The sequence below is a fragment of the Heptranchias perlo genome, chromosome 11 (genome assembly GCF_035084215.1).
Source record: "Heptranchias perlo isolate sHepPer1 chromosome 11, sHepPer1.hap1, whole genome shotgun sequence".
Lineage (NCBI taxonomy): Eukaryota > Metazoa > Chordata > Chondrichthyes > Hexanchiformes > Hexanchidae > Heptranchias > Heptranchias perlo.
In genome coordinates this window covers 68,926,303-69,070,481 of record NC_090335.1, presented here as the reverse complement: position 1 = coordinate 69,070,481, position 144,179 = coordinate 68,926,303, and the positions used below count along the sequence as shown (strand labels likewise).

The 144,179-nt window shown below is 46.7% G+C and overlaps 2 protein-coding genes across 2 annotated transcripts; both read right to left on the bottom strand.

The window, feature by feature from the left end:
• Positions 1–37,453: 37,453 nt before the first annotated feature.
• Positions 37,454–102,008, bottom strand: LOC137326860 (uncharacterized). The gene is made up of 12 exons (XM_067992241.1): positions 101,960–102,008; positions 92,097–93,428; positions 89,569–89,826; positions 84,926–85,038; positions 83,914–84,133; positions 82,745–82,882; positions 82,514–82,651; positions 47,594–47,731; positions 45,590–45,670; positions 39,720–39,832; positions 38,807–39,002; positions 37,454–37,488 (listed from the first exon to the last, which is right to left on the bottom strand). Exons 1-12 carry the CDS (start codon positions 102,006–102,008, stop codon positions 37,454–37,456), a joined length of 2,811 nt encoding a protein of 936 aa, XP_067848342.1.
• Positions 63,865–64,800, bottom strand: LOC137327525 (uncharacterized; the record flags this gene model as incomplete). The annotated part of the gene is made up of 1 exon (XM_067993426.1): positions 63,865–64,800. A coding segment is annotated over one exon (936 nt), but the record flags the coding sequence as incomplete, so codon positions are not given.
• Positions 102,009–144,179: the final 42,171 nt, after the last annotated feature.

The window sequence follows — 144,179 nt, the reverse complement described above, 5'->3', positions numbered from 1 at the left end:
GCACCAGATTTATTTCATTGGCTGTCCAGCGCCTTGGGATGTCCTAAGGTTGTGAAAGACACCAAATAAATGTAAGTTCTTTCTTTCGAAGAATGCCTACCTGTTACAGTGACGGAGCTTTGATCATCAACTGCTTTGATTGCATCACCAATAGCACTTTGCAGGGTGGCAGTGGTGACATTTGAGTCGTTGCTCAGGAAAGCCAGGAAATTTACCACCACACTTCCATTTTGAAAACCAATGATGGTGATATTAAAACTATTATCGTTCAGTTTACTTTGTACAGTTTTTACAACCTGAAAAGAATAAACACAATTATTTTTATTCCAATAATAATGAAGGCATCAGTCACCATTATTAAGAATTTCTTCAAGTTCTGCTCATCCACTCACCCACCTCATCAGTGATGTAGAGTATGTTTAGACTGGCAATGCTTGGCCCACCCAACTGTTACAAAGTTGCTTACTGAAGAACACGATCTCAGAAGCCATTTACATATCCTGCTACCAGACCACAGGATATAGTGTAAAATCACTTGTCCTGATTTAAAATAATATATAGATGCAGTAAGTTCAAGAAATACCATTGAGCAAATATTAGTGAGAATTAGAACCGGTCCAGACTTCCAGCAAGAAACAGACAGGTTTCTCTTTTGTAGATCTTGGGATGAGATGCTACACAGGGATGATGTGAGTTAAAAAGACCCACAGAAGTTTGTTGCTTTACACCAGAACGAAAGACTACTGAAGAAGAACCCTAACATTTGCAGTTTTGTGACCTTTGAAGACAATGCTGTCAATCACTCATGATCAAAGGCACAGTTTGTTCGATCATGAAATGGAATGCCAATAAGTCAAAATTACCCCCCACTGAGTTTACGACTTCAATTGTGACGGGGACTTTTCTTATAAGAATAGGAACAAACTCAAAAGTAATTTCACTTACTGCATTTGTAATTTCGGCTGATAAGTTCCTGTAGGCTTCACTGCTGGGATTTTTTAACTCATTGCTGAATTCTCTGGATCTCAACCTTGCCTTCATTCTGAATGCTTTTTTGTCTGTGGAAACAATAATCAACCAATCATTACTCACCATTACGAGTCGATCCCCTGTGGCATTGCACAAGGAGAGTCAACACCAAGAGCAGTCTTCAGCTGAAACTGAATTAGACGGCAGGGGGAATAATTAGACCATGGTGTGCAGACGTAAGTCAGTCCCCATTTTAAAGTCACAAAATCTCTTCTTTTCCCTCTCCTTGTCCTTCTCTTTAATTCAGTTGCTATTTTAAAGTCAAATTCTGGCCGTTTTTTTTGTCTCCATTATAAACTCCTGATTCCATGTTTATAATGAAAAGTGTTTATGTGAACATGTCATCACATCACCCTTCTCTGTACCTACCCCTTCTCAATCCCCTTCTCTCACCCTCCTCTGTCTTTGTTTCAATTCCATCTCCCACTCAATTCCCTTCTTTCACAATCTATCACTCTCACAACCTTCTCTTCCTCTCTACTCACCCTTGCTATCAATCTCAACTCCCCTTTTCTCAACCCTCTTGCACATTTGCATTTTTCTCTCTCAACCCCTTTCCCTCAACTCTCACAGTCCTCACACACTCTCTCAACCCTCTCTATGCCCCTGTTTCCTTCCCCCTTCTACCCTCCCATCCTATCTATTTTCCTTATAGAGGCTTTGCTTCCTTTGAAAATTGAACCGCTTTCTAAAAATTCAAATTAGAATGAGGAAAGAATCTAACTGCCTTTTTCTCAAGTTCATAGAACACAAAACAAAAGCTACAACAGGTGTGTAATTAGTACACTGTCATTTTTCTCACCGTCTCACACAGACACACCGGCCCTGTAATTCCACTTGGGTTCTGCCAATTTATCACCAGAGTTATGGAATGGGGACAGGGAGAACCAGTGACACAATCTTTTAAAAATAACACTCGATTATAAATTTTATCTCAATTAGGCTTTTGAAATTTGTCCCCTTGTTTTCCAAAATTCTGTAAAGAAAAGCTACTGAGCAGAAAGTTGAAGAATCTGCAGAAAAATATTTTCTCAGTACAGCTGACTGAATGGTACTGATACATCCTGGGTAATTAGTTACGAATCCGAGAGGTGAGCACTGTGTAAAAGGAGTGCCCGAGAGCGATAAGAGAGCCCGCGAGGTGAGCGCAGTGCAAACGGAGAGCCCGCGAGGTGAGCGCAGTGCAAACGGAGAGCCCGCGAGGTGAGCGCAGTGCAAACGGAGAGCCCGCGAGGTGAGCGCAGTGCAAACGGAGAGCCCGCGAGGTGAGCGCAGTGCAAACGGAGAGCCCGCGAGGTGAGCGCAGTGCAAACGGAGAGCCCGCGAGGTGAGCGCAGTGCAAACGGAGAGCCCGCGAGGTGAGCGCAGTGCAAACGGAGAGCCCGCGAGGTGAGCGCAGTGCAAACGGAGAGCCCGCGAGGTGAGCGCAGTGCAAACGGAGAGCCCGCGAGGTGAGCGCAGTGCAAACGGAGAGCCCGCGAGGTGAGCGCAGTGCAAACGGAGAGCCCGCGAGGTGAGCGCAGTGCAAACGGAGAGCCCGCGAGGTGAGCGCAGTGCAAACGGAGAGCCCGAGAGGTGAGCGCAGTGCAAACGGAGAGCCCGAGAGGTGAGCGCAGTGCAAACGGAGAGCCCACGAGGTGAGCGCAGTGCAAACGGAGAGCCCGAGAGGTGAGCGCAGTGCAAACGGAGAGCCCGAGAGGTGAGCGCAGTGCAAACGGAGAGCCCGAGAGGTGAGCGCAGTGCAAACGGAGAGCCCGAGAGGTGAGCGCAGTGCAAACGGAGAGCCCGAGAGGTGAGCGCAGTGCAAACGGAGAGCCCGAGAGGTGAGCGCAGTGCAAACGGAGAGCCCGAGAGGTGAGCGCAGTGCAAACGGAGAGCCCGAGAGGTGAGCGCAGTGCAAACGGAGAGCCCGAGAGGTGAGCGCAGTGCAAACGGAGAGCCCGAGAGGTGAGCGCAGTGCAAACGGAGAGCCCGAGAGGTGAGCGCAGTGCAAACGGAGAGCCCGAGAGGTGAGCGCAGTGCAAACGGAGAGCCCGAGAGGTGAGCGCAGTGCAAACGGAGAGCCCGAGAGGTGAGCGCAGTGCAAACGGAGAGCCCGAGAGGTGAGCGCAGTGCAAACGGAGAGTCTCAAGAGCGGGAAGAGAGTCCGAGAGGTGAGCGCAGTGCAAAAGGAGAGTCCGAGAGGTGAGCGCAGTGTAAAAGGAGAGTCCGAGAGGTGAGCGCAGTGTAAAAGGAGAGTCCGAGAGGTGAGCGCAGTGCAAAAGGAGAGTCCGAGAGGTGAGCGCAGTACAAAAGGAGAGTCCGAGAGGTGAGCGCAGTGCAAAAGGAGAGGCCGAGAGGTGAGCGCAGTGCAAAAGGAGAGGCCGAGAGGTGAGCGCAGTGTAAAAGGAGAGTCTCAAGAGCGGGAAAAGAGTCTGAGACGTGAACGCAGTGTAAAAGGAGAGTCCGAGAGGTGAGCGCAGTGTAAAAGGAGAGTCCGAGAGGTGAGCGCAGTGCAAAAGGAGAGGCCGAGAGGTGAGCGCAGTGCAAAAGGAGAGGCCGAGAGGTGAGCGCAGTGCAAATCTAAGGTAAGTCATGACAGCAGAGCTCGTACCCGTGAGGTGCTCCTCCTGCACTATATAGGAAGTCATGGACACTACAGGTGTCCCTGGCAACCATGTGTGCAGGAAGCGTGTCCAGCTACAGCTACTGGCTAACTGCATTTCGGAGCTGGAGCTGAGGGTGGATTCAATGTGGAGCATCCGCGATGCTGAGATTATCGTGGATAGCACGTTCAGTGAGGTGGTCCCACCACAGATAAAGATTACGCAGGCAGAAAGGAAATGGGTGACCGCCAGGCAGAGTAAAAGGACTAGGCAGATAGAGCAGGTGTCCCCTGGGGCCATCTCCCTCTCAAACAGATACACCGCTTTGGATACTGTTGGGGGAGATGGCTTATCAGGGGAAAGCAGCAAGAGCCAAGTTCATGGCACCACGGGTGGCTCTGCTGCACAGGAGGTGAGGAATAAGAGTGGCAGAGCTATATTGATAGGGGATTCAATTGTAAGGGGAACAGATAGGCGTTTCTGCGGCCGCAAACGTGACTCCAGGATGGTATGTTGCCTCCCTGGTGCTAGGGTCAAGGATGTCACGGAGCGGCTGCAGGGCATTCTGGAGGGGGAGGGTGAACAGCCAGTAGTCGTGGTCCATATCGGTACCAACGATAGGTAAAAAAAGAGATCAGGTCCTGCAAGGTGAATTTAAGGAGTTAGGAGATAAATTAAAAAGCAGGACCTCAAAGGTAGTGATATCAGGATTACTACCAGTGCCATGTGCTAGTGAATATAGGAGCATAGACCAGATGAATGCGTGGCTGCAGGGATGGCGTAGGAGGGAGGGATTTAGATTCCTGGGACATTGGGACCGGTTCTGGGGAAGGTGGGACCTGGACAAGCGGGATGGGTTACACCTGAGCAAGACCAGGACCGATGTCCTCGCGGGGGTGTTTGCTAGTGCTGTTGGGGAAGGTTTAAACTTGAATGGCAGTGGATGGGAACCTGAGCAGGGAGACAGAGGAGGGGGAAACAAGGATAGAAACAAAAGTCAGAAAGGGAAGAAGCAATAGTGGAAGGCAGAGAAAACAAGGGCGAAAAACAAATAGGGTCATAGTGCAAAATAAAACTAAGATGACGAGCAATCTTAAAAAGACAAGTCGAAAGGCATTGTTTCTTAATGCGCGGAGCATTCGCAATCAGGTAGGTGAATTAACAGTGCAAATAGATATTAATGGTTATGATATAGTTGCGATTACGGAGACATGGCTGCAGGGTGACCAAGGATGGGAACTGAACATCCAGGGTTACTCAATATTTAGGAAGGACAGGCAAAACGGGAAAGGAGGTGGGGTAGCATTGTTAGTAAAGGAGAAGCCAATGCCCCAGACTCATCCATCACCATCTCTGGGGATGTCCTCTCCCATCAGCAGGTGGCGGTACAGTGATATACAGTCAGGAGGGAGTGGCCCTGGGAGTCCTCAACATTGACTCCGGACCCCATGAAATCTCATGGCATCAGGTCAAACATGGGCAAGGAAACCTCCTGCTGATTACCACCTACCACCCTCCCTCAGCTGATGAATCAGTCCTCCTCCATGTTGAACACCACTTGGAGGAAGCACGAAGGGTAGCAAGGGCACAGAATGTACTCTGGGTGGGAGACTTCAATGTCCATCACCAAGAGCGGCTCGGTATCACCACTACTGACCGAGCTGGCCGAGTCCTGAAGGACATAGCTGTCAGACTGGGCCTGCGGCAGGTGGTGAGCGAACCAACACGAGGAAAAAACTTACTTGACCTCGTCCTCACCAATCTACCTGTCGCAAATGGATCTGTCCACGACAGTATTGGTAGGAGTGACCACCGCACAGTCCTCGTGGAGACGAAGTCCCATCTTCGCACTGTGGATACCATCCAACATGTTGTGTGGCACTACCACCGTGCTAAATGGGATAAATTCAGAACAGATCTAGCAGCTCAAAACTGGGCATCCATGAGGTGCTGTGCGCCATCAGCAGCAGCAGAATTGAATTCCAGCACAATATGTAACCTCATGGCCCGGCATATTCCTCACTCTACCATTACCAACAAGCTGGTCCATTGACCAGAAACTTAACTGGACCAGCCATATAAATACTGTGGCTACGAGAGCAGGTCAAGAGGCTGGGTATTCTGCGGCGAGTGACTCACCTCCTGACTCCCCAAAGCCTTTCCACCATCTACAAGGCACAAGTCAGGAGTGTGATGGAATACTCTCCACTTGCCTGGATGAGTGCAGCTCCAACAACACTCAAGAAGCTTGACACCATCCAAGATAAAGCAGCCCGCTTGATTGGCACCCCATCCACCACCCTAAACATTCACTCCCTTCACCACCGGCGCACTGTGGCTGCAGTGTGCACCATCCACAGGATGCACTGCAGCAACTCGCCAAGGCTTCTTCGACAGCACCTCCCAAACCCGCAACCTCTACCACCTAGAAGGACAAGGGCAGCAGGCGCATGGGAACAACACCACCTGCACGTTCCCCTCCAAGTCACACACTTGACTTGGAAATATATCGCCGTTCCTTCATTGTCGCTGGGTCAAAATCCTGGAACTCCCTTCCTAACAGCACTGTGGGAGAACCGTCACCACACGGACTGCAGCGGTTCAAGAAGGCGGCTCACCACCACCTTCTCGAGGGCAATTAGGGATGGGCAATAAATGCCGGCCTTGCCAGCGACGCCCACATCCCGTGAACGAATAAAAAAAAAGCCAGGGGATCAACCTTGGTTCAATGAGGAGTGCAGAAGAGCATGCCAGGAGCAGAACCAAGCATACCAAAAAATGAGGTGCCAACCTGGTGAAGCTACAACTCAGGACTACATGCATGCTAAACAGCGGAAGCAATATGCTATAGACAGAGCTAAGCGATTCCACAACCAACGGATCAGATCAAAGCTCTACAGTCCTGCCACATCCAGTCGTGAATGGTGGTGGACAATTAAACAACTAATGGGAGAAGGAGGCTCTGTAAACATCCCCATCCTGAATGATGGCTGAGTCCAGCACGTGAGTGCAAAAGACAAGGCTGAAGCGTTTGCAACCATCTTCAGCCAGAAGTGCCGAGTGGATGATCCATCTCGGCCTCCTCCCGATATCCCCACCATCACAGAAGCCAGTCTTCAGCCAATTCGATTCACTCCATGTGACATCAAGGAACAGCTGAATGCACTGGATACAGCAAAGGCTATGGGCCCTGACAACATCCCGGCTGTAGTGCTGAAGACTTGTGCTCCAGAACTAGCTGCGCCTCTCGCCAAGCTGTTCCAGTACAGCTACAACACTGGCATCTACCCGACAATGTGGAAAATTGTCCAGGTATGTCCTGTCCACAAAAAGCAGGACAAATCCAATCCGGCCAATTACCGCCCCATCAGTCTACTCTCAATCATCAGCAAAGTGATGGAAGGTGTCGTCGACAGTGCTATCAAGCGGCACTTACTCACCAATAACCTGCTCACCGATGCTCAGTTTGGGTTCCGCCAGGACCACTCGGCTCCAGACCTCATTACAGCCTTGATCCAAACATGGACAAAAGAGCTGAATTCCAGAGGTGAGGTGAGAGTGACTGCCCTTGACATCAAGGCAGCATTTGACCGAGTGTGGCACCAAGGTGCCCTCGTAAAATTGAAGTCAATGGGAATCAGGGGGAAAACTCTGCAGTGGCTGGAGTCATACCTAGCACAAAGGAAGATGGTAGTGGTTGTTGGAGGCCAATCATCTCAGCCTCAGGACATTGCTGCAGGAGTTCCTCATGGCAGTGTCTTCGGCCCAACCATCTTCAGCTGCTTCATCAATGACCTTCCCTCCATCATAAGGTCAGAAATGGGGATGTTTGCTTATGATTGCACAGTGTTCAGTTCCATTCGCAACCCCTCAAACAATGAAGCAGTCCGTGCCCGCATGCAGCAAGACCTGGACAAGTAACATTCGCGCCAGACAAGTGCCAGGCAATGACCAACTCCAACAAGAGAGAATCTAACCACCTCTTCTTGACATTCAACGGCATTACCATCGCCGAATCCCCTACCATCAACATCCTGGTGTCACCATTGACCAGAAACTTAACTGAACCAGCCATATAAATACTGTGGCTGCAAGAGCAGGTCAGAGGCTGGGTATTCTGCGGCAAATGACTCACCTCCTGACTCCCTAAAGCCTTGCCACCATCTACAAGGTACAAGTCAGGAGTGTGATGGAATACTCTCCACTCGCCTGGATGAGTGCAGCTCCAACAACACTCAAAAAGCTTGACACCATCCTGGATAAAGCAGCCAGCATGATTGGCACCCCATCCACCACCCTAAACATTCACTCCCTTTACCACCGGCTCACTGCAGTGTGTACCATCCACAGGATGCACTGCAGCAACTCAGCAAGGCTTCTTCGACAGCACCTCCCAAACCCGTGACCTCTACCACCTAGAAGGACAAGAGCAGCAGGTACATGGGAACACCACCACCTGCATGTTCCCCTCCAAGTCACACACCATCCCGACTTGGAAATATATCGCCGTTCCTTCGTCGTCGCTGGGTCAAAATCCTGGAACTCCCTTCCTAACAGCACTGTGGGAGAACCTTCACCACACGGACTGCAGCGGTTCAAGGCGGCGGCTCACCACCACCTTCTCAAGGTCAATTAGGGATGGGCAATAAATGCTGGCCTTGCCAGCGACGTCCACATCCCATGAACGAATAAAAAAAAAATCAATGCAATAGTGAGGAAGGATATTGGCTCGGAAAATCACGATGTGGAATCTGTATGGGTGGAGTTAAGAAACACCAAGGGGCAGAAAACATTGGTGGGGGTTGTCGAGAGGCCCCCAAACAGTAGTGGAGATGTAGGGGAGGGCATTAAACAGGAAATTAGAGACGCATGCAAGAATGGTACAACTATAATCATGGGTGACTTTAATCTACATACAGATTGGTCAAACCAAATTAGCAATAATACTGTGGGGGAGCAATTCCTGGAGTGTGTACGTGATGGTTTTCTGGACCAATACGTTGAGGAACCAACTGGAGAACAGGCGATCCTAGACTGGGTATTGTGCAATGAGAAAGGATTAATGAACAATCTTGTTGTGCAGGGTCCCTTAGGGAAGAGCAACCATAACATTCTTAGAATTCCTCATTAAGATGGAGAGTAAAGTAGTTGAATCTGAAACTCGGGTCCTGAATCTAAATAAAGCAAATTACGAAAGAATGAGGTGTGAGTTGGCTATGATAGATTGGGGAACTTTACGAAAAGGGATGACGGTGGATAGGCAATGGCTAATATTTAAAGAATGTGTGCAGGAATTACAACAATTATTCATTCCTGTCTGGTGCAAAAATAAAACAGGAAAGGTGGCTCAACCGTGGCTTACAAAAGAAATTATGGCTAGTATTAGATCCGAAGAGGAGACATATAAAATTGCCAGAAAAAGCGGCAAGCCTGAGGATTGGGAGCAGTTCAGAATTCAGCAAAGGAGGACAAAGAGATTGAGTAAGAGGGGAAAAATAGAGTATGAGAGTAAACTAGCAGGGAATGTAAAAACTGTCTATAAAAGCTTCTATAAATATGTCAAGAGAAAAAGATTAGTGATTATAAATGTCGGTCCCTTACAGTCAGAAATGGGGGAAATTATAATGGGGAACAAAGAAATGGCAGAACAATTAAACACATACTTTGGTTCTGTCTTCAAAAAGGAGAACACAAATAACCAGCCATGAATGTGAGGGAACCAAGGGTCTAGTGAGAGGGAGGAACTGAAGGAAACCAGTATTAGTAAAAAAAAGTGCTAGGGAAATTAATGGGGCTAAAGGCTGACAAATCCCCAGGGCCTGATAATCTACATCCCTGAATACGAATGGAAGTGGCCCTGGAAATAGTGGATGCATTGGTGATCATCTTCCAAAATTCTATAGACTCTGAACAGTTCCTACAGAGGGTGGCAAATGTAACCCCACTATTTAAAAAAGGAGGGAGAGAAAAAACGGAATTACAGACCAGTTAGCCTAACATCAGTAGTGGGGAAAATGCAAGAGTCTATTAAAAAAGATGTGATAACAGAACAAGAACTTTCAGAAGTTGATTGGGAGAGTCTGTTGGCAGGCAAAGGGACGTCTGATAAGTGGGAGGCCATCAAAAGTGTGTTAACCATGGTTCAGGGTAAGCACATTCCTTATAAAGTGAAGGGCAAGGCTGGTAGAAGTAGGGAACCTTGGATGACTCAGGAGATTGAGGCCCTAGTCAGAAAGAAGAAGGAGGCATATGACATGCATAGGCAGCTGGGATCAAGTGGATCCCTTGAAGAGTATAGAGATTGCCGGAGTAGAGTTAAGAGAGAAATCAGGAGGGCAAAAAGGAGACATGAGATTGCTTTGGCAGATAAGGCAAAGGAGAATCCAAAGAGCTTCTACAAATACATAAAGGGCAAAAGAGTAACTAGGGAGAGAGTAGGGCCTCTTAAGGATCAACAAGGTCATCTATGTGCGGAACCACAAGAGATGGGTAAGATCCTGAATGAATATTTCACATCGGTATTTACGGTTGAGAAAGGCATGGATGTTAGGGAACTTGGGGAAATAAATAGTGATGTTTTGAGGAGAGTACATATTACAGAGAGGGAGGTGCTGGAAGTCTTAACGCGCATCAAGGTAGATAAATCTCCGGGACCTGAAGAAATGTATCCCAGGACGTTATGGGAGGTTAGGGAGGAAATTGCGGGTCCCCTAGCAGAGATATTTGAATCATCGACAGCTACAGGTGAAGTGCCTGAAGATTGGATGGTAGCAAATGTTGTGCCTTTGTTTAAGAAGGGCGGCAGGGAAAAGCCTGGGAACTACAGACCGGTGAGCCTGACATCTGTAGTGCGTAAGTTGTTAGAGGGTATTCTGAGAGACAGGATCTACTGGCATTTGGGGAGGCAGGGACTGATTCGGAACAGTCAGCATGGTTTTGTGAGAGGAAAATCATGTCTCACAAATTTGATTGAGTTTTTTGAAGGGGTAACCAAGAAGATAGATGAGGGCTGTGCAGTAGACGTGGTCTACATGGACTTTAGCAAAGCCTTTGACAAGGTACCGCATGGTAGGTTGTTACATAAGGTTAGATCTCACGGGATCCAAGGTGAGGTAGCCAATTGGATACAAAATTGGATTGACGGCAGAAGACAGAGGGTGGTTGTAGAGGGTTGTTTTTCAAACTGGAGGCCTGTGACCAGCGGTGTGCCTCAGGGATCGGTGCTGGGTCCGCTGTTATTTGTTATTTATATTAATGATTTGGATGAGAATTTAGGAGGAATGGTTAGTAAGTTTGCAGATGACACCAAGATTGGTGGCATTGTGGACAGTGAAGAAGGTTATCTAGGATTGCAACGGGATCTTGATAAATTGGGCCAGTGGGCCGATGAATGGCAGATGGGAGTTTAATTTAGATAAATGTGAGGTGATGCATTTTGGTAGATCAAATCGGGCCAGGACCTACTCTGTTAATGGTAGGGTGTTGGGGAGAGTTATAGAACAAAGAGATCTAGGAGTACAGGTTCATAGCTCCTTGAAAGTGGAGTCACAGGTGGATAGGGTGGTGAAGAAGGCATTCAGCATGCTTGGTTTCATTGGTCAGAACATTGAATACAGGAGTTGGGATGTCTTGTTGAAGTTGTACAAGACATTAGTAAGGCCACACTTGGAATACTGTGTACAGTTCTGGTAACCCTATTATAGAAAGGATATTATTAAACTAGAAAGAGTGCAGGAAAGATTTACTAGGATGCTACCGGGACTTGATGGTTTGACTTATAGGGAGAGGTTGGATAGACTGAGCCTTTTTTCCCTGGAGAGTAGGAGGTTTCGGGGTGATCTTATAGAAGTCTATAAAATAATGAGGGGCATAGATAAGGTAGATAGTCAAAATCTTTTCCCAAAGGTAGGGGAGTCTATAACGAGGGGGCATAGATTTAAGGTGAGAGGGGAGAGATACAAAAGGGTCCAGAGGGGCAATTTTTTCACTCAAAGGGTGGTGAGTGTCTGGAACGAGCTGCCAGAGGCAGTAGTAGAGGTGGGTACAATTTTGTCTTTTAAAAAGCATTTGGACAGTTACATGGGTAAGATGGGTATAGAGGGATATGGGCCAAGTGCAGGCAATTGGGACTAGCTTAGTGGTATAAACTGGGCGACATGGACATGTTGGGCCGAAGGGCCTGTTTCCATGTTGTAAACTTCTATGATTCTATGATTCTAACACTTGGAAGGCATTAATGGGATTGGACAAAGTCAGCATGGGTTGATGAAAGGGAAATCATGCTTAACAAATCTACTGGAGTTGTTTGAGGATGTAACTAGTAGAATAGATAGGGGAGAACCAGTGGATGTGGTGTACTTGGATTTTCAGAAGGCTTTTGATAAGGTCCCACACAAGAGGTTAGTGTGCAAAATTAAAGCACATGGGATTGAGGGGAATATACTGGCATGGATTGAGAATTGGTTGACAGACAGGAAACAGAGAGTAGGAATAAACGGGTCTTTTTCCAGGTGGCAGGCAGTGACTAGTGGGGTACCGCAGGGATCAGTGCTCGGGCCCCAGCTATTCACAATATATATCAATGATTTGGATGAGGGAACTAAATGTAACATTTCCAAGTTTGCAGACGACACAAAGCTGGGGTGGAATGTGAGCTGTGAGGATGATGCAATGAGGCTCCAATGAGATTTAGACAAGTTCGGTGAGCGGGCAAGAACATAGCAGATGCAGTATAACGTGGATATATGTGAGGTTATCCACTTTGGTTGTAAAAACAGAAAAGCAGATTATTATCTGAATGGTGATAGATTGGGAAAAGGGGAGGTGCAACGAGACCTGGGTGTCTTTGTACACCAATCGCTGAAAGTGAGCATTCTGGTGCAGCACGCAGTTAAGAAGGTGAATGGTGTGTTGGCCTTCATTGAAAGAGGATTTGAGTGCAGGAGCAGGGATGTCTTACTGCTGTTATACAGGGCCTTGGTGAGACCACATCTGGAGTATTGAGTGCAGTTTTGGTCTCCTTATCTGAGGATGTCCTTGCTATGGAGGGAGTGCAACAAAGGTTTACCAGACTGATTCCTAGGATGGCAGGACTGATGTATGATGAGAGATTGGGTCGTCTAGGCCTATATTCACTGGAGTTTAGAAGAATGAGAGGTGATCTCATCGAAACATACAAAATTCTAACAGGACTAGACAGCCTAGATACAGGGAGGATGTTCCCAATGGCTGGGGAGACCAGATCCAGGGGTCAAAGTCTCAGGATACGGGGTATGCCATTTAGAACCGAGATAAGGAGAAATTTCTTCACTCAGAGGGTGGTGAACCTGTGGAATTCTCTACCACAGAAGGCCATGGAGGCTAAGTCATTAGATGTATTCAAGAAGGAGATAGATATATTTCTTAATGCTAAAGGGATAAAGGGATATGGGGAAAAAGCGGGAACAGGGTACTGAGTTAGATGATCAGCCATGATCATTTTGAATGGCGGAGCAGGCCTGAAGGGCCGAATGGCCTACTCTTGCTCCTATTTTCTTTGTTTCTATGTTACACTGCACATGCTCAGACTGCATATTCCACATTCAGTCCAATGAGTCACAAGCCTGGGAAAAAATATCAACTGCAAGCCCAGTCTTTTGGGAAAGCCTGAGGCCTTGAAAACTTCAATGCAGGCATTAAAAGGCACAAAGGATAAATCAATGGATACATTCAATCATGTTACTTTTTCAATAAGAAATATTAGTTATGGAGGAAAGAAACTGGATACTGAAAATAAAAGTTCAGAAGGCATTTGAGGGAAGTGTGACCAGATTGTGCAATCAGAGCGAAGAGTTTACATAGGCAATACCCATAATAAATGTGGGCAGAGGAATTTATGATGGAGAAAGTTGACGAGGGGAGTCGGGTGGCAGATCTCGGACAGAACCCCATCCTCTATTGGAAAGTGATGTTGTGTCTAATTATATATCACATTTATATACGGTGATATATAATTAGATACAATGTCAGTTCACAATATAGTTTTCACTCAAGTTAAAAGCCCTGAAATGCCTGTACTCTGGGAGGGTGGGCAGGATGATTTCCACCTACGGAGGGCCATTACCTTGGGACAGAACCCAGTTATGATGGGATTGTGGACTAGATCTTCCACCCATCGCCCCTCATCATGGAGGCATATCTGGGGGAGTTTCCGGGCTGCTCCAGGAAATTTCATTCACTGCACCCGAAAAGGCCTCAGTGATATTCATGTCTGTTGAGAGCTGGCACGAGTACTGCTGAGGTCCCAGGAGAGACCCCCTGAACTCCAGAGAGAAAGGTAATCAGGCCCACAAAGAAGCAATTACCTTTGAAATGTCTACATATTGCTCCATTAGGAGCAAATAGCAAACTAACCAACAGCATTTCTTCAGCTCTAAAAGTTCCTTGGGGTCCCCGAGTTGGAGTGGCCGGGTAGGACGACAAGGGAAGTTTAAGGGAAGGAGTTCTGCACGTTTGAGATCAATGGAAGGAAACAGGAAACAGCCTGAAGGAAATATATTTGGAAGTTGGGAGGAACAGGAGTGGGAAGTTCAGAGGAACAACGATACAAAGAAAGGAAAAGTCTGTCATGTAGAGAAAGGCTAGTGGTGAGAGAAGGACGACCTATCAGATCACAAGCTGTTCCTTGATCCCAGAATCCAAGGAGTTGCTCGGAGAACTTCTCCAGATATGAGAACAATATTCAAGTCATGGACAAGTTGGGCTTTATAAAGAGCTCGAGTTAATGAAGGGGAAATAAGTTACATTCAAAGTGTTACACCAGTGTTGTTGTGATAATGATTTTGTAATATTATAAATATAATTAAAGGATTTAAAGTAGCCACAGGAAACTTCCCAGAGACAACTAGAATGGATGTAGGAAAGAGCCTGGATTGCATCACAGATAAAGATCAGTGAAGGTAAAGTACTTACTGTTGCATTCACTGACTGTCATCGTCAAGCAGTCGGACAAAGCACAGATATTTGTCAGATTTACGAAACACGTATTAGGGTCTGTAAGTTAAAAATGGAACATTTCAGTCAATAATGAACCTGAATTCCTTTGATGAGTCAATGGAATACAAACACGTCATTCAAATGAGACCCTTGATTCTTTTTTATGGCCCAATGGATCAAAGCACTGCCTGGTACATTACTAAGCATTTTGGGCTGAAGATCCCAGTCTTCTACCCTTGGTCCATGTTGAATTATCTGATCTCAGTTGGGAGAGCACCCCTGAACTAGAGAGAGGAAAATCAGCCAGGGTTCTCGCTCCTGATCACGATATTGTGACTCCTTTTGAAAATGCATGGGCGTGATTTTAACTTGGAAAAACGGTTGGGTTGGGGGCAGGGGGTAATAAAAATTTTAAATGTCTAAAGCCCAGCCCCAAACAAGTTCCAATCCGCCCACTTACGGTTTGAATGCAGGCGGGACGATGTGTGGGCGACCAACCTGCTCTTCGGTGGCGGGTCGGTCACTAAAAGCTTTCAAGGAGGCTGTGGGCCTCCATTTTAACAGATTTTTTTTTTAACCCCTGGGGGCTGGGATTCCCAGACCTTCTACTTCACGCCATGTGAGAGGAGGCGAGAAGACCAGAAACTGCAGGTAAGTGTCTTTATAGGATAGCTTGTGGGCCCTGAGGGGCAGGAGTGCTTCCCCCAGGCACAACAAGTTTACCTGCAGCGACCCCCCCCAACACGATCTCCGACCCCCCACACGATCTCTGACCCTCATGATAACCGCAAACCCCGACCTCCAGATGACTGACCCCCAGATGACCCCAATGACTGAGCCCACCCCCGATGACTCCGACCACCCCCCAAACCCCCCCCGTAGACGTGGTGTCCGAGGTAACCATTGACCACTGAACCCTGGATGACTGGGACTCCCCGCCGATGACACCCCACCCCCCCCAATGACTCCAAACCCACCTACTGCCCCCGGTAGACCTTCCACCCCCCAATTAATGGGTGGGAGAGTTTCGGTGGGGGGTTTAAATTGTTGAAAATGTGAAACCCGACCTCAAAACATCGAGAACGCGCCTCTTACCAGTTCGACCGAGGCGAGTCCGTGGGCGGTTGAAAGAGAGGCTGGTCCATAATATTATAATATTTAAATCAGACTCCATTCCTCAAATTTTGTGGGCCAGGAGGAGCAGGAGTACTTCCCCCGGGCCGTCCAAGCACATCTTCTGCTACAATCTCTCATCCCGCGATCTTCAGACCTACCCTTGAGATCTGCCGACCCCCCGCCCCGCCCCCCGTGATATTCAGGCCCTCTGCGATCTCCGACCCGCGATCTCTAGCCCTACCCCCCCCCCCCCGCGATCTCTAGCCCTACCCCCCCCCCCCCCACGATCTCAAGCCCTACCCACCCCCCACAGCGATCTCGAGCCGTAACCCTGCGCAATTGCTCGCCCTACCCTCCCCGGCAATCTCTTGCCCTACCCCCCTCGCTACCACACTGCGAGTCTCACTCCACCACCAACCACGACCCCCGATCTTCTCGATTGTCGGGGCCGTCGCCGTTGCTTCCCAGCTTCTCCCTTCTACAGCAGGCTATCCCGCCCGGTAGCCGGCCTGCCTCTCAATTTGGCCAACTGCCTGGCGAGAAATTGAGTAAAAAAATTCTCATGAGGTTCTGCCGTTTAATTCTGCGCCGCTGAATTCTGCAGAACCTCCACCTTCCCGGTATTTCCGGGTTTCCTGCCCGCTGACACACGGCCCCCACACCCTCCCCGTAAATGTCGGGGCTTATGATTCTGTGAATTTCCTCTGTTAGTTTAACCAAGTCGTTAATCCATTTATTTCAAATCGGCAATGCCTCTGTTAAAATAGTGGGGAGCAGAATGTCAGACAAACACATTAAGCACTCTAGTATTAATATCACCAAGAATCATTTCAAGCCTGTACACTTTTAATATTCCTTACTGTCCCAACACTCCTCGTTTAAACAGTTCAGATCTTTACCTCTGCACTGTGTTCCTGGGTTTGCTGGATTGATATCTAAAATTCCTTGGAAACATGCACATGAGTAATTCCCTGGGGTGTTTGTGCAGGCAGCAAAATCAGAGCATGTGTTGTTCCCAGTCTGACACTCGTCAATATCTGAAACAAGAATTAAATAAAAACAATCAGTTGGAGCAAAAGTTACTTTAACCCAATGACCTAAAGCCGTGTTAACCTCAGACAATGTCCTACCTTCACATGTTCTTCCAGGTGTGTTGGGGCTTGTGTCTGTGAACCCAGCATTACACTGACAGGTGTAAGTTGCATTTAATCTTATACACGTTCCATTACCTGAACAGTCATTCAGCCCTGGTTGGCAGCTGTCTCTGTCTGTAATGATAAGCACAGATCGGGGTTAGAAAATTGATTCAATTTGAACTCAACTAGATTAGAAGTATTTGAAGATTCCTCTTTCCTTACTTTACTCCAATGGAAAGGTCATCTCCTAATAGTTGGAAATTATTAATACAGAATGGTCCCTGAACAGTATGGGCAAGTGGCCCATGTGACAGGAGTTGGATAGTGCAGTGAGTCAGAACACTATTCTGTTACCTCTGGGCTTGGGTTTTGAACCAGCCATAAAGAATAAAGGTCTGCACTCTCTTCCAGTTGCAAGAATCCAAAAGGAAATAAGTGTTGGGATTTAGAACACAGCAAAACGGAAAAAACCCTCCTGCTCTGTTTATGAGGTCACTTTACGAGGTGATTTAATTCCATCAGGTTATTTTTCCTGCAGGTGGCATCTATAGACACTGCAAATTAATCAATTTCTTGGACACAACACTGTCTGCTCAGATAAATTGAAGTACAAAGTAATTAAAATTTTACACTTTTTAATGTTTTTCACGGAGCTCCTGAGCCTGGACCACAACCCAAGGCTCATTCTGAAGTAGCCAGCTGCCAGCCTGTAACCGTTCAGTATGATCCAGTCAAAATGTTTTGCTTGCTGATAATATCAATCCAGGCCTCAGAGAATCAACATTTTTTATCAACTTAACCTTGTCAACGTTAGCCACCAAACTAACATTAGTCAGGCCCTGCATGCTCTTCCTCCTCCCTGTGAATCCAACTATTAGAATCAAGCCTCAACCCATCATCACCTACTCTGGATCATTCTTTGCCAGGCTCCCAAAACTGTGGAACTCCTTCCATTCCCCAGTCTTCCTTTCTTCCTAAACTCTTCATTTATCCACTTCATGATTCAGCCTTGTCTCCCTTCTGTTCTTTTTAATCTTTAGTGGTACCTGCAGGATAATCTTTGGCCTTTCTCAATTCTTCTAGAATTTTACCAAGTCCTCTGAGGCCAGTGGTTGAAATGCTTGTTGTGGAATTCCTTACCTGAAATGGTTGTGTTTTGAAGGTCTACAGCGAACTGTTGCGTGTTGTTTAAAGATTCCGTAAGCGTTTCTTTGATATCAGATACAGTGACATTCACGTTTGTTGATGTCGTCACACCAAATTTAACAATCAGGCTACCTTGTTCAATAGATGTGACAATGATTCTAATTTTCCCACGCCTGATTAAATCCCGGACATCTGCTGTAAGTCCTTTTTCCAGCTGAAACGGAAAGAAACAGAAATCCACTTGAGATTTATTTAATTTTTTTCGCACACAGAACATGAGCATCGCTAAAATGCTCTTCATATTACACATTTCAATATGGCAAGGTTACCCGCATCTAACCTTAATCAAAGGCTATCTGTGAATATCGGGGATAGTGGGGGTGAGGAGAGGGCTCGCTCTCTCAATAGTCAGCTGGGATCAAGTGACACGAGTCTTGCCTCTCTAGCCAAACAAATAAAATCAGATTAATCATTATCTGTTTCAATGCTGCTTCTGTTGCTTGATCTCGCTATGTCCAAAGTGGCTGATGCTGTGTTTGCCTATAAGAGATACTGTAATTCATAGCCAAGTACTGTAATATCTAATTATTAATTTTCCTTGTATTATTATGCCTAGTTGTGTCTATTTTCCTTTCTTTCATTTTCTCATTTTAACTGAACAAAATGTGCTCTGTGGGTAGGTTATGGTGGGAAAGTTAAGATCTTCCAGAATGTCCATGATTTAACCATTGCTATCACTGTATATTGATTGTTTTCCAAACAGAAATTTAAAAAGGCATCAGGTAGAGGAGAACGATGGTCTGTAAGCACAGTTGGTCAGTATTCAAACACTCGCCATCTACAGTGAGTACAAGGTACTTTGAAATCTCACAAATAGAAAAAGCAGCTTCTCATGTAACCTTATTTGCAAAAACATACACATGCTACGGTCTGTTTTTTTCTATCCAATCTGTCCCCTGACTCTTTTCCCTCCACACGCAAGAATGACTTACTTCGGCTGTGAAATTCTTTACAAAGTCTGTGTATTTCTGGCTGTTTTTATCTTCAAAATCCGAAGTGAATTCCACATTTGTAATTCTTGTCGACACTTCCACCACCGTGGCAACTTTGGAAAGTAGAAAAAAATGTTACTTCTTGAGTAAAACCTGAATCGTAAATTTGACGCAGTTCTAGTTTGAAATGGAAATAGAGACATTAGTCCCGATATTAACCTCCCGCTCCCAATGAGAAGAATGCGTGTGGGGAGTTAAAACAACGGTGAAGTACTTACCGCTCTGTTCTCACCGTGCCCCCTCCCACCGCCATTTTAACTGCCAGGTTTTGGGAAGCGGTGGAAAGTGGGGAAGTGGAAAGATAAGTACTTTTAATTTTTTGGTTTTCCCTGTGGGCCATGTGGAGCAGGAGCCCCACAAGAAAACCTGGGGCTTCCCCTGCTCCATCACTCTCCCCGATCACGATACCCTCCCAATCACCTTAATGCAGGGGACCGTGAACTCGGATCCTCGGCCGTGGCCCCGTCACCTGAGATCCCGGTCCCACCCACCGTCCACCTTGTGATTTCCACCGGGTTGGGGCGGGAGTCCCACATTCAACACGAAGGTGAGGCCCCCGGGAGGTTAAATGGCCCGGGACTTACGCTGCAGTCTCGGGCCTTCTCACCTCCTTTCACGAGGCATAAAACAGAAGACCCGGGAATCCCGGCACCCCGGGTTTGAAATGGGGAATTAGCTAAAAATGGAGGCCTGAAGCCTCCTTGAAATGTTTTAAGGCCCGACTCGCCTCCTGGGAGAGGGTTGGCCTCCTGCCCCTCATCCCACTTCCATGAAAACCAGAAATAGGCGGGTTCGAACAGGATTGGGGGTGAGTCTAAAATGGGAAACCAATGTGCAATCAGGTGGAAGGTGATTTGATTGCTTTGTGGGAACAGAAAAGTGGGGAATGTTGGACTGTTGGTGAGTGGGGGGGATGTGGTTGACATTATTGATAGCGGGCACGAATCAGGTGAGCACGCTGAGCCCTTGCAGACAAGGTATGCGGTTCCTGTTGCACCCTTGCGTCTTCCTCCACTTCTTCTTCCAGCTCCTCTCCCTATTCCTCCTCAGCCTCCTCCGATCATTGGTGGCAAAGGTTGGTCCCTCATGATGGCGAGATTGTGCAGCTTACCACCACAAATCTGCCCACCCGCTCAGCAGAGCACCGGAGGGCTCCTCCAGACCGGTCCAGGCAGCGGAAGCGTTGTTTGAGGAGGCCTATGGTGGGCTCCACCATATTGCGTGTGGTTGCATGGCTCCCATTATAGGCCTGTTGTGCACGTGTGGGTGGGTTCCTGACCGGCGTCAAGAGCCACGGCGTGCGGCGATAGCCGTTGTTGCCCAGCCTTTGACTTGCCAAGGCGGGTGAAAGATAGCTGGCACATTGGATTGCTGAATTCCAGAGGTGAGGTGAGAGTGATTGCTCTTGACATCAAGGCAGCATTTGACCAAGTGTGGCACCAAGGAGCCCCAGTAAAATTGAAGTCAATGGGAATCAGGGGGAAAACTCTCCAGTGGCTGGAGTCGTACCTAGCACAAAGGAAGATGGTAGTGGTTGTTGGAGGCCAATCATCTCAGCCCCAGGACATTGCTGCAGGAGTTCCTCAGGGCAGTGTCCGAAGCCTAACCACCTTCAGCTGCTTCATCAATGACCTTCCCTCCATCATAAGGTCGGAAATGGGGATGTTCGTTGATGATTGCAGAGTGTTCAGTTCCATTCGCAACCCCTCAAATAATGAAGCAGTCCGTGCCCACATGCAGCAAGACCTGGACAACATGCAGGCTTGCGCAGATAAGTGGCAAGTAACATTCGTGCCAGATAAGTGCCAGGCAATGACCATCTCCAACAAGAGAGAGTCTAACCACCAGTTGACAGATCTCGATCACAGCTGAACCTCGGGCATCGGATGCAAACCTCCTCGGTCATGTTGAGGTAAGAGAATTGGTCCCTGAAGGCCCTCATTGGATAAGGCCACCTGCTCAGTGCCCTGCGCCTCCTCGTATCTTGACCTGCTGTGCGTGGCCTCTGCATGCTCCCAGTCATGCTCAATGCCCAGCGGGAGCCCTAGCAGACCACCCATGGTTGCCAGGAATGTTGTTCAAACATGCTTGTAACTTTCTGAACCATAAGGCAGTACCTGCCGAACCACTCTCAAATGTAATCTAGGAGCTCTCAGTAAGGATAGGGAGCTTCAAAAAACACTTCCTATTCCACCAGCAGCCAGAAGCAATAATCCAGCAACTAACCTGTAAATCCTGGATAGTCCCTTTAAATAGTGCTGGCAGGGGGTCCTCCAGGCACTCTAAGACACGTTCAGGTGTGCGTGATTAGGACTGTGAGTTGAGTTGAGCATTAAGGTCCAAAATAGTGTCTCTCACTTTAAATCAGCATTGCACACTGATTGCACGCATTTTCTCCCTACTTTTCATGATTCCAGTGTTCGGTATTTGCACATGCATGAACTCCTATACCAAGATGGCATCCGGCGCAGCTCACGCTGGAAACATGTGTGTGCAGCCAAGTCGCCATCTTGAGTGTTCGAGAGACCGCGTAGCGCCACAACAACGTGCATTACACGGCTGAATTTAGCGCCCAAGGTGTTTTCACTTGTGGGGCAGACCAAAACGAGGGACCATAAATTTAAGATAGTCACCAATAAATCTAATAGGGAATTCAGGAGAAACTTCTTTCCCCAGTGAGTGGTTATATTGTGGAACTCGCTACCACAAGGAGTAGTTGAGGCGAATAGCATAGATGCATTTAAGGGGAAGCTAGAAAAGTACACGAGGGAGAAAGAAATCGAAGGAATTGTTCATAAAGTTAGATGAAGAGGGGTGGGAGGAGGCTTGTGTGGAGCATAAACACCAACACAGACCAGTTAGACTGAATGGCCTGTTTTGTGCTGTTCATTCGATGTAAAGAGCAAGTAAAGTTTTATTCATCAAACATACCTGTTCTGACCTTCGTTGTAATTGTCTGCTGCTGACCACAAGTAGTTGTGGATATTAAAATCTGAAATACAACGTCAGACTGGAGATTCCTAAATTCTGCTGCTTCTTGCTCAGTTTGAGTTTTATTCACTGCAACACTCTCTGCGAAGATAGTGACATTGAAACGAGGCTGTTTGAATGCATTGTTAGTATCCCAGGTAATGGAAATTGTTTCACTTTCCACCTTTATCAAATTAATACGAAGGAACTTCAGTGGTTCTGCAAAAGAAAATGATGTTGTTTATCATCAAGCATCAGAATCTTAATCATTGCCGTCCTAAACAGATCTCTTAAAAATATTGACATCCTTTACATGACATTTGCTGGGAGAAAGGATTGGAGAGGAATAACTGTATGGTGTCTTTAGCAATGAATGGGTTGGGTTTCAGAATATACACTGTGGTGAATTTTCCTGTCATAATGGTGAAAAATGGTGAAGCATTCCATGCCCACATGCAGCAAGACCTGGACTGATAAGTGGAAAGTAACATTCACAGCACACAAGTGGCAGGCAATGACCATCTCCAGCAAGAGATTGCCTCTTTTTTTCTTTCATAAGGCTCAGAAAGAGACAGAGAAAAAAACAAAAAAGGAAAGAAAGAAAGATAGGAAGGAAGGAAGGAAGGAAGAACTTGCATCTATTTATTGCTTTTCACGTATTAAAAGCGCTTTACAGTGATTGACGTATGTTTGAAGCTAAGTGACGATTGCAATGTTTGAAACGTGGTAACCAATTTGTGCACAGCATGGTCCCTCAAACAGCAATGAGATACTAACCAGATAATCGTTTTTTAATACTGTTAGTTGCGGCGTAATTATTGGCCAGGACACCAGATTGCCTTTTGCACCAGAGAGTACCCCTGACATCCAGGTGCTGAGACAGAACTAGTATGAGAGGTCATGGGGTAAGTGAGGGCTCTATTAATGGGAGAGCATGAATGCCTTGACTTACCTTTGCCAACATTGTGAGGTCATTAAACATTTTTCAGCACCGTGTGGCAGCTCTTGGGGTAGTGGAGGTTGTCCTGACTGCCTCTGCCACGTCACTGCTGACCATCTGTACCACCCTCTTATGGGGTTACATGCCCTCAGTGCACGAGACAGTTCCTCCTTGCCCTGCCTGCAGCACCTCTACAAATACATCTGAAAACCTTGGTGTCCTTGTTGCTGCTGCCACGCCCAAAACTGCTGGAGCTGTAAATGCCAGGTCCCTCTGTAACTAGAAGGCTGCACAAGAACTGTATTTCCTTCCCTCCTGAGGTGGTAAGCCAATGAAAGGCATTTTCCATCCTACAAACCACCCTACATGGCTAATGAGGGTTCTGGGAGGAAGTAGCAGCGGGTGAGCAGCAGGTGTTAGGACCACCCCACCACTAATCCACCAATGGGAGGAGAATCCAGGCCTCTAACTCCTGATTTGTTTATTCCAATGTTCTCCCTTCTCTCCTGAAAACGCTGACCCATTCTGGAATAGGGGTTACAATCCCACCCACCTGTGGTCAATGGGTGTCACTCTGTGGTGCAGCCATTCTTCATGCTTTGGGCTATTCAACAGAAGGGGAAATCATCACACAGCCCAATCCTGTCCTCACCCAGTGTGCACACATTCAACCAGGGGTCACTGGAGAGAGATCAGTACTGACTGATTTTCCAATTCCTAACACAAGGATGTTGATGTCATTTGTAGCACCCCTGTAAGTCGCAGCTTGGTTCACTTGATAGCCGTGGAGTCAAAAGCAGGTGGATTCGAGCACCGGTCCAGAAATTGAGCCCATAATCTAGGCTCGCACTTGAGTGAAACACTGAGGGAGGCCTGTATTGTTGGAGGTGCCATCCTTCAGACCATACATTAAACTGCCTGGTTAAGTGGTTCTGGTGGACGGTAAAGATCCCACCACACTATTTTAAGAAGTACAGAAAGTTGAAGTTCTCAATAGAGGAACGGCCAATTTTACTAAGCTAAGAAGTGATTTCGCAAAAGTGGACTGGAAACAGTTACCTGAAGGTAAATCAATGTCAGAGCAGTAGGAGGCATTCAAGGGGAAGATTCAAGGGCTGCAGATTGAACATGGTCCCACAAAGAAAAAGGGTGGGGCTGCCAAATCTAGAGCCCCCTGGATGTCAAGGAGCATTCAGTAAGTTGGGCAGAAAAGGAAAGCTTATGTCAGACACCAAGAACTCAATACTAAACAAAGCCTAGAGAAGTATAAAAAGTGCATAGATGGATTTTAGCAAGGCTTTTGACAAGGTCCCACATGGCAGACTGGTCAAAAAAGTACGAGCCCATGGGATCCAAGGGAGAGTGGCAAGTCAGTTCCAAAATTGGTTCACTGGCAGGTCGATGGGTGTTTTTGTGACTGGAATGCTGTTTCCAGTGGGGTTCCGCAGGGCTCAGTACTAGGTCCATTGCTTTCTGTGATATATATTAATGATTTGGACTTAAATGTCTGGGGCATGATTAAGAAGTTTGCCGAAGATACAAAAATTGGCCGTGTGGTTGATAGTGAGGAGGAAAGCTGTAGACTGCAGGAAGATACAACGGACTGGTCAGGTGGGCAGAAAAGTGGCAAATGGAATTCAATCCAGAGAAGTGTGTGGTAATGCATTTGGGGAGGGCAAACAAGGCAAGGGATTACACAATAAATGGGAGGATACTGAAAGGTGTAGAGGAAGTGAGAGACCTTGGTGTGCATGTCCACAAATCCCTGAAGGTAGGACACCTAGATAAGGTGGTTAAGAAGGCATATGGAATACTTTCCTTTATTAGCCGAGGCACAGAATATAAGAGCAGGGAGGATATGCTGGAGCAGTATAAAACACTGGTTAGGCCACAGCTTGAGTATTGTGTGCAGTTGTGGTCACCATATTACAGGAAGGATGTAATTGAGGGTACAGAGGAGATTTAAGAGGATATTGCCAGGGCTGGAGAAATTTAGCTCTGAGGAAAGATTGGATAGGCTAAGGTTATTCTTTTTGGAACAGAGGTAGGCTGAGGGGTGATTTAATTGAGGTGTACAAAATTATGAGGAACCAGGGGTCATAGATTTAAAGTGATTGGTAGAAAGATTCGAGGGGAGCAGAGGAAAATCTTTTTCAACCTGAGGGTGGTCGGGGTCTGGAACTCACTGCCTGAAAGGGTGGTAGAGGCAGAAACACTCAACTCATTTAGAAAGTACCTAGATGTGCACCTGAAGTGCCATAGCCTACAAGGCTACAGACCACGTGCTGGAAAGTGGGATTAGGCTGGGTGGTTCACTTTCGTCTGAATGGCCTCCTTCTGTGCCGTAAATTTTCTATGATTCTATGATTGTCTGATGGCCTGATCAACATTCCACCCTCAACCAACATCATTGAAAAAATGTAAAGTACCATTTATCTCATTACTGTTTGTGGAGTCTTGCTGTGCACAGAATAACTGCTGTTTGTCAACAACACAACATTTACTGCACTTCAAAATAATTCAACATCTGTAAAGAACTTCAAGACATATATGAGAAATGTGATAAGGTGCTACAGGAATGTGAGTCTTACTTTCTTACTGATAGGTCCCATTAAATTGGGAAATCGCATTGATCGTAAATCCAATAGCATTGGATTCACCCTCGAAGGATATTTCCAAATCACAATCACAACTGTATCAAAGCTAAGGCTAAAGAAAAATTCCTTGTCTGGTCTAAGGGTCAAATGATAATAGTTATCTGTAAGTGAATTTAAGGCACTAATTCAGTCTCGGGGAACGGATGGAAAATAAAATCACACTTCATCCTCATGGATTCACGTGAACTCCTCCCCTGTAATATTGACCTACCATTGAGTTACAGGTGTCCTATGATCTATATTAACAAGAATGATCGCAAATGAATAAACTTCTTCAACATAAAGTCCCTTTGTGATTCATGGAGAGTGATTATATATTGGCTTTGTTATAGCACATAATATTCCACTTACCACAGGATGCACCACGAGTCGTGGAGCTTGGAGCGGTGGTGCCAGGAGTGGTGGAGCTTGGAGCGGTGGTGCCAGGAGTGGTGGAGCTTGGAGCGGTGGTGCCAGGAGTGGTGGAGCTTGGAGCGGTGGTGCCAGGAGTGGTGGAGCTTGGAGCGGTGGTGCCAGGAGTGGTGGAGCTTGGAGCGGTGGTGCCAGGAGTGGTGGAGCTTGGAGCGGTGGTGCCAGGAGCATTGCAGCTTGGAGCAGTGGTGCTGGGACTGGTGGTTCGAGATACAGTCGTGCCAGGAGTGGTGGTGGTTGTCGTGATGATGGTAGTTGGTGTAGTGGTTAGCGGCAGTGTGGTTTGGGTGGTGGTGGTAAGTGTGGTAGGAGTCTTGATAGTTGTGGTGGTGGTCGTGGCAGAAGCATTCGTGGTGCTTGGTGTACTGGTTGAGGAAGTGGTGGTAGGAATCACAGCGGAAGTGGTGGAATCTGCAGTGAAAATAAAAGACAAAAAATTTTAAACAAGCACATTTGTGAAATTGCTCAGAAGTTTTTATTTCAAAGTCTACCCATAACCCAGTCACTATGTGTGCCCACTTACTGCATCAAATAGTGGCAGCATTGCAGGTTACCACTTGCCATTCAACTAAAGAAAAGGTCAGTCGGTCAGTTGTGGTGAAAAGGAGCGCAAAGGATGTTAGTGTATTAAAGTCATGAGGCAAGAGGGCAGACTTAGGTGATTCCAAGAAAATAGAGTATGTGGACAACAAATGCATTGGGAATGAGTGAGTACCAGATGTAAGTTGGCAGAATAGGAAACAGTAATGAATTAATGCCAATGTCCATTACTTTTCCGATTGAATTAAATCCCACATTATGGGGTTTTCTGTGGGTTCTCTGTCTGTGATTCCCCCCCATTTCTTTTGATGGACAGGAAAATCACACGACAGTAAACCCTGGCCACTACCAAATGACACATTGCAACTTGAGGTACATCCTGGCAAAATAACGAAAGGCACAGTTAGCACCAGACAATTAAATGAAGTGATAAAAATAAACTATGGCACCCATTCATTCTGTTATTGTAAGAAAATTGCAAAATTCAGAGAAATGGATCAGCAACCCAGAAATGGCAGAGAAATTCAATGATGCCAGTAAAACGTGCACCAAAGCGTCCAATATGGTGGGCGGCATAAGCGAGCTCATTCTGAGCCAGAAATGCAATGCCCACCATGATGGTTTAGGCGTCAAATGAGATGGCCAAGACCCACCCCTGCAACGGATATTAAGTCCTTTGCCTGTGCAAGTCAGGGGCCTTATTTGATTTGATAAAGGAGGCATCCATTTGATGCCTCCTTTACCAAATTGATTTGACTTGAGCGCAGCCAGCGCTGGGCTGGCTACATTCAGGTAATCCAGGTCTAGGTGCAGCCTAACCAGCAGTCTTTAAAGGATCTGCAGCAGGCCGTCACCAGAAAGGTGGGTTTTTAAAAAATACTTACCTGAATATGGAGCCGTGAATGCTGCTCCCGTCTCCACATCAAAACCAAGGGCATCTGGCAGCCACCGCTCACCTTCCTTCCCGATTGCTGCCTTGAGCCCCCCTCCTGATCCTTGCTTTGACCTCCTCACCTGGACGCTCCCCTCCCTCCTGATCACTCTTCTCTTGCAAGACCTACCTGCATCGTCAAATGCCGCCCTCAATTCAAATGATCTTTGCCGGCGAGCTACCTGGGGATGCCCAGCAGGCGTCCGCTGCTCGCTGGTCTGATGCAAATGAGACGCGAGGCCCAATATTGAGTGAGCCTCGGGCCTACCCATTCCAGCGCAGAGATCAACCAATTTCTTGGCCGTAGTGTTGCCAAAAATAACTGATCCTGGTCTGAGAGCACATAGAGCTCCATATCCAGCACTGTTACTTTTCAGTCCCTGAAGCTGGTAACCAAACGATATTCAAATTTTAGAGAGACCACATGATGGTCAGTGTGAGAAATAGAAAAATTGCCACACTGGGGCAGTAACTGGTAAGAGCTGTGGTGGTAGGTGTGATTGAAGCAGTCGTGTTGATGGGTGTTGCGGTAAGACTTGTTGTGGTTATTTTTGGCAACACTTCGGCCAAGAAATTGGTATATTTCAATGTCCTAGTTATGGATGCTAGGTCAGTTGAAATTTTCAAGGCTGAGATCGAGCAACTTTTTTTGGGTAATGGTACCAAGAGATATGGATCAAAAGTAGGTAAATGGAGTTGAGGTACAGGTCAGCCATGATCTAACTGAATGGCCAAACAGGCTCGAGGGGCTGAATGGCTTACTCCTGTTGCTATGTTCCTAGATTCCTTGAATATCCTCCTTATTGGCTTCCTGTCCCATGAGGGAGCACGGAGTAGCAGCTATCGATGGAGTTTGGTTTCGACAGAGTCTATAATTGGGAATTTGGTGAGTGAAGGGATTTTTAAGGGTTGATCTTTATCTAAAATTTGACTAAGTTTGGCATCAAGCATTTAACTTAAATTTCATCTTAACTTGCAGTTTTCAGTTAGTGGTAAACAAGCAGCCTGAAGTGGCAGTTGGTCACCTAGTTAATTAGGTGACTGGTTAGAACTGGTAATCTGCTGTCAGCTGGGGCTGACTCAGGTGATTGGCATTCTAGCTAGCATAAATTCAGAAGGGTTTTGCTAATGCATGGAGTAGCAGCTATTGATAGTCTATAATTGGGAATTTGGTTAGGGGGAAGAAGGAAGGGGGACGAAGGATTGATTCGGTGCAGTAAGGGGTGAGGTGCATTTGTTTAGACAGCGGAGAGGAGCGTACCGAGAGCGGGTCACAGCAACAACAAAACCAAACTGCAGTGTGATGTCACAGATAAGGCAGGTAGGTGGTTGGTGGTGAGTATCTCTTCTGTTTTCTTCTTTCTTAGGACTGTGGCCTCAGTAACTTATAGCATAAAACTAAATTTAAAAAAAAACTAAACTTAATAAATTAAACTTGGTTCAACCTAAAAATTATTTGATTGGCATTGTAGTAATCAACTAAATAAATAAAATAGTTATGACAGGGCAGGAGATGTGTTGCAGCTGCAATATGTGGGAGCTATTGGACAGTTTTGTCCAGGGCAACTAAATCTGTGGTAAGTGCCTGCAGCTCGAGGATATTTGGCTCCGAGTTGAGGAGCTGGAGTCTGAGCTGCAGACATTGCGAGGCATCAGGAGGGAGAAAGTTACTTGGACACTTTGATCCAGGAGGCAGTCACGCCCCTTAGACTAAATACTGTAGAATTGGCACGCGGTCAGGGACAGGAGGGTGTGACTGTGAGTGAGGCAGGTACGGGGATCCAGGAGGTAGCATTGCAGGAGCCTCAGCCTCTGCACTTATCCAATGGATACGAGGTTCTTGCAGCCCTTGTGGATGAGTGCAGGGAGGATGAGCAAACTGGCCACGGCACCTTGGTTCAGGGGGCCATTCAAGTAGGGGGAGTAAAAAGGAATGTGGTTGTAGTAGGCGACAGTATAGTTAGAGGGATAGATACTGTTCTCTGTGGCCAAGAGCGAGAGTCCTGAAGGCTGTGTTGCCTACCCGGTGCCAGGGTTAAAGACATGTCCTCAGGGCTGGAGAGAAACTTGGAGGGGGAGGATCCAGTTGTTGTGGTGCACATAGTCCTACCTATGTTGGTAACTAAGAAAGAGGTTCTGCTGAGGGAGTTTGAGCAGCTAGGGACTAAATTAAAAAGCAGAACCACAAAGGTGATAATCTCTGGATTATTACCTGAGCCATGAGCAAATTGGCACTGGGTAAATCAGATCAGAGAGATAAATGTGTGGCTCAAAGATTGGTGTGGGAGAAGTGGGTTTTGATTCATGGGGCACTGGCACCAGTAATGGGGGAAAAAAGAGAGCTGTTCCATTGGGATGGACTTCACCTGAACCATGCTAGGACCAGTGTTCTGGCAAACTGAATAATTAGGGTGATAGAGAAGGCTCTAAACTAAATAGGGGGGTGGGAGGGCTCAGGTGGGGCGAAGTTTAGATTGATAGAGAAAAGACAAGAAAGTAGTACAGGAAAGTGATGAGGGTAATGATAAACAATGTGTCAGGAAGGGACAGAGCGTACAAACATAAGAGTGCACTAGGAAATGGGGCCGGGGTAGGAAAGAATGGTAAAAAGACAAAATTAAAGGTTCTTTATCTGAATCCGTGCAGCATTCGTAATAAGATAAATGAATTGATGGCACAAATAGAAACAAATGGGTATGATCTCATGACCATCAGAGATGTGGTTGCAAGGTGACCAAGGTTGGGAGCTAAATATTCAGAGTTATTTAACATTTCGGAAGGATAGGAAAAAAAAGGTAAAGGTGGTGGGGTAGCTCTGTTAATAAAGGATGAAATTGGTATAATAGTGAGAAATGATCTTGGCTCAGAAAATCAAGATGTCGAATCAATTTGGGTGGAGGTAAGAAATAGCAAGGGAAAGAAATCACTGGTTGGAGTAATATATAGGCCCTCTAACAGTAGCTACACTGTAGGGCAAAATATTAATCAGGAAATAAGGGGGGCTTGTAAAAAAGGTAATGCAATAATCATGGGCGATTTTAACTTTCACATAGGTTGGATAAATCAAATTGGCAAAAATAGCCCTGAGGAGGAGTTCATAGTGTATTAGGGATTGTTTCTTAGACCAATACGTCGGGGAACTAACCAAGGAACAGGCCATTTTGGATCTGGTAATGGGTAACGAAACAGGATTAATTAATGATCTCAAAGTAAAGGATCCCTTGGGAAGCAGTGATCATAACATGATTGAATTTCACATCCTGTTTGAGAGAGAGGATCTTGGGTCTGAAACTACTGTATTAAACTTAAATGAGGGCAATTATAAAGGAATGAGGGTGGAATTGGCTAAAGTGGACTGGGTAAACAGATTAAATGGTATGATGGTGGATAAGCAGTGGCAAACATTTAAAAAGATATTTTGTGATTCGTAACAAAAATATATCCCTGTGAGGAGGAAAGACTCCACAAAAAGGGTGAACCAACTATGGCTAACTAAGGAAGTAAAGGATGGTATCAGGTTAAAAGAAAAAGCATGCAACATGGCAAAGATTACTAGTAAGCCTGAAGATTGGGAAAACTTTAAAACCAGCAAAGGATGACTAAAAGAATAAAGAGGGAGAAAATAAATTGAGTAAACTAGCAAGAAATATAAAAACTGACAATGAAAGCTTCTACAAGTATACAAAAAGGAAGAGGGTAGCTAAAGTAAACATTGGTCCCTTAGAGAATGAGACTGGGGAAATAATAATGGAAAACAAGGAAATGGCAGAGGAATTGAACAGATATTTTGTATCTGTCTTCACCGTAGAAGACACTAATAATATACCAATAATAGTAGAAAATCAAGGGGCAAAGGGGAGGGAGGAACTAAAAACATCACTAGAGGAAAAAGTACTAGGTAAACTAATGGGTCTAAAGGCTGACAAGTCCCCTGGACCTGATGGCTTGCATCTGAGGGTCTTAAAGGAAGTGGCTACGGAGATAGTGGATGCATTGGTTGTAATCTTCCAGAATTTACTTGATTCTGGAAAGGTCCCAGTGGATTGGAAAACCGCAAACATAACACCCCTATTCAAGAAGGGAGTGAAACAGAAAGCAGGTAACTATAGACCAGTTAGCCTAACATCTGTCATTGGGAAAATGCTAGAATTCATTATTAAGGAAGTAGTAGCAGGACATTTGGAGACTCATAAGCCAATCAAGGAGAGTCAACATGGTTTTAAGGAGGGGAAATCATGTCTGACAAATTTATTAGCGTTCTTTGAGGAAATAACGGGCAGGGTGGATAAAGGGGAACCAATGGATGCAGTATATTTGGATTTCTAAAAGGCATTCGATAAGGTGCCACATAAAAGATTACTGCACAAGATAAGAGCTCATGGTGTTGGGGGTAATATAATGGCATGGATAGAGGATTGGCTAACTAACAGAAAACAAAGAGTAGGGATAAAAGGGTCATTTTCAAAATGGCCATCTGTAATGAGTGGGGTGCCGCAGGGCTCAGTGCTGGGGCCTCAACTATTTACATTATATATCAATGACTTGGATGAAGGAACAGAGTGTCTTGTGGCCAAATTTGCTGCTGATACAAAGATAGGTGGAAAAGCAAGTTGCGATGTGGACACAAAGTGTCTGCAAAGGAATATTGACAGGTTAAGCAAATGGGCAAAAATTTGGCAGATGGAATATAATGTGGGAAAATGTGAAGTCATCACTTTGGGAGGAAAAATAAAAAAGCAAAATATTATTTGAATGGAGAAATACTACAAAATGCTGCGGTACAGAGGGATCTGGGTGTCCTCGTACATGAAACACAAAAAGTCAACATACAGGTCCAGCAGGTAATCTGGAAGGCAAATGGAATATTGCCCTTTATTTCGAGGTGGATGGAGTATAAAAGCAGGGAAGTCATGCTACAACTGTACAGGGTGCTGGAGAGAACACATTTGGAATATTGCATACAGTTCTGGTGCCCTTATTTAAGGAAGGACATACTTGCATTGGAGGCCGTTCACAGAAGGTTCGCTAGGTTGATTCCGGGTATGGAAGGGTTGTCTTATGAGGAAAGATTGAACATGTTGGGTCTATACTCACTGGAGTTTAGAAGAATGAGAGGCGATCTTCTTGAAACATATAAGATTCTGAGGGGACTTGATAGGGTTGATGCTGAGAGGATGTTACCCCTCATGGGGGAATCTAAAACTAGGGGGCATAGTCTCAGAATGAGGGGTTGCCCGTTTAAGATGGAAATGAGGAGGAATTTCATCTCCCAGAGGGTCGTGAATTTTTGGAATTCTTTACCCCAAAAAGCTGTGGAGGCTGAGTCACTGAATACATTCAAGGCTGAGTTAGACAAATTTTTGATCAGCAAGGGAGTCAACGGATATGGGGAAAAGGCAGGAAAGTGGAGGTGAGGTAAAAATCAAATCAGTCATGATCTCATTGAATGGCAGAGCAGGCTCGAGGGTCCTGCTCCTATCTCTTATGGTCTAACCTCTACAAACTCTAAATTGCCTAAAACGCAGCTTCCTATATCTTGTCCTGCACGAAGGCCGACTGATACATCACCCTCATTCTCATGGGCGTACATTGACTCTCTGACCCATAACAAATTAGCCTAGAAATTCGGCCGTTTGGTGCCCTCTTCTTTTGCTAAATGGCCTCCTAAGCCTCCAATATGGCGGACAGGAAGCGCACGCTAATAATGAGCAGGAAATTCGCCGCTCACCACAGTGTTAAAGGCCAAAAGGTGTGCCGTGCCGTGCCCATGGCTGAAACAGGCGTTCGGCCCTTTGGATATGCAAATAGTGGCCTCGATCACCGCTAACTCCCTCGCGGCTACCATTACCTTCTCCCGGCAAGTGCCAACACATGACCATACCGCTCCCCACCCCCCACCCCCATTTCCTCACTCTCCTAAGTGTGTCTGCAACGCCAGCAGCAGCTCAATCTTCCATGGCGCTTTGCCAACAAGTTGCCCGTTGCTCATCACAGCTAGCCGGCTACATAGAAATGAAGCCTGAGGCCCGATATCAGGGGCGACTCGGCCTTCGCCATTCAGGCTCAGGGTACAATGCAAAACTGGGCGCGCCCGAGTTTCTAGGCCATCAGCTAAAACTCCTCGTCCTCACCTTGAAAACCCCATTCACAGCCTTGCCACACCATATTTCTTCAACCTCCTCCTTTTTCAGCCCCACTCTCTGGAAATCTCTCCCTAAACCCTTTTGCCTCTCCACTTCTCTCTTCTCCTGTAAAAACTATTGCCTCCTATCTCCTGCCATTTGTGAAACACCTTGGCATGTTCATTATATTCAAGGCATATGAAGCCGAAGAATGAGAGATGAGGACAGGTGACCAAATGCTTCGTCAAAGAGGTAGGTTTTAAGGAACCTCTTAAAGAAGGGAGGCTGAGATTTTTAGGGAGGGAATTCCAGATTAGGGTCTAGGCAGCTGAAGGTGCCAACTGCTGCCAATGGTGGGGTGAAGGAAGTGACAGATGCACAAAGTTGCAGGAACGCCCAGACCTTGGAGGGCTGAAGGATGTTACAGAAATAAGGAGGGGCGAGGCCACGGAGGGATTTGAACGTGAGGATGAGAATTTTTAAATCGAGGCGTTGCTACACCGGGAGCCAATGAAGGTCAGCTAGCACAGGGGTGGTACATGAATGGGGCTTGGTGCAAGTTAATATCAGAGTTTTGGATGAGCTTAAGTGTATGGAGGGTGGAAGATGGGAGGATGGCTAGTGGAGCATTGGAATTGTCAAGTCTGGGGATAACAAAAGCATGGATGAGGGTTTCAGCAGGAGGTGGGCTGAGGCAGGAGCAGAGACGGGATGTTATGGAGGTGGAAGTAGGCGGTTTTTGTGATGGAGACGTTATGTGGTCAGAAACTCAGCTCAGGATTAAAAAGGATGCCAAGGGTGCAAACGGTCTGGTTCAGCCTGAGACAGTGGCCTTGCGGTTTGTGGGACTTTTCTGTGCATGAATTGGATCTCACCTTTGCTGACCTTAATAAACCATAATTATTATACTTTAGAAGTAAAGATTGGGATGTTATGAGGCTATGAAAGATGCTATTTAAATGCAAATTCTTTTTCCCTTCATCTCAACAATATTAATGTAATTTAAGGATATTTTAAGCAGGGTAAAATGTTTTTTTAAGAGCGAGAAGTTGTAAAGAGGATAATCCTCTATTTTGCATCTGGTTCTTTGTTACAGGACAGGATACTTCCAGAGGAATAAGCAATGTCAAATTGAAACTTTACATTTCATAACATAGACTGTCTCATGACAATGCAGTGCAATCTGGCGGAGGATGAAGTTGTATCTCCATTTTATTCAAATTTTCTCCCTTCCTCAGCTAAAGGTTCTGACTGATGCTGAGGAACGGGTGTCAGACACCCTCCATTATCCAAATAACCATACAGGGAATGTTGGTAGTCTAAACCACCATGAGGGGCATCACCGCCAAGCCCAACCCAAGGTCCATGATTTCTCACTTTCCAGCTGGAGTTACCGGATAGCAATCAGGAGCAGGAACCCTGACTACTTTTTCGCCTCCTTATCCCTACAGGTCCTGAGGTCCATTGCCGTACTAATTCAGCACAATGATGTTGATAATTATAGAGAATGCAAATTATCCATAGCTAATTAAAATAAAAAGAAAACATCCTGAAATGCACAAATAGTCCATCAGCATCTAAAGAGGGAAGATAGGTTAATCTTTCAGGTGTTGCTTGCTTGGCAAGACAAGTGTTTTATCTTTACATGCTCTGTATTTTTTTTAATTCATTCATGGGATGTGGGCGACGCTAGCGAGGCCGGCATTTATGGCCCATCCCTAATTGCCCTCGAAGGTGGTGGTGCGCTGCCTTCTTGAACCGCTGCAGTCCATGTGGTGAAGGTTCTCCCACAGTGCTGTTGGGGAGTTCCAGGATTTTGACCCAGCGACGATGAAGGAACGGCAATATATTTCCAAGTCGGGATGGTGTGTGACTTGGAGGGGAACGTGCAGGTGGTGTTGTTCCCATGTGCCTGCTGCTCTTGTCCTTTCTAGATGGTAAAGGTCGCGGGTTTGGGAGATGCTGTCGAAGAAGCCTTGGCGAGTTGCTGCAGTGCATCCTGTGGATGGTACACACTGTAGCCACTGTGTGCCGGTGATGAAGGGAGTGAATGTTTAGGGTGCCAATCAAGCGAGTTGCTTTGTCCTGGATGGTATCGAGCTTCTTGAGTGTTGTTAGAGCTGCAGTCATCCAAGCAAGTGGAGAGTATTCCATCACACTCTTGACTTGTGCCTTGTAGATGGTGGAAAGGCTTTGGGGAGTCAGGAGGTGGTCACTCGCCGCAGAATACCCAGCCTCTGACCTGCTCTTGTAGCCATAGTATTTGTGGCTGGTCCAGTTACGTTTCTGGTTAATGGTTACCCCCAGGATGTTGATGGTGGGGGATTTGGCGATGGTAATGCTGTTGAATGTCAAGGGGAGGTGGTTAGACCCTCTCTTGTTGGAGATGGTCATTGCCTGGCACGAATGTTACTTGCCACTTATGAGCCCAAGCCTGGATGTTGTCCAGGACTTGCTGCATGTGGGCTTGGACTGCTTCATTATCTGAGGGGTTGCGAATGGAACTGAACACTGTGAAATCATCAGCGAACATCCCCATTTCTGATCTTATGATGGAGGGAAGGTCATTGATGAAGCAGCTGAAGATGGTTGGGCCTAGGACACTGCCCTGAGGAACTCCTGCAGCAATGTCCTGGGGCTGAGATGATTCGCCTCCAACAACCACTACCATCTTTGTTTGTGCTAGCTATGACTCCAGCCACTGGAGAGTTTTCCCCCCGATTCCCATTAACTTCAATTTTACTGGGGCTCCTTGGTGCCACACTTGATCAAATGCTGCCTTGATGTCAAGAGCACTCACTCTCACCTCTGGAATTCAGCTCTTTTGTCCATGTTTGGACCAAGGCTGTAATGAGGTCTGGAGCAGAGTGGTCCTGGCGGAACCCAAACTGAGCATCGGTGAGCAAGTTATTGGTGAGTAAGTGCCGCTTGATAGCACTGTCGACGACACCTTCCATCACTTTGCTGATGATTGAGAGTAGACTGATGGGGCCGTAATTGGCCGGATTGGATTTGTCCTGCTTTTTGTCGACAGGACATACCTGGGCAATTTTCCACATTGTCGGGTAGTTGCCAGTGTACCTGAACAGCTTGGCTAGTCTTCAGCACTACAGCTGGGATGTTGTCTGGGCCCATAGTCTTTGCTGTATCCAGTGCACTCAGCCATTTCTTGATATCACATGGAGTGAATCGAATTGGCTGAAGAGTAGCTTCTGTGATTTCCCGGATAATACTCTACCCCCTCCTTCATGCAGGAGTTAACTTAGGACTTAGCCAAATCAACTAATGAAATCAAGGCAATTTGTTCCTTGCTAATGTTCTCTTAATATTTCGAGGGTGGTTAAAAAAATAAAACAGCAACATTGCACAAATATAATAAAACTGCTCTCTTGCCTCTGAGTCGGACGATTATGGGTTCTAGCCCCACTCCAGCACTTGAGCACATAATCCAGGCTGACACTGCAGTGCAGTACTGAGGGAACGCTGCACTGTCGGAGCTGCCGTCCTTCGCATGAGACATTAAACCGAGGCCCTGTCTGCCCTTTTAGGACTAAGAGGTCACTTGGCAGGAAAGATATTGGAATCCCTTGGGTGTAAGATAGATAATAGAATCCTTACTCGGAGAAGTAATAGAAAATATCTAGAAACCTTACATCTAATAAAGAATAGTCAGCATAGATTTCAAGAGGGAGGTCATGTTTGACCAACCTTATTAAATTCCTGGAAGAAGTAACAGAAAGGGGAGACAAGGGTAATGTAGTAGATGTAATATACTTAGATTTTCAAAAGGCCTTCGATAAGGTACCACATATTCGACTGACGACTAATGTCAGGGCATGTGGAGTCAGGGGTCAAGTGGCAGAATGGATAGCAAGCTGGCTATAAAACAGAAAACAGAGTAAGGGTTAAAGGTAGTTACTCAGACTAGCAAAAGGTGAGAAGTGGTGTTCCACAAGGATCAATGCTGGGACCACTGTCTTTCACCATTTGCGTAAACGATTTGGACTCAGGAATTGGAAGTGCAATTTCAAAATTTCTGGACAACACCAAATTGGGGGTATAGTTAATACTGAGGAGGACTGTGACAAAATACAGGAAGCGATTAATAAACTTGCAGAATGGGTGTGTAATTGGCAAATGAATTTCAATATAGACAAGTGTGAGGTGGTACATTTTGGTCGGACGTTTAAAGAGGCCACATACCCCTCGGGAAAATAAGAGTCTAGATGGGGTAGAGGAGCAGAGGGATCTGGGAGTACAGATGCACAAATCACTAAAAGTAGCGACGCAGGTTAATAAGGCCATAGAAAAGCAAACAAAGCACTGGGGTTCATTTCTAGAGGGATAGAATTGAAAAGAAGGGAATTATGTTAAACTTATGTAGAACCTTGGTCAGACCACAATTGGATTACTGGAACAGTTCTGGTCTCCAAATTATAAAAAGGATATAGAAGCATTGGAAAAGTTGCAAAAAAGATTTACTAGGATGACACCAGAACTGAGAGGTTATACCTATCTGGAAAGATTGAACAATCTGGGGCTCTTCTCTCTAGAAGAGAGAAGACTGAGGGGTGACCTGACAGAGGTCTTTAAGATTATGAAAATGTTTGATAGGGTGGACGTAGAGAAGATGTTTCCACTTGTGGGGGAGACCAGAACTGGGGACATAAATACAAGATCATCACTAATAAATCCAATAGGGAATTCAGGAGAGGCTTCTTTACTCAGAAAGTGGTTAGAATGTGGAACTCTGTACCACAATGAGTAGCTCAGGCGACTAGCATAGATGCATTTAAGGGGAAGCTAGATAAGTACATGAGGGAGAAAGGAATAGGAGGATATGTTGATGGGGTTAGATGAAGAAGGGTGAGAGGAGGCTCGGACCTGGTGGGCCAAGTGGCCTTTATCTGTGCTGTAAATTCTATGTATTTCGAAGAAGAGCAGGGGAGTTCTCCCCAGTGTCCAGGCCAATATTTATCTCCCAATCAACATCACTAAAACAGATGATCTGGCTATTAACCCAATGCTGTTTGTGGGACCTTTAAATAAAATGTGCGCAAAATCGCTGCCGCGATTCCCTACATTACAATAGTGATTGCACCAGATTTATTTCATTGGCTGTCCAGCGCCTTGGGATGTCCTAAGATTGTGAAAGACACCATATAAATGCAAGTTCTTTCTTTCGAAGAATGCCTACCTGTTGCGGTGACAGTGCTTTCCTTATCAACTGCTTCGATTGCATCATCAATAGCACTTTGCAGGGTGGCAGTGGTGACATTTGAGTCGTTGCTCAGGAAAGCCAGGAAATTTACCACCACACTTCCATTTTGAAAACCAATGATGGTGATATTAAAACTGTTATCGTTCAGTTTACTTTGTACAGTTTTTACAACCTGAAAAGAATAAACACCATTATTTCTAAATGTCAGTTATTATTTTAATTCACAATTATAATAATGAAGGCATCAGTCACCATTATTAAGAATTTCTTCAAGTTCTACTCATCCACTCACCCACCTCATCAGTGATGTAGAGTATGTTTAGACTGGCAATGCTTGGCCCACCCAACTGTTACAAAGTTGCTTACTGAAGAACACGATCTCAGAAGCCATTTACATATCCTGCTACCAGACCACAGGATATAGTGTAAAATCACTTGTCCTGATTTAAAATAATATACTGAAGCAGTAAGTTCAAGAGATACCATTTGAGCCAATATTAGTGAGAATTAGAACCAGTCCATAAAGGGATTAATACACCTTTTTACAGTTAGTGGCTTCTTTCAGACTTCCAGCAAGAAACAAACTGGTTTCTTTTTTGTAGATCTTGGGATGAGATGTTACACGTGGATGGTGTGAGTTACAAAGACCCACAGAAGTTTGTTGCTTTACACCAGAACTAAAGACTACTGAAGAAGAACCCTGACATTTGCTGTTTTGTGACCTTTGAAGACAATGCTGTCAATCACTCATGATCAAAGGCACAGTTTGTTAGGTCATATAATTTAATGCCAATAAATCAAAATTACCCACCACTGAGTCTACGACTTCAATTGTGACGGGGACTTTTCTTTTAAGAACAGGAACAAACTCAAAAGTAATTTCACTTACTGCATTTGTAATTTCGGCTGATAAGTTCCTGTAGGCGTCACTGCTGGGATTTTTTAACTCATTGCTGAATTCTCTGGATCTCAATCTTACCTTCATTCTGAATGCTTTTTTGTCTGTGGAAACAATAATCAATCATTACTCACCATTACAAGTCGATCCCCTGTGACATTGCACAAGGAGAGTCAACACCAAGAGCAGTCTTCAGCTGAAACTGAATTAGACGGCAGGGGGAATAATTAGACCATGGTGTGCAGACGTAAGTCAGTCGCCATTTTTAAGTAACAAAATCTCTTCTTTTCCCTCTCCTTGTCCTTCTCTTTCATTCAGTTACCATTTTAAAGTCATAAATTCTGGCCGTTTTTTTTGTCTCCATTATAAACTCCTGATTCCATGTTTATAATGAAAAGTGTTTACGTAAACATGTCATCACATCAACCTTCTCACTACCTACCCCTTCTCAATCCCCTTCTCACCCTCCTATCTCTTTGTTTCAATCCTGTCTCCCACTCAACTCCCTTCTTTCACAATGTATCACTATCACAACCTTTCCTTTCTCTCTACTCACCCTTGCTATCACACTCAACTCCCCTCTCTCAACACGCTTGCACATTTGCATCTTTCTCTCTCAACCCCTCTTCCTCAACTCCCACAGTCCTCACACACTCTCTCAATCCGCTCCATGCCCCTGTTTCCTTCTCCCTTCCACCCTCCCTTCCTATCTATTTCCCTTATAGAGGTATTGTTTCCATTCAAAATTCAACCGCTTTCTAAAAATTCAAATTAGAATGAGGAAAGAATCCAACTGCCTTTTTCTGAAGTTCATAGAACACAAAACAAAAGCTACAACAGGTGTGTAATTAGTGCACTGTCATTTTTCTCACCGTCTCACACAGACACACCGTTAATTCCACTTGGGTTCTGCCAATTTATCACCAGAGTTATGGAATGGGGACAGGGTGAACCATTGACACAATTTCTTTTAAAAAATAACACTAGATTATACATTCTATCTCAATTAGGCTTTTGAAATTTTTCCCCTTGTTTTCCAAAATTCTGTAAAGAAAAGCTACTGAGCAGAAAGTTGAAGAATCTGAAGAAAAATATTTTCAGTACAACTGACTGAATGGTACTGATACATCCTGGGTAATTAGTTACACTGCACATGCTCAGACTGGATCAGTAATCCAGAGGCCTGGACGAATAATCTGGAGTCATGAGTTCAAATCCCCTGACAGCAACGGGGGAATTTAAATTCAATTAATTAAATTCAATTAAATAAATAAAAATCTGGAATTAAAATACTAGTATCAGTAATGGTGGCCATGAAACTACCGGATTGTCGTAAAAACCCATCTGGTTCACTAATGTCCGATAGGGGAGGAAACCTGCCGTCCTGACTCGGTCTGGCCGATATGTGACTCGAGACCCACAGCAATGTGGTTGATTCTTAAGTGCCCTCTGAAATGGCTTAGCAAGCCACTCAGTTGTAAAATCGCGTGAAAAAAAGTCATAAGAATAAAACCGGACGGACAACCCGGCATCGGACCACTAGGCACCGGACACGACAACGGCAAAACACCAAGCCCAGTCGACCCTGCAAGGTCCTCCTCACCAACATCTGGGGACTTGTGCCAAAATTGGGAAAGCTGTCCCACAGACCAGTCAAGCAACAGCCTGACATAGCCATAATCACAGAATCATACCTTTCAGCCAACATCCCAGAATCTTCCAACACCATCCCTGGGTACGTCCTGTCCCACCGGCAGGACAGACCCACCAGAGGTGGCGGTACAGTGATATACAGTCAGGAGAGAGTGGCCCTGGGAGTCCTCAACATTGACTCTGGACCCCATGAAATCTCATGGCATCAGGTCAAACATGGGCAAGGAAAACTCCTGCTGATTACCACCTACCGTGCTCCCTCAGCTGATGAATCAGTCCTCCTCCATATTGAGCACCACTTGGAGGAAGCACTGAGGGTAGCAAGGGCACAGAATGTACTCTGGGTGGGGGACTTCAATGTCCATCACCAATAGTGGCTCGGTAGCACCACGACTGACCGAGCTGGCCGAGTCCTGAAGGACATAGCTGCTAAACTGGGCCTGCGGCAGGTGGTGAGCGAACCAACACGAGGGAAAAACTTGACCTCGTCCTCACCAATCTATCTGTCGCAAATGCATCTGTCCATGACAGTATTGGAGGGAGTGACCACCGCACAGTCCTCATGGAGACGAAGTCCCGTCTTCACACTGAGGACACCATCCAACGTGTCGTGTGGCACTACCACCGTGCTAAATGGGATAGATTCAGAACAGATCGAGCAGCTCAAAACTGGGCATCCATGAGGCACTGTGGGCCATCAGCAGCCGCAGAATTGTATTCCAGCACAATCTGTAACCTCATGCCCCGGCATATTCCTCACTCTACCATTACCAACATGCCAGGGGATCAACCCTGGTTCAATGAGGAGTTTAGAAGAGCATGCCAGGAGCAGCACCAGGCGTATCTAAAAATGAGGTGCCAACCTGGTGAAGCTACAACTCAGGACTACATGCATGCGAAACAGCGGAAGCAACATGCTATAGACAGAGCTAAGCGATTCCACAACCAATGGATCAGATCAAAGCTATGCAGTTCTACCACATCCAGTCGTGAATGGTGGTGGACAATTAAACAACTAACGGGAGGAGGAGGCTCTGCAAACATCCCCATCCTCACTGATGGCGGAGTCCAGCACGTGAGTGCAAAAGACAAGGCTGAAGCGTTTGCAACCATCTTCAGCCAGAAGTGCCGATTGGATGATCCATCTCTGCCTCCTCACGATATCCCCACCATCACAGAAGCCAGTCTTCGGCCAATTCGATTCACTCCACGTGATATCAAGAAACGGCTGAGTGCACTGGACACAGCAAAGGCTATGGGCCCCGACAACATCCCGGCTGTAGTGCTGAAGACTTGTGCTCCAGAAATAGCTGCACCTCTAGCCACGCTGCTCCAGTACAGCGACAACACTGGCATCTACCCGACAATGTGGAAAATTGCCCAGGTATGTCCTGTCCACAAAACCAGGAAAAATCCAATCCAGCCAATTACCGGCCCATCAGTCTACTCTCAATCATCAGCAAAGTGATGGAAGGTGTCGTCGACAGTGCTATCAAGCGGTACTTACTCACCAATAACCTGCTCACCGATGCTCGGTTTGGGTTCCGCCAGGACCACTCGGCTCCAGACCTCATTACAGCCTTGGTCCAAACATGGACAAAAGAGCTGAATTCCAGAGGTGAGGTGAGAGTGACTGCCCTTGACATCAAGGCAGCATTTGACCAAGTTTGGCACCAAGGAGCCCTCGTAAAATTGAAGTCAATGGGAATCAGGGGGAAAACTCTCCAGTGGCTGGAGTCATACCTAGCTCAAAGCAAGATGGTAGTGGTTGTTTGAGGCCAATCATCTCAGCCCCAGGAAATTGCTGCAGGTGTTCCTCAGGGCAGTGTCTTAGGCCCAACCATCTTCAGCTGCTTCATCAATGACCTTCCCTCCATCATAAGGTCAGAAATGGGGATGTTCGCTGATGATTGCACATTGTTCAGTTCCATTCGCAACCACTCAAATAACGAAGCAGTCCGAGCCCGCAAGCAGCATGACCTGGACAACATCCAGGCTTGGGCTTATAAGTGGCAAGTAACATTCGCGCCATACAAGTGCCAGGCAATGACCATCTCCAACAAGAGAGGGTCTAACCACCTCCCCTTGGCATTCAACAGCATTACCATCGCCGAATCCCCCACCATCAACATCCTGGGGGTCACCATTGACCAGAAACTTAACTGGACCAGCCATATAAGTCCTGTGGCTGCGGCGAATGACTCACTTCCTGACTCCCCAAAGCCTTTCCACCATCTACAAGGCAAAAGTCAGGAGTGTGATGGGATACTCTCCACTTGCCTGGATGAGTGCAGCTCCAACAACACTCAAGAAGCTCGACACCATCCAGGACAAAGCAGCCCGCATGATTGGCACTCCATCCACCACCCTAAACATTCACTCCCTTCACCACCGGCGCACCGTGGCTGCAGTGTGTACCATCCACAGGATGCACTGCAGCAACTCGTCAAAGCTTCTTCGACAGCACCTCCCAAACCCGCAACCTCTACCACCAAGAAGGACAAGAGCAGTAGGCACATGGGAACAACACCACCTGCACGTTCCCCTTCAAGTCACACACCATCCTGACTTGGAAATATATCACCGTTCCTTCATCGTCGCTGGGTCAAAATCCTGGAACTCCCTTCCTAACTGCACTGTGGGAGAACCGTCACCACACGGACTGCAGCGGTTCAAGAAGGCGGCTCACCACCACCTTCTCAAGGGCAATTAGGGATGGGCAATAAATGCCGGCCTCGCCAGCAACGCCCACATCCCATGAACGAATAAAAAAAATATTCCACATTCAGCCAACTCAGTCACAGGCCTGGGCAAAAATATCAACTGCAAGCCCAGTCTTTCGGGAAAGCCTGAGGCCTTCAAGTGGAAACCTTAATGAAGGCATTAAAAGACACAAAAGATAATTCAATGGATACATTCAATCATGTTACTGTGAAATATATAATACTTGATTTATTTTTGCTTTGTAAAATAGCTTATTTTTTACATAAGAAATGTTAGTTATGGAGGAAAGAAACTGGATACTAAAAAAAAAGTTAAGAAGGCATTTTGAGGGAAATGTGACCAGATTGTGCAATCAGAGCGAAGATTTTACATAGGCAATACCCATAATAAATGTGGGCAGAGGAATGTATGATGGAGAAAGTTGACGAGGGGAGTCGGGTGGCAGATCTAGGACAGAACCCCATCCTCTATTGGAAAGTGATGTTGTGTCTAATTATATATCGCATTTATATACGGTGATATATAATTAGATACAATGTCACTTTACAATATAGTTTTCACTCAAGTTAAAAGCCCTGAAATGCCTGCACTCTGGGAGGGTGGGCAGAATGATTTCCACATACGGAGGGCCATTAACTTGGGACAGAACCCAGTTATGATGGGATTGTGGACTAGATCTTCCACCCATCGCCCCTCATCATGGAGGCATATCTGGGGGAGTTTCTGGGCTTCTCCAGGAAATTCCATTCACTGCACCCTAAAAGGCCTCAGTGGTATTCATGTCTGTTGAGAGCTGGCATGAGTACTGCTGAGGTCCCAGGAAAGACCCTCAAGACTCCGAGGAGAAAGGTAATCAGGCCCACAATGAAGCAATTACCTTTGAAATGTCTACATATTGCTCCATTAGGAGCAAATAGCAAACTAACCAACAGCATTTCTTCAGCTCTAAAAGTGCCTTGGGGTCCCCGGGTTGGAGTGGCCGGGTAGGACGACAAGGGAAGTTTAAGGGAAGGAGTTCTGCACGTTTGAGGTCAATGGAAGGAAACAGGAAACAGCCTGAAGGAAATATATTTGGAAGTTGGGAGGAACAGGAGTGGGAAGTTCAGAGGAACAACGATACAAAGAAAGGAAAAGTCTGTCATGTAGAGAAAGGCTAGTGGTGAGAGAAGGACGGCCGATCAGATTACAAGCTATTCCTTGTTCCCAGAATCCAAGGAGTTGCTCGGAGAACTTCTCCAGATATGAGAACAATATTCAAGTCATGGACAAGTTGGGCTTTATAAAGAGCTCGAGTTAATGAAGGGGAAATAAGTTACATTCAAAGTGTTACACCAGTGTTATTGTGATAATGATTTTGTAGTATTATAAATATAATTAAAGCATTTAAAGTAGCCACGGGAAACTTGCCAGAGACATCTGGAATGGATGTAGGAAAGAGCCTGGATTGCATCACAGATAAAGATCAGTGAAGGTAAAGTACTTACTGTTGCATTCACTGACTGTCATCGTCAAGCAGTCGGACAAAGCACAGATATTTGTCAGATTTACGAAACACGTATTAGGGTCTGTAAGTTAAAAATGGAACATTTCAGTCAATATTGAACCTGAATTCCTTTGATGAGTCAATGGAATACAAACACGTCATTCAAATGAGACCCTTGAATCTTTCTTATGGCCCAATGGCTAAAAGCACTGCCTGGTACATCACTAAACATTTTGGCCAAAATATCCCAGTCTTCTATCCTTGGTCCGTGTTGAAATTTCTGATCTCAGTTGGGAGAGCACCCCTGAACAAGAGAGAGAAAAATTAGCCAGGGTTCTCGCTCCTGATCACGATATTGTGACTCCTTTTGAAAATGCACAGGCGGGATTTTAAATTGGAGAAACGAGTGGGTTGGGGGGCAGGGGGTAGTAAAAATTTTAAAAGTCTAAAACCCACCCCCAACCCACTTCCAATCCACCAACTTATGGTTTTAACAGAGGCGGGACAATGTGTGGGCGGCCAACCCGCTCTTAAGGTCACTAAAAGCTTTCAAGGAGGATGTGGGCCTCCATTTTAACAGATTTTTTGCTTTTAACCCCTGGGGGCTGGGATTCCCAGACCTTCTACTTCACGCCACATGAGAGGAGGCGAGAAGGCCCGAAACTGCAGGTAAGTGTCTTCATAGGATAGCTTGTGGGCCCTGAGGGGCAGGAATGCTTCCACCAGGAACAACAAGCTTACCTGCAGCGATCCTACAAACGTGATTGACCCAACTCACGATCTCCGACCCCCCCCCCAAACACAATCTCCGACCCCCCCCAAACACGATCGCCGACCCGATGACTGACCCCCCCGATGACTGAGACCGCCCCGATGACTGCGCACCCCCCCCCCCCAACCCAGATGACGCCCGATGACTGACACTGACCCACCCTCCGATAATCCCTAATGACTATGCCCCCCGATGACCCCCTGGTGACTGAGGTTGCCATTGACCTGTGAACCCTCGATGACTGAGACTCCCCGCCGATGACACCCCACCCCCCACCAATGACTCTAGCACCACCTCCCCCCCCCCCACCGCCCCCAGTAGACCATCCCCCCAACAATTAATGGGTAGGAGAGTTTCAGTGGGGGTTTAAATTGTTAACAATGTGCAACCCGACACCAAACCATCGAGAACGCGCCTCTTACCAGTTTTACCGAGGCGAGTCCGTAATTACAATATTTAAATCAGACTCCATTCCTCAGATTTTGTGGACAAGGAGGAGCAGGAGTGCTTCCCCCGGGCCGTCCAAGCACATCTTCTACCGCGATCTTCAAACTCAACCACGCGATCTGCCGACCCCCACCCCGCCCTGTGGTATTCAGGCCCTCCGTGATCTCCCCCGAACCCCCGCAATCTCTCGCCCCGCCCCCCAACACCCGCGACCTCTCGCCCCTCCCTGCAACATCTGTCGCCCCTCCCCCTAACCCCCGCGATCGTTGGCCTCACGCCCCTCGCTACCACACTGCGAGTCCCCCCCACCACCACCAACCACGACCCCCGATTTCTCGATTGCCGGGGACCATCGACATTCCTCCCCAGCCTCTCCCTTCCACAGCAGGCTATCCCGCCCGGTAGCTGGCCTGCCTCTCAATTTGGCCGACTGCCTGGCGGGAAATTGAGGAAAAAATTCTGTGAGGTTCTGCCGTTTAATTCTGCGCCATTAAATTCTACAGAACCTCCAACTTCCCGGTATTTCCGGGTTTCCTGGCCGCTGACACACGCCCCCACTCCCTCCCCATAAATATTGGGGCCGATGATTCTGTGACATTCCTCTGTTAGTTTAACCAAGTCGTTAATCCATTTATATCAAATGGGCAATGCCTCTGTTAAAATAGTGGGGAGAGGAATGTCAGACAAACTCTAGTATTAATATCACCAAGAATCATTTCAAACCTGAACGCTTTTAATATTCCTTAATGTTCCATATCTCCTCATTTAAACACTTCAGATCTTTACCTCTGCACTGTGTTCCTGGGTTTGCCGGATTGGTATCTAAAATTCCTTGGAAACATGCACATGAGTAATTCCCTGGGGTGTTTGTGCAGGCAGCAAAATCAGAGCATGTGTTGTTCCCAGTCTGACACTCGTCAACATCTGAAACAAGAATCAGATAAAAACAAACAAACAATCAGTTGGAGCTAAAGTTACTTTAACCCAATGACTTAAAGCCGTGTTAAACTCAGACAATGTCCTACCTTCACATGTTCTTCCAGGTGTGTTGGGGCTTGTGTCTGTGAACCCAGCATTACACTGACAGGTGTAAGTTGCATTTAATCTTATACACGTTCCATTACCTGAACAGTCATTCAGCCCTGGTTGGCAGCTGTCTCTGTCTGTAATGATAAGCACAGATCGGGGTTAGAAAATTGATTCAATTTGAATTTCACCAGTTTAGAAGTATTTGAAGACTCCTCTTTCCTTACTTTACTCCAAGGGAAATGTCATCTCTGAATGGTTAGAAAATATTAATTCAGAATGGTCCCTGAACAGTATGGGCAGATGGCCCATGTGACAGGAGTTGGATAGTGCAGTGAGTCAGAACACTATTCTGTTACCTCTGGGCTTGGGTTTTGAACCAGCCGTAAAGAATAAAGGTCTGCACTCTCTTCCAGTTGCAAGAATCCAAACGGAAATAAGTGTTGGGATTTAGAACCCAGCAAAACGGAAAAAACCCTCCTGCTCTGTTTATGAGGTCATTTTACGAGGTGATTTAATTCCATCAGGTTATTTTTCCTGCAGGTGGCATCTATAGACACTGCAAATTAATCAGTTTATCATGCACAACACTGTCTGCTCACAAAAATTGAAGCACAAAGAAATTAAGATTTTACACTTTTTAATGTTTTTCACTGGGCTCCTGAGCCTAGACCACAACCCAAGGCTCATTCAGAAGTAGCCAGCTGCCAGCCTGTAACCGTTCAGTATGATCCAGTCAAAATGTTTTGCTTGCTGATATCATCAATCCAGGCCTCAGAGAATCAACATTTTTTTTCAACTTAACCTTGTCAACGTTAGCCACCAAACTAACATTAGTCAGGCCCTGCATGCTCTTCCTCCTCCCTGTGAATCCAACTATTAGAATCAAGCCTCATCCCATCATCACCTACTCTGGATCATTCTTTGCCAGGCTCCCAAAACTGTGGAACTCCTTCCATTCCCCTGTCTTCCTTTATTCCTAAACTCTTCAGGCTTTTAAAACCCAAGTTTGGAATCACTTATCCACTTCATGATTCAGCGTTGTCTCCCTTCTGTTCTTTTTAATCTTTAGTGGCACCTGCAGGATAATCTTTGGCCTTTCTCAATTCTTCTAGAATTTTACCAAGTCCCCTGAGGCCAGTGGTTGAAATGCTTGTTGTGGAATTCCTTACCTGAAATGGTTGTGTTTTGAAGGTCTACAGCAAACTGTTGCGTGTTGTTTAAAGATTCCGTAAGCGTTTCTTTGATATCAGATACAGTGACATTCACGTTTGTTGATGTCGCCACACCAAACTTTACAATCAGGCTACCTTGTTCAATAGATGTGACAATGATTCTCATTTTCCCACGCCTGATTAAATCCCGGATTTCTGCTGTAAGTCCTTTTTCCAGCTGAAAGGAAAGAAACAGATATCCACTTCTGAGATTTGTTTAATTTTTTCCCCACAGAACATGAGCATCGCTAAATGCTCTTCATATTTATTTTTAATTGGTTCATGGGATGTGGGCGTTGCTGGCGAGGCTGGCATTTATTGCCCATCCCTAATTGCCCTTGAGAAGGTGGTGGTGAGCCGCATTCTTGATCCGCTGCAGTCCGTGTGGTGACGGTTCTCCCACAGTGCTGTTAGGAAGGGAGTTTCAGGATTTTGACCCAGCGACGATGAAGGAATGGCGATATATTTCCAAGTCGGGATGGTGTGTGACTTGGAGGGGAACGTGCAGGTGGTGTTGTTCCCATGTGCCTGCTGCTCTTGTCCTTCTAGGTGGTAGAGGTCGCAGGTTTGGGAGGTGCTGTCGAAGAAGCCTTGGTGAGTTGCTGGAGTGCATCCTGTGGATTGTACACACTGCAGCCACAGTGCGCCGGTGGTGGATGGGTTGCCAATCAAGCGGGCTGCTTTGTCCTGGATGGTGTCAAGCTTCTTGAGTGTTGTTGGAGCTGCACTCATCCAGGCAAGTGGAGAGTATTCCATCACACTCCTGACTTGTGCCTTGCAGATGGTGGAAAGGCTTTGGGGAGTCAGGAGGTGAGTCACTCGCCGCAGAATATCCAGCCTCTGACCTGCCCTTGTAGCCACAGTATTTATATGGCAGGTCCAGTTAAGTTTCTGGTCAATGGTGACCCCTAGGATGTTGATGGTGGGGGATTCGGTGACGGTAATGCCATTGAATGTCAAGGGGAGGTGGTTAGACCCTCCCTTGTTGGAGATGGACATTGCCTGGCAATTATCTGGCGCGAATATTACTTGCCACTTATGAGCCCAAGCCTGGATGTTGTCCAGGTCTTGCTGCATGCGGGCTCGGACTGCTTCATTATCTGAGGGGTTGCGAATGGAACTGAACACTCTGCAATCATCAGCGAACGTCCCCAATTCTGACCTTATGATGGAGGGAAGGTCATTGATGAAGCAGCTGAAGATGGTTGAGCCTAGGACACTACCCTGAGGAACTCCTGCAGCAATATCCTGGGGCTGAGATGATTGGCCTCCAACAACCACTACCATCTTACTTTGTGCTAGGTATGACTCCAGCCACTGGAGAGTTTTCCCCCTGATTCCCATTGACTTCAATTTTACTAGAGCTCCTTGGTGCCACTCTCGGTCAAATGCTGCCTTGATGTCAAGGGCAGTCACTCTCACCTCACCTCTGGAATTCAGCTCTTTTGTCCATGTTTGGACCAAGGCTGTAATGAGGTCTGGAGCACAGTGGTCTTGGCGGAACCCAAACCGAGCATCGGTGAGCAGGTTATTGGTGAGCAAGTGCCGCTTGATAGCACTGTCAACAACACCTTCCATCACTTTGCTGATGATTGAGAGTAGACTGATGGGGCGGTAATTGGCTAGATTGGATTTGTCCTGCTTTTTGTGGACAGGACATACCTGGGCAATTTTCCACATTATCGGGTAGATCCCAGTGTTGTAGTTGTAGTTGTACTGGAACGGCTTGGCTAGAGGCGCAGCTAGTTCTGGAGCACAAGTCTTCAGCACTACAGCTGGGATGTTGTCGGGGCCCATAGCCTTTGCTGTATCCAGTGCACTCAGCCGTTTCTTGATATCACGTGGAGTGAATCGAATTGGCTGAAGACTGGCTTCTGTGATGGTGGGGATATCGTGAGGAGGCCGAGATGGATCATCCACTCGGCACTTCTGGCTGAAGATGGTCGCAAACGCTTCAGCCTTGTCTTTTGCACTCATGTGCTGGACTCCGCCATCATTGAGGATGGGGATGTTTGCAGAGCCTCCTTCTCCCTTTAGTTATTTAATTGTCCACCACCATTCACAACTGGATGTGGCAAGGTTACCCTCATCTAACCTTAATCAAAGGCCATCTGTGGATATCGGGGGTGGGGGGGTGAGGAGGGGGCTAGCTCTTTCAATAGCCAGCTGGGATTAAATGGCACTGGTCTTGCATCTCGTAGCCAAACAAACAAAATCAGATTAATCGTTATTCATTTCAATGCTGCGTCCCTGGATTAAGTCTGTTGCTTGATCTCACTATGTTCAAAGTGGCTGATGCTGTGTTTGCCTATAAGAGATACTGTAATTCATAGCCAAGTACTGTACTATCTAATCATTCACATTCCTTACGTAATTATGTCTAGTTGTGTCTATTTTCCTTTCTTTCATTTTCTCATTTTAACTGACCAAAATGTGCTCTGTGGGTAGGTTATGGTGGGAAAGTTAAGATCTTCCAGAATGTCCATGATTTAACCATTGCTATCACTGTATATTGATTGTTTTCCAAACAGAAATTTAAAAAGGCATCAGATAGAGGAGAACGATGGTCTGTGAGCACAGTTGGTCAGTGTTCAAACACTCGCCATCTACAGTGAGTACAAGGTACTTTGAAATCTCACAAGGAGAAAAAGCAGCTTCTCATGTAACCTTATTTGCAAAAACATACACATGCTACGGTCTGTTTTTTTCTATCCAATCTGTCCCCTGACTCTTTTCCCTCCACAGGCAAGAGTGACTTACTTCGGCTGTGAAATTCTTTACAAAGTCTGTGTATTTCTGGCTGTTTTTATCTTCAAAATCCGATGTGAATTCCACATTTGTAATTCTTGTCGACACTTCCACCACTGCGGCAACTTTGGAAAGTAGAAAAAAATGTTACTTCTTGAGTAAAACCTGAATCGTAAATTTGACGCAGTTCTAGTTTGAAATGGAAATAGAGACATTAGTCCCGATATTAACCTCCCGCTCCCAATGAGAAGAATGCGTGTGGGGAGTTAAAACAACGGTGAAGTACTTACCGCTCTGTTCTCACCGTGCCCCCTCCCACCACCATTTTAACCGCCGGGTTTTGGGAAGCAGGGGAAAGCCGGGAAGCAGAAAAGTAAGTACTTTTAATTTTTTGGGTTTCCTTGTGGGCCATGTGGAGCAGGAGCCCCACAAGAAAACCTGGGGCTTCCCCGGCTCCATCACTCTCCCCGATCACGATACCCTCCCACCCACCTTAATGCCAGAGACCGTTAACTCGGATCCTCGGCCGTGGCCCCGTCACCTGAGATCCCGGTCCCACCCACCGTCCACCTTGTGATTTCCACCGGGTTGGGACGGGAGTCCCACATTCAACACGAAGGTGAGACCCGGGAGGGTAAAAGGCCGAGACTCAATCTATGACTGTCATTCGAGCGTGCAGCGATTCCCCTTCCAGACGCCGCTAACCCTCTCCCGAGTTCGTATCGGGGTTACTGCGGCTCGGACTTTCTGGCACCTTCCCACCAGTTTACCGGCGTATCTGAGCGGATGGGTTGGAAAAGTGCTCCGATGTGCTCCTGTCCTCCCTCCCTTTCCCAGAGGGAAGGCCCAGCAATGTGACATGTGTTTGTCCATAACGTTCATGCAAAACATATTGATATGAGGGAAATACAGACTCCACTATTTCAACGCTGGATGTCAGCACTGCCTGTTAGAACCCTGCAGATTAGTATCAGAGACGGTGGGAAAGGTTCGAGTTCCAGGCGGGTAAATAAGCTGCTGGTTTTTAACTGCCCACCCTCCCCGTTTCCGCCAGTCGTGTCGGTTAAAATCGACCCCAGGGAGGAAGTGCCAATGGAATGACGTATCATCTCAATCAAGTAATAGAATCAGTAAAGAAATAACAGATAAAGGACATGAAAATAAATAAGGAAGTGAGAGGCCTGCGTTAAATGGGAAAAAATTGAGATGGAAAACCTGAGGACCAGGTATGAAATTAAAACAGGTGTGATCATGAAGTACAGCGGGTCCACCAGCTCCGAAGAGGGTAAGAACAGGTCAACAGGGAGGGCTCAACCTTCCCCCTCCCAGCCCTGTGTTCTGACAGAGGTTCTCCTCCCATTCAAAACACTGACCCCTCCTATCTAAAATGCCAGCCCGTCTTGTCCCCTCCTTGAGTACTGACAGATCCACTCCCAAGTTCCCACCTTCCTTGCTGTGAAAGAAGTGACAGATTTTGCTAAAGTCTGGTGTCTAAAGTCGATGATCAGACCAGAGAGCGACCAGAGTGCTTCAGAGAAATGATGAGGTGTTGTTCCTAAAGCTTGCTACCTGTTGACTCCTCCATTTTCACAGCTCATGTTTAGGAGGGATGTGCTGTGACAAGGATATAGAGTTACTGGAGAAGGTGCAAAAAAAGATTTACAAGGATGATACCAGAACTGAGAGCTTATACCTATCAGGAAAGAGTGAACAGGTTGGGGTCTTTTCTCTAGAAAAGGGAAGGCTGAGAGGTAATGTGATCGAGGTCATTATGATTTTCAAAGAGTTTGATAGGGTCGACATAATCATAGACTCATAGAACGTTACGGCACAGGACGCCATTCGGCCCATTGTGTCCGTGCCGGCCAAAAAGGAGCTATCCTGCTTAATCCCACTTTCCAGCGCTTGGTCCATAGCCCTGCAGGTTACAGCACTTCAAGTATTTTTTAAATGAGATGAGGGTTTCTGCCTCTACCACCTTTTCAGGCAGCAAGTTCCAAACCCCCAACATCCTCTGGGTGAAAACATTTCTCCTCAGCTCCCCTCTAATCCTTCTACCAATTACTTTAAATCTATGCCCCCTGGTCACTGACCCCTCTGCTAAGGGAATTACGTCCTCCCTATCCACTCTATCTAGTCCCTTTATTCTAGTCAGCCTCCTTTATTCCAGAGAAAACAACCCCAGCCTATCGAATCTCTTCTCATAGCTAAAATTCTCCAGCTCTGGCAACATCCTCGTAAATCTCCTCTGTACCCTCTCTAGTGCAATCACATCTTTCCTGTAATGTGGTGACCAGAACTGTATGCAGTACTCAAGCTGTAGCTTAACCAATGTTTTATACAGTTCCAGCATAACCACCCTGCTCTGATATTCCATGCCTCAGCTACTAAAGGAAAGTATCCCTTATGCCATTTTAACCAACTTATCAACCTGTCCTGCTACCTTCAGGGATCTGTGGACAGACACTCCAAGGTCCCTTTGTTCCTCTACACCTCTCAGTATCCTACGATTCATTGTGTACTCCCTTACCTTGTTTGCCCTCCCCAAATGCATTACCTCACACTTCTCCGGATTGAATTCCATTTGTCACTTTTCTGCCCACCTGACCAGTCCGTTGATATCTTCCCGCAGTCTACAGCTTTCCTCCTCACTATCAACCAGACGGCCAATTTTTGTATCATCTGCAAAGTTCTTGATCAAGCCCCCCACATTCAAATCCAAATCATTAATATATACCACAGAAAGCAAGAGACCTAGTACTGAGCCTTGCGGAACCCCACTGGAAACAGCCTTCCAGTCGCAAAATCACCCAGCAACCGTTACCCTTTGCTTCCTGCCACTGAGCCAATTTTGGATCCAACTCGCCACTTTCCCTTGGGTCTCATGGGATTTTACTTTTTTGACCTGTCTGCCATGTGGGACCTTGTCAAAAGCCTTGCTAAAATCCATGTACACTGCATCAAATGCGTTGCCCTCATCAACCCTCCTTGTTGCCTCCTCAAAAAATTCAATCAAGTTAGTCAGACACAACCTTCCATTAACAAATCCATGCTGACTGCCCTTGATAAACCCGTGCCTTCCTAAATGATGATTCATGCTGTCCCTTAGAATTGATTCCAATAATTTGCCCACCACCGAGGTTGGACTGACTGGCCTACAATTACTCGGTCTATCTCTTCCTCCCTTTTTATACAACGTAAGCAGTCCTCCAATCGTCCGGCACCACGCTGGTATCCAGTGAGGATTGGAAAATGATGGTCAGAGCCTCCACTATTTCCTCCCTTGCTTCTCTTAATAGCCTGGGATTCATTTCATCCGGGCCTGGCGATTTATACACTTTCAAAGATGCTAAACCCCTTAATATTCCCTCTCTCAATATGTTTATCCCATCCAACATTTCACACTCCTCAACTATAATCTCCGTGCAGCGAGTGCTACCCGCGCTGCTGAGAGGCTGCACGGAGAATGAGGAAGCCGGAAATGGGGCGTGCTCAGCGCACATCATCGGCAGCCTGCACCTCTTAACCCCAACCACTCACAGGTCACAAACACTGGCAGCTATTCGATCATGACAGACACATCGGGCTCAATTTTGAAACGAGGCCGGGAAGAGGGTGAGGGGGTCAAATTGAGGTCAGGACACCCATTAGTACGGGTTTCCCGTGGGGAGGGGGAGGGGGGGGAGAAACATGGGTTGGCAAGGGGCACAGGTGGCCATGGGGAACATGTCAGCATAGGTCGGCATAGGTGGGCACGGGGGTCGCGAGTCATGTGGGATGGGATCGGTGGCGGGGTGGTGGGGGGGGGGGCGTCAGTCATGGGTGTGGAAGGGAGGTTATCGTGGGGGCCCGCAATCGTTTAGGGGGAGGATTGGACTTCGAAGGATTGGTATCGGAGGGGGAGGATCGGCATTGGAGTCAGGGGTCAGAGAGGGAAGATCACGGTTAGGGGTTGGAGTCGAAGTATTGGAATCGGAGGGGGAGGATTGGGGTCGGTGGTCCACTATCAGGGTGTGGGGGGGGGCGGGGTTGGTGCAGGTCAGCTTGTTGGGCCTGGGGGAAGCACTCCTGCTCCTCCGGGCCCACAAGCTGTGCCTTTCTAGGCACTTACCTGCAGTCTCGGGCCTTCTCGCCTCCTTTCACGAGGCGTAAAACAGAAGACCCGGGAATCCCAGCCCCCCAGGGTTGAATTGGGGAATTAGCTAAAAATGGAGGACTGAAGCCTCCTTGAAAGGTTTTAAGGCCCAACCCGCCTCCTGGGAGAGGGTTGGCCTCCAGCCCCTCATCCCACTTCCATGAAAACCAGAAATAGGCGGGTTGGAGGCGGGTCTGAAATGGCGGCAAATTTTAATGCCCACCCGTTTTTTTTTACTTTGAAAACCGAGCCCATCTTGGAGGATTCTCACCGACACACTGTCCTCTGCCACAACTCAACCTGTTTCCCTATGTCATTGCAGATACCCAAGAACATGTGGCGGTACCGTCCAAGGAGGAGGAGGGGGAGGGGGACACTGAAGCCACACCGTCACTCGATCTGACACTCGCTTCCACCAGCTCAGAGACTGACACTGCGCGTCGTTTAGAGGCTAATTTAGAGGAGTGATTTGCACATGGTGAGACACCGGGCACAAGTGCACAGGAGCCGGGGCGGGGGGAGTGGCTACCGCAGGTGCCAGCTTGCCGGAGGGCGAGGTCACTCACTGGTTCTGCTGCAGAGGAGTCAGATGAGGGCTTCGATGGGCCAGGCGACAGAAGATGGCTGATGGGCGTACACAACCAAATGCTTGGGGCACTAGAAAACCTGCCAGAAAGCCTGCGCACAATGAGAAGGGGCATGGAGGAGTCCAGCTCCAACTTGGCGCACGGCTTTGCGCAGAGCTTGGAGCCCATCCTTTCCAACATGGAATGGGTGGTCACCTTCATCAGCACACCGATGGAAACCACCATGATGCAGTGTCAAATGGCCAATGTCGCGGCTTCCATTGCAGCATAAACCGATGTCATCAAAGATCTGCAAGCTACGGTTGCTGCTCAGATTGCTGCAATGGAATGTAGGACTGTTGGTGAGTTGGGAGATGTAGTTGACATGATTGATAGCAGGCACGGATCAGGCGAGCATGCAGAGTCCATGCAGACAAGATGTGTGGTCCCTGTTGCACCCTTGCATCTTCCTCCACTTCCTCTTCCAGCTTCTCCCCCACTTCCTCCTCAGCCTCTTCCTCCTCCTCAGCCTCATCCTCCTCTGGCTCAGGATTTTCTCCGATCATTGGTGGCAAAGGCTGGTCCCTCATGATGGCGAGTTTGTGCGGCATGCAGCAGACCACCACAAATCTGCCCACCCGCCCAGCAGGGCGCTGCAGGGCTCCTCCAGACCGGTCCAGGCGGCGGAAGCGTTGTTTGAGGAGGCCTATGGTGTGCTCCACCATGTTGCATGTGGCAGCATGGCTCCCAATATAGGCCCGTTGTGCAAGTGTGCGTGGGTTCCTGACCGGAGTCAAGAGCCACGGCGTGCAACTATAGCCCTTGTTGCTCAGCCTTTGACTTGCCAAGGCGGGTGAAAGATAGCTGGCACATTGGACTGCCGCATGACAAAGGTACGACAAATGCTGCCTTAACATCAAGACAGCATTTGACTGATTGTGGCACCAAGGATCCCTAGTAAAATTGAAGTCAATGGGAATCGGGGAAAACTCTACAATGGCTGGAGTTGTACCTATCACAAAGAAAGATGGTAATGCTTGTTGGAGGCCAATCATCTCAGCCCCAGGACATGGCTGCAGGAGTTCCTCAGAGCAGGTCCTTGGCCCAACCATCTTCAGCTGCTTCATCAATGATTTTCCTTCCATCATAAGGTCAGAAATGGGGATGTGCGCTGATGGTTGCACAGTGTCCAGTTCTTTTCGCAACCCCTCAGATAACTAAGCAGTCCATGCCCGCATGAAGCCAGACCTAGACAATATCCAGGCTTGGGCTCATAAGTGGCAAGTAACATTCACGACAGACAAGTGCCAGGCAATGACCGTCTCCAACAAGAGAGAGTCTAACCACCTCCCCTTGACATTCAATGGCATTACCATCGCTGAATCCCCCACCATGAACATCCTGGGGGTCAACATTGACCAGAAACTTAACTGGACCAGCCACATAAATAGTGTGGCAACAAGAGCAGGTCAGAGGCTTAGTATTGTGGGTACGGTAGCATAGTGGTTATGTTACTGGACGAGTAATCCAGAGGCATGAGTTCAAATCCCGCCACGGCAGCTGGGGAATTTAAATTCAATTAATTAAATAAAATCTGGAATTAAAATACTAGTATCAGTAATGGTGGCCATGAAACCACCGGATTGTCGTAAAAACCCATCTGGTTCACTAATGTCCTTTAGGGAAGGAAACCGGCCGCCCTTACCCGGTCTGGCCTATATGTGACTCCAGACCCACAGCAATGTGGTTGATTCTTAATTGCCGTCTGAAATGGCCTAGCAAGCCACTCAGTTGTAAAATCTCGCTAAAAAAAGTCACAAGAAGAATAAAACCGGACAGACCAGCCGGCACCGGACACGACAAAGGCAAACCAAGCAAAGTCGACCCTGCAAAGTCCTCCTCACTAACATCTGGGGACTTGTGCCAAAATTGAGAGAGCTGTCCCACAGACGAGTCAAGCAACAGCCTGACATAGCCATACTCACAGAATCATATCTTTCAGCCAATGTCCCAGACTCTTCCATCACCATCCCTGGGTATGTCCTGTCCCACTGGCAGGGCAGACCCACCAGAGGTGGCGGTACAGTGATATACAGTCAGGAGGGAGTGGCCCTGGGAGTCCTCAACATTGACTCCGGACCCCATGAAATCTCATAGCATCAGGTCAAACATGGGCAAGGAAACCTCCTGCTGATTACCACCTAACGCCCTCCCTCGGCTGATGAATCAGTCCTCCTCCATGTTGAACACCACTTGGAGGAAGCACTGAGGGGAGCAAGGGCACAGAATGTACTCTGGGTGGGGGACTTCAATATCCATCACCAATAGTGGCTCGGTAGCACCATTACTGACCGAGCTGGCCGAGTCCTGAAGGACATAGCTGCTAGACTGGGCCTGCGGCAGGTGGTGAGAGAACCAACACGAGGGAAAAACTTACTTGACCTTGTCCTCACCAATCTACCTGTCGCAAATGCATCTGTCCATGACAGTATTGGTAGGAGTGACCACCGCACAGTCCTCGTGGAGACGAAGTCCCGTCTTCGCACTGAGGACACCATCCAACGTGTTGTGTGGCACTACCACCGTGCTAAATGGGATAGATTCAGAACAGATCTAGCAGCTCAAAACTGGGCATCCATGAAGCACTGTGGGTCAGCAGCAGCAGAATTGTATTCCAGCACAATCTGTAACCTCATGGCCCGACATATTCCTCACTCCACCATTACCAACAAGCCAGGGGATCAACCCCGACTCAATGAGGAGTGTAGAAGAGCATGCCATGAGCAGCACCAGGCGTACCTAAAAATGAGGTGCCAACCTGGTGAAGCTACAACTCAGGACTACATGCATGCTTGTGCTCCAGAACTAGCTGCGCCTCCAGCGAAACTGTTCCAGTACAGCTACAACACTGGCATCTACCCGACAATGTGGAAAATTGCCAAGGTATGTCCTGTCCACATTACCGCCAATTACCGCCCCATCAGTCTACTCTCAATCATCAGCAAAGTGATGGAAGGTGTCGTCGACAGTGCTATCAAGCAGCACTTACTCACCAATAACTTGCTCACCGATGCTCAGTTTGGGTTCCGCCAGGACCACTCGGCTCCAGACCTCATTACAGCCTTGATACAAATATGGACAAAAGAACTGAATTCCAGAGGTGAGGTGAGAGTGACTGCCCTTGACATCAAGGCAGCATTTGACCGAGTGTGACACCGAGGAGCCCTAGTAAAATTGAAGTCAATGGGAATCAGGAGGAAAACTCTCCAGTGGCTGGAGTCATACCTAGCACAAAGGAAGATGGTAGTGGTTGTTGGTGGCCAATCATCTCAGCCCCAGGACATTGCTGCAGGAGTTCCTCAAGGCAGTGTCCTAGGCCCAACCATCTTCAGCTGCTTCATCAATGACTTTTCCTTCATCATGAGGTCAGAAATGGGGATGTTCACTGATGATTGCAGAATGTTCAGTTCCATTCGCAACCCCTCAGATAATGAAGCAGTCCGAGCCCGCATGCAGCAAGACCTGGACAACATCCAGGCTTGGGCTCATAAGTGGCAAGTAACATTCTCGACAGAAAAGTGCCAGGCAATTACCATCTCCAACAAGATAGAGTCTAACCATCTCCCCTTGACATTCAACGGCATTACCATCGCCGAATCCCCCACCATCAACATCCTGGGGGTCACCATTGACCAGAAACTTAACTGGACCAGCCATATAAATACTGTGGCTACAAGAGCAGGACAGAGGCTGGGTATTCTGTGGCGAGTGACTCACCTCCTGACTCCCCAAAGCCTTTCCACCATCTACAAGGCACAAGTCAGGAGTGTGATGGAATACTCTCCACTTGCCTGAATGAGTCCAGCTCCAACAACACTCAAGAAGCTTGACACCATCCAGGACAAAGCAGCCCACTTGATTGGCACCCCATCCACCACCCTAAACATTCACTCCCTTCACTACCGGCGCACAGTGGCTGCAGTGTGTACCATCCACGGGATGCACTGCAGCAACTCGACAAGGCTTCTTTGAAAGCATCTCCCAAACCCGCGACCTCTACCACGTAGAAGGACAAGAGCAGCAGGCACATGGGAACAACACCACTGCACGTTCCCCTCCACGTCACACACCATCCCAAGTTGGAAATATATCGTTGTTGGCTCAAATTCCTGGAATTCCCGACCGAACAGCACTGTGGGAGAAACTTCACCACACGGACTGCAGCAGTTTAAGAAGGCGGCTCACCGCCACCTTCTCAAGGGCAATTAGGGATGGACAATAAATGCTGGCCTCACCAGCGACGCCCACATCCCATGAACGAATAAAAACAAAATGACTGCTCCCAGGGTAGCGGGCATCGACCTCCATGATTTGATGCATGTGGTCGCACACCAGATGCACGTTCAGGGAGAGGAAGCCCTTTCCGTTGACGAAGATGGCCGAGTTTGGATGCGGGGCACACAGGGCAGTGTGCGTGCAGTCAATGGCACCCTGCACCATGAGGAATCCAGCAATTCGAGAGAAACCCCGTGCTCACTCGTTCTGCTTGTCTGTCAAGAGGGAAGGTGATGAATCTGTTCCTCATCTCGTACAGTGCGTCTGTGACCTCATTTATGCAGCAGTGCACTGCATACTGCAAGATGTTGCACATTTCGCCAGCAGAGGCCTGAAATGACCGAGCTGCAGAAATTCAGCGACACGGTGACCTTCACAGCCACAGGCAATGCTGTCCTTGCCCTGCCCTGAGGCTGCAGTTGTGGCCGCACCAGTTGACAGATCTCGGTCACGGCCTCCTTGGTGAACCTCGGGCGTCGGATGCAATCATCCTCGGTCATGTTGAGGTCACAGAATTGGTCCCTGAAGGCCCTCATTGGATCCGGTGACCTGTTCAGCGCCCTGCGCCTCCTCGTCCTCCCTCTCCTCACAGCTTGACCTGCTGTGCGTGGCCTTTCTGCATGCTCCCAGTCGTGCTCAATGCCCAGTGGGAGCCCTAGCAGACCACCCATGGTTGCCAGGAATGTTGTTCAAACATGCTTGTAACTTTCCGAACCATAAGGCAGTACCTGCCGAACCACTCTCAAATGTAATCTAGGAGCTCTCAGTGAGGATCGGGAGCTTCAAAAACACTTCCAATTCCACCAGCAGCCAGAAGCAATAATCCAGCAACTAACCTGTAAATCCTGGATAGTCCCCTTAAATAGTGCTGGCAGGGGGTCCTCCAGGCACTCTAAGACACGTTCAGGTGTGCGTGATTAGGACTGTGAGTTGAGTTGAGCATTAAGGTCCAAAATAGTGTCTCTCACTTTAAATCAGCATTGCACACTGATTGCACGCATTTTCTCCCAACTTTTCATGATTCCAGTGTTCGGTATTTGCACATGCATGAACTCCTATACCAAGATGGCATCCGGCGCAGCTCACACTGGAAACATGCGTGCGCAGACAAGTCACCATCTTGGGTGTTCGAGAGACCGCGTAGCGCTGCAACAACGGGCGATACACAGCCCAATTTAGCGCCCACGGTGTTTTCACTTGTGGGGCAGACCAAAACGAGGGACCATAAATTTAAGATAGTCACCAATAAATCTAATAGGGAATTCAGGAGAAACTTCTTTCCCCAGAGAGTGGTTATATTGTGGAACTCGCTGCCACAAGGAGTAGTTGAGGCGAATAGCATAGATGCATTTAAGGGGAAGCTAGAAAAGTACACGAGGGAGAAAGAAATCGAAGGAATTGTTCATAAAGTTAGATGAAGAGGGGTGGGAGGAGGCTTGTGTGGAGCATAAACACCAACACAGACCAGTTAGACTGAATGGCCTGTTTTGTGCTGTTCATTCTATATAAAGTGCAAGCAATATTTTGTTCATCAAACATACCTGTTCTGACCTTCCTTGTAATTGTCTGCTGCTGACCACAAGTAGTTGTGGATATTAAAATCTGAAATACAACGTCAGGCTGGAGATTCCTAAATTCTGCTGCTTTTTGCTCAGTTTGAGTTTTATTCACTGCAACACTCTCTGCGAAGATAGTGACATTGAAACGAGGCTGTTTGAATGCATTGTTAGTATCCCAGGTAATGGAAATTGCTTCACTTTCCACCTTTATCAAATTAATACGAAGGAACTTCAGTGGTTCTGCAAAAGAAAATGATGTTGTTTATTATCAAGCATCAGAATCTTAATCATTGCCGTCCTAAACAGATCTCTTCTAAAAATATTGACATCCTTTACATGATATTTGCTGGGAGAAAGGATTGGAGAGGAATAACTGTATGGTGTCTTCAGCAATGAATGGGTTGGGTTTCAGAATATTCACTGTGGTGAATTTTCCTGTCATAATGGTGAAAAATGGTGAAGCATTCCATGCCCACATGCAGCAAGACCTGGACTGATAAGTGGAAAGTAACATTCACAGCACACAAGTGGCAGGCAATGACCATCTCGAGCAAGGGAGAGCCTAATGAAAGAAATGTAAGGAGTCGTACAACACCAGGTTATAGTCCAACAGCTTTATTTGAAATCACAAGCTTTCGGAGCTTTGCTCCTTCGTCAGGTGAAGCTCCGAAAGCTTGTGATTTCAAATAAAGCTGTGATGTGGAGATGCCGGTGATGGACTGGGGTTGACAATTGTAAACAATTTTACAACACCAAGTTAGAGTCCAACGATTTTATTTGAAATTTACAAGCTTTCGGAGGCTTCCTCCTTCTCAGGTAAATGTCAGGAACTCCTCAAAGCCTACGCATTTATAAATCACAGAACAATACATGGTGATTACAGATAGTCTTTGCAACTGCCTGTTGCCAAGGCGATCACCGTGTTCAGACAGAGAGGTGTTACCTACAGAGCCCCCGAATATACAGTGAACAAAAAAAAACAAACAGAAAAAAAAACACTGTTGGACTATAACCTGGTGTTGTACGACTCCTTACATTTGTCCACCCCAGTGCATCACTGGCATCTCCACATAATGAAAGAAAGAGACAGAGAAAGAGACAGATAAAGAGAGAAAAAACGAAAGAGAGAAAGAAAGGTAGGAAGATGGAAAATAAAATCACATTTTATTCTCATGGCTTTACCTGAACTGCTCCCCAACAATACTGACCTGCCATTGAGTTACAGGTGTCCTATGATCCATATTAACAAGAATGTTAGCAAATAAATAAACGTCATCAACACAAAGTCTCCACTGTTATTCATGGAGCGTAATTATATACAGGCTTTGTTATAGCACCTAATATTCAACTTACCACAGGAAGCATCACGAGTCGTGGTGCTGGGAGTGGTGGTGGTGGTAGTCGGAGTGGTGTTGGCGGTGGTAGGGGTGGTGGTGGTGGTAGTCGGAGTGGTGTTGGCGGTGGTAGGGGTGGTGGTGGTGGTAGTCGGAGTGGTGTTGGCGGTGGTAGGGGTGGTGGTGGTGGTAGTCGGAGTGGTGTTGGCGGTGGTAGGGGTGGTGGTGGTGGTAGTCGGAGTGGTGTTGGCGGTGGTAGGGGTGGTGGTGGTGGTAGTCGGAGTGGTGTTGGCGGTGGTAGGGGTGGTGGTGGTGGTAGTCGGAGTGGTGTTGGCGGTGGTAGGAGTGGTGGTGGTGGTAGTCAGAGTGGTGTTGGCGGTGGTAGGGGTGGTGGTGGTGGTAGTCGGAGTGGTGTTGGCGGTGGTAGGGGTGGTGGTGGTGGTAGTCGGAGTGGTGTTGGTATCAATGGTGGTGCTGCTCGGAGTGGTGCTGGTATAAGTGGTGGGGGTAGGTATCGTTGTGGGGGTGGTGATGGTGGGGATACTGGTAGGTGTTGTGGTATTAGGTGCAGTGGAGGGAGGCAGTGTGGTTGGGGTGTTGGTGCTAAGTGTGGAAGGTGTTTTACCAGGTGTGGTGATTGTTGTTGTAATAGTTGTGGTGGTGGTTGTGGCAGAAGCATTTGGGGTGCTTGGTGTACTGGCTGAGAAAACGGTGGCCGGAGTCGTGCTGGCCGAGGAGACGGTGGCCGGAGTCGTGCTGGCCGAGGAGGCGGTGGCCGGAGTCGTGCTGGCCGAGGAGACGGTGGCCTGAGTCGTGCTGGCGGAGAAGGCGGTGGCCGGAGTCGTGCTGGCCGAGGAGACGGTGGCCGGAGTCATGCTGGCGGATGAGGCAGTGGCCGGAGTCGTGCTGGCGGATGAGGCAGTGGCCGGAGTCGTTCTGGCCGAGGAGATGGTGGCCGGAGTCGTGCTGGCGGATGAGGTAGTGGCCGGAGTCGTGCTGGCCGAGGAGACGGTGGCCGGAGACGTGCTGGCGGAGAAGGCAGTGGCCGGAGTCGTGCTGGCCGAGGAGACGGTGGCCGGAGTCGTGCTGGCGGATGAGGCAGTGGCCGGAGTCGTGCTGGCCGAGGAGACGGTGGCCGGAGTCGTGCTGGCCGAGGAGACGGTGGCCGGAGTCGTGCTGGCCGAGGAGACGGTGGCCGGAGTCGTGCTGGCCGAGGAGACGGTGGCCGGAGTCGTGCTGGCCGAGGAGACGGTGGCCGGAGTCGTGCTGGCGGAGGAGACGGTGGCCTGAGTCGTGCTGGCGGAGAAGGCGGTGGCCGGAGTCGTGCTGGCCGAGGAGACGGTGGCCGGAGTCGTGCTGGCGGATGAGGCGGTGGCCGGAGTCGTGCTGGCCGAGGAGACGGTGGCCGGAGTCGTGCTGGCCGAGGAGATGGTGGCCGGAGTCGTGCTGGCGGATGAGGTAGTGGCCGGAGTCGTGCTGGCTGAGGAGACGGTGGCCGCAGTCGTGCTGGCGGAGAAGGCGGTGGCCGGAGTCGTGCTGGCCGAGGAGACGGTGGCCGGAGTCGTGCTGACGGAGGAGACGGTGGCCGGAGTCGTGCTGGCCGAGGAGACGGTGGCCGGAGTCGTGCTGGCCGAGGAGACGGTGGCCGGAGTCGTGCTGGCCGAGGAGACGGTGGCCGGAGTCGTGCTGGCCGAGGAGACGGTGGCCGGAGACGTGCTGGCGGAGGAGACGGTGGCCGGAGTCGTGCTGGCCGAGGAGACGGTGGCCGGAGTCGTGCTGGCCGAGGAGACGGTGGCCGGAGTCGTGCTGGCGGATGAGGCAGTGGCCGGAGTCGTGCTGACTGAGGAGACGGTGGCCGGAGTTGTGCTGGCCGAGGAGACGGTGGCCGGAGTCGTGCTGGCCGAGGAGACGGTGGCCAGAGTCGTGCTGTCCACGGAGACGGTGGCCAGCGTCGTGCTGTCCGAGGAGACTGTGGCCGGAGTCGTGCTGGCCGAGGAGACGGTGGCCGGAGTCGTGCTGTCCGAGGAGACTGTGGCCGGAGTCGTGCTGTCCGAGGAGACTGTGGCCGGAGTCGTGCTGGCCGAGGAGACGGTGGCCGGAGTTGTGCTGGCCGAGGAGACGGTGGCCGGAGTCGTGCTGGCCGAGGAGACGGTGGCCGGAGTCGTGCTGGCGGATGAGGCAGTGGCCGGAGTCGTGCTGACTGAGGAGACAGTGGCCGGAGTTGTGCTGGCCGAGGAGACGGTGGCCGGAGTCGTGCTGGCCGAGGAGACTGTGGCCGGAGTCGTGCTGGCCGAGGACACGGTGGCCGGAGTCGTGCTGGCGGAGGAGACGGTGGCCGGAGTCGTGCTGGCCGAGGAAGCGGTGGCCAGAGTCGTGCTGGCCAAAGAGGCGGTGGCCGGAGTCGTGCTGTCCACAGAGACGGTGGCCGGCGTCGTGCTGGCTGAGGAGACGGTGGCCGGAGTCGTGCTGGTGGAGGAGACGGTGGCCGGAGTCGTGCTTACTGAGGAGACGGTGGCCGGAGTCGTGCTGGCCGAGGAAGCGGTGGCCAGAGTCGTGCTGGCCGAAGAGGCGGTGGCCGGAGTCGTGCTGTCCACGGAGACGGTGGCCGGCGTCGTGCTGGCCGAGGAGACGGTGGCCGGAGTTGTGCTGGCGGAGGAGACGGTGGCCGGAGTCGTGCTGGCGGATGAGGCAGTGGCCGGAGTCGTGCTGTCCGAGGAGTCGGTGGCCGGAGTCGTGCTGGCCGAGGAGACGGTGGCCGGAGTCGTGCTGGCCGAGGAAGCGGTGGCCAGAGTCGTGCTGGCCGAAGAGGCGGTGGCCGGAGTCGTGCTGTCCACGGAGACGGTGGCCGGAGTCGTGCTGGCGGAGGAGACGGTGGCCGGAGTCGTGCTGGCGGATGAGGCAGTGGCCGGAGTCGTGCTGGCCGAGGAGACGGTGGCCGGAGTCGTGCTGGCCGAGGAGACGTTGGCCGGAGTCGTGCTGGCCGAGGAGACGGTGGCCGGAGTCGTGCTGGCCGAAGAGACGGTGGCCGGAGTCGTGCTGGCCGAGGAAGCGGTGGCCAGAGTTGTGCTGTCCACGGAGACGGTGGCCGGCGTCGTGCTGGCCGAGGAGACGGTGGCCGGAGTCGTGCTGGCCGAGGAGACGATGGCCGGAGTCGTGCTGGCCGAGGAGACGATGGCCGGAGTCGTGCTGGCCGAGGAGACGATGGCCGGAGTCGTGCTGGCGGAGGAGACGGTGGCCGGAGTCGTGCTGGTCGAGGAGACGGTGGCCGGAGTCGTGCTGGCCGATGAGACGGTGGCTGGAGTCGAGCTGGCCGAGGAGACGCTGGCCGGAGTCGTGCTGTCCGAGGAGACGGTGGCCGGAGTCGTGCTGGCCGAGGAGACGGTGGCCGGAGTCGTGCTGTCCGAGGAGACGGTGGCCGGAGTCGTGCTGGCCGATGAGACGGTGGCCGGAGTCGTGCTGTCCGAGGAGACGGTGGACGGCGTCGTGCTGGCCGAGGAGACGGTGGCCGGAGTCGTGCTGTCCGAGGAGGCGGTGGCCGGAGTCGTGCTGGCCGACGAGACGGTGGCCGGAGTCGTGCTGTCCGAGGAGACGGTGGCCGGAGTCGTGCTGTCCGAGGTGGCGGTGGCCGGAGTCGTGCTGGCCGATGAGACGGTGGCCGGAGTCGTGCTGTCCGAGGAGACGGTGGCCGGAGTCGTGCTGTCCGAGGAGGCGGTGGCCGGAGTCGTGCTGTCCGAGGAGACGGTGGCCGGAGTCGTGCTGTCCGAGGAGACGGTGGCCGGAGTCGTGCTGGCCGAGGAGACGGTGGCCGGAGTCGTGCTGGCCGAGGAGACGGTGGCCGGAGTCGTGCTGACTGAGGAGACGGTGGCCGAAGTCGACCTGGCCGATGAGACGGTGGCCGGAGTCGTGCTGGCCAAGGAGACGGTGGCCGGAGTCGTGCTGACTGAGGAGACGGTGGCCGGAGTCGTGCTGTCCGAGGAGACGGTGGCCGGAGTCGTGCTGGCCGAGGAGACGGTGGCCGGAGTCGTGCTGGCCGAGGAGACGGTGGCCGGAGTCGTGCTGGCCGAGGAGACGGTGGCCGGAGTCGTGCTGTCCGAGGAGACGGTGGCCGGAGTCGTGCTGACCGAGGAGACGGTGGCCGGAGTCGTGCTGGCCGAGGAGACGGTGGCCGGAGTCGTGCTGGCCGAGGAGACGGTGGCCGGAGTCGTGCTGGCCGAGGAAGCGGTGGCCGGAGTCGTGCTGGCCGAGGAGACGGTGGCCGGAGTCGTGCTGTCCGAGGAAGCGGTGGCCGGAGTCGTAAGGGCTGAGGAAACGAAAACCTGATTCGTAAATTTGACCCAGTTCTATTTTGAAATGGAAATAGAGACATTAGTCCCGATATTAGGAGGGCGGCTGGTTCTCAGCGGGGGGGTCAACTGGGCGCGTGGGTAACGCGCCCAGTGAATCCGGGGTGCTCCGCACGCTATTGCAGCTTAATTGAAGGTACTTACCTTGGCTTCCGGATTTCGTGCTGGAAAGCTGCGCAGTGGGCAGACTGCGCAGCCGCATCATAGGCTGTCAGCTGGAGGAGCCCTATTTAGAGGGGCAGTCCTCCACCGACTAATGCTGCAGAAAATATGCAAAATTACAGCATGGAGCAGCCCAGGGGGAAGGCTGCTCACAGGTTTAATGATACCTCACTCCAGGTCTTACTGGATGGGGTGAGGAGGAGGGGGCGGACAGAGATCTTCTCCCCAGCGGGCGGGAGGAAGCGGCCTGCCTCTGCCACCACGAAGGCCTGGCTCGAGGTGGCAGAGGAGGTCACCTGCACCACCAACATATCGCCCACCTGCATACAGTGCAGGAGGCGCTCCAATGACTTAAGTGGGTAAAATTGCTCAGAAGTTTTTATTTCAACGTTTACCCATAACCCATATGTGTGCCCACTTACTTCATCAAATAGTGGCAGCATTGCAGGTTACCACTTGGCATTCGACTGAAGAAAAGTTCAATTGTGGTGAAAACGAGCGCAATGGGATGTTAGTATATTAAAGTCATGAGGCAAGAGGGCAGAGATAAGGTGGTGTCAGGAAAATAGAGTATGGCATGAGGGCAATAAATGCATTGGGAATGAGTGAGTATCATACGTAAGTTGGCAGAATAGGAAATAGTAATGAATTAATGCCAATGTCCATTACTTTTCCGATTGAATTAAATCCCACATTATGGGGTTTTCTATGGGTTCTTTGTCTGTGATTCCCCCCAATTATTTTAATGGACAGGAAAATCACATGACAGTAAACCCTGGCCACCACCAACTGATACAGTGCAACTTGAGGTACATTGTGGCAAAATAACAAAAGGGCACAGTTAGCACCAGACAATTAAATGAAGTGATAAAAATAAACTATGGCACCCATTCTATTACTGTCAGAAAATTGCAAAATTCAGAGAAATGGATCAGCAAACCAGAAATGGCCTAGAAATTCGATGATGCCAGTAAAACGTGCGCCAAGGTGTCCAATATGGTGGGCGGCACATGCAGGCTCATTCTGAGCCAGAAATGCAATGCCCACCATGATGGTTTAGGCATCAAATGAGATGGCCGAGACCCACCCCTGAAATGGGTATTAGGTCCTTTGCCTGTGCAAGTAAGGGGCCTAACATCTGTTTGATGTCTCCATTACCAAATTGATTTGACTTGAGCGCAGCCAGCGCTGGGCTGGCTACATTCAGGTAATCCAGGTCTAGGTGCGGCCTAACCAGCAGTCTTTAAAGGATCTGCAGCAGGCCGTCACCAGAAAGGTCGGTTTTTAAAAAATACTTACCTGAATATGGAGCCGTGAATGCTGCTCCCGTCTCCACATCAAAACCAAGGGCAACTGGCAGCCACCGCTCGCCTTCCTTCCCGATTGCTGCCTTGAGCCCCCTCCTGATCCTTGCTTTGACCCCCTCAACTGGACGCTCCCCTCCCTCCTGATCACTCTTCTCTTGCAAGACCTACCTGCATCGTCAACAGCAGCCCTCAATTCAAATGATCTTTGTCGGCGAGCTGCCTGGGGATGTCCATCAGGTGTCTGCTGCTCGCTGGTCTGATGCAAATGAGACGCGAGGCCCAATATTGAGTGATACTCGGGCCTACCCATTCCAGCGCAGAGATCAACCAATTTCTTGGTCGTACTGTTGCCAAAAATAACTGATCCTAGTCTGAGAGCACATTGAGCTCCAAATCCAGCACTGTTACTTTTCAGTCCCTGAAGCTGGTAACCAAACAATAACAAATGGCTCAAATTCAGTGTGTGAAATCGAAAAATTGCCACACTGGGGCAGTAACTGGTAAGAGCTGTGGTGTTAGGTGTGATTGAAGCAGTCGTGTTGATGGGTATTGCGGTAAAAGTAGTGGTAGTAGTTGTGGTTAATTTTGGCAAGACTTCGGCCAAGAAATTGCTATATTTCAATGTTCTAGTTATGGATGCTAGGTCAATTGAAATTTTCAAGGCTGAGATCAACAGACTTTTGTTGGGTGATGGTATCAAGGGATATGGATCAAAAGTAGGTCAATGGAGTTGAGGTACAGGTCAGCCATGATCTAACTGAATGGCCAAACAGGCTCGAAGGACTGAATGGCCTACTCCTGTTCCTATGTTCCTAGATTACTTGAATGTCCTCCTTATTGGCTTCCTGTCTACAACCTCTACAAACTCTAAATTACCTAAAGCGCAGCTGCCTACATCCAATCCTACACCAAGGCTAATTCATCCATCAACCTCATCCTCATTGGCCTACATTGACTATCAGACCCCCAACAAATTAGCCTGGAAATTCAGCAATGTGGCGCCCTTTTTTCGGTCGCTAAATAGCCTCCTAAGCCTCCAATATGGCGGACAGGAAGCCCACGCGAATACTGAGCAGGAAGTTCGCCGCTCACCACATTGTTAATGGCCGAAAAAGTGCCGTGCCGTGCCCATGGCTGAAATAGGTGTTAGGCCCTTTGGATATGCAAATAGTGGCCTCGATCGCCGCTTCCTCCCCCCAGCGACCACTAACTCCCTCGTGGCTACCATTACCTTCTCCCGGCAAGTGCCAACACATGACCATACCGCTCCCCCGCCCCCCCCCCCAATCCGAGTTACCCCCCACATTTCCTCACTTTCATAAGTGTGTCTGCAACGCCAGCAGCGGCTCAATCTTCCATGGCGCTTCGCCAACAAGTTGCCTGTTGCTCATCACAGCTAGCCGGCTACATAGAAATGAAGCCCGAGGCCCGATATCAGGGATGACTCGGCCTTCGCCATTCAGGCTCAGGGTACAATGCAAAACTGGGCGCGCCCGAGTTTCTAGGCCATCAGCCTAAAACTCCTCGTCCTCACCTTCAAAACCCCATTCATGGCCTTGCCACACCATATTTCTTCAATCTCCTCCAGTGTACACCTACCAGTTGTGACAGAGCCTTCAGTTGCCTCAGCCCCACTCTCGAGAACGCCCTCCCAAAACCTTTTTGCCTCTCCACTTCTCTCTTCTCCTTTACAAACTATTGCCTCCAATCTCCTGCCATTTGTGAAACGCCTTGGTATGTTCATTACGTTCAAGACACCATATAAATGCAAGTTATTGTTGTATTTGTACAGCAATATTGTCAACTAATAAGTGTCAGCCTTGACTCAGTGGTAGCACTCGTGCCTCCGAGTCACTCCGGAATTTGAGCACATAATACAGGCTGACACTTCAATGCAAAATTGAGGGAGTACTGCATTATTGGAGGTGCCGTCTTTTGGATGAGAGGTTAAACTGAGGCCCTGTCTGTCCTCTCAGGCGGATGTAAAAGATTCCATGGCATTATTTGAAGAAGAGCAGGGGAGTTCTCCAAGTTTCCTAGCCAACATTCCCAAGGCACTTTACAGGAGCATAAATCAGACAAAAATTGACACCGAGCCGAAGAAGGAGACATTAGGACTGGTGACCAAATGCTTAGTCAAAGAGATAAGATTTGAGGAACCTCTTAAAGAAGGGAGGTGGATATTTTTAGGGAGGGAATTCCAGATTAGGGTCTAGGCAGCTGAAGGTGCCAACTGCTGCCAATGGTGGGGTGAAGGAAGTGACAGATGCACAAGATTCACAAAGTTGTAGGAACGCAGAGACCTTGGAGAGTTGTAGGGCTAAAGGATGTTACAGAAATAAGGAGGGGTGAGGCATGAGGATGAGAATTTTAAATTCGAGGTGTTGCTAGACCGGGAGCCAATGAAGGTCAGCTAGCACAGGGGTGGTACATGAATGGGGCTTGGTGCAAGTTAATATCAGAGTTTTGGATGAGCTTAAGTGTATGGAGGGTGGAAGATGGGAGGATGGCTAGGAGAGCTTTGGAATTGTCGAGTCTGGGGATAACAAAAGCATGGATGAGGGTTTCAGCAGAAGATGGGCTGAGGCAGGAGCAGAGACGGGATGTTATGGAGGTTGAAGCAGGCGGTTTTTGTGATGGAGACATTATGTGGTCGGAAGCTCAGCTCAGGATTAAAAAGGATGCCAAGGGTGCAAATGGTCTGGTTCAGCCTGAGACAGTGGCCTTGTGGTTTGTGGGACTTTTCTGTGCATGAATTGGCTCTCACCTTTGCTGACCTTAATAAACCATAATTATTATACTTTAAAAGTAAAGATTGGGACGTTATGAGGCTATGAAAGATGCTATTTAAATGCAAGTTCTTTTTCCTTCATCTCAACAACATTCATGCAATATAAGGATATTTTAAGCAGGGTAAAATGTTTTAAAAAAAGGAGTGAGAAGCTGTAAAGAGGATAATCCTCTATTTTGGGTCTGGTTCTTTGTTACAGGACAGGATACTTCCAGAGGAATAAGCAATGTCAAATTGAAACTTTACATTTCATAAGATAGACTGTCTCATGACAATGCAGTGCAATCTGGCGGAGGATGAAGTTGTATCTCCATTTTATTCAAATTTTCTCCCTTCCTCAGCTAAAGGTTCTGACTGATACTGAGGAACGGGTATCAGACACCCTCCAATACATGATCCAAATAACCATTCATTGTGAAACCATACAGGGAATGTTGGTAGTCTAAACCACCATGAGGGACATCACCGCCAAGCCCAACCCAAGGTCCATGCATTCTCACTTTCCAGCTGGAGTTACCAGATAGCAATCAGGAGCAGGAACTCTGACTACTTTTTCACCTCCCTATCCCTCGAGGTCCTGAGGTCAATTGCCGTGCTAATTCAGCACAATATGATGTTGATAATAATTATAGTGAATGAAAATTATCCATAGCTAATTAAAATAAAAAGAAAACATGCTGAAAATGCACAGATAGTCCATCAGCATCTAAAGAGGGAAGATAGGTTAATCCTTCAGGTGCTGCTTGTCTGGCAAGACAAGTGTTTTATCTTTACAGATCCTGACAGACCTGCTCTGTATTTTCATTGTTTCCTGATTTCCCGGATCAAACTCTACCTCCTCCTTCATGCAGGAGTTAACTTAGGTCTTAGCCAAAGCCACTAATGAAATCAAGGCAATTCATTCCATGCTAATGTTCTTTTAATATTTCTAGGGTGGTTAAAAAAATAAAACAGCAACATTTCAAAAATAGAATAAAACTGCTGTGGTTCAGTGGTAGCACTCTTGCCTCTGAGTCGGACGGTTATGGGTTCTAGCCCCACTCCAGCACTTGAGCACATAATCCAGGCTGACACTTCAGTGCAGTACTGAGGGAGTGCTGCACTGTCGGAGCTGCCGTCCTTCTCATGAGACATTAAACCGAGGCCCTGTCTGCCCTTTTAGGTGGTCTAAAAGATCGCTTGGCAGGAAAGATATTGCAATCCCTTGGGTGTAAGAAAGATAATAGAATCCTTACTCAGAAATGTAATAGAAAATATCTAGAAACCATACATCTAATAAAGAATAGTCAGCATCGATTTCAAGAGGGAGGTCATGTTTGACCAACCTTCATAAATTCCTGGAAGAAGTAACAGAAAGGATAGACAAGAGCAGTGTAGTAGATGTAATATACTTAGATTTTCAAATGCCTTCAATAAGGTACCACATATTAGACTGATGACTAATGTCAGAGCATGTGGAGTCAGGGGTCAAGTAGCAGAATGTATAGCAAGCTGGCTACAAAACAGAAAGCAAAGAGTAGGGGTTAAAGGTAGTTACTCAGAAAAGAGAAGACTGACGGTTGACCTGATAGAGGTCATTAAGATTATGGAAGTGTTTGATCGGGTAGTTGTAGAGCAGATGTTTCCACTTGCGGGGGAGACCAGAACTGGGGCCATAAATATAAGATAGTCACTAATAAATCCAATAGGGAATTCTGGAGAGGCTTCTTTACCCAGAAAGTGGTTAGAACGTGCAACGCGGTACCGCAAGGAGTAGTTGAGGCGACTGGCATAGATGCATTTAAGGGGAAGCTAGATGAGTACATGAGGGAGAAAGGAATAGAAGGATATGTTGATGGGGTGAGATGAAGAGTGTAGGAGGACCATAAGAACATAAGAGATAGGAGCAGGAGCAGGCCATTCGGACCCTCGAGCCGACTCTGCCATTTAATGAGATCATGACTGATCTGATTTTTACCTCAACTCCACTTTCCCTCCCTTTCCCCATATCCTTTGACTCCCTTGCTGATCAAAAAGGAGGCTCTGACCTGTTGGGCCAAGTGGCCTCTTACTGTGCTGTAAATTCTATGTATTTCTATGTATTTTGAAGAAGAGCAGGGAGTTCTCCCCAGCGTCCTGGCCAATATTTATCCCTCAATCAACATCACAAAAACAGATGATCTGGTTATTAACCCAATGCTGTTTGTGGGACCTTTAAATTAAATGTGCGCAAAGTCGCTGCCGCGATTGCCTACATTACAATAGTGATTGCACCAGATTTATTTCATTGGCTGTCCAGCGCCTTGGGATGTCCTAAGGTCATGAAGGATGCCATATAAATGCAAGTTCTTTCTTTCGAAGAATGCCTACCTGTTACGGTGACGGAGTTTTGGTTATCAACTGCTTCGATTGCATCATCAATAGCACTTTGCAGGGTGGCAGTGGTGACATTTGAGTCGTTGCTCAGGAAAGCCAGGAAATTTACCACCACACTTCCATTTTGAAAACCAATGATGGTGATATTAAAACTGTTATCGTTCAGTTTACTTTGTACAGTTTGTACAACCTGAAAAGAATAAACACAACTATTATTTTTATTCCAATAATAATGAAGGCATCAGTCACCATCATTAAGAATGTCTTCTACCTCCACTCATCCACTCACCCATGTCGTTAGTGATGTTGAGTATGTTCAGACTGGCAATGCTGGGCCCACCCAACTGTTACAATTCTAGCACCATTCTCATGTTCACAAAGCGTACAAGTATCTCAAGAACTGAAACCTCCATCATAGTTCTCTGCTGTGATTAGATTGGCATAGCCCAGATTTAACAATTGACTCAATCACAGTAAGTTGCTTCCTGGAAGACACCAGCTCAGAAGCCATTTACATATCCTTCTACCAGACCACAGGATATAGTGTAAAATCACTTGTCCTGATTTAAAATAATATACAGAAGCAGTAAGTTCGAGAGGCACCATTTGAGCCAATATTAGTGAGAGAATTAGAACCAGTCTATGAAGGGATTAATACACCCTTTTTCAGTCAGTGGCTTCTTCCAGACTTCTAGCAAGAAACAAACTGGTTTCTCTTTTGTAGATCTTGGGATGAGATATTACACGTGGATGGTGTGAGTTACAAAGACCCATAGAAGTTTGTTGCTTTACACCAGAACTAAAGACTACTGAAGAAGAACCCAGACATTTGCAGTTTTGTGACCTTTGAAGACAATGCTGTCAATCACTCATGATCAAAGGTACAGTTTGTTAGATGAAGAAATGGAATGCCAATAAGTAATTAATCACATGTCATCTGTGTCACCAGCACCTTCTGAAGTTCTTACAATCTACAATACAATTTATACCAGAAACAAAGCTCCTTTAACACAACAAATTTCCTGATCAATCAAGCTTGCTTGGTTTACAGATCAGTGGTGGTGATTTTCATGTGTTTACTGTCTCATTTGAACTTCAAAATTGGGCAATGATGGGACCAAAGTAGCACGAGTGGTTGAAGCTCTAACTCACTGCTTGGTTCCCGCCCATTCCAATTTTCTGGCAGACCTCAATCTAGGCAGCTGGAAATCTGACTGGAAGCAGGAGGGAGCCTCATGAATGTACGTTAATCATGGTCAGATGATGTAGTTATGATCCCCAAAGCCATTTTTGTCCCTGCCCACCAGATTACTGCCAGTTCCTGCTCCTGCTCAACAAATAAGGCAGTAGAAGTAGGAAGGCAGCCATTCTGAGCATATATTAAAGGGATCCTCAGCTGCAGACAGGGAAAGATGGACAGAAGTTTGGCTAACGTTTTTATGCCACTCCCTTGTGGGTTTTGTTGATTTAGGGCTTCCACAATTAACACCTTCGCTGTTGTAGATGCTGCAATCAATTTTCCTGCTGCTCAAAACTGGTGCTATCTTTCATGCCTGACACTTCCACCCTTCCCCTTTAAGGTGCTGCTGCCGGCCCGACAAAATCAGCTGCCCCACCAGATTCCCGTCCCCAGATCAGCGAGCAGCCTATGGGAAGTGCATTTTATGCCAGCAACTTGCCAAATCAATGTAAATGGCACAGGCCTCAAGCCGACCCCTTCAGGCAGGCGCAGCACACACCCGGGTCCACCACACACACATGAAAATCACACCCAGAGTGTTTCCAGCCTTCCATTTAAATGAAGGAGCAGTCATCATCCTGAGCATTATTACATAAACCAAATGGAATAAAGGCACAAATCGCAATTTTGTCACATCAACGTTGTTCAAAAGTGAAATCCACCCCTCCCCCTCCCTTCTCCACCCCTCCCCCCACGAGAACAACCTCCTCCACTCCACCTAGTTTCTACTCCAATCAGGTTCAGACCAAGAATTTGAGCTTGGGGCCCATTTGATCCTTGACGAGGAACTGTTTGTGATTGTTAACCTTTGCACAATCCATTTACATGGCTGAAAAATAAATTCTTAAATTAAGTATTTATTAGTGAGTTCCATTTTACATCTGTTGTGCAACACAAGGTGAAAATTGACCACCAGCTGACTATTCCAATACTTTTGTTTCCCTGCAGTTAATTACTGTGTATCTATTACAAGATTAATATAAAAGCTTCAGAACACATCCGCCAGTTCATAATCTACTGTCACTAGTTTCTCTGTACAAATCAGCTTACCAGCAACACCCATCAAATAAATTACAATTCTCCAGTTTCCTGTTACTTCTGACGGAGGGTCATCAATAAACTATCTTTACGGATACTCATTTTTTAGTTCTCATGCCCGAAACCCCGTGCTTTCCTCTTTATGATTCTGAGTTTTGCAACATCTGTTAAACATAATTTTAGAAGAGATTATCTGGTGATTACAACATTGCTCTTTGTGAGACCTTGCTGTGCGCAAATTGGCTGCTGCATTTCCTACATTACGACAGTGACTACGCTTCAAAAGTATTTCATGGGCTGTAAAGTACTTTGATACATCCTGAGGTTGTGAAAGGCGCTACATAATAAATGCAAGTCTTTCTTAAAAGCTACAATTTTGCATCATGGAAATGAAAATGAGGAGAGATGGAGAACGGGCGGCTGGTCCACTATTGCCCATTTTACACTACCACCCAAAGTCAAAATTAGCCCCCACTGAGTCTACGACTTCAATTGTGACGGGGATTTTTCTTTTAAGAACAGGAACAAACTCAAAAGTTAAATCACTTACTGCATTTGTAATTTCGGCTGATAAGTTCCTGTAGGCTTCACTGCTGGGATTTTTTAACTCATTGCTGAATTCTCTGGATCGCAATCTTGCCTTCATTCTGAATGCTTTTTTGCCTGTGGAAACAATAATCAACTAATCATTACTCACCAGTACGAGTCGATCCCCTGTGACATTGCACAAGGAGAGTCAACACCAAGAGCAGTCTTCAGCTGAAACTGAATTAGACGCCAGGGGGAATAATTAGACCATGGTGCGCAGACGTAAGTCAGTCCCCATTTTAAAGTCACAAAATCTCTTCTTCTCCCTCTCCTTGTCCTTCTCTTTAATTCAGTTACCATTTTAAAGTCATAAATTCTGGCCGTTTTTTTTGTCTCCATTATAAACTCCTGATTCCATGTTTATAATGAAAAGTGTTTACGTAAACATGTCATCACATCAACCTTCTCTCTACCTACCCCTTCTCAATCCCCTTCTCTCACCCTCCTCTCTCTTTGTTTCAATCCCGTCTCATGCTCAACTCCTTTCTTTCACAATCTATCACTCTCACAAACTTCCCTTCCTCTCCACTCAACCTTGCTATTACTCTCAACTCCCCTTCTCTCAACACGCTTACATATTTGCATCTGTCTCTCTCAACCCCTCTCCCTCAACTCCCACAGTCCTCACACACTCTCTCAACCCGCTCTATGCCCCTGTTTCCTTCTCCCTTCTACCATCCCTTCCTATCTATTTCCCTTATAGAGGTATTGTTTCCATTCAAAATTCAACCGCTTTCTAAAAATTCAAATTAGAATGAGGAAAGAATCCAACTGCCTTTTTCTGAAGTTCATAGAACACAAACAAAAGCTACAACAGGTGTGTAATTAGTGCACTGTCATTTTTCTCACCGTCTCACACAGACACACCGGCCCTGTAATTCCACTTGGGTTCTGCCAATTTATCACCAGAGTTATGGAATGGGGACAGGGTGAACCATTGACAAAATCTCTTTTAAAAATAACACTCAATATAAATTTTATCTCAATTAGGCTTTTGAAATTTGTTCCCTTGTTTTCCGAAATTCTGTAAAGAAAAGCGACTGAGCAGAAAGTTGAAGAATCTGAGGAAAAATATTTTATCAGTACAGCTGACTGAATGGTACTGATACATCCTGGGTAATTAGTTACACTGCACATGCTCAGACTGCATATTCCACATTCAGCCAACTGAGTCACAGGCCTGGCCAAAAATATCAACTGCAAGCCCAGTCTTTCGGGAAAGCCTGAGGCCTTCAAGTGGAAACCTTAATTAAAGCATTAAAAGACACAAAGGATAATTCAATGGATACATTCAATCATGTTACTGTGAAATATATAATATTTGATTTATTTTTGCTTTGTAAAAAGGCTTATTTTTTACATAAGAAATGTTGGTTATGGAGGAAAGAAACTGGATACTGAAAATAAAAGTTAAGAAGGCATTTTGAGGGAAATGTGACCAGATTGTGCAATCAGAGCGAAGAGTTTACATAGGCAATACCCATAATAAATGTGGGCAGAGGAATTTATGATGGAGAAAGTTGACGAGGGGAGTCGGGTGGCAGACCTAGGACAGAACCCCATCCTATATTGGAAAGTGATGTTGTGTCTAATTATATATTACATTTATATACGGTGATATATAATTAGATACAATGTCACTTTACAATATAGTTTTCACTCAAGTTAAAAGCCCTGAAATGCCTGCACTCTGGGAGGGGGTGGGGGGGGGGGCAGGATGATTTCCACCTACGGAGAGCCATTACCTTGGGACAGAACCCAGTAATGATGGGATTGTGGACTAGATCTTCCACCCATCGCCCCTCATCATGGAGGCATATCTGGGGGAGTTTCTGGGCTTCTCCAGGAAATTCCATTGACTGCACCCTAAAAAGGCCGCAGTGATATTCATGTCTGTTGAGAGCTGGCATGAGTACTGGTGAGGTCCCAGGAAAGACCCTCAAGACTCCGAAGAGAAAGGTAATCAGGCCCACAATGAAGCAATTACCTTTGAAATGTCTACAGATTGCTTCATTCGGAGAAAATCGCAAACTAACCAACAGCATTTCTTCAGCTCTAAAAGTGTCTTGGGGTCCCCGGGTTGGAGTGGCCGGGTAGGACGACAAGGGAAGTTTAAGGGAAGGAGTTCTGCACGTTTGAGGACAATGGAAGGAAACAGGAAACAGCCTGAAGGAAATATATTTGGAAATTGGGAGGAACAGGAGTGGGAAGTTCAGAGGAACAACGATACAAAGAAAGGAAAAGTCTGTCATGTAGAGAAAGGCTAGTGGTGAGAGAAGGACGGCCGATCAGATTACAAGCTATTCCTTGTTCCCAGAATCCTAGGAGTTGCTGGAAGAACTTCTCCAGACATGAGAACAATATTCAAGTCATGGACAAGTTGGGCTTTATAAAGAGCTCGAGTTAATGAAGGGGAAATAAGTTACATTCAGAGTGTTACACCAGTGTTGTTGTGATAATGATTTTGTAACATTATAAATATAATTAAAGCATTTAAAGTAGCCACAGGAAACTTGCCAGAGACAACTAGAATGGATGTAGGAAAGAGCCTGGATTGCATCACAGATAAAGATCAGTGAAGGTAAAGTACTTACTGTTGCATTCACTGACTGTCATCGTCAAGCAGTCAGACAAAGCACAGATATTTGTCAGATTTACGAAACACGTATTAGGGTCTGTAAGTTAAAAATGGAACATTTCAGTCAATATTGAACCTGAATTCCTTTGATGAGTCAATGGAATACAAACACGTCATTCAAATGAGACCCTTGAATCTTTCTTATGGCCCAATGGATAAAAGCACCGCCTGGTACATTACTAAGCATTTTGGGCTAAAGATCCCAGTCTTCTACCCTTGGTCCGTGTTGAATTATCTGATCTCAGTTGGGAGAGCACCCCTGAACCAGAGAGAGGAAAATCAGCCAGGGTTCTCGCTCCAGATCACTATACAGTGACTCCTTCTGAAAGTGCACGGGCGTGATTTTAACTTGGAGAAACGGGTGGGTTGTGGGCGGGGGATAGTAAAAATTTTAAAAGTCTAAATTCCACCTCCAACCCACTTCCAATCCGCCCACTTATGGCTTTAATGGAGGCGGACGATGTGTGGGCGACCAACCCGCTCTGAGGAGGTGGGTCGTCACTAAAAGCTTTCAAGGAGGCTGTGGGCCTCCACTTTAACAGATTTTTTGTTTTTACCCCCTGGGGGCTGGGATTCCCAGGCCTTCTACTTCACGCCATGTGAGAGGAGGCGAGAAGACCAGAAACTGCAGGTAAGTGTCTTTATAGTATAGCTTGTGGGCCCTGAGAGGCAGGAGTGCTTCCCCCAGGCACAACAAGCTTACCTGCAGCAACCCTACAATCGCGATTGACCCCCCGACACGATCTCCGACCCCCCTGATGATCTCCGACCCCCCACACGATCTCCGACCCCCCACACGATCTCCGACCCCCAACACGATCTCCGACCCCTCCACAATCTCCGAAACCCCCTCATGATCGACCCTCGCGATGACACCCAACCCTGTCCTCCCGATGACTGAAACCCCCATGACCCCCGGCCCCCAACCACCCATGACCCCAATGACTGAGCCCCCCGATGACTGTGGCCCCCCTCCCGATGACTGACATCCACTCAGATGACCCCCAATGACTTACCCTCTAATGATTGAGCCACCTCTCCGATGATTGACACCCACCCCCCCCCTCACCGATGACCCCAAATGAACATGACCCCCAGTAACCCCGACTCCCCGGTGACTGTGCCCACCTGATGACCCCTGATAATTATGAACCCCCGATGAACGAGCTCCCGTTGACCACCAAACCCCCGATGACTGAGACCCACCACCCAATGAGCTCCCACCCCGCCAATGACCCGACCCCACCACCCACCCCCCCGGCAACAATGACCCTCATCCCCCCCCCCAATCTAATGGGTGGGAAGGGTTCGGTGGGCAGTTTAAATTGTTAAAAATGTGAAACCCGAACCTAAACCATCGAGAACACGCCTCTTTCCAGTTTTACCGAGGCAGGTCCTTGGGCGGCTTCTGGAGCGGCGGGTCCGTAATTATAGTATTTAAATGAGCCTCCATCCCTCAGATTTTGTGGGCCAGGAGGAGCAGGAGTGCTTCGCCCGGGCCGTCCAAACACATCTTCTACCATGATCTCTCACCCAGCGATCTGCCGACCCCCCACCCCCCGTGACATTCAAGCCACCGTGATCTCTCCTCCGCGATTTCTATCTCTACCCTCTGCAATCTGTATTTCTCCCCACTGCAATCTCTCTTTTCCTCCCCCCCACACCATCTTCGATCCCTCCACCTGTGATCTCTCCCTTGCGATCTCTTTCTCTCCCCGAAATCTCTATTTTCTCCAACGCGATCTTTCTTTTCCACCCCCTCACCATCTCTCTCCCTCCCCCTGTGATCTCTCCCTTGCGATCTCTATCTCTCCCCCCGCGATCTATCTCTATCTACCCCCCCGCCCCTATCGTCTCGATTGCCGGGGACCGTCGCCATTGCTCCCCCGCATTGGCCTTCTACAGCGGGCTATCCCGCCCGGTAGCCGGCCTGCCTCTCAATCTGGCCGACTGCCAGGCGGGAAATTGAGTAAATAATTTCCACTGAGGTCCTGTCGTTAAATTCTGCGCCGTTAAATTCTACAGAACCTCCACCTTCCCGGTATTTCCGGGATTCCTGGCCGCTGACAAACGCCCCCGCTCCCTCCCCGCCTCCTGGTTATTATCGGGGCCAATGATTCTGTGACATTCCTCTGTTAGTTTAACAAAGTCGTTAATCCATTTATTTCGAATGGGCAATGCCTCTGTTAAAATAGTGGGGAGAGGAATGTCAGACAAACACATTAAGCACACTAGTATTAATATCACCAAGAATCATTTCAAGCCTGTACACTTTTAATATTCCTTATTATCCCAACACCCCTCATTTAAACACTTCAGATCTTTACCTCTGCACTGTGTTCCTGGGTTTGCTGGATTGATATCTAAAATTCCTTGGAAACATGCACATGAGTAATTCCCTGGGGTGTTTGTGCAGGCAGCAAAATCAGAGCATGTGTTGTTCCCAGTCTGACACTCGTCAATATCTGAAACAAGAATTAGATAAAAACAATCAGTTGGAGCTAAAGTTACTTTAACCCAATGACCTAAAGCTGTGTTAAACTCTGACAATGTCCTACCTTCACATGTTCTTCCAGGTGTGTTGGGGCTTGTGTCTGTGAACCCAGCATTACACTGACAGGTGAAAGTTGCATTTAATCTTATACACGTTCCATTACCTGAACAGTCATTCAGCCCTGGTTGGCAGCTGTCTCTGTCTGTAATGATAAGCGCAGATCGGGGTTAGAAAATTGATTCAATTTGAATTTCACCAGTTTAGAAGTATTTGAAGATTCCTCTTTCCTCACTTTACTCCAATGTAAATGTCATCTCCTAATAGTTGGTAACTATTTATACAGAATGATCCCTGAACAGTATGGGCAAGTGGCCCATGTGACAGGAGTTGGATAGTGCAGTGAGGCAGAACATTATTCTGTTACCTCTGGGCTTGGGTTTTGAACCAGCCATAAAGAATAAAGGTCTGCACTCTCTTCCAGTTGCAAGAATCCAAAAAGAAATAAGTGTTGGGATTTAGAACCCAGCAAAATGGAAAAAACCCTCCTGCTCTGTTTATGAGGTCACTTTACGAGGTGATTTAATTCCATCAGGTTATTTTTCCTGCAGGTGGCATCTATAGACACTGCAAATTAATCAGTTTATTGGACACAACACTGTCTGCTCACAAAAATTCAACAACAAATAAATTAAAATTTTACACTTTTTAATGTTTTTCACTGGGCTCATGAGCCTAGCCGAAAACCTAAGGCTCATTCAGAAGTAGCCAGCTGCCAGCCTGTAACCGCTCAGTATGATCCAGTCAAAATGTTTTGATTGCTGATAATATCAATCCAGGCCTCAGAGAATCAACATTTTTTTTTCAACTTAACCTTGTCAACGTTAGCCACCAAACTAACATTAGTCAGGCCTGCATGCTCTTCCTCCTCCCTGTGAATCCAACTATTAGAATCAAGCCTCATCCCATCATCACCTACTCTGGATCATTCTTTGCCAGGCTCCCAAAACTGTGGAACTCCTTCCATTCCCCAGTCTTCCTTTCTTCCTAAACTCTTCTTTTAAAACCCAAGTTTGGAATCACTTATCCACTTCATGATTCAGCCTTGTCTCCCTTCTGTTCTTTTTAATCTTTAGTGGCACCTGCAGGATAATCTTTGGCCTTTCCAAGTTCTTCTAGAATTTTACCAAGTCCCCTGAGGCCAGTGGTTGAAATGCTTGTTGTGGAATTCCTTACCTGAAATGGTTGTGTTTTGAAGGTCTACAGCAAACTGTTGCGTGTTGTTTAAAGATTCCGTAAGCGTTTCTTTGATATCAGATACAGTGACATTCACGTTTGTTGATGTCGCCACACCAAACTTTACAATCAGGCTACCTTGTTCAATAGATGTGACAATGATTCTCACTTTCCCACGCCTGATTAAATCCCGGACATCTGCTGAAAGTCCTTTTTCCAACTGAAAGGAAAGAAACAGAAATCCACTTCTGAGATTTGTTTAATTATTTTCCCCACAGAACATGCGCATCGCTAAAATGTTCTTCATATTACACATTTCAATAAGGCAAGGTTACCCGCATCTAACCTTAATCAAAGGCCATCTGTGGATATCGGGGGTGGGGGGGTGAAGAGGGGGCTAGCTCTCTTAATAGCCAGTTGGGATTAAATGGCACTGGTCTTGCCTCTCGTAGCCAAACAAACAAAATCAGATTAATCGTTATTCGTCTCAATGCTGCTTCCCTGGATTAAGTCTGTTGCTTGATCTCGCTATGTGCAACGTGGCTGTTGCAATGTTTGCCTATAAGAGATACTGTAATTCATAGCCAAGTACTGTAATATCTAATCATTCACATTCCTTATTTAATTATGCCTAGTTGTGTCTATTTTCCTTTCTTTCAATTTCCCATTTTAACTGACCAAAATGTGCTCTGTGGGTAGGTTATGATGGGAAAGTTAAGATCTTCCAGAATGCCCATGATTTAACCATTGCTATCACTGTATATTGATTGTTTTCCAAACAGAAATTTAAAAAGGCATCAGGTAGAGGAGAACGATGGTCTGTGAGCACAGTTGGTCAGTGTTCAAACACTCGCCATCTACAGTGAGTACAAGGTACTTTGAAATCTCACAAGGAGAAAAAGTAGCTTTTCATGTAACCATATTTGCAAAAACATACACATGCTACGGTCTATTTTTTTTTAATCCAATCTGTCCCCTGACTCTTTTCCCTCCACAGGCAAGAGTGACTTACTTCGGCTGTGAAATTCTTTACAAAGTCTTTGTATTTCTGGCTGTTTTTCTCTTGAAAATCCGATGTGAATTCCACATTTGTAATTCTTGTCGACACTTCCACCACCGCGGCAACTTTGGAAAGTAAAATAATGTTACTTCTTGAGTAAAACCTGATTCGTAAATTTGACGCAGTTCTAGTTTGAAGTGGAAATAGAGACATTAGTCCCGATATTAGGAGGGCGGCTGGTTCTCAGCGGGGGGGTCGACTGGGTGCGTGGGTAACGCGCCCAGTGAATCCGGGGTGCTCCGCACGCAATTGCAGCATAATTGAAGGTACTTACCTTGGCTTCCGGATTTCGCGCTGGAAAGCTGCGTAGTGGGCGGACTGCGCAGCCGCATCATAGGCTGTCAGCTGGAGGAGCCCTATTTAAAGGGGCAGTCCTCCACTTACTGACGCTGCAGAAAATATGCAAAATTACAGCATGGAGCAGCCCAGTGGAAATGCTGCTCCCAGGTTTAATGATACCTCACTCCAGGTCTTACTGGATGGGGTGAGGAGGAGGGGGAGGACAGAGATCTTCTCCCCAGCGGGCGGGAGGAAGCGGCCTGCCTCTGCCACCAGGAAGGCCTGGCTCGAGGTGGCAGAGGAGCTCACCAGCACCACCAACATATCGCCCACCTGCATACAGTGCAGGAGGCGCTTCAGTGACCTAAGTAGGTCAGCCAAAGTGAGTACACTTACTCATTCCCCTACACTCCGTCTGCCACATCACCGCCCCCACCCCACATCTCCTTCTGCACTGCCAACACTACTCTGTCACATCACCCCTCACACCCACTCAAACCTCATCCTCATCTTACCTGCACTTACTCACCTCGCCAGTACTCATCCCGCCACTACCACGCAACCCAATCCTCATACAATCTCATGGCTCTATCTCATACTCACCCTCTCATGCATCTCTTTCACGGTCAGCCTCACTCAACCTGCCACTACCCGTGCTGCAGCCACAGGGCATGCATCACATATGTGCAGTTGGAAGCGTAAGGCAAACGTGTCGTGAGCATGATGGGGATGCACAAGGGTGTTTGAGGGTTTGTCATGGTTTTTACCTGTATTTGATTTCTGATCAACTCACATTACATATTATATTGTCACCACTACTGCCACGTCTTTGCGAATCTTGTCTGGTTTGTGCAATAATGCCCTTTCCTGAGGATCACAATGAAGACCCACAACTGATGCCACCCATTGTGTCACTGCAGAGTGGGTGTAGGTGTATTTGCAGGGCTCTTTTGTGCAGACGACTGAGAGACGTCGGCGATGTCCCCGGTGGCACCCTGGAAGGATGCGGAGGAGAAGTTGTTGAGGGCAGTGGTGACTTTGACAGCGACAGGTAAGAAGATGGTGCTCGAGCCAGCCAGGAGCAGCTCGGCATGAAGCAGGATGCAGATGCCCACGACTACATGTCAAATGACACTGAGCCTCCGTGTGCTGCTCAGAGAGGTCCAGGAAGCTGAGCCTCGGTCTGTGGACCCTGTGGCGAGGGTAGTGCCTTCTGCGACGCATCTCTCTCTGTGGTTGCCCTCCCTCCTGCTGTGCAGGTAGATGTGTAACAGCACCATATTGTGGAGCTCCACGTGTCAGAGGTGTACGGCGAGGATGGTGATGCTGTTCGTCCTCCAATGTGGTCATGACCGCAGCTATGGCGGCCCCCATCCAGAAGATGTACGTTTGAGGGGGTCTGCAAGGTAGGTAAATGTGTCTGCACGCCGGGGTAAATGTGCAAGTTTGTGAATTTTATTGTTAGGAGGTGGTTTGTCCAAAGTGACAGAATGGCCTCCTGCAATGAGTGAGGGTCTCCCCCACCCCCAACCTGTCAAATGGACCTTTGCAGCTGCCACAGGCTGGTGACTGCAACACATCCATTTCAACTGAGAGTGTTTCCTCCAGTACGGGAAACAGTCTCAGTTGTTTGGAAAATCCCACCCCTCCTAAATTGTCATGTCAATCAGGTCTGCTAATGACCTGAAGTATCTACTTAATTAGTAGTTGTGGGCATCTGCATCATGCTTCATGCCGAGCTGCTCCCGGCTGGCCCGAGCACCATCTTCTTACCTGTCGCTGTCAAAGTCACCACTGTCCTCAACAACTTCTCCTCCGCATCCTTCCAGGGTGCCACCGGGGACATCGCCGATGTCTCTCAGTTGTCTGCACAAAAGAGCCCTGCAAATACACCTACACCCATTCTGCAGTGACACAATGGGTCGCATCAGGTGTGGGTCTTCAGGGTTTTAGTTAGTGGGGGCTGCGCGCGCATGTAAGCGCGTCACTGGGGAACCCGGAAGTGGGCGAGTTGGAGCCGGGCTCCGGACCCACCCCGGGAATCCCCAATTTTCAGAGCACCCCGCCACGAACCCGCCGGCTCGGGGGTCCGAAAGTCGAGCCCATTAGTCCCGAAGTTAACCTCCCGCTCCCAAGGAGAAGAATGCGTGTGGGGAGTTAAAACAACGGTGAAGTACTTACCGCTCTGTTCTCATCGTGCCCCCTCCCACCGCCATTTTAACTGCCGGGTTTTGGGAAGCGGTGGAAAGCGGGGAAGTGGAAAGGTAAGTACTTTTAATTTTTTGGTTTTCCTTGTGGGCCATGTGGAGCAGGAGCCCCACACAAAACCTAGGGCTTCCCCTGCTCCACCACTGTCCCCTGACCACGATGCCCTCCTCACCACTTCCAGACACCACAATTGTGTAGGTTAAAATCGACCCCAGGGAGGCAGTTCTAGTTTGACATGGAAATAGAGACTTTACTCCCGATGTTAACCTCCCGCTCCCAATGAGTAGGCGGCGGGTGGGGAGTTGAAACAACTGTGAAGTACTTACCACTCTGTTCTCACTGTGCCCCCTCTCACCGCTATGTGTATCACGGGCCACACAGGAAGACATATAGCTTCCCCTACCCCCCTCCGTCCCCTAACCACGATGCCCTCCCAAACTCTCCCACCGTTAACTCGTGTCCTCAGCTATGGCCTCCTGCCCCCTGAGATCCCGGTCCCACCCACCAGCCACCTTGTGATTTCCACCGGGTTGGGACGGGAGACCCATGTTTAACACACAGATGAGGCCCGGGAGGTTTAATGGGCCGGGACTCATGCAGTGACTGTCATGCGAGCTGCCACTATCCCCCTCCCACACGCCGCAATCATGCCGCGAATTCATATCGGGGTTACTGCAGCTTGGACTTTCTGGAACCTTCCCACCAGTTTACCGGCGTATCTGAGCGGATGGGTTGGAAAAGTGCTCCGATGTGCTCCTGTCCTCCCTCCCTTTCCCAGAGGGAAGGCCCAGCAATGTGACATGTGTTTGTCCATAACGTGCATGAAAAACATATTGATATGAGGGAAATACAGACTCCACTATTTCAACGCTGGATGTCAGCACTGCCTGTTAGAACCCTGCAGATTAGTATCAGAGACGGTGGGAAAGGTTCGAGTTCCAGGCGGGTAAATAAGCTGCTGGTTTTTAACTGCCCACCCTCCCCGTTTCCGCCAGTCGTGTCGGTTAAAATCGACCCCAGGGAGGAAGTGCCAATGGAATGACGTATCATCCCACTCGAGTAATAGAATCAGTAAAGAAATAACAGATAAAGGACATGAAAATAAATAAGGAAGTGAGAGGCCTGCGTTAAATGGGAAAAAATTGAGAGAGATGGAAAACCTCTGAGGACCAGGTATGAAATTAAAACAGGTGTGATCATGAAGTACAGCGGGTCCACCAGCTCCGATGAAGGTAAGAACAGGTCAACAGGGAGGGCTCAACCTTCCCCCTCCCAGCCCTGTGTTCTGACAGAGGTTCTCCTCCCATTCAAAACACTGACCCCTCCTATCTAAAATGCCAGCCCGTCTTGTCCAATCCTTGAGCACCAACAGATCCACTCCCAAGTTCCCACCACACTTGCTGTAAAAGAAGTGGACGATTTTGCTAAAGTCTGGTGTCTAAAGTCAATGATCAGACCAGAGAGCTACCAGAGTGCTTCAGAGAAATGATGAGGTGTTGTTCCTAAAGCTTGCTACCTGTTGACTCCTCCATTTTCACAGCTCATGTTTAGGGAGGATGTGCTGTGATGAGGATATAGAGGTACTGGAGAAGGTGCAAAAAGATTTATAATGATGATATCAGAACTGAGGGCAAATACCCACCAGGAAAGAGTGAACAGGCTGGAGTTCTTTTCTCTAGAAAAGAGAATGCTGAGAGGTAATGTGATAAGAGGTCTTTATGATTAGGAAAGAGTTTGATAGGGCAAACACAGAGATGTACTCACTAGTTGGGGAGACTAAAACTAGCGGCCATAACTATATGATAGTCACTAATAAATCCAAAAGGGAATTCAGGAGAAACTTCTTTACCCAGAGAGTAGTTAGAATGTGGAACTCGCTACCACAAGGAGTAGTTGAGGCGAATAGCATAGATGCATTTAAGGTGAAGCTAGAAAATTACAAGAGGGAAAAAGGAATAGAAGCTTCTGTTGATAGAGTTAGATGAAGAGGGGTGGGAGGAGGCTCGTGTGGAGCATAAACACCGACACAGACCAGTTAGACTGAATGGCCTGTTTTGTGCTGTACATTCTATATAAAGTGCAAGCAAAATTTTGTTCATCAAACATACCTGTTCTGACCTTCCTTGTAATTGTCTGCTGCTGACCACAAGTAGTTGTGGATATTAAAATCTGAAATACAACGTCAGGCTGGAGATTCCTAAATTCTGCTGCTTTTTGCTCAGTTTGAGTTTTATTCACTGCAACACTCTCTGCGAAGATAGTGACATTGAAACGAGGCTGTTTGAATGCATTGTCAGTATCCCAGGTAATGGAAATTGTTTCACTTTCCACCTTTATCAAATTAATACGAAGGAACTTCAGTGGTTCTGCAAAAGAAAATGATGTTGTTTATTATCAAACATCAGAATCTTAATCATTGCCGTCCTAAACAGATCTCTTAAAAATAAACACATCCTTTACATGACATTTGCAGGGAGAAAGGATTGGAGAGGAATAACTGTATGGTGTCTTAACAATGAATGGGTTGGGTTTCAGAATATACACTGTGGTGAATTTTCCTGTCATAATGGTGAAAAATGGTGAAGCATTCCATGCCCACATGCAGCAAGACCTGGACTGATAAGTGGAAAGTAACATTCACAGCACACAAGTGACAGGCAATGACCATCTCCAGCAAGGGAGAGCCTAATGAAAGAAAGAAAGAAATTGCATCTATTTATTGCTTTTCACGTATTAAAAGCGCTTTACAGCGAATCAAGTATGTTTGAAGCTAAGTGACTATTGCAATGTTTGAAACGTGGTAACCAATTTGTGCACAGCATGGTCCCTCAAACAGCAATGAGATACTAACCAGATAATCGTTTTTAATGCTGTGAATTGCGGTCTAAGTATTGGCCAGGACAGTAGATTGCCATTTGCACTGGAGAGTACCCTTGACATCCAGGTGCTGAGATAGAACTAGTATGAGAGGTCATGGGGTAAGTGAGGGCTCTTTTAATGGGAGAGCATGAATGCCTTGACTTACCTTTGCCAACATTGTGAGGTCATTAAACCTTTTTCAGCACTGTGTGGCAGCTCTTGGGGTAGTGGAGGTTGTCCTGACTGCCTCTGCCACGTCACTGCTGACCATCTGTACCACCCTCTTATGGGGCTTCATGCCCTCAGTGCCCATGAGACAGTTCCTCCTTGCCCTGCCTGCAGCACCTCTACAAATACATCTGAAAACCTTGGTGTCCTTGTTGCTGCTGCCATGCCCAAAACTGCTGGGGCTGTAAATGCCGGGTCCCTCTGTAACTAGAAGGCTGCACAAGAACTGTATTTCCCTCCCTCCTGAGGTGGTAAGCCAATGAAAGGCATTTTCCATCCTACAAACCACCCTACATGGCTAATGAGGGTTCTGGGAGGAAGTAGCAGCGGGTGAGCAGCAGGTGTTAGGACCACCCCACCACTAATCCACCAATGGGAGGAGAATCCAGGCCTGTACTTCCTGTTTTGTTTATTCCAATGTTCTCCCTTCTCTCCTGAAAACGCTGACCCATTCTGGAATAGGGGTTACAATCCCACCCACCTGTGGTCAATAGGTGTCACTCTGTGGTGCAGCCATTCTTCATGCTTTGGGCTATTCAACAGAAGGGGAAATCATCACACAGCCCAATCCTGTCCTCACCCAGTGTGCACACATTCAACCAGGGGTCACTGGAGAGAGATCAGTACTGACTGATTTTCCGTTTCCTAACCCAAGGATGTTGATGTCATTTGTGGCATCCCTATAAGTGGGAGCTTGTTTCACTTGATAGCCGTGGAGTCAAAAGCAGGTGGATTCGAGCACCACTCCAGAAATTGAGCCCATAATCTAGGCTCGCACTCGAGTGAAATACTGAGGGAGGCCTGTATTGTTGGAGGTGCCATCCTTCAGACCATACATTAAACTGCCTGGTCCAGCGGTTCTGGTGGACGTTAAAGATCCCACCACACTATTTTAAGAAGAACAGGCAGTTGTCTGATGGCCTGATCAACATTCCTCCCTCAACCAACATCACCAAAAAAATGTAAACTATCATTGGACTCATTGCAGTTTGTGGAGTCTCACCGTGCACAGAATAACTGCTGTTTGTCTACAAAACAACATTTACTGCACTTCACAGTAATTCATCATATGAAAAGAGCTTCAAGACATATATGAGAGATGTGATAAGGTGCTACAGGAATGTGAGTCTTACTTTCTTATTGATAGGTCCCATTAAATTGGGAAATCTCAATGATCGTAAATCCAATAGCATTGGATTCACCCTCAAAGGATATTTCCAAGTCACAAATCACAACTGTATCAAAACTAAGGCTAAAGAAACGACCTGTCTGGTCTCAGGGACAAATGATAATAGTTATCTGTAAGTGAACTTAAGGCACTAATTCAGTCTTGGGGAAGAGATGGAAAATTAAATCACACTTAAACCTCATGAATTCACCTGAACTCTTTCCTTGTAACACTGACCTGCCATTGATTTACGATGTCATATAATCTATATTAACAAGAGTGTTAGGAAATAAATAAACTTCTTCAATATAAAGTCTCCTCTGTGATTAATGTAATGTGATTATATACTGGACTTGTTATAGCACGTAATATTCAACTTACCACAGGATGCACCACTTTCCGTGGTGCTCGGAGTGGTGGTGGTAGGAGTGGTGCTCGGAGTGGTGGTGGTAGGAGTGGTGCTCGGAGTGGTGGTGGTAGGAGTGGTGCTCGGAGTGGTGGTGGTAGGAGTGGTGCTCGGAGTGGTGGTGCTCGGAGTGGTGCTCGGAGTGGTGGTGGTAGGAGTGGTGCTCGGAGTGGTGGTGGTAGGAGTGGTGCTCGGAGTGGTGGTGCTAGGAGTGGTGCTCGGAGTGGTGGTGGTAGGAGTGGTGCTCGGAGTGGTGGTGCTAGGAGTGGTGCTCGGAGTGGTGGTGGTAGGAGTGGTGCTCGGAGTGGTGGTGGTAGGAGTGGTGCTCGGAGTGGTGGTGGTAGGAGTGGTGCTCGGAGTGGTGGTGGTAGGAGTGGTGCTCGGAGTGGTGGTGGTAGGAGTGGTGCTCGGAGTGGTGGTGGTAGGAGTGGTGCTCGGAGTGGTGGTGGTAGGAGTGGTGCTCGGAGTGGTGGTGGTAGGAGTGGTGCTCGGAGTGGTGGTGGTAGGAGTGGTGCTCGGAGTGGTGGTGGTAGGAGTGGTGCTCGGAGTGGTGGTGGTAGGAGTGGTGCTCGGAGTGGTGGTGGTAGGAGTGGTGCTCGGAGTGGTGGTGGTAGGAGTGGTGCTCGGAGTGGTGGTGCTAGGAGTGGTGCTCGGAGTGGTGGTGGTAGGAGTGGTGCTCGGAGTGGTGGTGGTAGGAGTGGTGCTCGGAGTGGTGGTGGTAGGAGTGGTGCTCGGAGTGGTGGTGGTAGGAGTGGTGCTCGGAGTGGTGGTGGTAGGAGTGGTGCTCGGAGTGGTGGTGGTAGGAGTGGTGCTCGGAGTGGTGGTGGTAGGAGTGGTGCTCGGAGTGGTGGTGGTAGGAGTGGTGCTCGGAGTGGTGGTGGTAGGAGTGGTGCTCGGAGTGGTGGTGGTAGGAATGGTGCTGTTCGGACTGGTGGAGGTCAGAATGGTGGTGGCAGAATTGGTGGTGGAAGGATTGGTGTTGGCTGTATTGGTGGGGGTGGTATTGGTGGTTGTAGCCTTGGTGGTATCAGAATTGAAGGCGTAAGGATTGGTACTGGTATAAGTGGTGGTGGTAGGAGTCATGGTAGTGGTGGCAATAGCAGCGATGCAGTTATGGGTTTTGGTAGTAGGTTTAGTGGAGGGAGGCAGTGTGGTTGGGGTGGTGGTGGCAAGTGTGGTAGGTGTTTCACTAGGTGTGGTGATTGTTGTTGTAATAGTTGTGGTGGTGGTCGTGGCAGAAGCTTTCGGGGTGCATGGCGCTCTGGTTGAGGAAATGGTGGTAGGAGTCTCAGCGGAACTGGTGGAATCTGCAATGAAAATAAAAGACAAAAAAGGTGTAAACAACGACATTTGTGAAATTGCACAGAAGTTTTTATTTCAAAGTCTACCCATAACCCAGTCACTATGTGTGTCCACTTACTGCATCAAATAGTGGCAGCATTGCAGGATACCACTTGCCATTTGACTAAAGAAAAGGTCAGTTGTGGTGAAGAGGAGCGCAAAGGCTATTAGTGTATTAAAGTCACGAGACAAGAGAGCAGACATTAGATGGTTCCAGGAAAATGGAGGCAACAAAGGACATTGGGAATGAGTGAGTACCAGACGTAAGTTGGCAGAATAGGAAATAGTAATGAATGAATGCCAATGTCCATTACTTTTCCGATTGAATTTAATCCCACATTATGGGGTTTTCTGTGAGTTCACACACCTGCCTATGTTTCCTCCCAATTTTTTAATGGACAGGAAAATCATCGGGCTGATGATCACACGACAGTAAACCCTGGCCACTACCCACTGATACAGTATCACCTTCAGGTACATAATGGCAAAATAACGAAAGGCACAGTTAATACCAGATAATTAATGAACTAGGTCGCCCATTCATTCATTTATGGTATGAAAATTGCAAAATTCAGAGAAATGGATCAGCAACCAAGAGACGCAAAGAAAATGAGAAAATAAAGCACAGGGAGAATAATTCTGGATTTAGACTTTTGCTGCATTGCAAACAATTGAGAGCACCACCAGAAAAGCAATTTAACTGTCCCCATTCCTTTTTGGAAAATGTTTAAAAACGTTTCCCACGGCGCGGGAAACCTGACAGAAGGGAGGCGGGAGCTGACGGATCCATCAGGGAAGTGCATTTCCAGCACTGCTTGTGGGTGAGGAGAAGCCCCTCAAGCACGTCTTCTGCCGCGACCTCTCCTCCCATGATCTTCAGACCCACCGCCGCGATTTGCCGACCTCCCCTGTGATATTCAGGCCCTCCGTGATCTCTCCTCCACGATCTCTATCTCTCCCCTGCAATCTCTCGCCCCGCGATCTCCATCGCTCGCCCCGCGATCTCTATCTCTCAACCCCACGATCTCCATCGCTCGCCCCGCGATCTCTATCTCTCAACCCCACGATCTCCATCGCTCGCCCCGCGATCTCTATCTCTCAACCCCACGATCTCTATCTCTCAACCCCACGATCTCTATCTCTCAACCCCACGATCTCTATCTCTCAACCCCGCGATCTCTATCTCTCAACCCCACGATCTCTATCTCTCAACCCCGCGATCTCTATCTCTCAACCCCGCGATCTCTATCTCTCAACCCCACGATCTCTATCTCTCAACCCCGCGATCTCTATCTCTCAACCCCACAATCTCTATCTCTCAACCCCGCGATCTCTATCTCTCAACCCCACGATCTCTATCTCTCAACCCCACGATCTCTATCTCTCAACCCCACGATCTCTATCTCTCAACCCCGCGATCTCTATCTCTCAACCCCACGATCTCTATCTCTCAACCCCACGATCTCTATCTCTCAACCCCACGATCTCTATCTCTCAACCCCACGATCTCTATCTCTCAACCCCACGATCTCTATCTCTCAACCCCGCGATCTCCATCGCTCGCCCCGCGATCTCTATCTCTCAACCCCGCGATCTCTATCTCTCAACCCCACGATCTCTATCTCTCAACCCCACGATCTCTATCTCTCAACCCCACGATCTCTATCTCTCAACCCCACGATCTCTATCTCTCAACCCCACGATCTCTATCTCTCAACCCCACGATCTCTATCTCTCAACCCCACGATCTCTATCTCTCAACCCCACGATCTCTATCTCTCAACCCCACGATCTCTATCTCTCAACCCCACGATCTCTATCTCTCAACCCCGCGATCTCCATCGCTCGCCCCGCGATCTCTATCTCTCAACCCCGCGATCTCTATCTCTCAACCCCACGATCTCTATCTCTCAACCCCACGATCTCTATCTCTCAACCCCACGATCTCTATCTCTCAACCCCACGATCTCTATCTCTCAACCCCACGATCTCCATCGCTCGCCCCGCGATCTCTATCTCTCAACCCCACGATCTCTATCTCTCAACCCCACGATCTCTATCTCTCAACCCCACGATCTCCATCGCTCGCCCCGCGATCTCTATCTCTCAACCCCACGATCTCTATCTCTCAACCCCACGATCTCTATCTCTCAACCCCGCGATCTCCATCGCTCGCCCCGCGATCTCCATCTCTGCCTCCCACGATCTCTCCCTCCCCCACAAGCTCTCCCTCCCTCCTCGCTGCTGTGCTGCGAGTCCCTGCTCCCCCAACGACCCCCGATCTTCTCAATTGCCGGCGAACTTCGCCATCGCTCCCTGGCTTCTGCCTTCTACACCAGGCTATCCTGCCCGGCAACCGGCCTGCATCTCAATCTGGCCGACTGCCAGGCGGGAAATTGAGTAAAAAAATTCTAATGTGGTCCTGCCGTTAAATTCTGCAAGACATAGAAACATAGAAACATGGAAAATAGGAGCAAGAGTAGGCCATTCGGCCCTTCGGGCCTGCTCCGCCATTCAAAATTATCATGGCTGTTCGTCTAACTCAGTACCCTGTTCCTGCTTTTTCCCCATATCCCTTGATCCCTTTAACATTAAGAAATGTATCTATCTCCTTCTTGAATACATCTAATGACTTGGCCTCCACTGCCTTCTGTGGTAGAGAATTCCACAGGTTCACCACCCTCAGAGTGAAGAAATTTCTCCTCGTCTCGGTTCTAAATGGCATACCCCGTATCCTGAGACTGTGACCCCTGGTTCTGGACTCCCCAGCCATTGGGAACATCCTCCCCGCATCTAGTCTGTCTAATCCTGTTAGAATTTTATATGTTTCGATGAGATCACCTCTCATTCTTCTAAACTCTAGTGAATATAGGCCTAGACGACCCAATCTCTCCTCATACGTCAGTCCTGCCATCCCAGGAATCAGTCTGGTAAACTTTCGTTGCACTCCCTCCAATGGCAAGGACATCTTTCCTCAGATAAGAAGACCAAAACTGCACACAATACTCCAGATGTGGTCTCACCAAGGCTCTGTATAACAGCAGTAAGACATCCCTGCTTCTGTACTCAAATCCTCTTGCAATGAAGGCCAACATACCATTCGCCTTCCTAACTGCTTGATGCACCTGAATGCTCGCTTTCAGCGACTGGTGTACAAAGACACCCAGGTCTCGTTGCACCTCCCTTTTTCCCAATCTATCACCATTCAGATAATAATCTGCCTTTCTGTTTTTACAACCAAAGTGGATAACCTCACATTTATCCACATTATACTGCATCTGCCATGTTCTTGCCCACTCATCCAACTTGTCTAAATCTCATTCGAGCCTCTTTGCATCCTCCTCACAGCTCACATTCCACCCCAGCTTTGTGTCGTCTGCAAACTTGGAAATGTTACATTTAGTTCCCTCATCCAAATCATTGATATATATTGTGAATAGCTGGGGCCCAAGCACTGATCCCTGCGGTACCCCACTAGTCACTGCCTGCCACCCGGAAAAAGACACGTTTATTCTTACTCTCTGTTTCCTGTCAACCTATTCTCAATCCATGCCAGTATATTCCCCCCAATTCCATGTGCTTTAATTTTGCACATTAACCTTTTGTGTGGGACCTTATCAAAAGCCTTCTGAAAATCCAAGTACACCACATCCACTGGTTCTCCCCTATCTATTCTACTAGTTACATCCTTAAAAAACTCCAGTAGATTTGTTAAGCATGATTTCCCTTTCATAAACCCATGCTGATTTTGTCCAATCCCGTTAATGCTTTCCAAATGTTCTGTTATCACATCTTTTATAATAGACTCTCTAGACTCTCGCATTTCCCCCACTACTGATGTTAAGCTAACTGGTCTGTAATTCCCAGTTTTTTCTCTCCCTCCTTTTTTAAATCGTGGGGTTACATTTGCCACCCTCCAATCTGTATGAACTGTTCCAGAGTCTATAGAATTTTCGAAGATGATCACCAATGCATCCACTATTTCCAGGGCCACTTCCTTTCGTACTCAGAGATGTAGATTATCAGGCCCTGGGGATTGTCAGCCTTTAGCCCCATTGATTTCCCTAGCACTAATTTTTTACTGATACTGATTTCCTTCAGTTCCTCCCTCTCACTAGACCCTTGGTTCCCTAACATCCCTAAGACCTCCACCATCCCGGTATTTCCGGGTTTTTTGGCCACTGACACATGTCCCCGCTCCCTCCCTGCCCCCCTGTTAATATCGGGACCTATGATTCTGTGACATTCCTCTGTTAGTTTAACAAAGTCATTAATCCATTTATTTCAAATGGGCAATGCCTCTGTTAAAATAGTGGAGAGAGGAATGTCAGACAAACACATTAAGCACACTAGTATTAATATCACCAAGAATCATTTCAAGCCTGTACACTTTTAATATTCCTTACTGTCCCAACACTCCTCGTTTAAACACTTCAGATCTTTACCTCTGCACTGTGTTCCTGGGTTTGCAGGATTGGTATCTAAAATTCCTTGGAAACAGCCATATGATTAATTCAGTGGGGTGTTATAAATCACCTTTATAAACTTTATAAATCACTGGTTGGGCCCCAGCTGGAGTATTGTGTCCATTTCTGGGCAACACACTTTAGGAAAGATGTCAAGGCCTTGGAGAGGATGCAGAGGTGATTTACTATAACGGTACCAGAGATGAGGGATTTCAGTTACGTGGAAAGACTAGAGAAGCGGGATTGTTCTCTTTATAGCAGAGAAGGCTAAAGGGAGATTTAATAGAGCTATTCAAAATCATGAAGGGTCCGAAACCAGAGGAAATAGATTTAAGGTAAAAGAACCAGTGGTGAGTTGAGGAGAAATCTTTTTACGCAGCAAGTTATTATGATCTGGAATTCACTGCCTGAAAGGGTGGTGAAAGTAGATTCAGTAATAACTTTCAAAAGGGAATTGGATAAATACTTGAAGGGGAAAAAAACAGGAGAGTGGGACTAATTGTATAGCTCTTTCAAAGAGCCGGCCCAGGCTCGATGGGCCAAATGGCCTCCTTCTCTGCTGTATCAGTCTATGATTCTATATTGATCAATGCTTACTGCTTGAGTTTGGAGCCTGGTATTAAACACATATCATGTGTTTGTAATATTCTTCTGTGAAATATTCCTCAAATTTATCCATTAATACTTCCAGTGTCAGCTTGGCTCAGTGTTAGTTCTCTCACCTCTGAGGCATAAGGTTCTGTGTTCAAAGCCCCCCTCTTGAGGATGTAATCTAGGTTAACACTGAGAGAGTGCTTCATTGTTGGAGGTAGTGGGGGTGAATTTGGTCTTCAGCGAAACAGGCGACAGTTGATCGACAGCCTGTTTCACACTGCGCTGGATTTTCTTTTCCTATTTCATCCCCACTTATCTTTTTTTAAACCACGGTCCTGTCAACCTGTTCAGGTAGACGTAAAAGATCCCATGACACTCTTTGAAGAAGAGCAAGGGGAGTTCGCCTGGTATCCTAGCCAACATTCATCTATCAACCAACACCACCAAATTTAGATTAACTGGTCATTCATTCATTTGCTGGTTGTGGGATCTTGCTATGCACATATTAACTGCATTTGCTACATAACACAGTGACTGCACTCCAAAAGTAAATAATTGCCTGGGAAGCTCTGTGGGATATTGTGAGGACATAAAAAAGCGCCATATAAATCCAAGTCTTTCTTTTAGGTTCCATTTATCCTGTCTCTTAATCATATGTATTGTACCCTCTAATGCTTCCTCACCAATTGCATGCAGCAAAGTACTGGCCAGCAATTCATCACTTTAATAATTCAAGGTAACATTTCCATTTTCTTCACACTTCTGAGACATTTCCCTCTTGTGTCAAATGATCTCGGAGCTTCAAACCATCCATTTCCATCCCAGTTCTGACACCATAAAGGGTTGTAGTCTATTTTCTACAACATTTCTCAACCATTATCCAAATATGCCTATCTCCTTCTCTGGGTACTTGCGCCAATGATTTCCATTGGGGTTCTCCTGAACTCCCACAGAACATCGCAGATAGTCCGGAGAAACAACAGCGTAAGTGAAGACCTGGGATTCGCCACAGAAATTACCTATGGTATTTATAGATAAATCCCATCTCTGACCACTAGGTGGCTCTGCACAACGTCCTTTATACCATTATGGGAATTGCTGAGCTTTCGATGAGGCATTGAACCAAGGCCCCAGCTGCCTATTTGAAGGAGAGCATGGAGTACTCCTGATATCCAAGCCAACGTGCCTCTCGCAACCAATTTCACCAAAAACTACCAGGAAAGACTGATCAGGCTGGGGCTCTTTTCTCTAGGAAAGAAAAGGCTGAAGGTTGACCTAATAGAGGTCTTTAAAGTTATGACGGGGTTTGATAGGGTAGATGTGGAGAAGATGTTTCCGCTTGTGGGGGAGACCAGAACTAGGGGCCATAAATATAAGATAAGGGAAACTTCTTTACCTGGGGGGTGGTTAGAATGTGGAACTTGCTACCACAAAGAGTAGCTGAGGCAAATAGCATAGACTCATTTAAGAGGAAGCTAGATAAGTATATAAGGGAGAAAGGAATAGTAGGATATGTTGATAGGTGAGATAAAGGAGAGTGGGAGGAGGCTTGAGAGGAGCATAAACACCGGCATAGACTGATTGGGCCAAATGACCTATTTCTGTGCTGTAAATTTTATGTAATTCTATGTAAAAACAGATTAACTGCTCCTCCATCACATCACTATTGTGGGATATTGCTGTGTGGAAAATGGCAGCCAGATCTGCGAACATGATGGCAGTCTCTTCTCTTCGATGTAATTCAATATATGTCATTTTTTAAAATAGAGCCTAAGCATATTGTAATAAATAAGAATATTCATTCTTTTTCATACCTTGTACACCATTGGTATACACATGTGCTCTGCCTAGTAACCAAAACTGTATAAATGGCTATTTTTTTAATTTATAAGATGCTAATCCTTATTTTTCCCACTTCTTAAAATTGATAAAGGAACTTGGTCTTTAAGCTAAATGAGCATCTGAAAATTATGGTCTGGTCTCCAGGAGTTGATTGAGCCCAGGGTCTTCCACACTTCAGATGAGTGGGGTGTCGTTGTTTTTACACAGGGGGCCGATGAGACATGGCCGGGGTCAGGAGGGAACCTGGCCAAACCCATGCCCCCACCACCCCCCCACACATTTTGCAGCTGGATGGGGCAGGCGGGCACCAGAGATACACTCGCAGTGGGGTCTGTGCCTACCTGTCCCATGCAAATGTTCCTACCACTGATCCCCATAAAATCCAATGTGGTCAGCCCAGTGGAACACTGGTGGGCACCATCCCAACCTAACCAACTTGAGAAACTTCAACCCCAAGGGTGTTGCTTCTTGCAGTCTCTTTATAAAAGCTCAGTTCAAAACAAAACAAAGGAAGTTGATGGTCAAGAACGGACTTAGAAAGGATTACCGAAGAAAACGCACTGATCCAGCAGTGCAAAACACTGTTGGAAAGTGTTTGAAAACTCAGGCTCTGTATTGCTGAAGTGATCTACTTTGTATTAAATGTGACGCATCCTTTTTTTAAAAAAAAAGCAGAATCACCAAATGCAGTAGGCCAGTGGTGTTGGGTATCAGAGTATTGCACCACAGGGAGAATGGATGGAGGTTTGATCCCCCTGCCAAGTCCCTAATTCCTAACCAGGTCATTGTGGGGAGGTGAACCCAGAGCAAGGGTTGTTTCTTGGCCGATGTGTACTTCCTAGCAGCTAGATGATGATAGTCATTTGTCGGGGGCTGGTGACAGATAACTCACTGGCTGTCTCAGTCACAGGAGTTGCATGACCCATGTGATCCATACAGGGAGAAAAAATAAATTAAGGACAGTTTAAAAACAACTTTGAAAGAGTAATTATTTTCTCTTATTAATATACTCCATAATTTATTTTTATTTATTTTTCCTTTTATAACTTTAATGTTGACTAAATCTAAAATTCTTTCCCTCCCACCCTTTAATACTCTTAAATCTCCCACTTACTGCCTGTCTCTCTCTTCCACCATCCACTTTATTCCCCATCACTTTGGAACTAGGAACTATTTTCCCCCTTTTGTCTTTCTAATGCCCTTTCACTACCTGACTGAGTGATTTTGGAATAACATCCAGCACCTTTTTCCATATCTTTCCAAGTTTTGTGCATACCTGGCTCTCAGCTCCCCTTCTCTCTTTCTTACCTTCAGCCCTGTAAAGGTGCTCATTTATCACAACGGAAGCGCACTTGACTGTTAACCTGACTTTTCTCCTTTAAGGTGTGACAGACCAGCTGTACCTTTACATTATTTTTAACTCTTTAATTTTGCAAGGTGACTTTATTCAGTGCAAATCTTACACAAGAGCAATGGTTCTTCTGTTTGGCATTTCAGCCAGAAAAGTTCAAAAGAATAACATATTTCAAAAAATATCATACCAATTAGGAGCTCAGTGAAACATAACCAAATGAAATATTTATTAGCAGACTTACCTAAACTTGTAGCCAGTAAAATTAAGTAGAAAATCCCTCTTGGCTCCATATTGAGGCAACACCTCCATTCACTGACTTCTTTCAGTGAATGCTAAGTTTTTCACTGTTTAATCTGGTAAAGCATTATAATTAACCATGACGAGGCACTGTAATCTGGATATGTCATTAATGCTGGCCACTAATAGAGTGTGTTTCATTACACACAACTCTGGCAGCTAAGGGGAGGTAAGCAGCTAATACCAGATTGGTATTCAATGTAGTGCAATGCCTGTGGTAATGAGTCTATCATTGGTTACAAATTCATTACTAACATTTTTTTAAGATAATAAACGAATCAATGGTCTAGGCTTTCTGTTTGACTATTGCACTGGTGGAAGTGGAGTTAGTTGGCCCTTTCATAGGAACAAAGGAACAGGAGTAGGCCATTCAACCCCTCAAGGCTGTTCCGCCATTCAATTAGATCTGTACCTCAACTCCATTTACCCGCCTTTGATCTTTATCTCTTGATACCCTTACCTAATAAAAATCTATCGATCTCAGTCTTCAATGTTTCAATTGACCCAGCATCCACAGCCTTTTGTGTGTGTGGGGGTGGGGGGGTGGGGGGAAGAGTGGAGAGTTCCAGATTTCCACTACCTTTAGTGTGAAAAAGTGCTTCCTGATTTCACTCCTAATGGCCTAGCTCTAAATTTTTAGCTTGTGCCCTCTCGTTCTTGAATCCCCCACCAAAACATTTATTGCCCATTTCTTGTTGCCTTGAAAAGGTAGTAGTGGGCCTTCTTTTTGAATGGCTGCCCTCTTTGTGGTGTTGGTACTCCCACAAGGGTGTCGTGTAGGGAATTCCAGGATTTTGACCCAGCAATGATGAAGGAACGACAATGTATGTCAAACTCAAAATGGTGATTGACTTGGAGAGAACTTGGAGATGACGGTTTCTCCACGACATTGCTGCTCATCGGCAGAGGTCGTTGGGATACTGTCAAAGAAAGTTTCGGCGAGTGTGGCTGTAGTTTATCCAGCCAATTTAACATACTTATTCTATGACCAACACAGCTGTAGTTAAGTAGAATGTTTACAATCAATTAATGCAGGTGATGTAATTAGCCTGCTCTGCTGAACTGATAAGTTTTCAAAATTGAATAGTTGGTCTTTTTTTAAAAAGAAAATCTCCCCAGAAATATGCTGGTCTTTACTGTGGGTGGGTGCAGAAAATCAGGTGGGAAACATTCACCTGGGTCTCCGCAGCCCATTCCTGCTTTTGGGAACTGACGGCATCCTATAGGCATTCTATACATCCGTTCAAATATTCCAGTGGCGTGTTGATAACAAGAAGCATGATTGATGCTTTAGCTATGAGGCGGATGTTTGAATTAAAAAAATGTCTTCGGCTGCTAGGCTGAGGCTTGCATTTACGATTTCTCAACCTCCCCGAGGCGACCTCCCAAAGCAAATAGGAATCCCACAGGATCCCTGCCTGATTTACTTAAATAAGGCTGACCTCATTGTGGGATTAGCAGATGTCCCACCCCATAACATTGAAGTTGAGAAGGAAAATCCCATCAAAGGTTTTCATTCTCCACCTTAAACCTAATCTAGCATGCACACCTTCATCCAGGCTAGTTATTTTCAAGGCATTTCATTTTCATGGCAGCCCACTGGTGCCACCCACTCTTAACAAATATTAAAGTTGTTCAGATTCCAGTCCCAGCTTCCACAAAAGTGCCAGGTCAATAACTCTTACTCATCTATACATTGCAAAGCAAAATTACTTGTCTTTTTACTGAGTCATAGAATCATACAGCACAGAAGGAGGCCATTCGGCCCATTGTGCCTGTGCCGGTTCTTTGAGAGAGATGTCTAACTAGTCCCACTCCCCTGCTCTTTCCCCGTAGCCTTGCAATTTTTTCTGTTTCAAGTATTTATCCAATTCCCTTTTGAAAGTTACTATTGAATCTGCTTCCGCCATCCTTTCAGATAACGCATTCCAGATCATAACAACTCGCTGCGTAAAAAAATTCTCCGCATCTCACCTCTGGCTCTTTTGCCAATTACCTTAAATCTGTGTCCTCAGGTTACCAACCCTTCAGACAGTGGAAACAGTTTCTCCTTATTTACACTTATCATAACCCTTCATGATTTTGAACGCCTCTATTAAATCTTCCCTTAAACTTCTCGGCTCTGAGGAGAACGCCCCCCGCTTCTCTAGCCTCACCACATAACTGAAATCCTTCGTTCCTGGTACCATTCGAGGGAATTTCCTCTACATCCTATCCAAGTCCTTGACATCCTTCCAAAAGTGTGGTGCCCAGAATTGGACACAATACTCCACCTGAGGCCTAATAAATGATTTATAAAGGTTTAGCATAACTTCCTTGTTTTTGCTCTCTCTGCCTCTATTTAGAAAACATAAAGATCCTTTGTGCTTTTTTAACAGCTTTATCAACTTGTCATGCCACCTTCAAAGATTTCAGCACGCAAACTCCCAGGTCTCTCCATTCCTACACCTCTTTTAAAATTGTACCATTCAGTTTATCATAGTATCATAGTAGGATCATCGTATGATACAGCACAGAAGGAGGCCATTCGGCCCATCGTGCCTGCTCTTTAGTAGAGCTGTCCAATTAGTCCCACTCCCCTGCTCTTTCCCCGTAGCCCCGTAACTTTTTTCCCTTCAAGTATTTATCCAATTCCCTTTTGAAAGTTACTATTGAATTTGCTTCCACCACCCTTTCAGGCAGTGCATTCGAGATCATTACAACTTGCTGCATAAAAAATGTTTCTTCATGTCGCCCCTGGGCCTTTTGCCAATCACTTTAAATCTGTGTCCTCTGGTTACCGACCCCTCTGATACTGGAAACAATTTATCCTTATTTACTCTATCAAAATGGTTCATAATTTTGAACACCTCTATCAAATCTCCTCTTAATCTTCTCTGCTCTAAGGAGAAGAACCCCAGCTTCTCCAATCTCTCCACATAAGTCCCTCATCCCTGATATCATTCTAGTTTATATTGCCTCTCCTCATTCTTCCTTCCAAAATGCATCACTTCACAATTCTCTGCATTAAATTTCATCTACCATGTGTCTGCCCATTTCACCAGTCTGTCTATGTCCTCCTGAAGATCTATTACTATTCTCCTCACTGTTTACTAATTTTCCGAGTTTCGTGTCATCTGCAAACTATGAAATTATACCCTGTATAACCAGGTCCAGATCATTAATAGATATCAAAAAAGCAGTGGTCCTAATACCGATCACTGGGGGACACCACTGCACACTTCCCTCCAGTCTGAAAAACAACCGCTACTCTCTACTTTCTGTCCCCTAGCCACGCTCTCACTGCCCCTTTAATCCCATTGGCTTCAATTTTGCTAACAAGTCTATTATGTAGTACCTTATCAAATGCCTTTTGGAAGTCCATATACACAACATCAACCGCACTACCCTCATCACTCTCTCCATTACTTTATCAAAGAACTCAATCAAAGTTTGATTGTGGCAGAGCAAGATGATAAGGCAGTTACGAAAATATGTGGATACTTGGCTTTGTAATTAGGGGCAATGAAGACAAAAACAAGGAAGTCATGCTAAACCTTTACAAATCACTGATTAGGCCTCAGCTGGAGTATTGTGTACAATTCTAGGCACCACACTTTAGGAAGGATGTCAAGGCCTTGGAGAGGGCCCAGAGAAGGTTTACCAGGATGATACCAGGGATGAGGGACTTCAGTTATGTGGAGGGATTGAAGAATCTGAGATTGTTCTCCTTACAGCAGAGACAGTTAAGGAGAGACCTAACAGAAATATTCAAAATTACTTGAATCTCCTCTGTTTCCTCAGGCAGGTGGGTCGGTAACCAGAGATCATGAGATTTAAAATCATAGATGTATCCCAGGCTGTTAAAAAAGCAAGGGAGGAAATAGCAGAGACTCTGACCATTATTTTCCAATCCTCACTGGATACAGGCGAGGTGCCGGAGGATTGGAGGACTGCTAACGTTGTACCGTTGTTTAAAAAGGGAGCAAAGGATAGACCGAGTAATTGCAGGCCAGTCAATCTAACTTCGGTGGTGGGCAAATTATTGGAATGAATTCTGAGGGATAGTATTAATCGTCATTTAGAAAGGCACAGAGTAATCAAGGACAATCAGCATGGATTTGTTAAAGAAAAGTCATGTCTGACTAACTTGATTGAATTTTTTGAGGAGGTAACAAGGAGGGTAGTGCATTTGATGTCGTCTGCGTGGATTTTAGCAAGGCATTTGACAAGGACCCTCATGGCAGACTGGTCAAAAAAGTACAAGCCCATGGGATCCAAGGGAAAGTGACTAGTTGGATCCAAAATTGGCTTAGTGGCAGGAAGCAAAATTGTAATGGTCGACAGTTGTTTTTGTGTCTGAAACGCTGTTTCCAGTGGGGTTCTGAGGGCTCAGTACTAGGTCCCTTGCTTTTTGTTGTTTATATTAATGATTTAGACTTAAATGTAGGGGACATGAAGAAGAAGTTTGCAGATGATACAAAAATTGGCCGTGTGGTTGATAGTGAGGAGGAAAGCTGTAGACTGCAGGAAGATATCAATGGACTGGTCAGGTGGGCAGAAAAGTGGCAAATGAAATTCAATGCGGGGAAGCCTGAGGTAATGCATTTGGGGAGGGCAAACAAGGCAAAGGAATACACAATAAATGGGAGGATACTGAGAGGTGTAGAGGAAGTGAGGGACCTTGGAGTGCATGTTCACAGATCCCTGAAGGTAGTAGGATAGATAAATAAGGTGGTTAAGAAGGCATGTAGAATACTTTCCTTTATTAGCCGAGGCATAGAATATAAGAGCAGGGAGATTTTGCTGGAACTGTATAAAACACTGGTTAGGCCACAGCTTGAGTACTGCATACAGTTCTGGTCACCACATTACAGGAAGGATGTAATTGCACTAGAGAGGGTACAGAGGAGATTTACAAGGATGTTGCCAGGACTGGAGAATTTTAGCTATGAGGATAGGCTGGGGTTTTTTCCTTTGGAACAGAGGAGGCTGAGGGATGATTTAATTGAGGTGTACAAAATTATGAGGGGCCTAGATAGAGTAGATAGGGAGGACCTATTTCCCTTAGCGAAGTGGTCAATAACCAGGGGGCATAGATTTAAAGTAATTGATAGGAGGATTAGAGGGGAGCTGAGGAAATATTTTTTCACCCAGAGGATGCTGGGGGGTCTGGAACTCACTGCCTGAAAGGGTGGTAGAGGCAGAAACCCTCAACTCATTTAAAAAATACATGGATGTGCACCTGAAGTGCCGTGACCTACAAGACCATGGACCAAGTGCTGGAAAGTGGGATTAGGCTGGGCGGCTCATTTTCGGCCGGTGCGGACACGATGGGCCGAATGGCCTCCTTCTGTGCCATAAATTTTCCATGATTCTATGATTCTAAAATAATTGGTAAAAGCACTAGATGGGAAATGAGGAGACATTTTTTCACACAGAGGGTTGTTAAGATCGGGAATGCACTACTTGAAAGGGTGGTGGAATCAGATTCCATAGGAACTTTCAAAAGGAAATTTGACATGTACTTGAAGAGGACCAATTTCCAGAATTATGGGGAAATAGCTAGGATGTGAGACCAAATTGGACAGCTCTTTCAAAGAGCCAGCACAAGCACGACTAGCTGCACCCCTTCTTTGCTGTAAGGTTCTATGATTCTAAGTTAGTCAAACACAATTTGCCAGGTTCTATGAATTATCCCAATAATCTCACTTATGTCAAAAAGACAAATGCTTCTCATTCTCTAAATCCACTACACATTCTGCAACACTATAAATAAAGAAAAAAACTCTCAGGCAAACTACACACAGATAAATGTACCCTGTAGTTGTGCAACATGCCATAGTTCCTCACCAATGTTATGAGCAAGCAGGTAACACCTGTGACTTGAACCACAAGAATAAAGGGTTGCACGCAAGGCGTTTAATTTTACGCAGGAGGAAGGGAGATAATAGTCTCTTGTCATCCACAGCCAATTTTCACTTTGCATCTATTGAGAAACAATTTGTACACCTTAGAATTTTAACTTGTAAATAATGGTCAAATGTGACTCTGGACTTTTGTTCTTATCAGGACTGGAATCCACAAAATGAGTTAGGACCGAACATTCCATGTAAGTGTAAAAAAATTTAAAGAAAGGAGTAAGAAGTGAAATGGTGAAAGATAAGGAGAAAGAAATGTACATGGAAAGTAAGAAAAAGCATTTGTCTTCATAGAATCATAGAATTATAGAAATTTATGACACAGAAGGAGGCCATTCGGCCCATTGCATCCGCACCGGCTGAAAGTGAGCCGCCCAGCCTAATCCCACTTTCCAGCACTTGATCCATGGTCTTGTAGGTCACGGCACTTCAGGTGCACATCCATGTATTTTTTTAATGAGTTTAGGGTTTCTGCCTCTACCATCCTTTCAGGCAGTGAGTTCCAGATCCCTACCACCCCCTGGGTGAAAAAATATTTCCTCAGATCCCCTCTAATCTTTCTACCAATTACTTTATATCTATGCCCCCTGGTTATTGACCTCTTTACTAAGGGAAATAGATCTTCCCTATCCACTCTATCTAGGCCCCTCATAATTTTGTACACCTCAATTAAATCACCCCTCAGCCTCCTCTGTTCCAAAGAAAACAACCCCAGCCTATCCAATCTTTCCTCATAGCTAAAATTCTTCAGTCCTGGCAACATCCTCGAAAATCTCCTCTGTACCCTCTCCAGTGCAATCACATCTTTCCTGTAATGTGGTGACCAGAACTGTACACAGTACTCTAGCTGTGGCCTAACTAGTGTTTTATACAGTTTTTAAAAAATTTTTTATTCATTCATGGGATGTGGGCGTCGCTGGCAAGGCCAGCATTTATTGCCCATCCCTAATTGCCCCTGGAGAAGGTGGTGGTGAGCCACCTTCTTGAACCGCTGCAGTCCGTGTGGTGAAGGTTCTCCCACAGTGCTGTTAGGCAGGGAGTTCCAGGATTTTGACCCAGCGACGATGAAGGAACGGCGATATATTTCCAAGTCGGGATGGTGTGTGACTTGGAGGGGAACGTGCAGGTGGTGTTGTTCCCATGTACCTGCTGCTCTTGTCCTTCTAGGTGGTAGAGGTCGCGGGTTTGGGAGGTGCTGTCGAAGAAGCCTTGGTGATTTGCTGCAGTGCATCCTGTGGATGGGACACACTGCAGCTACAGTGCGCCGGTGGTGAAGGGAGTGAATGTTTAGGATGGTGGATGGGGTGCCTATTAAGTGGGCTGCTTTGACCTGGATGGTGTTGAGCTTCTTGAGTGTTGTTGGAGCTGCACTCGTCCAGGCAAGTGGAGTGTATTCCATCACACTCCTGACTTGTGCCTTGTAGATGGTGGAAAGGCTTTGGGGAGTCAGAAGGCGAGTCACTCGCCGCAGAATACCCAGCCTCTGACCTGCTCTTGTAGCCACAGTATTTATATGGCTGGTCCAGTTAAGTTTCTGGTCAATGGTGACCCCCAGGATGTTGATGGTGGGGGATTCGGCGATGGTAATGCCGTTGAATGTCAAGGGGAGGTGGTTAGACTCTCTCTTGTTGGAGATGGTCATTGCCTGGCGCGAATGTTACTTGCCACTTATCAGCCCAAGCCTGGATGTTGTCCAGGTCTTGCTGCATGCGGGCTCAGACTGCTTCATTACCTGAGGGGTTGCGAATGGAACTGAACACTGTGCAATCATCTGCGAACATTCCCATTTCTGACCTTATGATGGAGGGAAGATCATTGATGAAGCAGCTGAAGATGGTTGGGCCTAGGACACTGCCCTGAGGAACTCCTGCAGCAATGTCCTGGGGCTGAGATGATTGGCCTCCAACAACTACTACCATCTTCCTTTGTGCTAGGTATGACTCCAGCCACTGGAGAGTTTTCCCCCTGATTCCCATTGACTTCAATTTTACTAGGGCTCCTTGGTATCATAACCTCCCTGCTCTTATATTCTATGCCTCGGCTAATGAAGGGAAGTATCCCGTTTGCCTTTTTAGCCACCTTATCTTCAGAGATCTGTGGACATGCACTCCAAGGTCCCTCTGTTCCATTACACTTCTCAGTATCCTCCGATTTATTGTGTATTCCCTTGCCTTGTTTGCCCTCCCCAAATGCATTACCTCACACTTCTCTGCATTGAATTCCATTTGCCACTTCTCTGCCCACTTGATCAGCCCATTGATATCTTTCTGCAGACTACAGCTTCCTTCCTCATGATCAACCACACAGCCAATTTTTGTATCATCTGCAAACTTCTTAATCATGCCCCCTACTTCCCACAAAAAGCAAGAGACCTAGGACTGAATCCTGCAGAACCCCACTAGAAACAGCCTTCCAGTCACAAAAACAGCCCTCAAACATTACCCTTTGCTTCCTGTCACTGAGCCAATTTTGGATCCAACTTGCCACTTTCCCTTGGATCCCATGGGCTTGTACTTTTCTGACCAGTCTGCCATGTGGGACCTTGTCAAAAGCCTCATGTAGACTTCATCAAATGCGCTACCCTCATTGACCCTCCTTGTTACCTCCTCAAAAAATTCAATCAAGTTAATCTGACACGACCTTCCCTTAACAAATCCATGCTGACTGTCCTTGATTACTCCGTGCCTTTCTATGTGATGAGCAATACTGTCTCTCAAAATTTTTCCCAATAATTTGCCCACCACCGAGGTTAGGCTGACTGGACTGTAATTACTTGGTCTATCCCTTTCTCCCTTCTTAAACAATGTTACAACATTAACTGTCCTCCAGTCCTCTGGCACCACGCCTGTAACCAAAGAGGCTTGGAAAATGATGGTCAGAGCCTCGGCTATTTCCTTCCTTGCTTCTCTTAACAGCCTGGGATACATTTCATCCGAGCCTGGCGATTTATCTACTTTCAAAGATGCTAAACCACTTAATATTTCCTCTTTCACCATGTTTATCCCATCTAATATTTCACACTCCTCCTCCTTAACTACAATGTTTGCATTGTCCTCCTCTTTTATGAAGACAGACGCAAAGTATGCATAAAGAACCATACCCAAGTCTTCCACCTCCACACACAGGTTACCTTTTTGGTCTCTAATAGGCCCAACTCTTTCCTTGCTCCTTATGTATTGAAAAAACATCTTTTGGTTTTTCTTGATTTTACTTGCCAATATTTTTTCATGCCCCTCTCTGCTTTCATAATTTCCTTTTTGATTTCACCCCTACACTTACTATACTCCTCTAGGCTTTATGCAGTATTGAGCTCTCGGTATCTGACATAACCTTCCATTTTTTTCCTTATCCTACCCTGTGTGCTCCTTGACATCCAGAGGGCTCTAGATTTGGGAGTCCCACCCTTTTTCTTAGTGGGAATATATTTGCTCTGAACCCTCACTATCTCCCCCTTGAATGCCTCCCACTGCTCTGACACTGATTTACCTTCAAGTGGCTGTTTCCAGTTCACTTTTGTCAAATCACATCTCAACTTTGTAAAATTGGCCTTTCCCCAGTTAAGAACTTTTACTCCTGTTCTATCTTTGTCCTTTTCCATAACTACGCTAAATATAACTGAATTATGATCACTACCACTAAAATGCTCTCCCATTATTACCCCTTCCACCTGCCCAGCTTCATTCCTTAAAACTAAGTCCAGAACTGCCCCCGCTCTTGTTGGGCTTGCTATGTACTGGCTAAAAAAGTTCTTGTAAATGCAATTTAAAAATTCTGCTCCCTCTATACCTTTTGCACTGATTCTATCCCAGTTAATATTACGGTAGTTGAAATCCCCTACTAGTACTGCCATATTGTTCTTCCACTTCTCAGAAATTTGCCTACATATTTGCTCTTCTATCTCCCTCTGATTGTTTGGGGGGTCTATAGTACATTCCCAGCAGTGTGACTGCCTCTTTTTTGTTTTCAGTTCCACCCATATGGCCTCATTTGATGATCCTTCTAACATATCATCCCTCCTCACAGCTGTAATTGTTTCTTTAACCAATATTACAACGCCCCCTCCTTTTTTATCCCCCTCTCTATCTCGTCTGAGAACCTGTAACCAGGAATGTTGAGCTGCCATTCCTGCCCCTCTTTAAGCCATGTTTCTGTAATAGCTATGATATCATAATTCCACATGACTATCTGTGTCCTCAGCTCATCCGCCTTATTCACTAGACTCCTTGCTTTGATGTACATACCATTAAGCACTGCCAAACTCCTTTGTTGTCTGTTTTCTAGCCTTTGCTTCCTCTGCCTTCCAAACTCGCTCACTAATTTTCTGCCTTCCAATTCCAGCTTTGCTCTTGTCCCTTCTGAATCTATGCTCAGGTTCCCATCCCCCTGCCGAACTAGTTTAAACCCTCCCAAACAGCACTAGCAAACCTCCCCGTGAGGATATTGGTGCATCCTGTCTGGCTTGTACAGGTCCCACCTTCCCCAGGACCAGACCCAATGCCCCAGGAATCTAAAGCCTTCCCTCCTGCACCATCTCTCCAGCCACGCATTCATCTGCCCTATCCTCCTATTTCTGTACTCACTAGCGTACGGACTCGCTTGTCTTATTACAACTCTCAGAAACATCCCAAAGTACCTCACGTACATTCAATCGCTTTACAGTGCAGTGACTGTTGTGATGCAGGCAAGGGTGACAGTCATCTTGCACGCAGCAAGAACCCACAAACAGCAACAAGACAAATGACCAGTTAATCCCTTTTTTTGGTTGTGTTGGTTAAGAGAAGAATGTAGACCAGGAGACCAGGAGAACTTGCTGTCATTTCTTGAATAATGCTGTCTGATCTTTAATGGCCACTTGTACCACTGGAAAAGCAGAGAGGCCTTAGTTTAACATCTAATCTGAAGGCCGATATCTCCAACAATTTGGCACTATCTTCACGCTGCATTCAAATACCAACCCAGATTATGTGCTCATACTTTAAGTGTTACTTTTATTTTGTTTATAATTACTGTCTCTGTTCCACCCTTGTTTCTAATTTACATTGCTCTACACATACGCCCATTTTTATAATTGTACATGGGTTTATATGTTAGTGCAGTTGTACATCTTTTCAGACCCATGTGACTCTCGACAAAATTATACATGTTGGTTCAGTGTTCCTACATGCTTCAGGATCTTGGTGCGGAGGATGTGAGGTTAGCTGGGATTAATGTGCAGGGATTCTGCATATCTCATCTAGGGGTCTAAGTAGGTTGGGTCACTACTCTCATGGTGCCTGAACAGTTTACGGTGCACTCCCATTTTGGACAAGGGGTCTCATTGTGCAGGCCTCCAGGAAAGTATGCAGACTGCTTGATATTTCTCTAACTCCAGGTGGCATCTGTATACCACCCACTCCAACTGGCATATATCCCACCCATATTACAAAAAACATATAGAAGCACTGGAGAAACTGCAAAAAAGATGATACCAGAACTGAGAGGTTACAACAATCAGGAAAGACTGAACACACTGGGGCTCTTTTCTCTCGAAAAGAGAACACTGAGGGGTGACCTGACAGAGGTCTTTAAAATTATGAAGGGGTTTGATAAGATAGACGTGGAGAAGCTGGGGGTAACTTTAACCCCCAAGAACGAATGGGTTGGAGAGGGGCGGGTGGGCAATAAAAGCAGAGAGTAGTGGTGAACAGTTTTTCAGACTGGAAGGAAGTATACAGTGGTGTTCCCCAGGGGTCAGTATTGGGACCACTCCTCTTTTTGATATATATAATTGACCTGGACTTGGGTATAGAGGGTATAATTTCAAAATTTGCAGTTGACAAGAAACTCAGAAATGTAGTAAACAAGGTGGAGGATAGTAACAGATGTCAGTAGGACAAAGACAGATTGGTGAAATGGGCAGATGAAATTTAACAGTAAGGAGTGTGAAGTGATAAAATTCTGGTAGGAAGAATGAGGAGAGGAAATATAAACTAAATGGTTCCATTTTAAAAGGGGGTGCAGGAACAGAGACCTGGGGGTGCACACATGTAAATCTTTCAAGGTGGGAGGACAGTTGAGAAGGCTGTCAAAAAGGCATAGAGATCCTGGGCTTTAATAATAGAGGCATAGAGTACAAAAGCAAGGAAGTTATGCCATAACTTTATAAAATGCTGGTGAGGCCTCAGTTAGGGTATTGTCTTTAATCCTGGGCACCACACTTTAGGAAGGATGTCACAGCGTTAGAAAGGGTGCAGAAGTGATTTACTAGAATGGTGCCAGGGATGAGGGACTTCAGTTATGCGGAGAAACTGGAGAAGCTGGGGTTGTTTTCCTTAGAACAGAGAATGTTAAGGGGAGATTTGATACAGGTGTTCAAAACATGAACGGTTTTGACAGAGCCAGTAAGGAAAAATTGTTTCCAGTGGCAGAGGGGTCGGTAACCAGAGGACACAGATTTAAGGTGATCGACAAAAGAGCCAGAGGCGACATGAGGAAACATTTTTTTGCACAGCAACTTATAATGATCTGGAACGCACTCCCTGAAAGGGTGGTGGAAACAGATTCAATAGTAACTTTCAAAAGGGAATTTGATAAATACTTGAAGGGAAAAAATTTACAGGGCTATGGGGAAAGAGCAGGGGAATGTGACTAATTGAATAGCTCTTTCAAAGAGCTGGCACAGGTACAATGGGCCAAATGGCCTCCTCCTCTGCTGTACCAACTATGACACTATGATACTCTTGGGTTTGACCGAGGCGCGTTTGGATCCGCGCGTGCAACGGACACCTGGAAGTCTCGCCGGCACTTAAAGCCGGTGGGCAGATATTTAAAGGGCCAATTAACGCTGTTGAAGCACTTAAGGAGATTAAATTTTTGTGTATTCAGCCAGACAAATGATTTTAATTTACACTGAACGTATCTCCCGTGGCCTCTGAAACATGCCATGGAAATGGAGGCGAGTTGCGTCAGACCATCATAAGGACCTTTAAACCAGTGAGTGACACATCTGAATATAAGGTGAGTTTTTGCAACAGTGTGCTCAGTTCTCCCAGACAAACCTTTGGCTGGGAATTCTTTATGTTTAGACTGAGATTTCTTTGTTGAGACTGAGAATTCTTGTGTTCAGACAAATTTACCTACATTTTGGACTCCTTCAAACTGACAAACAAACACCAGAGCCTCAATTTCTTGCCTCCAGATCCTTCCAGGGTGGTCACATCTCCAGGGTCTCTCAATCATTTGCACATTAGTGTATACGACAGGTGACGGATGACTTGTTTGCCAGGGCATCTGACTACATCAACTTCCCCCTCGACGACATCAGCCAGACTGAGAGGGCAATGGGTTTCCACTCTCTGGCTGGCTTCACACGGGTACAGGGCGCAATTGATTGCACACACATAGCAATTTGAGGACTGGCACATGAACCAGGACTGTTTATAAACTGAAAGAGATATCACTTCATCAATGCACAGCTGGTTTGCGACCATCGGAACAAGCCATAGGAATGCTGAAGATGTGCTTCAGGTGCCTGGATCGATCTGGGAGCTCCCTTCAGTACTCACCGGCGAGGGTGTGCAGAATAATAGTCGTGTGTTGCGTCCTGCACAACATCGCTCAACAGAGAGGGTTACAGGTGGAGGAGCTCGAATGTGCTCTTGAAGCATCCTCATCTGCCGGCAACATGAAGAAGAGGAGGAGGAGGAGGATGAAGATGGGGAACCCATTGCCAGAGGAGCAACGCACATGGCTGCCCATGATGCCAGGGTTTCACTCAAAACTAACAGGTTCTCATAATGAGTTCTGCAGACTGAAGATAGTGAAATGCTCAGGTCTCCTGGAACAACCACCACCACCGACACCAGCCCACCCCCCCTCCGTTTGCACAAAACAGTCCTTCAACCATGCATACGCACCCAATATGTGGCATCAAGTCTCGCCAATCGTGATGAAGCACATGAAAGGGCGATTTCACAAAAGGGACTCAAGAAAAGGGCAAGGCATGGCAATGGTAGTGAGAATTATAACATTTAATGTGCAGTTAACAACAAACAAATATAAATAAAAAACATGACATTCCTTCAGACCTCCTTGTGCATAATCTTAATGATAATAAAACCTTAGCCTTCCTCTTCCTAGTGCTTCTAAGTGGTGCATCCCCTGTGGCTTCAGCAGAGGTAGTGGCAAGTTGCTCAGATTCATGCCATGACCTCTGGGTTTTGGAGCCCATGAGGGCCCCCCCATAAAGACTGCTCCACCTGCACCTGTCCAGGGGCAGACTCAGACATCGGGAGAGGAGGCAGCATTGCAGGTGCTGGTTGAGGAGGGAGCAATGGGTGAGATGTGGGAACGCTTTGAGTGGAGTCCTCACTTCCATGTCCCCTTTCGCTATCATCCCTCTCCCAGGCTGGCGCAACATCACTACCACCAATCTGCTGGACAGCAGGTTGGTGAGGAGATATGGTGCTTTCTAAGACCACTGATGAAGTTTCTGTCTACTTGTTTTAGGAGGCAGACATGTTGGCATCCAGAGTCCGCACGGCTGTTGTCGTGGCCTGCGTGGACTTATTTGAGAGCTGTGCTTGAAGTTCAATAGAGGCTGTCACTCTCTCCATTGCAGACATTCACACACTTACCTGCACCGACAACCCACTAGCGATGGAGTTGGACTCCTCCATCCTATCCGCTATTGTGGAGAGTATGCATGACAACTTTTCCATTAGCTCACAAAGGTGGAGCTGTACCTCGATCATTCTCACTCTCAACGATGTCCCCCGGGGTTAAGCATCTATGTCCAGCTGAGCAGAGCTTGGAGACGAGTGCGCCGTCCAACGCTGACTCTCCACAGCTGCCCCAGCCACCAGTGTCTGCTTGTGCTCATTTGTGAGTGGTGAATCACCAGGTGACAACCTAACTAACTGTCTAACAGGACCCACCAAAGTGGGTATCTGCACTGGTGCATGGCTGGATGTGATGTACGCCTTCAGAGGAATTGAGCTTCTCTGAGGAATCGCCCTCTTCCATGGCCCATGCCTCCTCATCAATCCGTAAAGGCCCTGGAAGAGAACATAAACCAATATTAAGAATCATCGCAGGAGTTAGTTTGCAATGACCATACTGAGGTGTGCAACAGGTCAATCAATGATAACATCAATTCATGATGTGCGTGAAGGATGTTAAAGTTCTGTCACCAGCAGTTTACAGGTTGCCTGTCTCGCCATCTCTGACGGCCAGGCATTCAACCGTGCAGCTGAACTCCAAGGCCTGCTCCTCTGCATCTATCAGGGGCATTATTTGTGGTGGCCCCCTCCAGTCCTACTCCTCTCCCATGCATTTTGCGCTCTCTTCTCTTTAGGGGAGAAAGAACAGACATGAGAGTGAGTGAGGGCAATGGGATCACCCGATGGATGCATTGCTTTGGGTGAGGCTGACAACGAAAGAGATGCATCAGAGGGTGGCTATCAGATAGATTCATCACATTGCATCAAGATTGGGATGAGTGGGAGCGGTGGGTTCAAAATGGGGAGGTGAGGAAGTGCACAGAAAGTGAAGGTAAGTTGACGATGAGACTTCAGTGGGTGTGAGGAGTGATGTGATGGAGTAAGCTTGAGAATATGAGAGAGGGAGGGGGGGTTTCTTTTCACAGGATGTGGGTGAATCATCAAAAGTACTCACTTTTACTGAACTGGTTAGGTCATTAAAGAGCTTCCTGCGTTGCATCCATGACCTGTGCACCGTTGTAGGGATTTTTATTCCCTGTTGCCGTTAATTGATGTGACACTCCAAAGGCAAAAAGGTGCTTTATCAGATTTCATACAAGAACCAACACATGCGATGTTGGGGCAGTAGTTTTCAGCACAAAGCAAGAGATCATATCACCCGTTCCGCACTGGGTAGAGTTGTGCCCACCTCAGAAGTCTAGAAGAAAGGGCTTTCCACCCTGCCTGGGGTCCCTCATCCACTTCGGTTCACACGTCTCTTTTGCCCCACTAGGGGTGACCTATTGGACTCCTTGTCCTCAATCCTGCTCCACTTGGAGCTACCTCTGTCGGTCCAAATGGTTTGTCGAATAGCTGTTCGGTGGGCCTCCAAAGTCAGCCGTAGTTACTCCTGCTAAGTCTCTACAACCTAACACCAGCAAGGGGTGCTCTTTATATGCCACTTTTGGGGGTGGTGGCAGGGGCTATTATTGACACAGGCGTTTGACCCTATGGGAACCTTGCCAAAAGGTATGGTGTCCAATTGGGTGTCGAGCATCTTTCGGGACAAAGGAAAATAAGTCAGCCTCCACCTTATCTCTTTCTTTGATGGACAGGGGGTGATGGAGTAGCCCCCCCAAACGCCATACCCCTTGGATTGACCAATCACCAGTTACTACCATTCCCACGGGACTGGCCCCTCATCTTATCCTGTAGTGTTCCTCTCAAGACCATCTCTAGCAACTTCTAGGTCTATTATCTGATGCTCCTGTCTGGGTCCCAGGCTTGGAACTCCAAGACTCTATTGTCTCATATGGACAGTTATCTTGTGAGCATGTCTGCATAGCTATGGTTACAATGTATGTGCCGTGCTAGCAACTTTCATACTTTTATTCGTTTTAATAAAGGATTTTGAAGGGTTTTTGCAAAGCTTGATGGATTCTAAGTTGTGTGGTTAATTACTATACACTTGCTTAATTAGTATTAGAGAGAGAAATGTGTTCATATAAGGATAGTAAAAGGTACATGTCCCAAATACATGTGGTACAATGAGTCAAGGTGCATGTGTGATCACAGCAATTCATTGGTTAACAATCATCAGATTTTTGTTTGATTAATACAAGAGGTGAATTGCCCAAACTACATATTTGATACAGATTTCACAGGTGGCGGGATAATCTTACTCCGTGCTCCCGCTGCTGAGCTCCTGGCCACCTCCAGCCATGCCTTCTTGGTGGCAGAAGCAAGTCGCTTCCTCCTATCAACCGTGATGTGGAGATGCCGGTGATGGACTGGGGTTGACAATTGTAAACAATTTTACAACACCAAGTTATAGTCCAGCAATTTTATTTTAAATTCACAAGCTTTCGGAGACTTCCTCCTTCCTCAGGTAAATGTTTGTTCCTATCAACCGGGTATAGGACTTCACTCCTGCCTCAGATACCAACAAGTAACAACACAAGGGAGGAGTCACGGAAATGGGGTGCTGCCTTCGCCCTATGATGCTGCATTTTGGAATTATCTTCCTTTCTCCTTCAAAATCCGTTGTTGCAATGGCCCTTTAAATACTCCAGTTCACAGTACATCATGCGGGTGCACAGTACACCTGCTGCGCAGCTTGGAGATGCAAAACCTGGAAGTAAAATTAAGGGCCTTCAATTCAGTCACGATCGCTCAAACCGCGTTTCCCACATGACTACTCACTCACCCGCTGACTTCCCAGTGCCATGTTAAAATCACGCCCGGTGTTTTCACTAGTAGGGGAGTCCAAAACTATAGGCCATGGATAGTCACTAATAAATCCAATAAGAGTTCAGGAGAAACCACTTTACCCAGAGAGTGGCGAGAATGTGGAACTCGCTACCACAAGGAGCGGTTGAGGTGAATAGCATAGAAGCATTTAAGGGGAAGCTAGATAAACACACGAGGGAGAAAGGAATAGAAGGATATGTTGATAAGGTTAGATGAAGTAAGGTGGAACATAAACACCGGCTTAGACCTGTTGGGCCGAATGTCCTGCTTGTGTGCTGTAAAATTCGATGTAATTCTATGGTCCCGATATTAACGGTGAGGCAGGGAGAGTGTGGGAGGGGCCATAAGTGGCCGAAGAACCCGGCAAGGGTGAGAACGTGAAGGACCTGCCAATCTCAACATCAACCACCTTACTCTCATCAACACTCTCCACTACTTCATCAAAGAACTCAATCAAGTTAGTCAAACACAATTTGCCAGGTTCTATGAATTTTCCCAATAATCTCACTTATGTCAAAAGTGCAACTGCTTCTTGTTCTCTAAATCTACAACATATTCTGCAGCACTATAAATAAATAAAAAAACTCTCAGGCAAACGACGCACAGAAAAATGTACCCTGTAGTTGTGCAACATGCCATAGTTCCTCACCAATGTGATGAGCAAGCAGGTAATACCTGTGACTTGAACCACAAGAATAAAGGGTTGCACGCAAGGCGTTTAATTTTATGCAGGAGGAAGGGAGATGATTGGCACCCCATCCACCACCCTAAACATTCACTCCCTTCACCACCGGCGCACTGTGGCTGCAGTGTGTACCATCCACAGGATGCACTGCAGTAACTCGCCAAGGCTTCTTCGACAGCACCTCCCAAACCCGCGACCTCCACCACCAAGAAGGACAAGAGCAGCAGGCACATGGGAACACCACCACCTGCACGTTCCCTTCCAAGTCACACACCATCCCGACTTGGAAATATATCGCCGTTCCTTCATCGTCGATGGGTCAAAATCCTGGAACTCCCTTCCTAACAGCACTGTGGGAGAACCTTCACCACATGGACTGCAGCGGTTCAAGAAGGCGGCTCACCACCACCTTCTCAAGGGCAATTAGGGATGGGCAATAAATGCCAGCCTCGCCAGCGACGCCCACATCCCATGAACGAATATTAAAAAAAGTCTCTTGTTTTCATAGAATCATAGAATGGTTACTGCCCAGAAGGAGGCCATTCGGCCTATCAAACATGTGCCGGCTCTTTATAAGAACAATCCAGTTAGTCCCATTCTCAGCTCTTACCCCGAACCCCTGCAAATTTTTTCCCTTCGAGTATTTATCCAATTCCTTTTTCAAAGCCACGATTGTATCTGTTTCCACCACACTTTCAGGCAGTGCATTCCAGATCATAATTTCTCGCTGCGTAAAAAAGTTTTTCCTCATGTCTCCTTTGGTTCTTTTGTCAATCACTTTAAATCTGTGTTTTTTTTTATTCGTTCATGGGATGTGGGCATCGCCGGCGAGGCCGGCATTTATTGCCCATCCCTAATTGGCCTTGAGAAGGTGGTGGTGAGCCACCTTCTTGAACCGCTGCAGTCCGTGTGGTGAAGGTTCTCCCACAGTGCTGTTAGGAAGGGAGTTCCAGGATTTTGACCCAGCGACGATGAAGGAACGGCGATATATTTCCAAGTCGGGATGGTGTGTGACTTGGAGGAGAATGTGCAGGTGGTGTTGTTCCCATGTACCTGCTGCTGTTGTCCTTCGAGGTGGTAGAGGTTGTGGGTTTGGGAGGTGCTGTTGAAGAAGCCTTGGCGAGTTGCTGCTGTGCATCCTGTGGATGGTACACACTGCAGCCACAGTGCGCCGGTGGTGAAGGGAGTGAATGTTTAGGATGGTGAATGGGGTGCCAATCAAGTGGGCTGCTTTGTCCTGGATGGTGTCGAGCTTCTTGAGTGTTGTTGGAGCTGCACTCATCCAGGCAAGTGGAGAGTATTCCATCACACTCCTGACTTGTGCCTTGTAGATGGTGGAAAGGCTTTGGGGAGTCAGGAGGTGAGTCACTCGCAGCAGAATACCCAGCCTCTGACCTGCTCTCGTAGCCACAGTATTTATATGGCTGGTCCAGTTAAGTTTCTGGTCAATGGTGACCCCCAGGATGTTGATGGTGGGGGATTCGGCGATGGTAATGCCGTTGAATGTCAAGGGGAGGTGGTTAGACTTTCTCTTGTTAGAGATGGTCATTGCCTGGCACTTGTCTGGCGCGAATGTTACTTGCCACTTATCAGCCCAAGCCTGGATGTTGTCCAGGTCTTGCTGCATGCGGGCTCGGACTGCTTCATTATCTGAGGGGTTGTGAATGCAACTGAACACTGTGCAATCATCAGCGAACATCCCCATTTCTGACCTTATGATGGAGGGAAGGTCATTGATGAAGCAGCTGAAGATGGATGGGCTCTGGTTCTCGACCCTTCCGCCAATGGGAACAGTTTCTCTTTAGTTACTTTATCTAAACCCTTCATGATTTTGAAAACTTCTATCAAATCTCCTCTCAACCTTCTCTGCTATAATGAGAACAACCCCAGCTTCTCCAGTCTATCCACATAACTGAAGTCCCTCATCCCTGGAACCATTCTAGTAAATCTTTTTTGCACCCTCTCTAAGGCCTTCACATCCTTACTAAAGTCCGATGTCCAATTGGGCACAATACTGCAGTTGTGGCTGAACCAGTGTTTTATAAAGGTTCAGCATAACTTCCTTGCTTTTGTACTCTATGCCTCTATTTATAAAGCCCATGATCCCATATGCTTTCTCAACTTGTCCTGCCACCTTCAAAGATTTGTGCACATATACCCCCAGGTCTCTCTGTTCCTTCACCCCCTTTAGAATTGTACCATTTAGTTTATATTGCCTCTCCTCATTCTTCCTGCCAAAATGTATCACTTCATACTTCTCTGCATTAAATTTCATCTGACACATGTCCGCCCATTCCGCCAGCCTGCCTATGTCCTCTTGAAGTCTATCACTATCCTCCTCACTGATTACTACACTTCCAAGTTTTGTGTCACCTGCAAATTTTGAAATTGTGCCCTGTATACCCAAGTCCAAGTCATTAATATATATCAAGAAAAGCAGTGGTCCTAGTTCCGACCCCTGAGGAACACCACCGTATACCTTTCTCCAATCCGAAAAACAACCGTTCACTACTACTCTCTGTTTCCTATCACTTAGCCAATTTCATATCCATGCTGCCACTGCCCCCTTTATTCCATGGGCTTCAATTTTGCTGACAAGCCTATTGTGTGGCACTTTATCAAACATTTTTGAAAGTCCATATACACAACATCAACAGCATTGCCCTCATCGACCCTCTCTGGTACCTCATCGAAAAACTCAATCAAGTTAGTTTAACACGATTTGCCTTTAACAAATCCGAGCTGGCTTTCCTTTATTAATCCACACTTGCCCAAGTGACTATTAACCTTGTCCTGGATTATCCTAAAGCTTCCCACCACCGAGGTTAAACTGACTGGCCTGTAGTTGCCGGGTTTACCCTTACACCCTTTTTTGAACAAGGGGGTAACATTTGCAATTCTCCAGTCCACTGGCACCACCCCCATATCTAAGGAGGATTGGAAGATTATGGTCAGCACCTCCGCAATTTCCACCCTTACTTCCCTCGGCAACCGAGGATGCATCCCATTTAGACCGGGTGACTTATCTGCTTTAAGTACAGCCAGCCTTTCTAGAACCTCCTCTTTATCAATTTTTAGCCCATCCAGTATCTCAACTACCTCCTCTTTTACTGTGACTTTGGCAGCATCTTCTTCTTTGGTAAAGACAGATGCAAAATACTCATTTAGTACCTCAGCCATGCCCTCTCCCTCCATGTGTAGATCTCCTTTTTGGTCCCCAGTCGGCCCCACCCCTCCTCTTACTACCAGTTTACTATTTATATGCCTATAGAAAACTTTTGGATTCCCTTTTATGTTATCCGTTAGTCTGTTCTCATACTCTCTCTTTGCCCCTCTTATTTCCTTTTTCACTTCTCCTCTGTACTTTCTATACTCAGCCTGGTTCTCACTTGTGTTATCAACCTGACATCTCTCATACGCCCCCATTTTCTGCTTCATCTTGCTCTCTATCTCTTTCGTCATCCAGGGAGTTCTGGCATTAGTTGCCCTATCTTTCCCCCTTGTAGGAATGTACCTGGACCTTACCCGTACCAGCTCCCTTTTAAAGGCCATCCATCGTTCGATTACAGTTTTGCCTGCCAATCTTTGATTCCAATTTACCCAGGCCAGATCCCTTCCCAACCCATTGAAATTGGCCCTCCTCCAATTAAGTATTTTTTCTCCAGATTGCTCCTTGTCCTTTTCCATAACTAATCTAAACCTTATGATGCTATGATCACTGTTCCCTAAATGTTCCCCCACTGACACTTGCTCCACTTGAACGACCTCATTCCCCAGAACCAGATCCAGCAATGCCTCCTTCCTCGTTGGGCCAGAAAGATACTGATCAAGAAAGTTCTCCTGAAAAATACTTCAGGAATTCCTCCCCCTCTTTGCCCTTTACACTATTACTATCCCAGTCTATATTAGGATAGTTGAAGTTCCCTGTTATCACTACTCTATAGTTCTTGCACCTCTCTGTAATTTCCCTGCAATTTTGCTCCTCTGTATCCTTCCCACTAATTGGTGGCCTGTGAAGGGTTCTCAAAATTCCCACATTTTTCATATCATCATTGAGGATATGACTTTTTAGACTTTTATGGCAGAGGACCCAACTGCTGGGTTAAAAATGGATCCCTGCAGACATGCCCGGGCTTGTCGGGACAGTGTGGATTGTTCCTGAAAACCAGACAATGAGAGTAGCCCTTTAAAACAATCAACTCAGAGAAAGACTTCAGCTTACACGAAACTAAAGCCCATCAATTATGCAAACCCATCAATACAATGGCTTTCAGTTCAAGCCTAGTTATGGGGACAGGAAACCAACAATCACTGGAAGAAGCCCACCATAATCAGACAAAGAACTAACCTTGTTTTGGGAATCAGATAAGAAATTCGAAAAACAGTATAACTGGGGACCAGTTACAAAGCAGGAAGATTGGTTTTGGAGCAGGTTCTAAGCAGTTCACTTTTAAACAGCAGTTTTGGAGCAGCGGCAGGGCAGCCGCAGCCCTACACGAAGATCGTCCACCCACAACTGCGCCTTACCGTACCAACAGACTCTATCCAACTGAAGAACCTTCGCAGATTCCACAGACCAGGACCACGTGGGGACGGCAGGGCCCAGAGGACACAAAGAGCGTACCCCAAAACTGCAACCGGCTTACCTGGCTGGATTTCGAACTGTCAAGGAACCCTGGTTGGTGAGCATGATCCCTGACCTCTCCTAGTTCAATTTAGTTAGGTTTTGGGGTGGGACAAGGGTAAGGGGATTAGTAGAGTGATTTTCCCTCGTTATGCCGTGTCTTCCCCATTCTTAACTAAGTGTACTTTGTTGGTCTGCATAATCTCAGTGTTATCCTAATGTTATAAGTTCATTTGTGACTTCAATAAACCCAGTTTCTTTTCTTGTACCAAAACCAGTTGTCTGCTGCATTTTTTGTCACAACCCCCAAATAAGTCCAAGGTCTAGAACCCAGGGAGTGGGAGCGATTCGGACCGCTCAGTAGTCAGAGGTGAAGCTGACACACACCACCACCCCCTGCACCTGTAGAATACACCCAGTAATGTAATGGCACCTCTATTGTTTCTTAACTCTTATCCACCTCCAATTTTCACTTTGCATTGATTGAGAAACCCTGAGTTGAAATCGGACTGTGCAACATTAGTGTACGAATGTTTAACATGTTCATGTGAAACTCTTCTCTCTTACTTTTTTAACAGAGTCACTGACCCAGCTAAAATAAACAAGCTGCGTTAAGAGGAGTTTCATATTAAGCGAATGGCGTACAGCATGATTCCATCCAAAAGCAGTCAGATAGGGTGACAAACCACAATTTGTGCACGTTAGAAATTTAACTTGAAAATCTAGACTTTTGTTCTTATCAGGATTGGAATCCAGAAAGGGAGTTAGGGCCTATCATTCCATACAAGAGTAAAAAAAAATAAAGAAGGGAATAAGAAGAGAAATGGTAAAAGATAGGGAGAAAGAAATGTATGAGGAAAGTAAGAAAAAGCATTTGTCTTACTACAACGCTCAGAATCATTCCAAATTACTTTGCGTACATTCAATTGGATCCGATTGGAATGAAAGATTGGCAGGCAAAACGATAATTGAACAGTGGGCAGCCTTTAGGGCAACTAAAGGCAGAGCACCCCGGATGACAAAGGAAATAGAGAGTAAGATGAAGTGGAAAAAAGGGGCGTATGATAGATGTCAGGTTGATAACACGAGTGAGAACCAGGCAGAATATAGAAAGTTCAGAGTGGAAGTGAAAAAGGAAATAAGAGGGGCAAAGAGGTGAGTATGAGAATAGACTAGCGGACAACATAAAAGGGAATCCAAAAGTCTTCTACAGACATGTTAATAGTAAACGGGTAGTAAGAGGAGGGGTGGGGCCGATTAGGGACCATAAAGGAGATCTACTCATGGAGGCAGTGGGCATGGCCGAGGTACTAAATGAGTACTTTGCATCAGTCTTTACCAAGGAAGAAGATGCTGCCAGAGTCTCAATAAAGGAAGATATAGTTAAGATACTGGATGGGCTAAAAATTGATAAAGAAGAGGTACTAGAAGGGCTAGCTGTACTTAAACTAGATAAGTCACCTTGTCCGGATGGGATGCACCCAGGGTACTGAGGGAAATAAGGGTGGAAATTGCGGAGGTACTGGCCACAATCTTCCAGACATCCTTAGGTACGGGGTTGGTGCCAGAGGATTGGAGAATTGCGAATGTTACCCTCTTGTTCAAAAAAAGGGTGTAAAGATAAACCCAGCAACTACAGGCCAGTCAGTTTAACCTCAGTGGTGGGGAAACTTTGGAAATGATAATCCAGGACAGAATTAACAGTCATTTGGGTGAGTGTGGATTGATTAGGGAAAACCAGCACGGATTTGTTAAAGGCAAATCGTGTTTAACTTGATAGAGTTTTTTGAAGAGGTAACAGAGAGGGTAGATGACGGCAATGCAGTTGATATGGTGTATATGGACTTTCAAAAAGTGTTGATTAAGTGCCGCACGGTAGGCTTGCTATTAAGATTGTGGACCATGGAATAAAGGGGGCAGTAGCAACATGAATACAGAATTGGCTAAATTTCAGGAAACAGAGCGTAGTGGTGAACGGCTGTTTTTTGGGCTGGCGAGAGGTGTCCAGTGATGTTCCCCAGGGGTCGGTGCTGGGACCACTGCTTTTCTTGATATATATTAATGACTTGGACTTGGGTGCACAAGGCACAATAAAATTTGCAGATGACACAAAACTTGGAAGGGTAGTAATAGACTTCAAGAGTATATAGACAGGCTGGTGGCATGAGCGGAGGATTATAGCACTGGAGGAGGTTAAAGAGATGGGGAGGATTAATAGATACGTGTGGTTAGCAAAATGTTCCACACTACCGTAGCACCTACCAGCTGCTAAAGCTTGTCAATAGCTTTCTCCTCACGTAAGAACATAAGAACATAAGAAATAGGAGCAGGAGTAGGCCATAAGGACCATTGAGCCTGCTCCACCATTCAGTAACATCGCGGCTGATCTTCTACTTCAACTTCACTTTCCCGCCCTATCCCCATATCCCACTATTCCCTTAGTGTCCAAAAATCTATGTCAGTCTTGAATATACTCACAGCCCTTCCTAGAGTAGCGAATTCCAAAGATTCATAACCCTCTGAGTGAAGAGGTTTTTTCTCATCACGGTCCTGAACCCTTTACCTTGAATTCTAGACTCTCCAGCCAAGGGAAACAGCCGCTCAACAATCCTGTCAAGCCCTAAATAATATGTAAGTACCCAACCCCATCCTGAGACACTTTCAGGGTAACCCCAGCGGCCCCCTTGTAAAGGGGTCACAATTAGTTTTTCAAAATCATTTAAAAAATAATCTTCAGGAGTCCAGGCCTTGTTCTCACCCTGGACGCTTCGGTGGGTCACACAATCACAGCTGATTGGGGAGGCTTGGCTGGCATGACCAGGTATGCCTCCACCGACCACATGTCGGATCCCAGTGAAGGCCCAGGCACAGGGACTCCTGGCGTAGGAGTACCTGCCCCAGCCCCACCCTCCTTTATAACTCCAGCCATGTTTCTGGCAGGTGCTCCCAACAGATAATTTTGCACAAAGCTGGGCCCGGGGTATCCAGGTCTCAGGCCATTTTCCGGCCATTCTGGCCATCTCCTGCCAACGTTACAGGTGGAGCACACTGGAATAGCTGCAGCTTTTTGGGACCATCTGCTCTAATCACATTTCCTGCCCTTCCCCATATTCTTAAATAGTCTCTCTTTTTAAATACTTATCCAATTCCTTTTTAAATTATATTATCTCACTGTGCCAAATTATTCCATGTTTCAATAACCCTCTGTGTAAAAATATTCCTTTAGTGATCATCCTTGGCCTTCATCAACCTGAAACTTTAACTCTATTTCTTTCTCGAATGCCTTTTGAAAATCCAAACAGACTACATCCACTGGTTCCCCTTTATCTACTATCTCTGCAGCCACTTCTTTTAAGTCCCGAGGATGAAGTCTATCAGGACCTGGGGTCTTGTCAGCCTTTAGTTCTAATAATTTTTTCAAAAGAAACTTTCCCTGGTGATTGTAGATGTTTTAAGTTCCTCCCTCCCTTTCACCTCTTGATTCACAATTATTTCTGGCATGTTATTTATATCCTCTACAATGCAGACGGACGCAAAATATCTGTTCAATTTATCCGCCATTTCCTTATTCTCTAAGGGAATCAAGGGATATGGGGATAGGGTGGGAAAGTGGAGTTGAGGTCGAAGATCAGCCATGATCTTATTGAATGGTGGAGCAGGCTCGAGGGGTCATATGGCCTACTCCTGCTCCTATTTTTATGTTCTTATGTTCTCTTCTCTCCTGACCTGGAAATAAAATTGTTGTATCATAATTGTATCTCATGAGTTGAGCATGGTAGCCTGAGGCACCAAATAGTTTTAAAGTCAGTCAGAAGAACACTTAGCTTTTTCCAGCAGCTTCATTGAAGTATTTGATTACATCTTTTAGTCAGCTTTTCGAATACATTTATTTCATGACATCGTTTGCATGAGCAAAGCCATTTAATATTTAGCGAAATATCACAACTGATCATAGTTTCCATTAGCTCCTTGTTATGGGTTCATTTACTGGTGCCTACAGTAAAATAGGCAGGGATTTAGTGGATACTTGGTTAATTTAAGCTATAATGTAATTGAAAGAAAAAGAAAGGAAGAAAGATTTGCATTTATACAGCGCCGGATCCCAGCGAAGGCCCAGGCACAGGGATTCCTGACGTAGGACTATCTGCCCCATCCCTGCGCTTCTTTACAACTCCAGCCATGTTTCCGGCGGGTGCTCCTAACAGGTCATCACAGATACTTCAACACAAAGCCGGGGTATCCAGGTCTCAGGCCATTTTCCGGCCATTCTGGCCGTCTCCCGCCAACATTACAGGTGGAGCACACTGAAATAGCTGCAGATTTTTGGGACCATCTGCTCTAATCACATTTCCTGCCCTTCCCCATATTGTTAAATAGTCTCTCTTTTTAAATACTTATCCAATTCCTTTTTAAATTATATTATCTCACTGTGTCAAATTCCATGTTTCAATAAGCTTCTGTGTAAAAACATTCCTTTCGTGATTATCCTAACTTTATACCCCCTTGTTAACGATTCAGTAGATACAATGGGGTAGATTATTAACTTGCTGCTTGGGCATAAAACTGGCATTATGGGCTCGATATTTGGAGTCAGGTGAGTTGGCAGCGGGGGGTCGACTGGGCACGTGGGTAATGCGCCCAGTGAATTCGGGGTGCTCCGCACGCGATCGCAAGTAAATTGAAGCCACTTACCTTGGCTTCCAGGTTTTGCGCTGGAAAGCTGCGTAGCGGGCGGACTGCGCACCCGCATCATAGGCTGTCAGCTGGAGGAGCCCTATTTAAAGGGGCAGTCCTCCAATGACTGATGCTGCAGAAAGGAGCCAAAATTACAGCATGGAGTAGCCCAGGGGGAAGGCTGCTCTCAGGTTTAATGATGCCTCACTCCAGGGTGAGGAGGAGGGGGTGGACAGAGATCTTCTCCCCGGGGGGCGGGAGGAAGTGGCCTGTCTCTGCCACCACGAAGGCCTGGCTCGAGGTGGCAGAGGAGGTCACCATCACCACCAACATATCACGCACCTGCGTACAGTGCAGGAGGTGCTTCAATGACCTAAGTAGGTCAGCTAAAGTGAGTACACTTACTCATTCCCCTACACTCCGTCTGCCACATCACTGCTCCCACCCCACATCTCCTTCTGCACTGCCAATACTACTCTATCACATCACTCCTCACACCCACTGAGCCCTCATCCTCATCTTACCTGCACCTACACACCTCTCCAGTACTCATCCCACCACTACCACTCAACCCAATCCTCATACAATCTCATGTCTCTATCTCATACTCACCCTCTCATGCATCTCTTTCACGGTCAGCCTCACTCAACCTGCCACTACCTGTGCTGCAGCCACAGGGCATGCATCACATATGTGCAGTAGGAAGCTTAAGGCAAACATGTCGTGAGCATGAAGTGGATGCACAAGGGTGTTTGAGGGTTTGTCATGGTTTTTATTTATATTTGATTACTGATCAACTCACATTACATATTATATTGTCACCACTACTGCCACGTCTTGGCCATTCTTGACTGGCTTGTGCAATAATGCCCTTTCCTGAGGACCACCCTGAAGACCCACACCTGATGCCACCCATTGTGTCACTGCAGAGTGGGTGTAGGTGTATTTGCAGGGCTCTTTTTTGCAGACGACTGAGAGACGTTGGCGATGTCCCCGGTTGCACCCTGGAAGGATCCGGAGGAGAAGTTGTTGGGGGCAGTGGTGACTTTGACAGCGACAGGTAAGAAGATGGTGCTCAGGCCAACCGGGAGCAGCTCGGCATGAAGGAGGCTGCAGATGTCTACAATTACATGTCGAGTGACTCTGAGCCTCTGTGTGCACTGCTCCTCAGGGAGGTCCAGGAAGCTGAGCCTCAGTATATAGACCCTATGGCGAGGGTAGTGCCTTCTGCGATGCATCTCTCTCTGCGGTCGCCCTCCCTCCTGTTGTGCAGGTGGATGTGTCACAGCATTGTGTTGTGGAGCTCCATGTGTCAGAGGTGGATGGCATGGCCGGTGAGGCTGGTGATGCTTTTCGTCCTCCGATGAGGTCATGACGGCGGCCCCCATCCAGAAGATGTACGTTTGAGGGGGTCCGCAAGGTAGGTAAATGTGTCTGCACATTGGGGTTGAGGTTGCAAGTTTGTGAATTTTAGTGTTAGGAGGAGGGTGGTGGAGCCAAACTTTGTCCAAAGTGACAGAATGGCCTCCTGCAATGTGTGAGTGTCTCCCCCCCCCAACCTGTCAAATAGACCTTTGCAGCTGCCACAGGCTGGTGGCTGTAACATGTTCATTTCAACTGGGAGTGTTTCTCCCAGTACGGGAAACACTTCTCAGTTTAGATGAAAATCCCACCCCTCCTAAAATATCCGACAAATCAGGTCTGCTAACGACCTGAAGTATCAAAATAATTGCCTTAAGTGGGATCCCGCCGGCTTTAATTGCCATGAAAGCATCCACTCGGACGTCTGAAAATCGAGCCCTATTAATCGGCTCTTTATAGAAACTGTCCGATTTTCATTTGATTGGTATCTAAGACAAGGTACCAGAGGATGTTTAATGCCCCTAGAACTATACCACAGCAAGACTCAATGCCTTCAGGTGGAGGGGGGGTCAGCGGGAGGGAAGGAGGTAAGCAAAGGAATGAAAATTCGATAACGCAAATAGGTGGCAATGCGATCGCGGTCTGCCCAAGAGTAATGCAGTACTGGTTTACCTTCTAATCTGCTAAATTGGCTTGCAAAACAAATATGGGTGTATAGGATGGCATTAAATGCAATTATGTTATTGCACTGTTCATGATCATTTGTGGTTTGACAAATATTAAAAACTTAAATGAAAAGAAATCGAATTGAAAAAACAATATGGTCAAATGCTCTTCACAGCCATCTTCAAGAATAAAAACAAATCTAATCAAACAGACTGAGGATTCCACAGTGCAGGTAGACCTCAGTAAATCAGATTATTTAATTTAAATTGTAATCTCGGAGCTAGTGGGCATGAGCGCAATATTGGGCAAGACTTGAGCAAAAGGAATTTTTCCCACAGATTACTGGGACCGTGGAATGCCGAATTGATACTTGATCGACATCCAGTCTTGGATGAGATGCTCTTTACTCCAGCCAAACATTGGGAAGATCAAAGCCATCGGCTTCGGCCCCCACCACAAACTCTGTACCCTAGCCACTAATTCCATCCCCTTCCTGGCCGCTGTGTCAGTCTAAACCTGGCTCTTCGCTCTTTGGCATCCTATTTGATCTCTGAGCTGAGCTTCTCACCCATCTCCTCTCCAATACAAACGCTGCCTATTTCCATTCCATATCATTGCCCACCTCCTCTTTTATCTCAGTCCATCTTCTGCTAAAACTCTCATCCATGCATTTATCATCTCCAGACATGACTATTCCAATTCTCACTTGGCCGACCTCCCATCCCCCACCATCCATATATTTCAACTCATCCACAACTCTGCTGTCCATATCGTGTCTTGCACCATCCTTGTTTTTTTATTCGTTCATGTGATGTGGGCATCGCTGGCGAGGCCAGAATTTATTGCCCATCCCTAATTGCCCTTGAGAAGGTAGTAGTGAGCCGCCTCCTTGAACCGCTGCAGTCCGTGTCACCATCACCCCTTTCCTCGCTCATCTACATTGGCTTCCAGTTCTCCAATGCCCCAAAAGTTAAAATTCTGAGCCTCATGTTTCAATTCCTTCCTGTCCTCACCCCTCCCTTTTTCTGTAACCTCGTCTAGACCTGCACCCTCCCAATTTCTCTGTTCCTCTGACTCTTACTTCTTCCTGTCCCTTCACCCATCAATGGCCGTTGTACCTTCAGCCACCTACACCCCACACTCTGGAATTCTCTCCCTATACCCCTCTGCCTCTCCACTTCCCTCTCCTTCTTTAAGACCCTCCTTAATACTCACCCTTTTAAACAAATTTTTGGCAACCCTCCAAATATCATCATCTTTGGCTCAGTCCATTTTTTTTAATACTCCTCTCTGGGACATCTTTCCACTTTGAAGGTGCTATATAAGTGCAAGTTGTTATTATAATTGTGCTGTGAACAAACTTAGGTGGTTTGAACATTGCTTGGCTCCAGGAGCAGCTGAATGGTAATCTCGTTCACCAGCTGAATTCATGGTTTGGTGGGTGAAAACTCATCAATGATTGATGATTTATGATATGATCATGTCAATCTTCCAAGTCTGGGTTTTCTAATTGAAAAAAAAACGGTTTTAAAACAAGTTCTCTACCTACAAAAGCTCCGTTTTGTGAAACTTCATCTCAAAATGGACAAAGGAGGCCAGGAGGCAGCAGAAACTATTTTATACCAGTGTTTCCTTTTTGACAACATTAATGATGCTAGGAACTTTACCCCCAAAATAAGTAGACTATTTTAAACTTTATTTTTATATAGCGAAATAGGGATTTGAAATGATAAGAATGCCTGGAATTCCTCCTTCACTCCTCCTTTTCTTCCTCCAAAAGGCGTGAGCATATTGGGAAAAAACATTGTGTCAATGTTGTGGATATATTAGAAACAGCAGAGCCAGAATACTTGGCAAAAGCCCCCCCCCCCCACCAATTACATTGAAAACAGAAAAGAAATACAAAAAGAAAGAGGTTCAGAAATAACCTGATAATTCTGCTGTTTGGGCTCTTTAAATGAACTTGTGTAAACCATTCTCCCAGCAGCCCTGGTTGCCATTTTTTGACCAAACATTATTGTTGGCGTAAGTGCTGGGAAATTCTGTGGACATCTAAATGACTTGCTACCTCGAATATAATTATTACCAACAGTCGGGTGCTTCTGATGCCAGTACAAAATCTGACTGGAATATTGGTGACACCAAACGAGTGAAAATCTGGCACAGTGGATCTCTTCCCATTTTTCAATCATTGATATTCATTCCACACTTGCTAATCAGACATCAGTAATTGGAAAATCTACTTTATTATGTCTAAATTGCATATTTTTTTCTGTTGTGGGGAAAATGCTGGAGTCTATAATTAAGGATAGGGTGACTGAACACCTCAAGAATTTTCAGTTAATCAGACAGAGCCAGCATGGATTTGTGAAAGGTAGGTCGTGCCTGACAAACCTGATTGAAATTTTTGAAGAGGTAACTAAAGTAATGGACAGGGGAAGGTCAATGGATGTTATTTATATGGACTTCCAGAAGGCATTTGATAAGGTCCCACATAAGAGACTGTTAGCTAAGATAGAAGCCCATGGAATCGAGGGAAAAGTACGGACTTGGTTAGGAAGTTGGCTGAGCGAAAGGCGACAGAGAGTAGGGATAATGGGAAGGTACTCACATTGGCAGGATGTGACTAGTGGAGTCCCGCAGGGATCTGTCTTGGGGCCTCAATTATTCACAATATTTATTAACAACTTAGATGAAGGCATAGAAAGTCTCATATCTAAGTTTGCCGATGACACAAAGATTGGTGGCATTGTAAGCAGTGTAGATGAAAACATAAAATTGCAAAGCGATATTGATAGATTAGGTGAATGGGCAAAACTGTGGCAAATGGAATTCAATGTGGACAAATGTGAGGTCATCCACTTTGGATCAAAAAAGGATAGAACAGGGTACTTTCTAAATGGTCAATAGTTAAAAACAGTGGATGTCCAAAGGGACTTAGGGGTTCAGGTACATAAATCATTGAAGTGTCATGAACAGGTGCAGAAAATAATCAAGAAGGCAAATGGAATGCTGGCCTTTATATCCAGAGGACTGGAGTACAAGGGGGCAGAAGTTATGCTGCAGCTATACAAAAACCTGGTTAGACCGCACCTGGAGTACTGTGAGCAGTTCTGAGCACCGCACCTTCGGAAGGACATATTGGCGTTGGAGGGAGTGCAGCGTAGGTTTACTAGAATGATACCCGGACTTCAAGGGTTAAGTTACGAGGAGAGATTACACAAATTGGGGTTGTATTCTCTAGAGTTTAGAAGGTTAAGGGCTGATCTGATCGAAGTTTATAAGATATTAAGGGGAACGGATAGGGTGGATAGAGAGAAACTATTTCCGCTGGTTGGGGATTTTAGGAGTAGGGGGCACAGTCTAAAAATTAGAGCCAGACCTTTCAGGAGCGAGATTAGAAAACATTTCTGCACACAAAGGGTTGTAGAAGTTTGGAATTCTCTTCCGCAAACGGCAATTGATAGTAGCTCAATTGCTAAATTTAAATGTGAGATAGATAACTTTTTGGCAACCAAAGGTAATAAGGGATATGGGCCAAAAGCAGGTATTCTGGGAGAAGTCGGCTCAGTCACCTCCACTGAACAGTGGGTAGCAGAAGAAGTCCTTCAGTGACTACCAGGAGGAAAAGCATCCAGCAGAGGAGACAGAGGGGCATTCTGGGAGAAGTCAGCTCAGTCACCTCCACTGAACAGTGGGTAGCAGAAGAACTGGTGTCGAGGAGCAGTTAAACCCGAAACACAACAGGTATACCGTTTTGGATACTGTTGGGGGAGATGGCTCACCAGGGGAAGGTGGCAGCGGCCAGGTTCATGGCACCGTGGCTGGCTCTGCTGCACAGGAGGGCAGGAAAAAGAGTGGCAGAGCTTTTGTGATAGGGGACTCGATTATAAGGGGAATAGACAGGCGTTTCTGCGGACGCAACCGAGACTCCAGGATGGTATGTTGCTTCCCTGGTGCAAGGGTCAGGGATGTCTCGGAACGGCTGCAGGACATTCTGGAGGGGGAGGGTGAACAGCCAGTTGTCGTGGTGCATATTGGTACCAACGATATAGGTAAAAAAACGGGATGAGGCCCTACAAGCTGAATTTAGGGAGTTAGGAGTTAAACTAAAAAGTAGGACCTCAAAGGTAGTAATCTCAGGATTGCTACCAGTGCCACGGGCGAGTCAGAGTAGGAATGACAGGATAGCTAGGATGAATACGTGGCTTGAGAGATGGTGCAAGAGGGAGGGATTCAAATTCCTGGGCCATTGGAACCGGTTCTGGGGGAGGTGGGACCAGTACAAATTGGGCAGGACTGGAACCAATGTCCTAGGGGGAGTGTTTGCTAGTGCTGTTGGGGAGGGTTTAAACTAATGTGGCAGGGGGATGGGAACCGATGCAGGAAGTCAGTGGGAAGTAAAGTGGTGACAGAAACAAAAGGCAGGAAGGGAGAGTGTACAAAACATGACCGGACAGATGGTCTGAGAAAGCAGGGCAAAGGCCAAGGGAAGTCTAGATTAAACTGCATTTATTTCAATGCAAGAAGTCTGATGGGCAAGGCAGATGAACTCAGGGCATGGATGGGTACATGGGACTGGGATGTTATATCTATTACTGAAACATGGCTAAGGGAGGGGCAGGACTGGCAGCTCAATGTTCCAGGGTACAGATGCTATAGGAAAGATAGAGCAGGAGGTAAGAGAGGAGGGGGAGTTGCGTTCTTGATTAGGGAGAACATCACGGCAGTAGTGAGAGGGGATATATCCAAGGGTTCGCCCACTGAGTCTATATGGGTAGAACTGAAAAATAAGAAGGGAGAGATCACTTTGATAGGATTGTACTACAGACCCCCAAATAGTCAATGGGAAATTGAGGAGCAAATATGTAAGGAGATTACAGACAGCTGCAAGAAAAATAGGGTGGTAATAGTAGGGGACTTTAACTTTCCCAACATTGACTGGGACAGCCATAGCATTAGGGGCTTGGATGGAGAGAAATTTGTTGAGTGTATTCAGGAGGAATTTCTCATTCAGTATGTGGATGGCCCGACTAGAGAGGGGGCAAAACTTGACCTCCTCTTGGGAAATAAGGAAGGGCAGGTGACAGAAGTGTTAGTGAGGGATCACTTTGGGACCAGTGATCATAATTCCATTAGTTTTAAGATAGCTATGAAGAATGATAGGTCTGGCCCAAAAGTTAAAATTCTAAATTGGGGAAAGGCCAATTTTGATGGTATTAGACAGGAACTTTCAGAAGTTGATTGGGAGAGTCTGTTGGCAGGCAAAGGGATGTCTGGTAAGTGGGAGGCTTTTAAAAGTGTGTTAACCAGGGTTCAGGGAAAGCACATTCCTTATAAAGTGAAGGGCAACGCTGGTAGAAGTAGGGAACCTTGGATGACTCGGGAGATTGAGGCTCTAATCAAAAAGAAGAAGGAGGCATGTGACATGCATAGACAGCTGGGATCAAGTGGATCCCTTGAAGAGTATAGAGATTGCCGGAGTAGAGTTAAGAGAGAAATCAGGAGGGCAAAAAGGGGACATGAGATTGCTTTGGCAGATAAGGCAAAGGAGAATCCAAAGAGCTTCTACAAGTACATAAAGGGCAAAAGAGTAACTAGGGAGAGAGTAGGGCCTCTTAAGGATCAACAAGGTCATCTATGTGCGGAACCACAAGAGATGGGTGAGATCCTGAATGAATATTTCACATCGGTATTTACGGTTGAGAAAGGCATGGATGTTAGGGAACTTGGGGAAATAAATAGTGATGTCTTGAGGAGTGTACATATCACAGAGAGGGAGGTGCTGGAAGTCTTAACGCGCATCAAGGTAGATAAATCTCCGGGACCTGATGAAATGTATCCCAGGACGTTATGGGAGGTTAGGGAGGAAATTGCGGGTCCCCTAGCAGAGATATTTGAATCATCGACAGCTACAGGTGAAGTGCCTGAAGATTGGAAGGTAGCAAATGTTGTGCCTTTGTTTAAGAAGGGCGGCAGGGAAAAGCCTGTGAACTACAGACCGGTGAGCCTGACATCTGTAGTGGGTAAGTTGTTAGAGGGTATTCTGAGAGACAGGATCTACAGGCATTTGGAGAGGCAGGGACTGATTAGGAACAGTCAGCATGGTTTTGTGAGAGGAAAATCATGTCTCACGAATTTGATTGAGTTTTTTGAAGGGGTAACCAAGAAGATAGATGAGGGCTGTGCAGTAGACGTGGTCGACATGGACTTTAGCAAAGCCTTTGACAAGGTACCGCATGGTAGGTTGTTACATAAGGTTAAATCTCACGGGATCCAAGGTGAGGTAGCCAATTGGATACAAAATTGGCTTGACGACAGAAGACAGAGGGTGGTTGCAGAGGGTTGTTTTTCAGACTGGAGGCCTGTGACCAGCGGTGTGCCTCAGGGATCGGTGCTGGGTCCGCTGTTATTTGTTATTTATATTAATGATTTGGATGGGAATTTAGGAGGAACGGTTAGTAAGTTTGCAGATGACACCAAGATTGGTGGCATTGTGGTCAGTGAAGAAGGTTATCTAGGATTGCAACGGGATCTTGATAAATTGGGCAAGTGGGCCGATGAATGGCAGATGGAGTTTAATTTAGATAAATGTGAGGTGATGCATTTTGGTAGAACGAATCGGACCAGGACCTACTCCGTTAATGGTAGGACGTTGGGGAGAGTTATAGAACAAAGAGATCTAGGAGTACAGGTTCATAGCTCCTTGAAAGTGGAGTCACAGGTGGATAGGGTGGTGAAGAAGGCATTCGGCATGCTTGGTTACATTGGTCAGAACAGTGAATACAGGAGTTGGGATGTCTTGTTGAAGTTGTACAAGACATTAGTAAGGCCGCACTTGGAGTACTGTGTACAGTTCTGGTCACCCGACTATAGAAAGGATATTATTAAACTAGAAAGAGTGCAGAAAAGATTTACTAGGATGCTACCGGGACTTGATGGTTTGACTTATAGGGAGAGGTTGGATAGACTGGGACTTTTTTCCCTGGAGAGTAGGAGGTTAAAGGGTGATCTTATAGAAGTCTATAAAATAATGAGGGGCATAGATAAGATCGATAGTCAAAATCTTTTCCCAAAGGTAGGGGAGTCTATAACGAGGGGACATAGATTTAAGGTGAGAGGGGAGAGATACAAAAGGGTCCAGAGGGGCAATTGTTTCACTCAAAGGGTGGTGAGTGTCTGGAATGAGCTGCCAGAGGCAGTAGTAGAGGCGGGTACAATTTTGTCTTTTAAAAAGCATTTGGACAGTTACATGGGTAAGATGGGTATAGAGGGATATGGGCCAAGTGCAGGCAATTGGGACTAGCTTAGTGGTATAAACTGGGCGACATGGACATGTTGGGCCGAAGGGCCTGTTTCCATGTTGTAAACTTCTATGATTCTATGATTCTATGATATGGAGTTAGATTGCAGATCAGCCATGATCTTATCAAATGGCGGAGCAGGCACGTGGGGCTGAATGGCCTGCTCCTTTTCCAATGTTCTTATGTTCCTATGAATGGTTAATGCTGCAATACTAATAAAATTATGGGGTAGAAAGACGCTTTGCTGCTCGGGCATAAAATTGGCATTATGAATCGGCTCTTTTTAGGTTACGCTTGATTTTCATTTATTTGTTAACTTAGACAAGGTAACAAGGAGGGAGGTAAGCAAAGGGATGAAAATTCGATAACGCAAATAGGTGCCAATGCGATCATGGTCTGCCCAAGAGTAATGCAGTACTGATTTACCTTCTAATCTGCTAAATTGGCTTGCAAAACAAATATGGGTGTACAGGGTGACATTAAATGTAATTATGTTATTGCACTGTTCATGATCATTTGTGGTTTGACAAATATTAAAAACTTAAATGAAAGGAAATCGAATTGAAGAAAGAATATGGTCAAATGCTCTTCACAGCCATCTTCAAGAATAAAAACAAGTCTAATCAAACAGGTCGAGGATTGTACACTGCAGGTGGAGCTTATTAAATCAGATTATTTAATTTAAATTGTAATTTCAGAGCTAGTGGGCATGAGCGCAATATTGGGCAAGACTCTCCAGCCAGGGGAAACAGCCTTTCAGCATCTACCCTGTCAAGCCCTCTAAGAATTTTATACATTTCAATGAGATCACCTCTCATTCTTCTAAACTCCAGAGAGTATAGGCCCATTCTACTCAATCTCTCCTCATAGGACAACCCTCTCATCCCAGGAATCAATCCAGTGAACCTTCGTTGCACCCCCTCAAAGGCAAGTATATCCTTCCTTTGGTAGGGAGACAGTACTCCAGGTGTGATCTCACCAGAGCCCTATATAATTGCAGCAAAACCTCCTTACTCTTATACTCCAACCCATTTGCAATAAAGGCCAACAATCCATATGCCTTCCTAATTGTTTACTGGACTCACACGTTTACTTCCTGTGATTCGTGTACAAAGATACCCAAATCCCTTTGACTACCAATATTTCTTCGTCTCTCACCTTTTAAAAAATATTCTGCTTTTCTATTCTTCCGACCAAAGTGGATAATTTCACATTTCCCCACATTATACTCCAGCTGCCACCTTCTCGCCCACTCACTTAACCTGTCTATGTCCCTTTGCAATAAAAACAGAAAATGCTCGAAATACTCATAAGTCAGGCAGCAAGTCAGGCAAGTCATCGACTTGAAACGTTAACACTGTTTCTTTCTTCACAGGTGCTGCTGACTTGCTGAGTATTTCCAGCATTATCTGTGTTTATTTCACATTTCCAGCATCTGCAGTATTTTGATTTTTATATCTCTTTGCAACCTCTTTGCATCCTCCTCACGGCTTACCTCCCCACTTCGCTTTGTATTGTCAACAAATTTGGATACAATACACTCGGTCTCTTCATCTAAGTCATGGATGCAGATTGTAAATAGCTGAAGCCCAAGCACTGATCCTTGCGGCACCCCACTAGTTACAACCTGCCAACCCAAAAATGACCCGTTTATCCCTACTCTCTGTTTTCTGTCCGTTAACCAATCCTCAATCCATACTAATATATTACCCCCAATCCCATGAGCCCTAATCTTGTGTAACAATCTCTTGTGTGGCACTTTATCAAATGCATTTTGAAAATCAAATATACTACATCCACTGGTTCCCCCTTATTTATCCTGCTAGTTGCACCCTCAAAAAACTCTAATAGATTTGTCAAGCTCGATTTCCCTTTCATAAAACCTTGTTGAATCTGCCTAATCATATTATGATTTTTTAAGTGCGCTGTTAATACGTCCTTAATAATAAATTCCAGCATTTTCCCTACTACAGATGTCAGGCTAACTGACACATAATTCCCTGTTTTCTCCCTCTCTCCTTTCTTGAATTGTTACCTTCCAATCCATGGAAACTGTTCTAGAATCTAGGGAATTCTCACATCACATATCAGCTGGACATTGAGAAAATGTCACTGTTTCTTGCTGAGAAAGTTGGTCGTATTCTCAAAAGAGGCACATGCGGTGATGTGGGTTGCAACTTGGGGAAATCCAGCCACTCTATAAAGACGGTCAGCCCTCTCGCATTAGCGCGCAAAGTCCATAGCTGAACTGGGCTGCTTGCACAAACTTTATGCAAAGGCGGACAGCCAATTGGCAGATATCGCAAATGCCCCCCCGTTGCTGCCTGAAAGGAACCAGAAGCCTAGAGGTAAGAGTGCTGCAGTGACTTTTACTTGCAATGCAATGCCTCTGGTAGAGGTGGCCTCCGAGTCCACAGCAAGCTGGTGGCACGACTCAGTTATTGCCTTGCGAGGGAGGCTCAGCCTTCTCAAGCGGCACTGACTCGTGAGGTTCAGATCTGACTGTTCGGGTACATTAACATGGAGGCATGGGCGCCTGCAAATGGGCACTACGATGCCTATCAGCCTGGCCACCCTGTGTTGTTCCTTCTCATCCTCCTCTTCTTCCTGAACATAATGGAGATAAAGAGGAATGCCGAAGGGAACAAAATATAAGGGCTGATTTACCTTTTGGTGGTGGCAGAAAATGGGCAGCAGCAGCTCGGCTCACTTCAGTGGAAAGAAAAACCTGGCAGACTGTATAACAGGCGGCCAATCCACTACCGCCCATTTTCTACCACTGCTGGATGTTAAAATTTCTCTTATAATCTCCTGTGGTAAATGTATTCAGATGAAATAAGATTAAAGGACTCAGCTCCAGAAGCAATGCTGAACCTATAAAAGAAAGAACTTGCATTTATATCGCATCTTTCATGACCTCAGGATGTCCCAAAGCACATTACAGCCAATGAAGTACTTTTGAAGAATAGTCACTGTTGCAATTTAGGAAACACGGCAGCCAACTTGCGCACAGCAAGATCCCACAAACAGCAACGTGATAATGATCAGATAATCTGTTTATTAGTGATGTTGGTTGAGGGATAAATATTGGCCAGGACACCAGGGAGAACTCCCCTGCTCTTCGTCACAAAAGTGCCACGCAATATTTCACGTCCACCTAAGAGGGCAGACGGGGCCTCCGGTTTAACTTCTCATCCCTCCTTACTCCACTGAAATGTCAGCCAAGATTTTGTGCTCGAGTCTCTGGAGTGGGACTTGAACCTACAACCTTCATGACTCAGAGGTGAGAGTGTTACTAACTGAGTCACGGCTGACACCGATCAGCAAGCTTGAGCTGCAGTAAGCGGCAAAAAAAGTATTGAGCTCCAATGTTTTAACAGTCAAAACATTTTCCGAAGAGGGTTAAACTGTGCTTTATCCTGGCTACCGCAGCCAAGCAACCAGCAGCACCTCTTTTACACAAGCATTCGTTTGGGAAGGCAAGCCAGAGGCATTAAGGGAGGGGAATAGAACATTCCAGTACGAACGTCCGTTCAAATCTAATCTGCATGTGGTAAACCAGATTGTGCCAAGGTGTTGCAGGGTGCCCACATCGCTTTCGGAGGAAAATTCAACGGGGTTCTTCTGGTACTGGACCTCTCCCACCCATTTTCCTCTTCTGGGCTCTCTGAACCCACCACAAACCGGGTGGTAAACAGGAGGAAAATCTAGCCTGGAGTGCTTCGATCATTTCAATTTTTTCTCTTCACTGGCAGTTCTGCAGTTGGTAATTCGATTTTCTCTTGCACATGGTTGAACAACAAACAGCTGTCAAGAGTCTGAACTTTTGTCACCTTTAGGACTGAGATGAGGAGGAATTTCTTCACTCAGCGGGTCGTGAATATTTGGAATCCTCTACCCCAGAGGGCTGTGGATGCTCAGTCTTTGAGTATATTCAAGACTGAGATCAACAGATTTTTGGACTCATACGAACATACGAATTAAGAGCAGGGGTAGGCCATTCGGCCCCTCGAGCCTGCTGTGCCATTTGATAAGATCATGGCTGATCTGAATGTGACCTCAACCCTACTTTCCCATCTATTACTATAACCTTTGACTCCCTTGTTAATCAGGAATCTATCTAACTCAGCCTTAAAAATTTTCAATGACCCGGCCTCTGCCGCTCTCTGGGGAGGGGAGTTCCACAGACTCACGACCCTCTGAGAGAAAAAATTTCTCCTCATTTCCGTCTTAAATGGGAGAACCCTTATTTTTAAACTGTGGCCCTTTGTTCTAGTCTCTCCCACAAGGGGAAACATCCCCTCAGCATCTACCCCTTCTTGTCCCCTCAGGATCTTATGTTTCAGTAAGATCACCTCTCATTCTTCTAAACTCCAGTGTATACAGGCCCAACTTGTCCAACCTTTCCTCATAAGATAACCCCCTCATCCCAGGAATCAGTCAAGTGAACCTTCTCTGAACTGCCTCCAAAGCAATTATGCCCTTTCTTAAATAAGGAGACCAAAACTGCACACATTATTCCGGATATGGTCTCACCAACGCCCTGTACAACTGCAGCAAAACATCTCTACTTTTATATTCCATTCCCCTTGCAATAAATGACAACATTCCATTTGCCTTCCTAATCAGTTGCTGTACCTGCATACTAACTTTTTGTGATTCATGTACTAGGACACCCAGATCCCTCTGTGCCTCTGTGCCTTAGCTACATCATTAAATAAATTTAAAACAGAAATAGACAGTTTCCTAGAAGTAAAGGGAATTAGGGGTTACGGGGAGCGGGCAGGAAATTGGACATGATTTTAGATTTGAGGTTAGGACCAGATCAGCCATGATCTTATTGAATGGCGGAGCAGGCTCGAGGGGACGATTGGCCTACTCCTGCTCCTATTTCTAATGTTCTTATGTTCTTATGTTCTGCAATCTCTCCCCATTTAAATAATATACTGCTTTTCTATTCCTCCTGCCAAAGTGGACAAGTACACATTTTCCCACATTATACTCCACCTGCCAATTTTTTGCCCAATCACTTAATCCATCTATATCCCTTTGCAGACTCCTTATGTCCTCTTCACAACTTACTTTCCTATCTAACTATGTGTCATCAGCAAATTTAGCAATCATACATTCGGTCCTTTCATCCAAGTCATTGATATAGATTGTAAATAGTTGAGGCCCAAGCACTGATCCCTGTGGCACTCCACTCATTATATCTTGCCAATCTGAAAATGACCCACTTATGCCTCTTCTCTGTTTCCTGTTAGCTAACCAATCCTTTATCCATGCTTATACATTACCCCCTACACCATGAGCTCTTATTTTATGTGGATGCCTTGATGTGGCACCTTGTCAAAAGCCTCCTGGAAATCCAAGTACAACACATCCACAGGACCCCCTTTATTCACGTTGCATGTTACTTCCTCAAAGAATTCTAATAAATTAGTCAAAAACGATTTCCCTTTTACAAGATGCTTCCTGAATGCGTTGAGATATTCTAAGTACCCTGCTATAACCTCCTTC

Bases quoted from the DNA above. Each gene is read 5' to 3' on its own strand.
- LOC137326860 (XM_067992241.1), bottom strand. From the start codon at position 102,008: ATGGAGCCAAGAGGGATTTTCTACTTAATTTTACTGGCTACAAGTTTA. The intron at 47,732-82,513 runs GTAAAGATCTGA...TTCTTGTTTCAG, and splicing joins CCCAGGAACACAGTGCAGAG to ATGTTGACGAGTGTCAGACT. The intron at 45,671-47,593 runs GTAAAGATCTGA...TTTAACTTACAG, and splicing joins CCCAGGAACACAGTGCAGAG to ACCCTAATACGTGTTTCGTA.